Raw genomic sequence first — 144,179 nt, forward strand, 5'->3', positions numbered from 1 at the left:
CCATAGGAAAAGAGAGTAAGGAACCGCTGTTTGCCCATGGAGTGAATTTTATGTCTGGAGTAAATTCTGATCTGCCTCCCTTTGTTCTCACTGTTGCGAGTGTTGTGAGGGACCATTTTCCTTAGTGGCCATGTCTGAAAAGAGCATATGAAAGGATTCCTTCAGTAGGACTGTAATTGCTTAATCCACCCACTGTCTGTAAACACGGTTATAATGACCTGAGTGTTGAATCAATGGTTGAGCAATAGAGTAGATCTCTGTTTTCCAGGCTTGAGGATTCTCTGAAAAATTACATTTTCTGAAATGTCCATTCTTCCACTTTTTCATTTATTTCTGAAATTTCCACAAGATGGTAATTAGCAGTAGAAATCCTGGATAAGGGGCACCTGGGTGGTCAGTCAGTCAAGCATCTGCCTTCAGCTCAGGTCATGATGCCAGGGTTCTGGGATGGAGCCCTGGCAATGGGCTCCCTGCTCAGAGAGGAGTCGGCTTCTCCCTCTCCCGCTACCCCTGCCCCCCGTGCTCATACTATCTCTATAGCTTGCTCTCTCTCTTAAGTAAATAAATAAAAACTTAAAAAAAAAAAATCCCGGATCAAGAGCATTGAATCTTCAACCCACAGGTTTTCTCCCAATAATTGTTACTGCAATAAGTGCTGATCTCTCAAAGTCACTGATACAGGACTTCCGCCTGGCCCAAGCTAATAGTAGGATGTGGGAGTCCACCTCTGCCCTGTTCTGCTTCATTCCAGAAGATAGTGCTTTACACTATTTATCTCCTAGAGAAAAAGTATTGACTGTTAGTTTAGATACAAACATTAGGAGATGTTTGGAAGATGATCTATGACTTAAACCACTCTGAGGACCAGTCATGTTTTCTCAGCTCACTGCTTTCATTTGTTCTAATTGGGGGAGGGGGGAGGCAAATAATGTGTTTTGTTTTATGATTAACAAGGCACTGGCTTTCTGACTCTTAGCTGTCTCAGATTCCTGTCTTGTGCTATATAAACAAATCTAAATGTTGCTCTTCTCTTTGTGCTTGCAGATTTCTGACTTGGGAATCTAAGTGTGTCCCATTCTTGCCAGATCTCACTGGAGGCTGCTAAAAAAGACCAGCATTTGCTAACATTTTCATATATTTGCTAGGTCCCCAAAGGTTCCACCCAAGGAAGGCATGGGGCCTGAATTCTAGGATACATCAGAGACATATCAAATACTTCCAACTTTCTGTGCAGTGACAGAGACCATTTCTGCTCACAATGACATGTGGTCTCAGACAATTTCCCATTTCAGTGTTTTGTTACCTGCAGTATTCCTTTTCAAGATACCACTTTATATATGAGAATTCTTTGAGGTTCAAGTGTCAAAACACAACTCAGATTAAATCTGAAACAGAACTGCGTTGATAGTTTTATACCTGACTGTATCTAGGACTCAATCATCATGTAAAATTCCTCCCCCGACCCCTCCCGTTTATGGTTTATTTTTCCTTCACAAATTGGCTTACTTTCCTTCTCCAACATTCCTTCATGCAGTTAAGAAAGAAAGAAGCCAGTTCTCCAGGCTCCTTCACTTTGGCTTAACAATCTCAGCAGAAAGCTTCTAATTTTCTAATTGCATTGTGATGTGTTGATATTGTTTTAAACTTTACAGCATAATCCTATATGTCACTTAAGGATACAAACATATGTGAAGAAAACAAGTGTTAGGATAGAAATCAGAATGATAAACACCAAACTGGGGAGTGTGATTACTTCTGTGAGATCACAGGGGAATGAGTTGTGGTGAGGTATTTTAGGGATTTTAGCTGTCTGTATTGGTTTACACAAGTCCTTGTTACATTATTCCTTATGCATTTTAGTATGTCCAAGATATTTTATAATTTAAAAAAGAAAATATTATTAATGTTGGGAGTTTGATTTCAGAGACAATCTCAGATTGGCCCTATCTGGATGATTTGAGCAGGCTGTCCCCTCATTTTTTTTTTTTTTCTTTTTTCCCCATAAAATGTGGAAGCCAAGTCATATGCTGACATGGTGGCTATGGAGAGAATGAAGAGGTACTGAGGTTCTCAACCCATCAGATACAAATGGAATAGGGAAAATATGGTTTTCCATAAGAGGGGGTTATTGGTTAGACAAAAGCAATTCAGGAACTTTTTAATGGGTTTGTTTTCCCTAAGTGAAACTCATTCCTTCTCTAGTTCATTTGAAATCTGTTCAGGTATGAATTCTTAGCACCTTATATACTATGACCCAAAAGTATAACATTAACTATGGTCAACATACCTGATAAACAATGATGGGAGGGAAAACAAACAAACAAACAACAACAACAACAAACAAAACCAAGATGAGTCTTCAATGTAGTAAATCTTAATGTTTTCCTTGTGCAGTACCCTTCAGAACCACCCCCATGAGGAGCATGAGGAAGGCTTCCCTGTGTGTGGGTGTGTGTGTAAGCGCACACACATAGGTATGCAAATACCCCATACTTTCTGGCAGTGCTGGATTGGGCTCTGAGGGTGACCCAAGTGGATAATGCTCCCCACACTATTTGTGGGTCAAACTCTGTTCCGAGTTTTATACTGCCCTGAAACTTCTTGGACAGTCTTTTGACTTCAATTTGGGGAACTGTATCTGTTTAAAAAACATTTCCTCAAGGGGCACCTGGGTGGCTCAGTAGGTTAAGCTTCTGCCTTCAGATCGGTCATGGTCTCAGGGTTCTGGGATAGAGTCCGGCATTGGGCTCTCTGCTCAGCAGGGAGCCTGCTTCCTCCTCTGTCTCTCTGCCTGCCTATCTGCCTACTTGTGATCTCTCTGTCAAATAAATAAAATCTTAAAAAAAAAAATTTCCTCAAGATACTCTTTGTCAGGACGCTCTCCAAACCCTATTTCACCATAAAAGCCCCCTGCTTGTGATCATGCGCTGTCCTCAATGCTCAATCATCCCTATTTTCCTCTGCTTATGGACCTCAGCCACAGACCACAGGTGGGTAACAATGACATAAGCAAGAAGCCTTTCTTACCAGGGCCCCATCCTGGTGCTTTTTCCTAACCACATAGTGATAGACGGAGTTTTACGATGAAATGCAGACATCTTTACTATCAGGAACGAATGTTGGACGACTGCTTTAAAGACTTAAGAAAGGGAGAGGGTGATCAGGTTTGATATATGTACACGTAATACTTTGATTCTGGAGTTTTTGAATCCATACCAGTACCTTGAAAATCTACCTACTGCAGTTCATGTGATTCACATTTTTTTTTTTTTGTCTAAACCTCTAATGTTTTAAATAAATAACCCAGGTTTTTGTTATATGTTTGCTGCTGAAGGCAGAACTGTAGCATATCTTGGACTAAAACTAAAAATTTCAAGGTGCAAACAACACACTCACACTCCTACATATTGGGTTATTTGCTACTATTTCCCCTAATGTTCATCATTGGTGAGTACTCAGACAAGGTCTCAAGAGCCAACAGATAATAGCACAATCAAATTTTTCATTGTGGTATGGTATGGACTATCAGCTTCTTCCTCTGGGGTGAGAAAACCCTCCCTGGACCTGACCTTTTACTGCCTCAGCCAGTTTCACATTCTCTGAAGGTCTATTATACTCAGCCTTTCACCTCATACTGAAATGAGTCATTAGTTAGAATTTTTAGATCACAAGCAACAGAAACCAGCTCGTATTTACTAATACAGGAATGGAAAGTATGTTATGAGGCTGGATGCCTACTCCCCCAAGTCCCAGGGCAGGATTGCATTCAAGCCCACAACAGAATCTGTATTTAGGAAGTGGAAAACAATTAGGACTCAGTGTAATCTTTTGTCTCTACTTTGCACTATACCTTTGCGTGTCCCCATCCTCTTTGCAAACCAGTTTTATTTTTTGTCTATGTGGCTAAATATGGTTACTCCACAGACTGATTTTATAGTTCCAGACACATGCTCAAGTTATTTCTAAATTCCAGGAGGAAATCTGATTGGCTTAATTTAAGACAAATACCTTCCCCTATTCCATAGGTTGTGCAAGATGAAAATTTCATTTTGGGGAGTTGTTTTGAAACATCAGGTAATCTCTTTAGAACATGATCATTGTAGATAAAGCATCAGAATGGAATTCTATCGCATAGAGACTAAGACTGTGTTTCTGTTCTAATTCATCCTAGAGCTCACCTTGGCTTTGATGTTTGTAGTTCGTGGGGAATGTCTGTAATGATAACCATAGTAATATTGGACTTTTGTATGATAATTGCAGGTTTTCCAAGCAATGCAACATCAATTTGAGGCATGTCAGTGTTATTATAATTACACCAGATCTGGAGATATGGAGACACAGGAATTTAAGATGACATGGGAATTTAAGATGCCATGTTGAAGAGTCATGACTCAGCCAAGATTTGAATGAAAATCAAGTTGCTCTAAAACTTGGGCTCAGTAAATTTAGGTAATGGTATTGGATTTCAATCTCTGGTCCATCTGAATTTCTGTTTTCTTCTTAACCATTTTTTTTTTTTTTTCATTCCAGTTCCTCTAAAATCTCATATGCTTTTCACAATAGATTTTTTTTAAAAATAAAGAACTATATTCTTCATATAATAACAAATGGCAGTGTAATCTATGACAATAGTATTTTGTTTTATTTTATTTTTTTTAAGATTTTATTTATTTATTTGAGAGAGAGAGAAGCAGACTCCATGCTGAGCGGAAAGCCCAGTGCCTGTGGCTTTGTGTGGCCTCCATCACGGGACTGGGAGATCACAACCTGAGCCAAAGGCTGACTCTTAACTGACTGAGCCATCCAAGCACCACAACTATAGTATTTTATGTTTTGGCTTTTTTTTTTTCCTTTGGTTAAACATTCTCTGTCAATTCCTTTTTTCTAACCAACAATCACAATAATGGTGGATTTTATTTTGCCAATGTGTGTAAACAGAATTGGAGCCGTAGGGAACATCTGGTTAAATGAAGTTTAGTGTATTTAAATTAAATTCTAGTTTAATCTCCACTAGGGAAATATACTTTTGGTTGTCAAACGGGGAGTAGTGAAAGCAGAAAAGGGCACTGTTCAAAAGTGTGTCTGCTTGTGTTTACACATGAATAACCTCACTCTAATGTTTATAGCAATGATGAAGAGATTAATTTTTATATTGGAAGTTTGATATTGAGGAATTTGGAAGTCAAATCCTTGAAACTCACCATCTCTTCCATTTATCCTTTACACCCCATACCAGTTTTCAATTCTCAGGAGGAAAGAGGAAATATGAGCTACAAGATTTGTTAAGAGATAAAAGGGAGAGAGTATGCCAGCATTATTTGGAAGAGTTAAAGCCAAGCTGTACTGTTATAATACTTTATGAATTCATTTACTTCATTCATTCCCCATTCATTCTTCATGTATCTGTTGAGCCCCTACTAAGCACTAGAGGTACAATGATGGACAGAAACAAATGGACAGTTGTTCCCTGCAAACTAGCGGGAGTTCTCTGGGAATGAGAAGAATTGGGTTTCGCATAAATAAATGGTTTTGAAGAAAAAGCGCATGACATTTTATAAACCTAGAATTCATCTGGTCTGAGAAGCTAGGAAGGCTTTCCTGAGAATGGAAACATTGCATTTAACTCTGAAGGAGCAGTTCATAGATTTAAAAAAAAAAAAAAACAAAAAACAAAAAACACAAGGATAATGCAACATTGTAAATAGTAGAAAAATATCATCAACATAGAATTCTAATGAATAGGGGAATGCCGCATATATAATAGATACCCTCACAAAAGGATATTACGTGCCTATTAAAAATTAATTTTAAAAGAGGAGAGCTTTACTTTTTGAAACATGAGAAAGGGAACATGTATAGGGCACCTGGGTGGCTCAGTAGGTTAGGCGTCTCCCTTCTACTCAGGTCATGATCCCAGGGTCTTGGGATCGAGTCTCACATTGGGCTCCTTACTCAAGTGGAGAGCCTGCTTCTCTCTCTGCCTGCCACTTCCCTGGTTCTGCTCTTTCTCTCTGTTAAATAAATAAATAAAATTTAAAAGACAGGCAAAGGAACAGTTATTAAAATAAACAAAACAAGCAGGAATAATTCTACTGAGTAGTTTCCTCAAGGGAAAAATAGGGGAAGCAGGGTGAAGGCAGCTTTCCAAACAAAAGGAAGAGCATTTGCAAATGCCCTGATGAAGAGAATCTGCAGAATGAGAAGCAGATTAACTGAAAGGGGGATGATAGGATAGAGCTTAGAAATGATGGGGGCTGCAGGCAGGGAGATGTGAGGGAAAGAGGAGATGCCAGGTAAAGCAGAGAAGCAAGACCATACAAGAATTACTCATATGAAGGACTTTGCTGTTATCATTCAGTGAATGCTTTATACTTTTGAACTATTTATTCTTTCATCATTTAGCAGTGACCTGCCATCACTGTGCTGGTCCTACAGTGTAGGGACTATATATTAGAATCTAAGGCACTATGCCTGATATAAAAGGACCACTCAAAAAAATCCTAGTTTTCAACTTTTCTTACGCCTCCTTTCAGTCCTGCTTCTCCCATGAAAGGGTATAGGGTGACTCTGTAGTTCTCACCACTCAGACACAATGATCCTCTATGTTTCTGAACAAATGAGGTTAATAAGGTTAAAAATCCCTGTATTATAGTAAAATAAAATGAAATTTCTTGAAAAAATGACTTATTCACATATTTTTAAAAAGTAATGTCATGTCTAACAATAAGTTAATGCAATTTATAAAGAATGCTATTTGTGTATAAATAATCAGCTCTGTAGACCAGAAAACACTAAGTTGTCAGATCCTTGACCTATATATATTTAAGGAGGCTCATGAGTTTTATTGGTAACTCTGATGTAGTTCTGTTAGTGCTGTGACTTAAAAATAAGGAATTGGGGTGTCCAGTCAGTTGAATGTCCAACTCTTAGTTTCTGTTCTGGTCATGATCTCAAGGTTGTGAGATCCAGCCCCACCTTGGGCTCTGCAGAGACTCAGTGCAGAGTCTTCTTGAGATTCGCTCTCTCCATCTCCCTCTGCCCTTTCACTGGTCTCTCTCTCTAAAAGAAAAAAATAAGCCTTAAAAAATAAAATTAAAAAAATGAATAATTCTTAACAGATGTCTAAATTAAAAAAAAAATACTGTAATTGGATTCCTGGAATTCGGTATATATTCAGACTGTGCAAAAACATTCCTCTGTTGTGTATAAAACAGAGAAATTCTAGAGTTAGGTACTTATTAATGACATTTCACCTTCACTATATCTGGCAGAACTGCTGTTACTTGTACAAGAAAGGGGATAATTTTCCATTGTAAAGGACATATTATAGGGCATATATCATTCTGGATCCTCGCCCACTAAGTTCCTGTAGAGCCCTCAGTCATTATAGCATCTTTCACAAGTCCCCTATGGGTTGGTAGCCCTTGTACTGAGAATTACTGATCTGAATGGAAGATAAGACAAGACACTGAAGAGATTAAATTATACCTGAAGACTTCAACCACAGCCCAGGAGAAAAAATGAACAGACAAAACAAACAAACAAACAAAAAACCAACAAAACCCACACAGATACAAACAATAATGGAGGTGTTATAAAGTCACATATCTTTGGTAGAGAAGTAGAAAGGGGATTAAGGCTTATGCATTTTTAAGAAGCCCATGCAAGCCAAAGCTAAAATTAGACAATGAAGGATGTCTTGAAGGGTGGCGAACCTATGGAGAGGCAGGAAGAAGCAAGAAAGGCATCACAGGCTGGACATCTACTGAGCAGAGATGGGCAAAGGCATGAAGTGTAAATAAACATTCTATGTCTGGGAGACAGTGATACAGAATGGCTGACATCTGAAAGCCAGATCTTCCAGAAAAGGCCCATGGAGTTGGCAGTTAATCAATTTTTCCTCTCTCCTCTCTCTCTCTTGCTGCCTCTTTCTTTTTTTCTTTTAACTACAGAACTATAATTTATATTGCAGACCTCAGTTGACCTCTGTGAAATCTGGTCCAGGTAATGATTGCCTCTGAGGTCACCTAGAAAGATCACAACGGATGTATTTCTACATAATTTGTACAACATAGGATAGCAATGGATGCCTGTGATTGTGTTAATAATGTTGGTGATGACGACTGTTACATATTGCCATGATAAAATACCTCGGAAGATGGCATTCATATTCATCCATAACGATGACAAAGAGCTCACGACTTTTCAGGAGAAGTAATTTAAAAGATATTTAACTGGGACAATTTTCATATCTCTTAGCAAATATTGGCAACAAAAGACTAATAACGAATATTTAAGACATTGAATCATTACAGTAATCAGTACTTTATATCAAATATCTTCTATTAGCATCACTTCATGTTCTGTCTGTCCACTTAATTGCATGATTATTCATCTTACCGGTAAATACTGGCAAGGGTTTAAAAATTATTTATGTGTGTTATGAAAAATGTAAACAACCTTATATTTTCATGTATTTGATCTGCTGAAAAGAAACAGAAGAGGGAATGTATTCATGAGAGGGTACGATCTAATGATTTAGCTATTTAGAAAGAAAGGACCATGGTTTTCTTCTGTTTTGTCATTTTATTTCTCTAGCTCATTCCCTGAAATAATATTAAAATTATCTAAACTTTTAGGTACTTACAGATTAAAAAAAACTTCAGAGTACTACATAATAATTTTGAAAATGAAGCAATCACAAAGTATAATTATTTTTCATTCCTTCTAAAGGGCTTTTGTGATGGAAAATAAAATAATTATTAATCTATGTATCTATCTAATTTTATTTAATTATATTTGTTTCTACACCTCTTCACAAATACTCTAACATCTTTGTGGACTTTAAATTGTGTTTAAGTTGTTCCATCTTGACACACATATAAAGACACACACAAGCACACATAGACAAGTCAAGAATTCAGATAAACATGGATGATTCCAAGCTGTATCTACTGTGCTTTATCCATCTTTCCATCCTCTGCCCAGTTCCTGGCACAATTCCTTTCCTTAGAAAACTCTAAATATCTATGTATTGAATCAGTGACACTTACATAATATTTTATGTAACAATTTAAATGTGGCATATATATGAAATGATTATGAAGCTTATTCAATAATTTTCACAGTAGTCTTAACATGAAATGTCTTAAGACTATTAAACTAATGTTCTGATTCAGCCAGTAGTAGGTTTTGCCAACACTATGAGTAGTTTTGCTTCTTAACTTCCCTCAGCATACTTGGGAAAAATGTTTTAGATAAACATGTCTAGTTTTTTATTGTTACATGTGACATTCTTTCTGTATCAATGCGTTTATCTGACTGGAAGCCATTGTCTTAAACTGCATTAAAATATGTATATTTTAGAGCTTTTTTTTTTAAGATTTTATTTATTTATTTGACAGAGATCATAGGTAGGCAGAGAGGCAGGCAGAGAGAGAGGAGGAAGCAGGCTCTCTGCTCAGCAGAGAGCCTGATGTGGGATGGGGCTCGATCCCAGGACCCTGGGATCATGACCTGAGCTGAAGGCAGAGGCTTAACCCACTGAGCCACCCAGGCGCCCCTATTTTAGAGCTCTTAAAAGGACACAAACTTAGTCTACTAATGACTTCTGTCATTATTCAACTCAAATTCCTACAGTTCTGTGAAGTTCCATCAGCATCCCTTAATGATTTAAGCAGTTAATCATTTCTTATTCTTACCTTTTAAAGACCTGTGTGCTTTCTATTTCTAGTTCCTCATACTGGCTTGTACTACTAGCTTTCTTTCCTTGTTTATGTGCCCTCTGTCTTCACCTGAGTTATTATATGTGCTGCCGAAGAGAGCAGTGTCTTCACCTGAGTTACAAGCTGCTTAAGGGGTCACATCAGTTTTACATATTTTCCCATCCCACTGAGGACAGAAGGCCTTTAGCAGAGCACCTTCTTTTTTTTTTTAAAGATTTTATTTATTTATTTATTTGACAGAGATCACAAGTAGGCAGAGAGGCAGGCAGAGGGAGAGGGAAGGAAGCAGGCTCCCCGCTGAGCAGAGAGCCTGATGTGGGCCTCCATCCCAGGACCCTGGGATCATGACCTGAGCGGAAGGCAGAGGCTTTAGCCCACTGAGCCACCTGGGCGCCCCTAGCATAGCACCTTTAATGGGTTCTCTCTCCTACCTACATTTTCCTCTCTTTCATTTGCTTTTAATAATTAACACTCTAGTAAATATCCTTCTTTGAAATTTCACTTGAGTTATGTATAAATGAATATCTTAACAAAATCAGACTTTCTATGGGCCCATTTTAACTTGTTTAAACATTCTTGCTATTTTTAAGTAAGTGTATATTTATGACTACAGTCTGAAATGTTCATAAGAAACATCTAGAATTATTTTTGAACATTGTAAAAGCAAATGAGTAAATGAGGTATCACACAGATAATAAAAATTGAGTGAGCTGGATGTCAAAATGAAGACCTGGGTTGCAAAAATATTAAAAGGTTAGACATGGAAATTACAGGGACAGAAGAAAAAAAGTTATATATATATAAAAGAAGATAATTCTCCATATACCAGTGAAGAAAAGAAACTGTAAATCACAGACACCACAATCTGGGAAGCCTACCTTTGTTCTCTCTTGGAACTTGCTTTTACTAACATAGTCGTTTGTTCTGTTTCAGTATCTAGAATATGTAAATCTCATCCTCCTGTCTGAATCTACTCATCAGTCAAGACCTAACTGAAATCCCTATGGTTTAACATTTTCCCCAAGCATTTTATTCAGAGCGAAATATCCATAAAAGTCATTTTTAAGGTCAATTCCATTTATGATAATTTACATAGCATGCCAAAAGCTTAAAATATGCTTATTATTACCCTAAGTTTCCCTATTTCCTGTAGTAGGCTGAATTTTTAACGTTTGCTGCAAGTAGCTATATTTTGAAGACTATATGATTATACAATTATTAGAAACATTCTTAAGAGATTTATTGAGATGTAGACACGTTTTTAAAATAAATTTTATTAATTGCTGTAATTATTTTATGTTAAAACCAAATGATAATGCCGCTATTCCCCCTTTAGTTTGTTACACAGTATCCCACCTAGAATGACCTGCTTTTGACGCAGGTATTCCTACTGTAAACAGTAGTATCTTTCATCTCAAGTTAGCAACCAGGGTCATCCGAAGTCGATACCAAATCTTTGATGATGTTTAGAATTTCTCTTTCACATAAAAAGGTAAGTGCACAAGCAGTGTTTCTACCACCTTTCCACCCCTGCGGTTTCCCAAGCCTGGAAACATTCAGGCTGTTGGGTAGGGGTCTGCATTGCTGGCTGCTGAGTGGAATTATCTCCTGCACGCTGAATCCGCCCCACTCTCCCGAGGGTGGTACCACCTCCTCCCCCACGTCCCCCCTGTAACCCCGAGACCCCTTCTCCCCCCGCCCCACGCATTCCAGAGCCTAGGAAGGACAGCACAGCCCGGCTTCTCAGAGGTCCACCCCCTTCCCAGGTGTGCGCTGTGGTCCTTCTGGATTTCTGCTCGCCGTGGCCCAGGTGTCGGGACTTGTAATCGCCCCGGAGCCTCGAGGGCGGACCGGGAAGGAAGGCTTTATACTTTGCTGGGAGAGGGCTGGGTTGCGAGAGGGTTGGGTTTCTGAGTTCAGACAGGTAGCGAGCGCTTTTTGGTTGCGCGAGGTTTGGTGTGGCACCGCTTGGGACTTGTTGCAACTCGTCCCCGCACCCGCCCTCACTGGGCTCTGCACCCAGGCCGGGGGAGGCGCGGTCCGGGCGGGAGTCGGCTTCCCTCCGCCAACCTGACGCTCTGCAGGTAACTTCCCTCCCCTCCCTCCGCCTCGCGGCTTCCTGGGCGGCAAACGTTCGGTGGCGGGCGCGGCGGCGCGCGGCTCGGGGGCGCTCCTGGCCGTAAGTGGGGCTCCGGGCTGCCCTCCCCGGCTTCGGTGGGCGGGAGACTGGCGGGCGCGCGAGCGGGATGCGGTGGGGTCCCGAGGCTGCACCCACCTTGGGTCGGCCCGGTGGCGGGGGGTAGGGATGGGAATCACCCCTGGGAAGCCGGCGCGGGGTCGGCAGTTCGCCGCGGTGCAGAGGTCGGGTTCCTCTGATTGGTCAACTTTCTTTCATTGTCGCGTGGCTAAGAGCGCGTAGGGAAGTTTGAAAAGTTAGGTCTCGGGAGGGGAGGGTTCGGGTTCCCCCAGGAACGGGCGCCGCCCAGCCTGAACATGGCATTTGTTTTCTCTGTCCCCAAGAAGTCCGTCGCGCACTCCTGTGGAGGGAGAGGTGGGAAGGGTCTGGGAAGAGCCTTGTGGGAGGAAGTAAAGGCAGGGGGTAGTGTGGTCAGGCGGGGGTGGGGGGGTGGAGGCCCAAGTAGCGAAGGTGGGGGGGGCAGCAAGCCTGCAGAAGGGCATGTGTTCTTTAGATTTTGAGTGGGGAGTGGAACTGGGAAGGGAAGGCAAAGTTATTCTTAACAAAATCTCTTCTCCTGTTTGTATCCAATGGGCTTCTGTCCACAGATGAGTTGAAACCTGTGCTTTCAAAACTCCAGTTGGCCTGGGTCTGTGTCCTTGGTTGGGTTGCTTGGTGATTTTGGTACATTCCAGATTTTGAGAACCACTGCTCTAAAGGGACAGTGTGCCTAGAGCAGATAGCTTCTGGAAAGGTACTTGGAGACTTTGGGCCTATTCTTTGTAACACGCTGGGAGACACATTACCTCTAGAAGGTGTGTGAGGAGGCGGAGAATGTCCATGTGTTAGTTGCATTCATGACCATATAAAGAAACAATGGTGCTTTATAGGGAGGAGGCTGTGGGAACATAAGATTTCGTCCTGACTGCATGCAGTGATGAGATTCTAGGTTCTAGGGTTTCTGACCCAGAAGTGGAGAACTCTGAGAAGGCCAGAACACAAAGAAAAAGCCATGCTGGCTGCAAATAGTCAACGGTGTAGACCAAGATGGCCCAGCAACTCATTTCCAGATTCTCACTTGCTACATATTTTGCCCCTTTACTTACTGGCAGGTACCGCCCCTCTTTCCCTTTCTCATCCCCAACCAGCGCAAGAGCCCCAGGGAAATCTATGACTGAGGCTGAATCAGTCCTGACAAGAAATAGGACAAGGGAACAGTGATGAAAGAGCCTTAGAAGAGAAAGCTGGTTTTTTGTTTGTTTGTTTGTTGGGTTGGTTTTTCAAAATAACTAAAGAATGAGAAGGATGTGAAACAGCATTTAGTGGGGGTTGGGGTCCGTCTTTGTTTTGTTTCTCAGGATCATGGCGGTTCCCAAGATGATGGCAGCCCCCACACCTTCCAGTTTCAAATTCCACCCCCTGGCTTTTGGGTTTAGGGCACATAGGGTTGTACACACCTATTAAAGAGGGCTGGCTTCACCTTGCAGAGCCTGCCTGAGGGGCTGGGTGGATCCTGCTTTTAAAGCTTGCACATTCTAGACCACAGATGCTCAGAACTTATTGTGGGAAGCTTTACCTATTATTGAACAGTTGCTGAAAGGGATTGCATAGACGGAGACAAACCACACCTCTGGTGCTGACTCAGTGATGTCTTTGTGATTACTCTCTGGAGATTATTGCTTTAACTATAACTAACCTCTTTTGGGATAGGTTAATTTTATAATTCTTGCTATTAAATCTTCTGCTACCATATCCCCTTATAGTTTATGGTGGAGGTTCATACACTGAGTATTTTCTTGACTATGACTTATCCCGCAGCCACTCATCTACCGGTTTCCTGTTTGATTACATTATACAATAATGAGTTTCCAAGATGTAACATTATAGTTTAAGTCTTGAGAATCTTGTGTGTGAAAGTGTGATCCCAGTAAAACAGGCCTCTTCTGTAACATTATCTGGTTGGCTGAGAGCTTTTGAAAAGGTCCCACTTAGTTTAATTTAACTAATTATTTGTAAAATTACAAGCTGTCCTTGTTTAGCTAGTTGGGTAAGTTTGCATATCTGTCCTTCTGTAACTTGTAAAATATGAGTGTTCTAAGGATGTTTCACAATTCAGAGTCTGTTAAACACAATGTTACTGGTAATTTTGAAATATATTTTTGTTTAATTATTTCTAATCTGGAAGTGAAATGTATTTTAGAGTTTTGTTGGTGAGTTTATTACTTAAAAGTCAGAATACAGTCTCCCCACCACCCCAAAAATGGTGCTCGGAGTATGACTATAGATTTTAAGATACTGTGGACTAAAGTTTATGTACATAGCGCCTAAGCTCCACCAAAAATTAAATCCATCAACATTTCTCTGAGAAAATGTGCTGGAGCCTTTAGCTAGAGCTTCCTTCTTACTGAGGCAGGCCATTGGGCATTAGCATCGTTTTATGGTGTCTATCCAAGCCCCCAAGGGTGAAGTAGAGTTCAGGGGGTGGGGGGGTGATTAGTACTACTAATCCTTGGAAACTGAGTACTGTGGGCTGCTGACACAGGAACTGGGCAAGTGTTGGGCTTCAGACGAAAGGCTCCACCTCATGTGGAGGTGAAATGGAGTGGAAGCAAGTTGGCTCCAGAATTGGGAAGGAGGGTTTATTCAGGAGCTGGGAGGCTTACATATACAGGAGGTCAGGGTGGGGCCTCAGGGAGACAGATGATGTTTTCAGCAGCTATGGTGCTGTGAGGAAGATGAGACTGGATTGGAGAGGCGATTCAAGCACAAGGACTATTCACCCATTGGGGACATCTGTGTTGGGAAGTGTTTGAATCATGTGATCATAGCTGATAGGAGGAACCTTTTCCTCTGGGGACATCTAATTACTCCTCAGTTTGTAATTTTGTTTTATTTTCTTACTGTCCTTAGGAGTTAGGCCAGATGTCCCCTAAAGGCACATGACTTTTATCTTTTGGGCTTTGTAGCAAGTCGTTTGCAGACTGCACCCATCTCTGGGGAAGGTAAGGTCGTGGTAGTCAGCCTCTTGAGAACTGGCATGGGCCAGGTGTCATCTCCATGATGCTGGCAGTGGCTGATTTTGAAGAGTTTACACAGAAGTTATGCAGTACTGAGATCTATAAGTTATAACTTTTTGCTTTTACACTCTATGCATTCGTTAAACAGGCATGTGTTGACTGTTTTGTGCTGAGCAATGTGTTCCACTCTGGGTAGGAAGAGAGCCAGCAAGAGACTGTTCCTGCATCTCAGGAAGCTTATAGTTGGGGACCTAATAACTTTTCTAAGTGCAAACAGAAATTAATGAATCTGGTCGACTTACTTAATATTTCCTTCATATTCTCTAGAGGTCCCAGCAGATATTCTGTATGTCCTTTAATCATTTGTGAAGTTGAACATTAGCAGACCTGACTCAGTCGGGATTTTAGACAAAGTACCTAAACTCTGCTGGTCTCTCTGGTTTTTCAGTGGCATGTCCCATATGTCCCATCCTTCTCTGAGATTCTCTGTGATCGCTTTGTATGGAGAGTATGGTAAAATAATGTTAACTGATGTCTCCCCATCGTATCACTGGGCAGTTCATTATTTTCACTTGTTTTGTCAAAGTTTCATTTCAAAGGGTTTTAGTTCTCTATTGATTGTCAAGTTGTCGCTCTGATTGTATAAACATGACTCACTTGGGGGAAGAAACGGTAGTTTCCAGAGCACTAAAAAGTGGCATCTTCCACCTCAGTGGCTGCGGTTAGAGTCACCCAGCGGAGCGTTTGTCCGGACGGTCCTTTTTCCCACACGTAGGCAGCGATGGCTCCATTCTTAACAGTACATTGCTCCAACTGCTTAGTCTCCTCTGACTCATTCAGCAGCTGTTTCCTGATGTGTTAAAAGAATTGTCTTTTTCTTGAGTAAATGTGATTTCTGATTATTTGTTAGAGAAGGGCAAAATCAAGCCGAGTTGTTCTTGAGTAAGGAACTGGTGACCATGGCCCCCCGTGACTCTCTGCTTGCTACAGGTTCATGCCTGCCTTTCCTCCATCTCTTCCTTCCGTCCTCTCTTACTGTCCCTCTGATCTTTTGTAGTATCTTATGGTTTCTGGCTTCTTTGTTCATGCTTCTCTTCCTTTTCTTTCTTTTCCTCTGTCTTCCCTTCTTCCCTCCTTTCCTTGTCCCTTTTCCTCCTTAGGCTCATCTTCATTTTCTGGCTCACCTCTCATCATTTTTTTTTTTTTTTTTCCTTTTTGCCCGTTCCCTACTTCTGTTTATTTGGCTGTTTCTCCATCTGTTCACCTATTTGCCTTTATTTCGGTCTGTCATCTCTCAATATCAGTGCAGTTTTCTATTTTGGTACATTTTAGGTTCCTAAAAGTCTATAAAATTCAAATGATATGAAAATCAAATAACATATTGCAGAAGTAGTTTTGTTCTGTAAGAGTTAAAATATAAATAAAATTGCCATTTACACTTTCAAATATTAGAGACACTATTCAACAATACACTTCTGACATTTTATATGTTTTAAAAAATGTTCTTTAGGGCGTCTGAATGGCACAGGGTTAAGCGTCTGCTTTCAGCTCGTGTCATGGTCCTGGAGTTCTGGGATGGAGCCCTATGTTGGTCTCCCTGCTCAGTGGGGAGCTTGCTCCTCTCTCTCTCTCTCTCTCCCTCTGCTGCCCCCCCTGCTTGTGCTCTCACTCTTTGACTCACTCTCCGTCTCTCTGTCAAATAAGTAAATAAAATCTTTTACAAAACATGTTCTTTACCTTCACAATAGAACATGTGTACAGTGATCATCTGATTAAAACTCAAGATTTGCCTTTTTTGGCATGTTCAATAATTTCTATCTTTACCTCTATTATACTCAACTTATTAGATAAACATTTTACTAACATCAAGACTCATTTTTCCATTTTCCTAAAACTTATAAAATAGATTGAAGTTTCAAGAAGATATTCAAATAAGGGTGCAAATAAGATAGTAAAAAAGAAGGATAATGGTGTTTTTCAAACTGGATATTGACATGCCCACATCCTCTGTGCAGTAAGTTGAAATATTTGTTAACTGATGGGTTGAAAACTGGATTCATCACAGGAAAGGTACTTTTTAGTGTCAGTGTCTAATGTAGAAAAGTCCAAAGGTCAAAAAAAAACTAAGTAGGGTACTACTAATACATATAATTGAAACTTTGTTTTAAAAAAATCTCAGTAAGAAAATGACACTAAAGAAAATTAAAATCTTTCTAAGACCGTAGGACCCAAAACATAGTTATGCAAAAGTTGGGACAGGAGCCTATGAACATTGTAATTAAGTGTGTGTTCATGTATTATACATAGAATAAATGACTTGATAAAATCATGAATTACTTGGGTTAAAGAAACTAATTATTATGTTTAATTTTCATATCTCAGCATAGTGGTATCTTTATTTGGGGTATCGTCTCCCTTCTCTGTCACAGTTATACTGAAGTGGGCCTTACAGACAAATGGGAGTGAAATGGAAGAGCTGCCAGGTGCAGTTTCTGGCCTGGGTCTGGTTTAGAGAACCATAACTAAAACTTTAGAAGCCTGAGCCTTCACTCAAGTCATTACAGTTTCCCAGGATAGAACCACTGTCACAGGAATGTAGCACAGGAGTGGGAACACTGTTCACGCAGGATCCACAAGACCTAGAAATCCACCTTTACAAATCAACAGCATTTTACACATTAAAAAAAATGTATTTATATCTTTTTGCTTAACTTCTGTATGTGAAGTGAGAGCGGCCAATGAAGGAAACCATACGAGGTCTAAACTAGGACGGGCTAGTTTTCCAATTAGATTTTTTGGGGGAATTCCTGAGGGAAAATAAAAAAAGAAGCACTTAATTTCATCTGTGATAGAGCTATCTAAGCAGGCTTAATTAAAAGTGAATCTTGAGAGAAATAGACTTTGGAATTGCTTTACTCGTTCTGTTTACTTATATGGCTCTTTATACAAATCAAATTATACAAATTAAAATCTTTCTGGGCTAGGTATATTATTAATACTAAATATTTTTTGGCACGTTAACTAAATAAACTTGTCTCCTTGCACAGTTTCTAAATATTATTTGTTTTAAACCTCTATTTTAATTTCTTTTTTTAAAGATTTTTGTTTATTTTGAAGAGAGAGCTTGCACACAAGCGGGAGTGAGGGGAGGAGCAGAGGAAAAGGGTCAGGCAGAATTGGAGCACTGCGCTGGGCTCGATCTCAGGACCCTGAGATCATGATCTGAGCTGAAATCAAGAGTCGGATGCTTAACTGAGCCACCCAGATGCCCCACTTCTCTACTTTTTAATAGTCCCAAGATTTTTTTATTGCCTCTAAATACTTCCAACACTGAGTTTTGATTGACATTCCCAAGGCGTATAAGGAAAACACATTTTCTTCAGACCTTTTGTTTGTAAACTTTCACTTTTTCATAGATGAAGCACACTGTTTTTGTTACCAGTATTTGGAAAGCCATTTTCATTGTTCATCGGGAGCACATATTCATGATGTTTTCCTACAGCACCTGTTCTGTAAATGTCAGTGTGTGCCCAGATTGGCTTTCTGTTGTCTTAAGTAGACTCAGAAGCTGGGACAAGAGGGCATATGAGACACATTCAACATTTTGCTCAGCGGGGCCCTTGTGCTCTCATCTAAATATATCAAGTCCTTGTTTTCTATTCTACAGAGGTTTAAAAGCTGAGGTTGAAAGATCCTGAACCCACTTCCTGTGGTAATCAGGGCATCATGGATGGGTGTTATGACAGACAAACAAGTAAGGAAATAGGGAGACCCCTAGTTATTTCCCCTTTGTGATGACAAGTGAGGGAGAGTAGAACATAGATCCCAGCATACTTAAGATGTAAGACAATAGGCCTTCTCTAAGACAGCAGTGATACTCAAGGAATACCCGATATGACAGTGGCACAGATAAATTAGAATAAACAGCTTGGTGGCCTTTGATCAACGTGCATTTTAGTGAGGAGGACACAGCCAATGGCAAATAAATGTCTTGATTATTTTTACATAATTATAAGTGCTAGAAGTTAAATAAAACCAGGTAATAGAGTTAAGCATAGCAGAGAGGGTAGGTTCTTGACCTCCCTAAGGAGGTGCCACATGAGTAAGATAGGAATGAAAAGAAAGATAATTCCAGACTGTTGGAATGACTAGTGCAAAGATCCTAAAACGGGAATTAACTTGGCATATTCAGTGCAAAGAAAGTAAACCAGGGAAGGTGTTCAGAAACCAGGCCGATAGATGAGTCTGGAGCCAAGGGGAGCAGTCACATCTGAACATCTGAAGATGTTCAAATGATCCGCAGATATAGAGTATTTCCTCTTGTAAGACTGGATGACGTTACCCTAGGAGGAATACTGACCGAGAAGAGTGAAAGTACAGCTGAGTCAAGTTCCCAAGTCCAAGCCCAGATGGCAGAAAAATAAGTAGCTTTGATGGCATTTGAAGGAAATTCTTAGCCTTTTGACCTACAAACCAGTATCCCAAGCAATGATATTCAGGTACCATTGTCAGTAACAGTAGTCTGTCTTCAGAATCATTTCTTCTAGGACTGTAGGACTCTCAAGGGGAGGGAAAAAAAAATAAAAGATTCTGATCTTGTTGCAAGTTTTCCTACCTTTAGGGTAGAGAGATCTCCATACTTCTTGAAACTAGAATCTGTCTGGATTTGCATCTGGATGACGTGATAGATAAATTTAAGCTTCACACTGCTCAGTTTTACCACGTTGGAAAATATAGACTTTGAAACTTCTCAGTACTCCTCTGGAATATATAGTTTACTCTAATTTCACCTTAATGGCATACTAAATATCTGTAATTATAATCCATTTAAACACCTAGTGAGTCCTTTCTTCCTGGTGAAATGAATTCATATAATGATAGAACAAATATCAAAAACAGAGGAAAACTAAGTCCTATTTTACGGCTAATTTGTATCACTGTGTTAAAAAAGAAGACTTAGAACTTTGTTTCATGAAGATTAATTTAAATACACAGAAACGATTTTCAGACTGATTTGAACATAATTAAACATTTCAAAATACAGTTCTTAGGGAGAATTTCCAAAGGACACTTGATAACAAGTCTATCTTTTTCACAAAGTACAAATTTGAAATTGGTATTTATGTTTATTTTTGATAGAGATCTATGGATTTATCTAATTACTTTTGCAGTGCTCAGTGGTTTTGTAATTAGTCTTTTAAAAGCCCTTTTCAATGGGTAATAGTTTGTATTATCAAAAAACTAACCTCCATTTAATAGAAACAGCTATGTGCTTCAGTCTTAAAAAGTTCTGCCTGGATATTACCATTTAAAAAAATTATACTTTAGGATTTGTTGGGCTTATCATATTTAATCAGCCCTCATTCTATTATGCTGTTATTAAAGCAGTATATTATTAGCTTGTTATGTAACAGTTATGTACTAAGCATTAATAATTGTGCTAAACAAAGATAATCTCCACCATCACAGAGTTTATAGTGAAGAAGGTGGGGAATAATGCATTTAAATAGTGCATGGAAAGTGATAATATGTGCAGAAATTGCTATGGGCGCTCCTTGCAATGCCTTTGTTCCTAGCCCCGGGGAGTTAGGGAAGGCACTGCACCATCAGTGAACTACTTACTCAGTCCTCATTAAGTGTATGCAGTTACTTTTATTTTACTTTTTTCCTTCTTGGGCCCTGAATCCATATAGCTTTAGTTTCTCATATTCTGCACTTGTTCATATGTTGCTCTGTTAGAATTATTAAACTCTTTTATATGCAGCATTTTGAATTACCTATGACCGTCAACTTAATACATGAATGGAAGAAGAAGAGGATATTCAAAAGTAAAAAATAACTATTAGAATAATTCTCTTAAAAATTCCTTTTTTCCCAAAGCAAAATAGTACATATGTATGGGTAAACATTTGGTCAACACAGAAAAGAGTAAAGTAGTTTTAAGAAGTCACCCATAAAACCGCCTCTCCAAGGCAGCCACTTTCATTTTTATGTATATGTTTTTACTTTTGTTTTTGGATGAATTTTCTTTAATTATAATTCTGCTGTTACATAGTTTGGTAGCCTGCTTGCTTTCCATAGAGCATCATAATATGCGCATTTTTGGGGCACCTGGGTGGCTCAGTGGGATAAAGCCTCTGCCTTCTGCTCAGGTCATGATCCCAGGGTCCTGGGATCGAGCTCTCATCGGGCTCTCTGCTCAGTGGGGATCCTCCTTCCCCCTCTCTCTCTGCCTGCCTCTCTGCCTACTTGTGATCTCTCTCTGTCGAATGAATAAATAAAATCTTTAAAAAAAATAAACATTTTTGCATGCTATCAAAACTACTGGAGGTGGCTTTTGGCTTCTTGGCTTTTTGTTTGTTTTGCATTTGAGAATGAGTATATAGAATATTCTTTATGTCACCTCAAAACAATGAAACTGAGGGGCTGGGTCTGAGTGGCTCAGTTGACTGATTGAGTGTCTGACTCTTTTTTTTTTTTTTTTAAAGACTTTATTTATTTGACAGAGATCACAATACGCAGAGCAGAGGCAGACAGAGAGAGGAGGAAGCAGGTTCCCTGCTGAGCAGAGAGCCCGATGTGGGACTCGATCCCAGGACCCGGAGATCATGACCCGAGCCAAAGGCAGAGGCTTAACCCACTGAGCCACCCAGGCGTCCCGAGTGTCTGACTGTTAATTTCAGCTCAGGTCATGATCACAGGTCATGGATGGTGAGATCCATGCAGCCTGCTTAAGGTTCTCTCTCCCTTTCCCTCTGCACCCCCACCTTTAGCTATGCCTGCTTGTGTGCATGCTCTCTCTCTCTTGGAAAAAAAAAAAAAAATGAAACTGACCATAGGGGAAGGGGGGTAAAACTGATGGGGGTGGGAATCAGAGAAGCAGAGGAACCATGAGACTATGGACTCTGGGAGACAAACTGAGGGTTTGAGAGGGGAGGGGTGTGGGATGGGGTAACCTGGTGGTGGGTATTAAGGAAGGCCGGTATTGTGTGGAGCACTGGGTGTTACACGTAAACAATGAACACTACATCAAAAACTAATAATGTACTATATAGTGGCTAACTGAACATAATAAAAAAAAATGAAGCTGAATTGTGAAGGCTGACTTAGGAACTGAGGATATGAGGCAGCTCCTTGTCATATGATAAACACTTTTTTTTAACCATCTCCCTCCCTCCAGACAATATTAGCAGGTTTCTGGGCATCACAGATCTTTTCAGCAGGCAAAATGAATATCATATTAGAATTTTGGCAAGGGTGCCCTGGAGCCCAGCTTATTACACATTATAAGATTCTTTCAGAAATATGCCCTTTGCTTGATTACATACAGAAAGAGGATACTCATTAAGAAAGTAAGAGAAAAATAGAACCATATTATTATCACTATCATTATTTTTAAAGATTTTACTTATTTATTTGACAGAGGGAGGGAGGGAACAAAAGCAGGGGGAGTGGGAGACAGAGAAGCAGGCTTCCTGCTGATCAGGGAGCCCAGTGCAGGGCTCAGTTCCAGAACCCTGGGATCATGACCTGAGCTGAAGCCAGATGCTTAAGGACTGAGCCCCTTGGTGCTCCAACCATATTATTAAGTAAAATTCTCCTCTATATTGCTATAACCAGGGTGTGGGGTGCAAGAGTGCCTGGCTCCAAGTTCCCAAACAGACCAGGTTTGGCCACTCGCTGCTGACAAAGTCCAAAGGCAGAGACAGTAGTGGTAGGGAAATGATTAAGGAGTTTATTTCTGTGAGGCCACCACCAGGGAGACAGTGGACTAGCTCCTCAAAGACTGTCTCCAAAGTGCTGAAAATATCTCCAGGTTTATATAAGGAAAATGTGGGACAAAGGCCAGTGGGTACCTGCAGGTGGGTAAGAAAGGTCAGGTCCATAACTGTCTTGGGGTCAATCATGAGGGGTGTCACTGGCTCAGGGCAGTCCTCATTGCTTGAGGGGTAATTTCAGTTACCATCACAGGATGCTTTGCCTGAAGGGTCTTTTGCTTGAGTTAAAAGATAAGCTGGGAAGAAGAATTTAATCAATTACAAAGTACTCACTGAGATCAAAATGGAAGTATTTGAAGTCATCTTTCATTATTACCTATTTTAGCAATCTTTATGGCTGATACAGAGTTGAGGGCTTTTATCTCATTTAGTCCCTTTGCAGTCAGTACCGTTATTTTACCCATTTTCCTAGTAAGGGACATGCAGCTTAGAGCCCTGAAATTTTGTGACCAAAATCTGAACACCATATGTGGCAGAGTGAAAGGCATAACTTCAGCCATCTCACCCCCTCTGTGTCCCTGAGCTAACCAGCGATTTGTCACTCAACCCTACTTTCCCCCTTCATGCAGTTAAAAGATGCTTTTCTGGGGCACCTGGGTGGCTCAGTGGGTTAAGCCTCTGCCTTCAGCTCAGGTCATGATCTCAGGGTGCTGGGATCAAGCCCTGCATCAGCCTCTCTGCTCAGCAGGGAGCCAGCTTTCCCCTCTCTCTCTGCCTGCCTCTCTGCCTCCTTGTGATCTTTCTCTTGTCAAATAAATAAATAAAATCTTTAAAAAAAAGACTGCTCTCCTGTGTCTCTGTTAGTGTTCTCTTTGGATTAAACCCTGTAATTTTTCAGCTCTTCTTTGTGACATAATCTACCTCAAACTCTGCTCAATCCTATACTTGTATGGTTAATTCTTAAATATTTATTTATTTATTTATTTGAGAGAGAGAGGAGAGATGTGAGCACAGGCAGGTCAAAGAGCAGAGGGAGAGGGAGAAGCAGGCTCCCCGCTGAGCAGAGAGCCCGATGTGGGGCTCGATCCCAGGACCCCAGGACCCTGGGATCATGACCTTAGCTGAAGGCAAACTCTTAACCAACTGAGCCACCTGGGTATCCCTGTGTGTTTAATTTTTAATGTAAATTAAAACTTTTACATTTATTGTATTAGATTTAATCTCATTCATGTTGAAATATTGTTTCACCAGTTTAAGATCATGTTGTGTATTAATTCTGGGAACTAATGCATATGCTGTTTATTTCTGCCAACTGTATCAAATGTGTTTCTATTGATTCGTCTGGATGATTGTTACATATATTGATCAAGATCAGGACAAGATGAAACAGTTTACAGCACAAGATTCAACCCCATTAGGATGACCTTATCTCATCCATTGGAGTTTCTGGAATGCTTGTGTCATGATAGAATGCAATTCAGGAGTAGTTTAGGTGTTGGTAAAACAGTAATTTGTTTTAATTCCACTTGCATTTCAAGCCATGCATAGAGTAGTCCTCTAAAGTTTGACTATCCAGTATATGCTCTCCAAAAAAAAGGGTTTATTGTTTTTTTTTTTTTTTCCCTATGAATTTCTCTGCAGAATTACTTCATGATTCCAAATGACAGTGAATAGGTATGTTTTAATATTGTTCATATATATTGTGGGCTTTTGCATTCTTATGTCTAGACTATAATTTACACTGAGGATGGAAAATATATTGAGTAACAGGTAATACAAACAAACCCTGGAAGTAAGTACTTTGATACTATGAAATCAGTAAAGTCATACCATTGCCCGATTAAAAGAAATTAAAGGATTAAAAAATGTTTAGAGGGGCGCCTGGGGGGCTCAGTGGTTTAAGCCGCTGCCTTCGGCTCAGGTCATGATCTCAGGGTCCTGGGATCGAGTCCCGCATCGGGCTCTCTGCTCAGCAGGGAGCCTGCTTCCTCCTCTCTCTCTCTCTGCCTGCCTCTCTGCCTACTTGTGATCTCTCTCTGTCAAAAAAAAAAAAAAAAAAACTTTAAAAAAATTGTTTAGATATTGAACAAGTGGAATTTTTATTTGGGATTTATAAAGTGACTTGGAGGCATTTAGTTTCATTTTCATGACTTGGATGAGATGGGTGATTCCATCTATGATCTACAAATGGAGATATTTGCTTTTAGAACCCGGTAACTGTGTGTGCTGTGTGTTCATGTATTCCTGGGCCTGTAGAAAATCAGACCCTGTGGAAGACTATAATTGGTACTGTTGGGCTATCTTGTTGTAAGTATTATTATAAAGCCAGCTGAGCATTTTTTTTTAAAGTTTGGATGCCAAAATTTGATATCAAATTGTACTTGGCAGCTTGACAATTATAGTAAAATTTTTAATATAATATCTTTAATGTTTTAATTGCCATCTTAAATTTTTGGCAATCAAATTCAAAGTCAAACACAATCTTGGTAGCTAAAAATTCAAGGAAAAAAGATACATAATTTTCAACTGTTGTGGACCATGGATTAAATATGACCTCATCCTAACTGGATTACACCTGCAAAGAAGACCCTGTTTCCAAATGAGATCACATTCATGGGTACTGAGGGCTTGTACTTGAACATACCTTGTTAGAAGACATTATTTAACCCATAAGAGCATTTAGGAGTAGAATAGAAACAGCCTAAGACAGAGGCTGGAAAAGGTACCTCAGAGATACCAGCAACTGTGATCCTTTTTGTGTTTCTTTCAGAATCTTGACCTTGGGTCATCTACTTGTATATTTAAGGAAGTTGTAATTTCTCTTTGGAGCATTTTTTTTCTGTTGACCTGTTCTTTCAGGAGTCTTTTCAATGAAGCTTCTCAGATCAGAAACCATAAACAAGTATGTTGTTTGCATATTTTATTTTATAATGAAACTGCCAAAATGTTTTCCAGAGTAGCCTATGAGTTGAAATCTAATGTTTAATACCTTTGGAATTTATACTTCCACAAATGACACCAAAGATTCAATATCAAATAAATTTGTAATGCTTTTGAGGCATGGATTTGAATCCCGTATTTTATAAGCCTATTTTCTTGGAATGAGTCACTTTACAGGCAGATGAGACCAGTGGTCGGTTTAGCTTTTATATCATAGTGAAATTTTATTTTGCTCTACTCATTAACTCTGTTATGTATGCTTATATACTTTTTAGGAGTTTTTAATGGTTATTAATAAAATAATGAACCTTTACATGTTTAAAGGCATACCCAATTAATTTTGTCCTCAAATTAAGCCCTTCCAATGTTCAGGGAGTGAACTCATGAGAGTGCTATATTTAATCTGTAACTAAATACAGGTGCTGTTTTATTGCAATACCCATTTATGCAAGTGCCATTACCTTACTGGTCTCCCTTAAAATTTGTTTGTAAATGGTTCTTTCACATTTATCCCTTGTAAACAGCTCTTGTGACAAATGTGTATTTCTAGACAGTTGTTAGAGGGTGTAGCTTCTCTAGCAGGATAGCGTCAAGCTTGTTTATTTTTTGTCTTAGCTCTGTTACATAATATCTCAACTTACATGCTCATAGCTGTTGCATTTTTTTCCATGACGTGATTTTCTGCTTGTATCTGGCATTGCCATTTGATGAGTCCTGTGGTGTTTTACTTTTTTTCATCTTCAGTTGTTTTTTTCTTTTTTTCCCTTCATAATTAACTGTGTGTCTTTGTCTTCATGGGTTTATTTTACGTTCATGGTCCTTTTTGATGTCTCTGGTTTTGCAGTTTATGCATAGCTTGAGTGATTTTTTTTTTTTTTTTTATAGTTGCAATGTACATATTTACCTAGATAAAGCTTGGGAATCAATACAGGTTTTGTTTGTTTGTTTGTTTGTTTTTTAAATTTAAACCTTCTTTTTTTTTTTAGATTTTATTTATTTGACAGACAGAGATCACAAGCAGGCAGAGAGGCAGGCAGAGAGAGAGTTGAGGAAGCAGGCTCCCCGCTGAGCAGAGAGCCCGATGTGGGGCTTGATCCCAGGACCCTGAGATCATGACCTGAGTCGAAGGCAGAGGCTTAACCCACTGAGCCACCCAGGTGCCCCATCAATTCAGTTTTTTAAAGCACTTCATGCATTTTAGCTTCTACATAGATAATAGGTATTTAGCTTCTCATGTTACAGGAGTTCAAAAGTTACATTTTAAAATTTAGGAAATAACTAAGAAAATTAAAGATTTTTGTAAATAACCAGTAATTAACTACTGTCTTAAGCAATTACAAATATTAGATGTGATTTTCATGGGCTCACTGGATGCTGTCCCTACATGAACCGGAATTATTAAATGAACACCCCACCTCACTAAACCTTAGGGAACTATACTATAATCCAATGGATTGATTCTGTCAAGTAAATTAAAACCTAATTTCTTTGTTAAACATGAGTCCAGTGTAGGTACAAAAAAGAACTTTAATGTACATTGAAAAGATCATTAATTAGTAGTATGATACCATGCATATTAAGTGAACAACTTGATGAAGACTTTTCAAACATGGCCCCATAGACATTTTGGGTCAGGTAATTTCTTAATGCAGGTGACTGTCCTATGTATGGAAGTAGGTTTAACAACATCCCTGGCTTCTACCCAGTACATGCCAGTAACATAAACATGTGTTGTTTTGTTTTCTTGTATCAATTTAATCGTTAGGCTCACTACACTTTTGGACTTTGTTGGTAAAAATTTTGATCCTAGGGATGGGGACAGGATTGTCTCCACTAAAAGAGCTAAGTGGATCCTTTTATCTTCCGTGTTTGTTAGCTCTGCCTTAGTATGTGTGCTGAACCTTTTCTGCTCTCCCCACCCTTTCAACAAAACTTGTGGCCCTGTTTCCCATTTCCCGACAATGTCTCTGTATGATTAGTGACTGGTTGCATCTTTTGAGCTGAGGAGTTAATACTGGATAATGGCTTTGTGGGTTACCCTCTCAAATCAGGTTTGAGTTTCCAGTCCTGAGTCTGAAAAAGCTGGGTTAAGTGGAAAATTTTAAATTAGGGCAGGACCCTTGACAAAGATGTTTTTGGTCAAATTAGTCTTTTAGTGCTTGTAGCACATCATGGAGCTGAATTTTGTTTGCATCTATACAACGGAGAACATGACTTCAAAGATTGGAAAGTCCCTTATTTGATCAAGATAAAGTCTGGTGTGGCTTCTTACACAGTGAAGGATTGAATGAATAACAGTTGGTGGGCATTCTGAGGGTTGGGGTATGAGCTTGGTTAGGCAGATTTGAATTCCTAAGAGAAATCCCTGAATTATCTTGGCTATGATAAATTTCTTTATCACCTAAATGCTGTCAAACCGTCAAATCTCAGGAGTTCTTACTTTGAATCAGCTCTTGAATATTCTTGTCACTACTTGACTGGGTGTTTGAACACTGAAAGATTTAGCTACTTGTCTCCCCTCCATTCCCCTGATACTGCCAGACTAATTGTTTTCAAGACTGGTTTTGTTGAATCACAAAAGTCTCCTGTGTCCCTCCACACCTGGCTCCATTGTGTCTCTTCAAATTTGTCCCGTTTGTTCCTAGTGAAAGGAGCTTGCTTTCCAGCAGTTTTGTTTTTGTTTTTGTTTTTAACTAATTCATGAATGTATCAAGCTCATACCTTTTCCGTGCTTTTGCTATGTTTTTCACTCTTGTGTGGGGTTAAAACATTCCTTCTTGCTGCCTGATCACATTCTTACTTATCACCCTAGGTTCAGCTGAAGCCTATGTTCTGCACAGGGATATACGTAAATACTTTATTCTGTATTCATTTCTACTTGCTTTAATCTGAAAGCATTGAATATAGACAGTACTCATTTTGGCCCTTAGCAATATATGGCTTTGTACAAAGTGGTAACAGTTTTGTGTGTATGTTTCGGCTCTCCAGCTAATTAATATATTTCTGGAAGGCAAGTATTTCATGCTTTCTATATTCCATTAGTATGTGAGTATATGAGTAACAGGTACCTAGTAAAAACTTACATTCATGGATGGCCAGGTACTGATTGTATTCTATTTTAAAATACTGTAAAACCCAAATTAAGAAAATGTATAGAAACTGATAGGACCATGTGTAGTCCCAGATTAAAATGAAGAAAGGTGACCTTTCTGGATGTCAGAGAAAGGAAGGTGTTTTTTCTTAAGTGAGAAACTAAGTAGAGGTACCTTGGAAAAGAAAAACCAACTAGTGGTTTGTAAAAGGAAATCTGTTCAGTTTATTTGTAATATGTATGTGAATTATGGTGCAATTAATGACACTTTGGATGTGAAGTGTATGTCCTATTGAGTTACTGTCGGTCGTGGAAATGAATAAATGCAAAACTGTTGGTTGATGTGGATCACAAAAAAATATCATTGCAGAATTCTAACTGGTCTTCATGTCCTTCCTTTCAGATAGCCAGATACCGCTCATCATTGCACCAATGGACATTTGAAAGTGCTGTTGTCAGACACTTGGAATCATGGAAACCTCATCGATGCTGTCCTCATTGAATGATGAGTGTAAATCAGACAATTACATTGAGCCTCACTACAAGGAATGGTATCGAGTAGCCATTGATGCACTCATTGAACATGGGTTAGAAGCATACCAAGAATTTCTTGCCAAGGAACGAGTATCAGACTTTCTAGCTGAAGAAGAAATTAATTATATTCTGAAAAATGTCCAGAAAGTTGCACAAACTACGGTGCACGGTACTGATAACTCCTACGATGATACCTCCTCTTCAGGGACTTACTGGCCCATTGAGTCCGATGTGGAAGCTCCAAATCTTGACTTGGGCTGGCCGTATGTGATGCCGGGACTCTTAGGGGGCACCCATATAGACCTCCTCTTTCATCCACCGAGAGCACAATTACTCACAATTAAGGAAACTATTCGGAAGATGATCAAAGAAGCAAGAAAGGTAATATTTTCATTTCTAAATGAAATTTTTAAGTGAATTTTTTTTCATCAAAGTAGAGTTGACACACAACGTGACACTAGTTTCAATGTGTATAACATAGTGATTCAACAAGTCTGCCTTCTCTGGTGCTCACCACAAGTGTACTGTCTACTACCACCATACAGCACTATTATGATACCATTGACTATATTCCCTATGTTGTACTTTTCATCCCTGTAACTTATTCATTCCACTCTAAACGAAAAATATGAAATATGTGGAAAATGCACCAGAGTAATATAGCGGGTATGATAAAAGAATCTCTGTATGTGTGGACCATGCCTATTATTCTCAGAAAATACACATGAGTACATAGGAGGGTTGTACTTCCCATATCTTGTGTATATTTAACGAAGTGGTTAGGTCTCTGCTACAGGAGATTTCTGTCTTTTAATGTACCTTCTTCTGCTTATGAAGGCGAGGTATATGAACTGGCAACAAGCTGATGTGATACATTCATTGAGTTAAAAGCACTCACGTTTTCCTTAGTCTCTGAAAGGAAATATGTTATTGGGAAATCTGGTGAAATTTTTTTGTACTCAAAAGGACTGAACCTTGATTCTTGCTCTGGACATAGTTTACACTATTAAATAAACCATAGATTTATTTATTTATTTCCTCAGTTGTGTGGAAACGGTATAAAATCAGGCATGACAATGTAAAATTCTGAGGTAAGGTCCTGAAGTACTTAGCATTTTAGGCCTCTGTGCTCTTTATTAAATATTTATATTGCCTTATAAATCTCAGAAATTCTTTTTTAGGGCTTGAATAAAACTGTAGAAATTTTCTTTAGATCAATCAAGTGTTTGAGTGTTTGCTAGGTAATCAGTACCGTGATAGACAATTTTGAGATGACAACAAAATTACCTAAGCTGTTTATTGAACCCGACCTAGAGCTTTAAAAAGGATGGTTAAGGAGTTATGATTTTTCACTATAAAGTGTCTGTTTCTTTCTTTTTTTTTTTTCTTTTTTTAAAGGTTTTATTTATTTGACAGAGAGCGAGAGAGGGAACACAAGCAGGGGGAGTTGGGTTGGAGGGGAAGCAGGCTTCCCGCTGAGCAGGGAGCAGAGCCCAAAGCAGGGCTTAGTCCCAGGACCCTGGGATCATGACCTGAGCAAACACTTCACAACTGAGCCACCCAGGCATCCCTAAGGTATCTGTTTCTTACAGATGCCATGCAATATAGAAATGTAGATCTAGAAGAGACCTGAGGATCCACACATACATGACATTGCTTTGTTTCATGTCACTAAGACCCAGAAATGCTCCAAAAGCTTGCTTTTTATGAAGTACAGAAGTATAAGACTCTTGAAATTCTCAGTGACATTATCGTTTGCAAGACAGGCAACTAAAAGCCTCCCAATCATGTTAGGGAAACGCAGTGTTCTGAGGCTAATGTCAAATGTAGATTTTGCAAAAGTAAGGTAACTTTTTCCCCCCATGCCTTTTGAATTCAAATAACCTGGCTTTTAGCCATAAACTTAGCAGTTACATGAAAGAAAGTACTAATCTAGTCTATTTGTTAAAAATTACCTATAAAATCAGATACATAGTAGGGGTCCAAACATACTGAATGAATTAAACTGTTAGTTGAATATTCTGAATTGAACCATGAGTATTTTTATCTTATTTTATTTTTTAAAAATTTTATTTATTTATTTATTTATTTAATTTTATTTATTTACTTAACAGAGAGAGAGAGAGAGCACAAGCAGGGGGAGCAGCAGAGGGAGAGAGAAACAGCAGGGAGCCCAATGTGGGACTCAATCCCAGGACTCTGGGATCATGACTTGAGCCGAAGACAGTCACTTAACCCTTTGAGCCACCCAGGTGCCTCGAGTATTTTTAACACTACCATCCTATGCTCTGTGAACACGTTATATAATTGTATTTTTGTAAAACAATAGAACAAAAGCCAAGAATATATATGAATTCTTGTAAAGGTAGAATAGCAGATATCAAGTACTATAACATTTGCTAATTTCTGTTTCAAGAGACAGTATGTTTTTGGACTATAATAAAAACTGAACATTTGAAACATCACTGAAGACTAAGATTATTATTATGGTAAACTTAGTTATGAATTCATGAGCCTACATCCCAGCTAGTTTTCTTTGGAGCATTGTATTTCTGTGGTAGAAAATGAAATTCAGGAGATATCTTAAGTTCGCGGGCTAGCACTCACTGGAAACTGAACATCAGTCATGACCGTTTGATGTGTTTTTCTTTCTTTCTAATGTGGCGGCTATTTACTTAGTGAGCCTCTAAAAGTAATATCCTTTGCCTGGTCATTGTCTGCTAGGAGCTCCCACTTACATTGGCAAGATGAGAAACGTGAAGTCCATACTGTAAAACAGTGATCTAATGTTCTGTTTCTCTTCCACAAAATCGAAGCAGCATGAAATTAGAGGGAGAATTTTACCTTTATTGGATTTTATGTATATATATTCCAAGAAAGAATTATTTGAACCTTGTGCATTTGAATATAAAACATATTACATAACATAGTGTTTTGTTTTGTTTTCCAAAAGTGTTGGAGAACATCTTGATTTCTGCCAAGATGCATTACATATTGAGGTCAAGTTGTCTATATATGTATGTAAGGTATTTCTCCAGTCTTTTGGAAATATCTTTGTGTGTCACTATGTCTATTTAATGAATTTTGAAGGATCCAATACTCCAGAAAAGAAAAAGCTATTGAACTAATTTTTACAAAATGTTACACTCTTTAGCCCATAACTGGACAAAGTCTTGTGAAAAAAATTTAAAATAAGAAGAGCAAATATTATTTTGAAGTAAAATTTCATCAGAACACATTGCTTTGTAGATTAAGTGTGGTTTTTATGACTGTTATTTACTTAGCAGATAAGTCAGATTCTCATAATCTTTGGAATCAAAGGAAGCTTATTATGAGGGTCAACTTTCTGTTTTCAAATTATTTTCAGAAGGCACATTCTCTTTATTGGATAACTCTCAGTGAATTGTCATGGCATTATGAAGAAGATGGTATTTTTTCCATAAAGTGTTTGAGTAATATATATTTTAATGAATAGAATAAATTTTCTTGCCTTTAGATTTCTTAGGGAGATTCTTTAATCAACATTATGAAACTATTGAGATATGAAGCCAAACAAGTAGGGCAAGGAACTGGCAAAGCAGAACCCACGGAAAGTAATCTCAGAGAATAATTTAAGTGCATTTTCACTGTCCTGTTTGCAATTGACAGAAAGTACTTACAAAAAAAAAAAAAAAACAACCAAACAAAAAAAAAAACCTTAAAAATAAACAAATAAATAAATCATGGAAAAATCTTAAAATAATGAAAAGAATCAAAAAAGCACTTCTCTTAAAGGTCCAAGCATTGGAAGTCTGACTACCAAATTAACCTTCTAGTCCCTTGAAAAAGGAATTAAAAATGAAAGTATATCATATCTATCTTTATTGGAAATACTTTGTTTTTAAATTTCACTGATTTATATGCTCTTGTTTCTATCTCAAGTGAGGCAGTCTCTGAATCACTCTATTTTATAAGCAAAATATAATCTTTATAGTATTTCAAAGATCCATAGATTTTCTTTTAATTTACTCATTTTATTTTTGCCAGTTGTCACTCAGAAATTTTATAAAGGTGGGCACTGGGTGGTTCAGTCAGTTAAGGGTCTGCCTTCAGCTCAGGGTCCCTGAGTCCTGGGATTGAGTCCCACATTGGGCTCCTTACTCAGTGGGGAGTCTGCTTCTCTCTCTCCCTCTGCTGCTCTTTCTCTCTCTGTCAAATTAAAAAAAAAAAAAAATCTTGAATAAAAGTTGTATAGAGGTTTTTTGTTTTATGTTCTTGCTTTTTCCTTTTGTATGTTTTTTCTTTGTATGTCTGCTTACTTTGTCATTAGAGAATTTTCCTTTGGGAAAATCCAATTAGGAATAACTTCTTTCCATACCAGAAAATAGCTCAGAATCCTGTTGAGGAATAACTTCTTACTTGTGCCCTAAATATGCCATATTTTTATTGACTGGCTCTTTTTTCTAACTCCTTCCTATTTTTCTCTATGTGGTTGCCATAATTATATTCAGGTCAACTTTATATCATCTGATAGCATCTAGCAAGACTTTTCCCAGGTAATTACTTGTCTCTCAAGAGGTGTTCCCAAGATGATACATGCATGTATTCCTAATTACTGTGAACACCTCTTATGAAAGTATCCTCTCTAATTACTTTAAAAAGTAATCTTTCATTAAAGTAATTTTTCTTGTAGTCTCTCTGCGGATATCCCCAAAATTACGATTTCTGATAGTCTTCAATATGGGAATGCTTCATCAGAATGCTCTTTTCATCTGGTTCCTTATTGTAGGCTAGCTCTCTTCTGTGAGGTATGAATCTTACTCTTGTGAAACAGGGACTCAAGAAGACACATAAGCATGAATCTAGTGAGAATTAGGGCAGAGTAGTTCCTGAGGTGTTCAGTACTGTCTCTCCTGAGTCACTGCTGTTGGGTGTGGCTGTTATGGCCTGGGGAGCTATTAGTAATACAGAGAAACATTAACCAACAATTGGCCCATGGCCACAAATGGGAAGGTGAACAGTCCTTGGGGCTTTTCCTGGGATTTGCCTGGCATTGTAAAGGGAGTGCTAGACTAGAAGCTCTGTTACCAGGGGTCTACCACTAACTAGTCAGAGACTGAACAGGTCATAGTACCTCCCCAGGTATCTTCATTTATGTAGTGAAAGATATGAAGCAAAGCCTTTCGGTGTTTTTTAAAATCTAGTGTTTCTGTCCAGATCTCTAACAGTGCTTACCAATTCAAGATTATTTCAATATGGTATACTCCTTGCTGAATTAGTCCATTATATGAATATTTTTTTGTGTCCTAGTGTGTCACTTCCATCTGCATGATTTTGTGGTCATATCCTGCCCACTAAGTGATATAAATCTATTTATCAGGGCTTTTATTAGGCTAGGATCATCCCTGCCCGGATGCTCCCAATTTTTATTAAGAATTTCCTCTCTGCCCTCCCTCTTGCCGCTCTCACTGTGAATCTTTTCATTCTTTGAACTTGAGTCAAAATGTGTGTGTTTTTTTTTTTTCTAGGAAGTGTGTGTGTAGTCCGATTTAATGACATTTTTTATCCTGTGACATTTGTGTGTATGATTGGGAGAGGGCGAGATCTTGTACCAGGTGGTGGGTATTATAGAGGGCACGGATTGCATGGAGCACGGGGTGTGGTGCAAAAATAATGAATACTGTTATGCTGGAAATAAAAATAAAATAAAATTTAAAAAAAAAAAAAAAAAAGTGCACAGGCTTTGCTGTGCGAACTGTTGCTGTGTCTGTTTGGGAGTGTGCTCTCTGCACTGAGCTCCTGTGCCATACAGGGAGGGAACACTTTCCACATTCTTCCCAGTTCATTTACCTGCTCCCTTCCTATACTACTAGCAGTAAGTCTGATGATACAGTATACGGTTTTTAACACAACTGCTTAAGGGAGGTGCGGAGGAGAGAAGACACCATGTAGGGACTCTGACCATATTGCAAGATCAAGTTTTGGGCTTCCTTTGTTGACTTGAAAACTTACATGGACAAAATACTGTAGCTTCTTTGCTCTTTCTCTTTCTTTTCAGATGACCAAATTTCAAATGATGCTTTTTTTTTTTTTTTTTAAAGAGGCTTCAGGGTATGAAGGCTCTGAATCTTGGGGTCAGTTAGAGCTGGGTTAATCCAGCTCAAACAGCTGTTTGTATTGGCTATTATACTACAACCTCTCTGAGCATTTTTTTTCCCCACCTGTAAAATGGAATTGCTAATACTCCATAGGCTCCCTGTGAGGTAGTTGACATGTCATACATGACACCTAACACACATTCATCCATTCGTTCATTCATTCATTCATTTTAGAGATTTTATTTACTTATTTGTCAGAGCACAAGGAGGGGGAGCAGCAGACAGAGGGAGAAGCAGGCTCCCCCGCTGAGCCAGAGGCCAGATGTGAGACTCCATCCCAGGACTCTGGGATTGTGACCAGAACGGAAGACAGACATTTAACAGACTGAGCCACCCAGGTGCCCAAACTCAGATTCGTTTAGGGCCAAGCTAGAAAAATAACCACAGAGGAGAAGAAGGCATACGGTACTCCTTTCCAGCAGCGTTGAAAAGAACATGGGCAGAGGGACGATAACTTGAGTTTGTAGGCATTCTTGTTTAAAATGTAATAAATGAAACATACCTTGAGGGTAAATGAAATAAGGTTAAGACCTCAAGTGCACATTGAGGCCTCTTATCAAAAGTTCACTTTCATGAGAATAAGAGGATATAACTGTCTTTTACTTATCTGTCCCTCTAATGAGATGTAAAATGTAATGGGGGTTTGCTGTGGGAGCCTTTTTGAGATGATGAGGGCTGTAACACCAGACTGACATTTTGTATTTAAAGGATTCAGCCTGCCCTTCTGTAGTTGCCACAGATTCATTCTGTGGTGTGTACTTTTATATTAATTATTCTCTCTTTTTTAAAGATTTTATTTATTTGACAGAGAGGACAAGCAGGCAGAGAGGCAGGCAGAGAGAGAAGGGGGAAGCAGGCTTCCTGCTGAGCAGAGAGCCCTATGTGGGGCTCCATCCCAGGACCCTGGGATCATGACCTGAGCTGAAGGCAGAGGCTTTAACCCTCCGAGCCACCCAGGCACCCCTATATTAATTATTCTTTTTTTAAACTAGTCACTCTTGAAATTATTTTGAAAAAAAATTGTTGGCTTTTATCGTCAGGACTAAAAGTGGGATCTGGTTTTGAGTAATGGATTTCTGTTATGTAATCTAGTAACAGTATCTGGTAATATATACCGAGCATCTATGTGTCAGGCACTGTGCTAAGCACTTCACCTGCATTACCTTAAAGTGACCTTCACAACTACACTGTCAATTACATATTTTTATCATCCATATTTTACTGATGGATAATCTGCTTTTTTGTGATAGGTATGACTCCAAAATGACCATAATTGGAAAGCAGTGATGACATCCTATTCCTAAATAGAGGTATTAGAAGATACCGTGGAGAGGCTCTAGGATTAACACTAGATGGTGGAGATGTAGAAGCACTGATTTCTAAGTGAATCAAATGCAAAGCCATTATGGGCTTGCTATTAGAAGTCACAGTAATGTGGGACTCTTGGGAGGCTCAGCTGGTTAAGCATCTGCCTTCAGCTCAGGTCATGATCCCAGGGTCCTGGGATCGAGTTCTGCATTGGGCTCATTGCACAACAGGGACCCTACTTCTCCCTCTGCCTATTCTGCCTGCAGCTCTCCATGCTTCTGCTCTCTCTCTCTCTCTCTGACAAATAAATAAAAAATCTTAAAAAAAAAAAAAAAAGAAGAAGTCACAGTAATGTGCCAGCCACTGACAGAAGGTTATGATTAAGTTGATGAGATGTAGGATTTGGACACAGACTCCATCAGGAGGCACTAAAAAGAAATGGGTTCTCTTGAGTTTAAATGCAGGGGAAATTTGAAGAAGTAAGAGAAGGGACAGTCACTTAATGATGTTGTCCTTTGGCTTCTTCAGGCTTCAGCTGTGAGTGGGATCAGTCAGTCTTTGCCCAACCTTATAGGTAAAAATAATATGACAGTGTGTTCATTCATTCAAGCAAATATTTAATGCCTACTGTATGTCAAGTACTGTTTTAAATTCAATGGATACAGAAGAGGATAAAGTATATAAGAAACCTTGCCTATGAATGGAGCTTATGTACAAATGAGGTAGATAATAAGCATAATAAATGCTTATGGAGAAAAAGAAAAACTGAGCACAAATATGGTTGGGTCAGGAGGACTAAGAGTGGTAATGGTGTTAGTCTGCATTTTAAATAGCGTGCTCAGAGGGTACCTCATCAAGAAAGCAACAGTTGAAGAAAGAGGAAATGAGCCATGCATATCTCTGCAGCAGAGCTGGCTAGACATAGGGTAGGCTATAGGGCAGGGACAGGGCTTCCTGTTTGTAAAGGATGCCATTAAGGATGCCAGTTGGTGGACTCGGGAAAACGGGGACATGAGTAGGTGGGTTCAGAGAAGTAACCCGGAGGCCCGCATGAACTGTTGCACTCTATGTAAAATTGGGAGCCACTGGAGAATTTTGAGCTGCAAAAGAAAGATACAATCAATTTCAAATATGCTATATTAAAGGGTTCATCTGGCTTCAATGTTGAAAATGACTGTTGGGCTCAAGAATAAGCACATCAGAGGCTCTGAAAATAATTCAAGTGTGAGATGATGATGTGTTAGAGGGTCAGGATGGCAGCAGTGATGGTTAGTTTTTGGATATATTTTGAAGACAGTAAATGTAGGTGTGAAATAAGTTACAGAATATCAGATTACTCCAGAATTTTTGGCCTGAGCAATTGGAATGATGGCATTGTCATTTGAAGGTGGCGTCAGTCATCAGAGATTTGGAATCAGGAAGCACAGAGACTAGATTACAGAGGCCTGGAAGTTCCTGTTTTCACCACTTCCCAGGATGGTTGATCAGTAACCTAGCCACCAACACCTACAGACATGTCTGAAAAGCTATTTGGGAATCACTTCTGAATCCAAACACAGAGAGACTGGATTTGGAGATCAGTTCTGATCCTGAAGACGCTGTAGGTGAGGGATGAAAAGTAACTTACATAAGATTCAGATATGAAGTAATGGGCAGATAACAGAGTGAGAGATAAGAAGGCTAGCTGGCTGGATGCTGACACAGGACCTGATAAAGCAGGAACTTACATAACCCGCTGAGACATGGAGGCTCCCAAAGGCAATTATTTTGCAACTCTCGTATGCTGGGTCAGGTGAGTGAAAGACAGAATAAGATACTGGAAAGTTGTCACTTGGGAGGTCACTTTTTTCACAGGTCATTTGGGTGGATAAATTTGGCATTTTCAGATAGTAGGGAATGTGGTGTGGCTTTGAAAAAAAGGCATGGGTTGGTTGGAGGGGTAGATTGGGATCAAATTGTAGAGGTCTTTCAAAACAAGTTCAGTGGTTGTGGCCAGTAGGAAGTCATGAGACGGAGAAAAACACGGGACAGAGATAAGGAAATAAAATCTAGATGTTTTCTTCCTTGTTAAGAGAAGTGGTTGGATCGGGAAGTATATGCACATAAGTGTGTGTATACATTGTAACACCTTCTGTAGATCTCTGAAATAGAATGTTGATATGTAATATACTTGAGATCATACTTGAACTTATGTAGAAAAATCTGCCTCCCACTTTTTTCACTTAGGATTTTTCCCATAATAAAATAATTGATTTCCTGTACTGATAAGCAGTGGCATCACAAAGCAGGAACAGTGAGAGCTGCCTGGCCTGGATGCAGGTAATAAGGAAGTTCATTATCTCTAGGGAATTTAAAAATAGCAAGAAGATTCACTAAAAGGCAGTCTGCTTTTTAGTACACCATATGCTGGCAATTGTAAATAATGTCAGTGATGATAAGCTGTTCCTCACCGGGGCAGATCCCTGCTCCCCCCACCCATCCTTACCCCTCCTGTCATTCCTTGGTTCAGCAGCGCTGATATGATGAGAGTCTCATGGTAATATTCCTTTAGATAGGTACAAAGCTTCATAACTGTTTTTGTATAATGATCAGACACTCCATAATTAGTTGACTCGCAAAGCTTTAAAAGCAGAAAAACAGTAGTCAGTACACATTTTTTTCCCCCACAAGCTAACATTTTCCTTTGGGCTTTATTTTCTTATTAATAATCACCTTTCAATTTCCCCCTTAAGAATTCAAACAGATATTATAAACAAGTAAATAAATGTGAAAAGCAAAAACATTGCCATTTGGCTAAATATCAATCCAATAGGTGCTACTGGAAAATCCATAATCATGAACAAAAATCAGTATCTGTTTCATAGTAGTCATATTGAAGCCTGCTGAAATCCTGGAGCAGTGACTGGAAAAAAAAAAAAATAAAGAGTCGTGAACCATGTAGTCTTTTTACAAATGGGCAGTTGGAAATTGAGAAAATCCAAAAGTCTGAAGTCACCCAACTGATTAGTAGCTATTAAGGCAGATAATATTCAGGCTTCTCAATTTCCATTACCAGACTTTTTTTCTTTTTTTTTTTTTTTAAGGTTTTATTTATTTATTTATTTATTAGAGAGCATGTGCACACGAGGCGGGGAGCAGAGGGAGAAGGTCAGATAGACTTAGCACTGAACAAGGAGCCTATTGTGGAGCTCTATCCCAGGACCCCGAGATCATGACCTGAACCAAAATCAAGAGTCAGACACTCAATCAACAGAGCCACCCAGGCAACCCGCCATTAATCAGGCTTTATGTTATGTTACTTTTCTACTGGGAAGGAGAACTAAATTTCTCAACAACATTAATAATATCTAATGTTTATTGTTGTGTGCCAGGCAGTGTTTTAGGCTCTTTATTTGTATTAACATATTCATAACCACTCTAGAAGATGGATGGCTCTATTGCCTCCTCTCAGAGGTGAGAACAAGGAGATCAAAGAACTTATACTAGGGTTTAGAAGTAGGAAATGGCAGTGCTGGTATTTGAGCCCCGGCAGGGAGTCCAAACAGAACACACAGCCATCAGTACTGCCTCTGATAGACCATTCCATGCTGGTACCATGTAGACCAGCTGAGTTTTCACCAGGCTTTTGGGCAGGTCTTGTCACACTTGATTCCTGCTTGTCTACCAGATAAAGTCCCACTCAGTAAGCATGGCGTATATGAGGCTCTTGGTGCATCCTTACCTTTGTGCTTTATCTTCTTTCCTCCTCCCATCAATCACCTTAAACTCCAGTTTTATTGAATTGCCATTTTCTGGGTGTGTCGTGGTAGCTTATTCCTTCTTAATTTTGTAATGGTTATTCCCCCACTTGCAGCTTCTTTTCCTGTATTGTGTCTCCTGTTCAGTTTTTAAAAATCCATGTTAATGACGAGTTATCTCCTAGGATATTGCCACCTTTGTATTTGTCCTTTGATTTTAATTCTAATTTGAGGCATGGTACACATCATTGTTTCTTTATTTAAAACATCCATATAACTTTCATGTTCATTTTTATAATTTTCATAGGTTTCTCTCTACTTAATTTTTGGATATTTTCTATATAGTTATCTTTAAGTCACTAATCCTTCATTAGAGTACTATTTACTATTAAACTCAATCATTGAGTTCTTAATTTTGGTATTGATATTTTTCAATCATGTAATTCTTGACTGCCTAAATAACAGTTACTTTAAAGTTTGTTTATGAAAATACCAATATTTGGATTACCTATAGGTCTGTTTCTGTTTTTTGTTTTTTCTCTTGGTGTTTGCTCATTTGGTTCTGTCTTTGCATTTACTTGGGATTTTTTTATTGAATACTGGATATTTAGTATAAAAAATTATAGAGGTGATCTCCATTAGATAGGATTAGTTTTCTTTGATTTGACAGCTAAAGTAAAATTAGACACCCTTACTCCAGATAGGGACTGGGATATAATGAGGCTGAGATTTAGTCTTTCAGAATAGTGATTTATCTCCAGTTTTACCTTACCCTTAGGGTAACACTTCTGGGATCTCCTTTAAACACTGAAGTTGTTTGCAGGGGCCTCTTCTCTTAGAAGAACCTGAAATGCAGTGTGATTCTCAAAATCATTCTTAAGCATTTTCCCCTCTTACCAACTTCCTTCTGTTTGGTTTCTTATCCTTTTACTCAGGCAGAAATTTTGGATTTTGCAAGAGTCTCAAGGACATTGCCACAAGGAATCTTGAGATCACTTTGTGGTTCCCTTTGCTCTGTGATTACGGGTTATCAAGTTCTTTTCCCTTGGTGGTACTGGCCTCCAGTTTTATTTGTTTTCTCTATCCCCCTGAGATTGCTAAAAGGTTTTCACCATAACTTACTGTTTAGTATCAGTGCCTTGCTCTGAATTGGCAAGCATGTAAAAGTGTTAGGTGAAAAAGTGGCAAGAAAAATTTGTCTTACCTTGTTATTTCTCTTCTATCTATGATCTTGTGTCCATAAACACTGGCTGCGTTTTTTGTTTGTTTGTTTGTTTTTCTGAACCTTGTTACTTCCCGGAGGAGAGTTGGTCTAATAAAATTATCATTGTCTTGTATTAGAGAAGTCCCTTTTATTTTATTTTGAATGCATTAGTATGATTAAGTATCACAAAATCTGTAGGTGGATTTAAGAAAAAAAAACACACATATCATATATGTTAAGTAGTTTAAAATAAAAACCAGTGATAGTGTTCATTTCAGCAGCACATATACTAAAATAGGAATGATACAGAGAAGATTAGCATGACCCTTATGCAAGAATGACATGTAAATTCATGAAGAATTCCATAATTTTGCTGGATGGGAGATGGGCCTTAAGGAGGACATTTGTTGTGATGAGCACTTGGTATTGTATGTAAGTGATGAATCACTGATTTCTACTCCTGAAACCAATATTGTACTGTATATTAGCTAATTAAATTTTAAATAAAAATTTAAAAATGATAACTATCACTATTTAAATGTTTAGGAAAAAATTATTTGCAATTTTATGTCTAGTATAAAAATAAGTGTATTTCTTCTCATTCAGTGAATCAGTTAATGGCTAGTTTTATTTTATTCTTATTTGAGTATTTCCAACATGTTTATGAATGGAAACCATCCTGTATCTTATTTTAACTTCTCATGCCTTTGTCAACATTTCTCTGTATAATGCATATTGTGAAACACATTATTTTAACCATTATTCCAATGAAATTTTGTCTGCATAAGTTACAAATGATAAATTCTTATGTTTAGAATACTAGTCAAATAGTATACATGTGAGAATATATTTAGGTATAGATATGCTACCTATGTAAGGATGAAGATTCATGTATATATATGAGGGTATAGTATAGACTTTTAGTTCTATATGTTTAAAATACTAGAGAGAGAACTGCAAGTCCTTGAAAAATGCAAATATTTAACTGGGAAATTTAATAGAGCTTAAGTACTCTCAAGTTTAGGGTCTTAAAAAATTAACTCCTTGTGTCAAAAATATATACAGCCATATTTGATTTAATAATAGTTTATTTATAAGCTTTATTTATATAACTTTTGTATTTTTTTATTTTTTTAAGATTTTATTTATTTATTTGATAGAGCTCACAAGTAGGCCAAGAGGCAGGCAGAGAGAGAAAGAGAGAGAGCTCTCTGAGCAGAGAACCTGATGCGGGGCTTGATCCCAGGACCCTGGGATCATGACCCGAGCTGAAGGCAGAGACTTTAACCCACTGAACCACCCAGGCGCCCCATAAATTTTGTATTTTAACACTTTCAGGTAAACTTATTTTTTAAAACAAAAGTATATATGCCGTAATCTATTCATAATATGAAGATGAAAACAACCCTGAATGAAACCAAGAGCAAGAATTTTGTAGCATTATGTTCTTCACAGTTGTGTTCTATAAAATGCAAGTTTGGGAAAGTGTAATATTAATTTCTTTTCAAGTGTCTGTATACCTTATCTTTTTCAAAAATATTTTCCACATTCAAACAGTAAATGTATCCATTGAGCCAAATACAACTAACCTTTTTCTCTTTGTAAGTTACATTCCAAATAGTGTATTTCAGTTAACAGTCCAATGTGAAAAAACCATGCGGCTCATTCCTAAAATCAAAGATTGCTCTGTCAGCTGCCATTTTATGTTTTGTTATGTTTAGACCAATTCTGATTCAATCAACATAGCTTTTAGGATTTATTTACATAGTTTCACAGTAGCAAAATCCCTGGAGCTCAAATCCACAGATTTCCCAGAGCTTAGTTTCACATAAATATGTGTATCCACACTGTTTTATTTTTAAGGGAAATATCAAAGAGATTGAGAGGCCAAACAGTTATTTTAAAATAATACTTAAGGAAATGTGACCCAAAGAATGCACTTATTTGTTAATTCTCCCCTCAACACTAGAAATAAAAAAGTCCATTTTCTGTTTTTCCTGGTTACTGCAGAAGAAACTGGTGCAGATTGCTATAACCTATGTAACAATATATTCAACTCATGTGGTCATATTAACTGAGAAGAAACAGTGATAAGAACATTTTTTTTTTAATTACACACTTAACATGGGGCTTAACATTTAAAACTAGACTGAACATTTTTGTTCTCAAATGCCAAGGGCTGCTTTTATAAAATCCCCAAAGCTTCCTTTCCAACTGGGGACCGTCCAGGCAAATACCTTGAAGTTTTCAGCTTTTCCATCTCAAATGCTACCCTCTCTTCTAATCAGTTTTCTTCAGAGGAAAAAACATTTGTGAGCTTGACCCACACCCCTGCGATTCTATTACTTTGATTTTTGTTTTTGTTTTTTACTGTAGTTAACACATGATGTTAAATTAGTTTCAGGTGTATAGCCTAGTGATTCAAGGACTATATATGTCATGCCATGTTCACCACAACAAGTGTGGCTACTACCTGTCACAATATAGATTTCAACATCACTGTCTTTTATTTCCATGACCCTTATTCATTCCATAACTGGAAACCTGTATCTCCCACTCTCCTTCACCCATTTTGCACCCCCTACACCAACTACCAGTTTGTTCTCTGTATTTATAGGTCTGATTCTGCTTTGTGTTTGTATATTCATTCATCTTATTTTTTAGATTCCACATATAGGTAACATCATATGGTATTTATCCTTCTCTGATTTATTTTACTTTGCATAATATCCTGTAGATCCATCCACGTTGTCACAAATGGCAACATCTCATCCTTCTTTATGGCTGAATGATATTTTGTTGTATATATATATATATATATATATATATATATATATATATATATACACACACCATATCTTCTTTATCCATTTATCTAATTGACAGACATTTGAGCTGATTCAATATCTTGGCAATTGTAAATAATGGAACAACAAATATGGGGATGCATTTATCTTTTCAAATTAGCATTTTCACTTTCTTTGGGTAAATACCCAGTAGTGGAATGATTGGGTCATATGGTAGTTCTATTTTTAATTTTTTGAAGAACCTCCTTACTGTTTTCCACAGTGGTTATACTAATTTTCATCCCTACCAAGATCGTAGAAAGGTTTCTTTTTCTCCACATCCTTGCCAACACTTGCTATTTCTTGTCTTTTCGATTCTAGCCATTATGACAGACGTGAAGTGATCTCACTGTGGTTTTGATTTGCATTTCCGTGATGATGAGTGATGTTGAGCATCTCCTTGAATAGTATTTATATGCAAAGACATATAAAAGGAATCTTAAAGAGGACTTTATAATGGACATTTATATGTGTGATGGATATTAACTGTTGTTTCTTAATGTTTCCTGAAAGTGAATGTTTAAAAGATTTTTCTCCTTGGGTCTGTTCTCTCTGTGCATTCTTTTTTTTTTTTTTTTTTTTTTTAAAGATTTTATTTATTTATTTGACAGAGAGAAATTACAAGTACACTGAGAGGCAGGCAGAGAGAGAGAGAGAAGGAAGCAGGCTCCCTGCTGAGCAGAGAGCCCGATGCGGGACTCGATCCCAGGACCCTGAGATCATGACCTGAGCCGAAGGCAGCGGCTTAACCCACTGAGCCACCCAGGCGCCCCTCTCTGTGCATTCTATTCCTTAGTGCTGCTTTCCACTCCACACCTTCAGCTACCAGTGCTATGCATGACTGTGGGGTGGCCTGTCTTCTGAACATTGGCCTTGGATTCTACCTGACCGCCTGGCGGCATCTTTACTTGTTTGGCCCGCAATACATTTAATGCAGTGTGTCCCAAGTAACAGCTACAAGTTTATGAACTTCACAGTACTTCCCCTCCTGTCATCTCTCTGTGAAAGGCATCACCACTTTCTTAGCTACTGAGGCCATCATACTTTGGAATCACATGTGATTCATCTCTCTCTCATCTTACACCTCCAGTTCTGTGTGACTCTCTTCTAATGAAAACAACATGGCTGAAGTGATGGTGTGACCAGGTTACAAAAGATATGATGCCTATTCCTTGCTCCCTTTCAACTACTTTCTGTGGGGAAGCCAGCTTCTGTGACTTGAGGTCACTCAGCAGTTTACAGAGAAGCCCGTGGGCTGAGGAAATAAGACCTTTTACCAACAGACATGAAAGTTAAGCATCTTGGAAGCAGATAGGCCCTCCCAGCCAATTCCAGATGACTGCAACCTTGACTCTGAGTCAGAACCACTCAGTTAAGCTGCTCTCGAATTTTTTACCCACATAAACTGTGAGATAATAAACATATGCTACTTTAAGCTGCAAAATTTGGGGAGTGATTTGCTATGCAGTGATAGATCACCAACACAGGAGGCCTGATCTCTGCGAGTGAGATGAGATTCCTCCTTAGAATTCTCTTCATTTATACCACTGACCTGTTCCTGGACACTGTCTATTTGTATTGTAGTTACTCATCAATAAATGATATTCAGGCAAATTTATACAAGTCTGAACTGTTTAATAACTATGTAAATACATCAGAGCTTAAAATATGAACAAATTCAATTCAGTATCAATTCAGTAACAATGTATCAATTCAGTAACCACACTTTATGTCTTAGATTCTTGAAGTGATCATTTACCATCACCTCATGGTTCTTAGAAGACATTCTCAGCATCTTACATTTCATATTTCCAATTATATTATATGTCAACATCCATGAACCAATTAAAATATTGTAATTCTACTAAATCAGGTTGCAAGTTGCAGCCAATTTCTAAATTAAATCTACGGTTGAAGACTTGAACAAAGTGACATAGATGGGAAGTGATTCTTTTTTATAAAAACCTAAAGTTTAGCACCAAGGATTCTCCTTTGGTAACATTTATATGCAAAGAAATATAAAAAGGAATCTTAAAGAGTATCTTATAATAGCCATTTATATATGTGAGACCTCAATATTTATGACTGTAGCCATCCTACTTCTCCATTTGGGGAGTGATTTGACAATCTAATCACTTTAAGTGTTACAAGTGCTAAAAGATAATTGGTTTTTTTGTCATCTTATTTTAACCTGAATCAGTATGTTTTATGGTGGTCAGAGAACAGTCCTCTTTAATTATGCCACCAAGGAAACTCTTCTTTTCCATTTGGACATTTATATTTGTAGAGGGTTAGTTTAAGGGTGAGAGAGAAGAGTTCTTTCTAGGCTCATATTTAACAGTGTGTGATTTGCTCTTTAATCACGTTAATTCTGCAGTATATGCAGCCGGTGGCCTTCGATGATGGTGGTTTCCACTGCGCTCAGTGGCTCTCCCAGGTGTTGCATATCTAAATTCAGGAAGCAATGGATCTACCAAGAATGTATAACTCTCAAGGCCTAGAAGCATTTTTTTCTTTAATTTCCTGATAAATAGTGGTCAGTTGGTATAAGTAGTCTATTGGATTCTGATGAATGTCTTGATTTTAAGATGACAGTCTCAGAGGTAAATTAGGGGACTATAACCTACTTTCTATAACTTAACATATGTGTTTGATGTCTGCCAATAAAAAACACATATGCCAAAAAATGGACAGATATAATCTGTTTTATGCAGGTGTCTAATATTTGAGAGAACATACTTGAAGAGATTTTAATTAAGAATATGTGTCATCTTAGGGAACCTAAAAAACAACTCTACAGGGGTTTGTCCTCAACCATCTGGTGTTTGAATTAACATTTTTATTTTTGACTGGAATAGAATGCAAAGCTCTTCCTTAAGGTTGCAGTAGATGACATGCTAGAAATGTACAGGCCCTTGGAATTTAGGCTTCTGGTAGAGAATGGCTTTCTTTGGTGAGAAAAGTATTAGAAATGAGCAAGGACAAATCTGACTTTATACCTTTCAGAGTGAAATTTCAGAGTATACAAGTGTACGTGGCAGCTTGGGGTGGTGGTTTTGAGTGTGGACTCTGGATCCAGACTGGCTTTGAATCCCAGCTCTACCAACTTAGTTTTCTATTATGTGCTAGGTATGTGCCTAAAAGAGTATTTCATTTGATCCTTGAAAACACTGTAGGTATGTTTTATTATTCCATTTTTTCAGATAAATTGAGATTTCAAGAAAGTGATTTGACCAAGATTATCAGCTGATGTACATGGTAGCTGGAGGACTGGAACCCGTGTCTGACTTATTGCCAAGGGTTTACAAATACTTCATTGTTGTAGACTTTGTAACTCAGAAGAGATGTGGGAAAACAGTAACAACAATAATTTCCAAATACTGGAGGGGTGAAAATGAGCATGACAAAGAACTATTGAAACAATGATCATTCCTGAGCTGGGAGAGAACAAGTTTTGGTTTGACTGGAGCAAGCATATTTTTGGGAAGATGAAAGGGAGGGTAAAAAGGCCGTCAGTCCTTATCATTTTAGCCTTGCATTAAGTTCTATTATATGTCTTTTTATTTCCTTGAGATTTCCTTTATGATATGTGGGTACCTTTTCTGTTCTCAGGTAGATGTGCAAGTTTGTGGTTCTTTTACTTTGCCAAGCTGACAAGCAGGATGTGTTCAAATACAGTTGTTTCATCAGAGAATGTTAATACACACTTACATAACCAAGGTGATGCCTGTTCTTTTTTTTTTTTTTTTAAGATTTTATTTATTCATTTGACAAGGAGAGACAGTGAGAGAAGGAGAACACAAGCAGGGGAAGTGGGAGAGGGAGAAGCAGGTTCCCCACTGCGTGGAGAGCCCTATGCGGGGCTCGATTCCAGGACTCTGGGATCATGACTTGAGCCAAAAGGCAGATGCTTAATGGCTGAGCCACCCAGGCACCCCGAGGTGATGCTTGTTCTACCATTGAGCATGTGAAGTTCACATTCATAGTTTTAACTTTGTATGGGTTGTATGTATTATGTATAATGGTTGTTTCTGTTGAGAGACACTTAAACGAAATTAAGGAAAATGGGTTTCAAAGCCAGTAACCAATAACATGGCATAGTTTTTTTGTTTGTTTGTTTTTATCATTGGTTAAAATACTTTATCAACTGCTTAAAACAAAAGTATATGCCTAATGTGTTACCTTTCAAGATTCGGTTGCCGGTTTATAGCATCTATCTAGAATGATTGAAAGAACCAAGAAATTGATGAATTAGCCCTAAAACAGCCAATATAGACATGACCAGAAACTACAGCTTTATGGGGAAGGCATGCTGTCTGGTCCTCCTCCAGAGCCTATTTACCTTTATTTTACACACAATTAAAATAAACTCCCTAATCTTTCCCAACCCAGATCAGATTACAACTATTACATTAGAATACAGGGAGCCATACTGACAAGAGGAAAGATCAGTTTGATACCTTGATAATAAGAGAAAAACCGAGAAGCCGACAAAAGAATACTCTGAGCTTTAGCAGTTACAACTTAGAATGTAGTGATTGGCACTGTCGGCAACCTTCTAAATTGCCATTGTCAGTAAATATGCATTTTCACTATTTTTTTAATCCTGTACTATTGCTGAATTCATTTATTAGCACTAATAGTATTTTTGATTGCTTTAAGATTATACATATATGTCATCATGTATATTTGTTGACATTAAAAATATTTATACTATGTTATGATAGGTAAACAGTGAATCCCTTCACATGGATTCTGCAAGTTCCCTATAAGGCATCCAAAAGACAGAAGATTAAAAAATATAAAAAAGAGGAAAGGAAAGTAGGAAGGAAGGGAGGGAGGGGTGGAGGCAAGCAGGCAGACCGGCAGGCAGTCCTGAGACTTCTACCCAGTTGTTTTTGGCTCAAGAACATTTATTATCTCCCTGTGAAAAGAGAGCCTAGTGATCCAAACTAAATTGTTTTTTTCTGCAATATTCTTATGATTATGTTACATTTAACTGTTTATTAAATCAAAAGCATTTTATACATTGAAAAAATTAAATAATTTGCCATTATCTTAGAAACCTTTAAATAATTCCAGATTTAAATTATACTTGGTATACTATGCTTGAAAAGTCAAGGAAGATTGTTCTTTATGTAAGAATGTTTTCCATTTAAAATCGATTGGACAAAAACAACACAAATATTTTGGTACTTAAAGTCACATTCAACTATCAGGAAAACTCACTGTGTATGTTAGCCAGAACAAGAACAAGGACCTTCTTTAATAAAAATCAAGCATATTTGTTAAAAATTAAACGTAATTGAATATTGCAGTCAAGCCTAGATTCTTAGAGGTCAGTTGGAAAAGAATAGGAATGAAAAATAACATAAAAATAGATTTGACGCATCTTGACTGTTAGTATTTAGTTAAAAGTTGTATCTGTATTTTCTTCACAAGGTCTTCTCTGTTATTAATATCTCATTTAATTTTTTATTCAACACTGCATCATTCCTTCCCATGTCCTCTCCCTGAGACCCTTTGAACAACTTACTGCCTTCTAACAGGGCGGGGACAGCTTTACCTGCTAATTCTGCTGCTACACTGGTGTGCACGTGACCTAGTGAAAAACCACAACAGTGACATCTGGATAGTAGGGAAACCTCAGATGGGACACAGCTATGGGTACCATTATTAATCTAAAATAATGTTTATAATCTTGCTGATAAGGGAAGCCTCGATTGCATTATTATGTATTCTGGGTAGTTTAAATTTATAAATAGAAGGCTCCTAAATAAAGTCAAAATTTCTGGCATTTACTTACATAATATTGTGGTCTCTATGAATAGAATAGAGGGGCAGAGGGTTAAGGAAATTGTCTTAGAACTTTTGACAGAAATCGTAATAATTTCCATCTGAAAAATTCGGCAGATTTCTGGAAAAATACAAAAGAACATAAAAAGCTAACTGTTAAGTTAGCTGTCAAATTCAGGTCAAAGAGTTTAAGCTTTTGTTTGGTAGATTTATATTCTGGAACTTCTTAGTAACTTTCTTATTCTGGACGAGTAGGATAATATGACAGTAATAAAGACATGGAAGCAACACTGAGATATCTCACCGAGGAAGAACTGAGCAGCTCAGTTCACAGTCCATAATGCTTTGGCAAGCAGGGAGGGATTAGGCATGTACCAAAGAAAAATAATGCCTGTCCTGTTTTCCCAATCAGCCACCTTACAGTTTAAGGAATTTCAGTGTTCTAGCTCAATCAAGTCAAACAATCAACTCTCTGTGCCAAAGAGAAGACCTGAATAAGGAAAATATCTGAACTAGTATACATTTTTACCGGCATTTTCAGGCATGCTCAAAATCATGGTATCACTTACATACTTCGCTTTTTCTATTCAGGATGGCCTTCTTAGAGTCTTAGAGTGGCTAATGTTACCTTCTCCCTACCTCTTTGGATGGGTAGCTACTTTACCTTTTTCTTTTCTTTCTTTCTTTCTTTTTTTTTTTTTTTTTCTTTTCTTTGCTTAAGTAGCATTTCCAAGGAACCAACATAGCTTTCTTTATACGTCCCCTGGGAATTAATGCTGGAGATGAACAAGAAGGTTCTGTCAAACTCAAACTGGCCTTTTGCCGTCAGTTGCTGTTCTCCTCCCAAGCTGCTTATTGCCCAGAAAAGAATTTTCAGCCGACCCCAGGACTCTGCAGGAATAATACGATTCCTTGGGAGACTCATCGCTAGCTGTTTTCAGGTGGAAAGCAGGCCCGGGTATTCACTAGACTTTGTGCAGAGACTCAGACCTGGAGATGGCTGGGCTTGTAGGTCCTTTGTTACTTGTTGAGAATTGGGACAAAAGCAGAAAGAATGAATTGCTGCCTGTCATTAGTTCACAATCACTGTCTTCTGGACATCTCCGTCCGAGTGCCTCCTATACCCCAAACTTAGTATTTGCCCAACTGAACTATTTATCTCTACCCTTCTTACAAATTGGATATTACATTTATATATTCTCACTAGGATAATGGTATCACCATCTTACCATGCATTGAAAATAGTAACCTTGAAATAAGATTTTTTTAACTCTTCTTCTCCCATATACCTTCTTTTACCCCCATTTAATTTTTTTTCTTTTCTTGCTTTTCTTTCTTTCTTTCTTTCTTTCTTTCTTTCTTTCTTTCTTTCTTTTTTTTAATCAAGACCTGTTGATTGTCTCACCAACATATGCCAAACTGGCTTTATCTGTTCTGTCCCCAGTGCCATCTGCTCTACTTCAGACTTGCATGATCTCTTGCCCATAGTGTTGTGGGAAACCCTTATCTGTCTGTTCTCCTGCAGTATTCCTTCCTGTTAATATCTTTTTAATCTTCAAGTTTTAATTAACACATTGTCTTTGCTAAGTGTTTCCTGAACTTCCCACGTTAGTTCAGTATGCCCTTCCGTGCTCCCATGCACATCGTTGTAGCACTTACTCATGCTGTGATCCACATCTTTGTTTATGCCCCTGTTTCTCCAACTAGACTTGGAAGCCCTCGAGAAAGGACCTTTGTCTGGTATACTTTGAAATTCTGAGCACAGAGTAAATGCCCAGCTCTTTCCTAAATCAAAATGATGAATTGAAAATGTTCTGATGGGTTATGAAATCCAAAATTAGTGGTATAAATGGATAAAGGAGAAATCAGGAAGGTCTTACTATTATATTTTAAACATACATTATGTACAGCATTTATGTGCATAGGAGAATAGGTTCCAGGTTTTTCCAAACATTTCTCTCTTAAGCATTTTAAGAATCACAAGCAAATATGATTTTACACTGTGAATTTAGGATGCAGTAGTAAATGTGGCAAGTCTGTGCCTGAATCAAAATGCACAATATTCCAGCACTCTACCTGGTTCTGTCAGTATTCGATTCAAAAGCTAGTGGAAATTACGAAATTGAATGCTTTTAAAGGGTTCATTGGTGACTGAAGGTAAGTTGAGCTCCAGGGGCCAGATGACCCAGAGCATTTTTTAAATGAAATGATTCATAATGAAATGATTCAGGTAAAAACAGACAAAAATAAAACCGATACATGAAAGAGGTTAAAATAGTTTATTCCAGGATATATAGTTTATGAATGGTTACAAAATGTGGTATCACTTTTGAAATTGGCTAGGATTTTGTGAAAATGTGCATTTATGTGCAAATGTAATTATGCACATGAAGTTATTAATGTAATAATTATTATAGCATACTTCAGCTTAATGGTGGGGTTTTGCAGCTTTTAGTATCCTCATGTAAATTACAAGGCACAACTTGAAAGCAAGAACATAGAACTTATTTATCTTTAGATCATTGCCTTTCAGTGGGGTGGGGTGATTGGAAGAGCGTGAGAGGCACTCCCAGCTTCATCCCGCCATGGCAGCATATCAGAATCTCTGGGGGCCTTTTCAGACTGCTCACTGTTCTTGGACACAGTAGGAATCGCCATGTAAAGCTAGCTTTTCCTTGATGAGAGTGTGGTATTCTTGAAGAATATTAAGGCAGAAAAAACGAGAGTACTACTGAAAAAGGAGTCTGTGGTTGAGAACACTTTTGTTTCATATTTCAAAGATACCAAAAATAAAATGCCATTTATATTTTCACATACTCGAAAAGAAGCATTTACAAAATAATAATTTTGGTTTTACAGTTTCTGTCTTTTCTCTTAATCAAGTAAATATTGATGACTGAAGGGAGGAAATGGGATATATCAGTGACAATATATGCATAGATACCTATAACACATTTACATTGTAAATAAAATGCATGACATAGGAAGGCTGAACCAACTCTGCTTCTATTAAATGGTGGTAAGCCTCAAATATGTCCCTTTAACAAGAAAGTGAGAGATGCCAAAACTGAAGGGCATGACAGACCGCCCATTCTACTTAATTAGAATGTCTGGGAAATATGAATGCAAGACCACAAGAAATCTTTTTAGGTGTGTAACTGCAGGCACTGGTATACTCACCATTCAAAGCAATGTTAATTGTGTATTCAGACATTAAAGGGCAGTCATAGGTCAGAATTTAAATTTCTTCAATAGAACATGACTGCTCTTTGACACAAGTCAACTTTGCTGAGTTGCTGGCAACAAAAGCTATTATTGACACATATGTAGAAGAACTGGGAATCTGTCTAGCTAGCCAAATCAGGATTCTTGAGTAGTCTAAAAAGAACAAGGCTGAAGGTGAAAAATGATAAATGTCTCAGAATATAAGTTATATTGATCTTGCTTTCTTTTTTTTTTAAGGTTATTATCCTTGAAATCTGTTGCCCTCCTCTTATACATTAGCCATGCTTTCCTAGACTGGAAACACCACAGGGACTAGGGAATTTAGTAAACACCGAGTTCAACATAGTATCTCAGTAAGCAAAATTGCATCAGGTTTACAATGTGACTCACTTTTATAAAAAATTGTATATTATTATCCACTTGAAACAAACATGGTAAAAGCCTGTTATAATAAGGCCAACAGGTGATAGTCTTATCCCCTGAAACCATTATGTTAAAGACTTTTCTGTCCTATGAAAGAATATGTAACACATCATGTACTCACTGAAAGAAGCTTTTAAAAGTTCTGTGGTGACACAGTGTTGCCATGATAGAGGTAGTTAATAAAATGACATGAAGGTTCTTATAAAAATAGCCATGCTCCTTTTATTCATTCGTTTAATATTGAAACAGAAGAATAGTTGCTGGCTGAAGTTGTGCTGTTGAGGTAATACTAAGTTCTACCTTGGAATGACTTTGAAGAGAAGTCAGTATTTTATATGCAGATAATTTTTATTAACCAGCTTGATAAAGAAGTAATTTAAGATAATTAAGCACTTTAACTCTGACAGGTCGATGTTATTTAGTGACAGGTGTGTCATTTGTATGGCAAGTAGCTAATTTGACAGATTGAATCTTCTTTCAGGAGCCCCTCTCCTGCCTCCTTTTCCAGTCTTTAGATGTTAGCTGTTTTCCCATCCTTGGATCTGTCTTATTTAGGCAGGCTAAGACTGACTTTATTGGGGTGCCTGGTGGCTCAGTCATTAGGCGTCTGCCTTCAGCTCAGGTCATGATCCTAGGGTCTTGGGATCAAGTCCCCAGTGGGGCTCCTTGCTCTGTGGGAAGCCTGCTTCTCCTTCTCCCACTCCCCCTGCTTGTGTTCCCTCTCTCGCTTCTCTCTCTCTCTGTCAAATAAATAAATAAAATCTTAAAAAAAAAAAAAAAGAAGAAGAAGAAGAAGACGACGACTGTCTTTATTTGCATTCATCATATGTGATTGTGCCACCGTTTGCCTGAATCACTTTCAGGACAGTTGTTTATTTCATCTAGCTCATGGTAAAAGGATTGCCTTTTGGGATTGAACATTGTTTCCTATATCTCTGTGTTTTGCTTTTTTTTTTTTTTTTTTTTCACTTGTATCTGGAATTTTTTTTTTTTTTATTTCCAGCATAACAGTATTCATTATTTTTGCACCACACCCCGTGCTCCATGCAATCCGTGCCCTCTATAATACCCACCACCTGGTACCCCAACCTCCCACCCCCCGTCCCTTCAAAACCCTCAGATTGTTTTTCAGAGTCCATAGTCTCTCATGGTTCACCTCCACTGAAATCAAACAGCGTGTTGTGAGATAGCCGAGTAATTGTGTTTTGTGATGTTGACTCTGAAATTGGAAGACTGTGTCCCCAAATGCCTCTATGTTTCTATTTCAGAGGCCTATGTGAGTCTATAAATCGTAAATTCACTTTTAGTAATTTTGGATCCTATTTCCATTTATTTGACTCTACCAACTACAAGAAGGAGAAATTTTGGAAGTCTGATCCCTAGATAGAATTTTGTCTTAATTAGGGACACATTAGTAGGGATTGTCCCGGCCTCTCATGAGAGTTTTCAACTCTCTTGTGATAATAGTCTTTCTGAGAATTATAATCAGTTTGTCTCGGTTATCAGAGAGGCTACACATGGTCTTCTTAATTACAATCATCTTGTTTTTGACAATGTCCAATACTTTTGTCTTAAGATAAAGGGACTGTAGAATTCTAGGCAGACCTTCCTTATATTGTATAAGAGTAAGATTTAAGAGTGTTCTCTTCATTTTACATCTATTTACTAGTCTTATGTCTAAAGGTTTTAGTCTTATGTCTAAAATCTTTTATATGCATAACCCATCATTCACTTGGGCAGAAGAAATAAGTCTCATGAAGACAGAATTTTTTAGAGTGCTGGTTACTGTATTTTCTCTCTCTATGCACAAGAATCTTGAGGGGCTCTTTAACTTCAGCTTTTAGGATAAAACAAAATAATTTGTTCAGAATGACTGACTCCCAATTATGTTAGGTAAAATCTATATAATTTAATTTCATAAATATTTAAATACATTTTGATAATCCAAAAAATGGAAGTATCCCTACTTATCATAACTGTAATACAGCGCAAGAGGTACATAGAAAAAAATAAAAATAACCTGAAATAATTTGGTGAGTATAGTGGTAGATTTTTTCTATGTATATTTCTCTGTATTTCAATAAATGGGTTTCTATCCTACATACTCTTTGAATCTGGCATATCTTCATCACTTTTTTACTGCTATGTAGATGTACCATAACTAATGCCCTTTTATTTCCCAGACATTTAGGTTGCTTTTAAAATTTTAGAGAATGGGGTATTGAACATGCATGTACTTACATCTCTACATTTGAGTAATGTTCCCCCTTAGGATAAGTCCAGAGAATTGGTCTGGTGTGGTAAACGGTGTAGTCACCTTTTAACTGTAAAGAACATTGCCAGATTGTCATCCAGGAAATTATTTCAGTTTGTACTCCCTCTGAGATTTCCTATGAGTACTTGTTTTCTCTCATTACCTGACAACACTGACTGTTGCTAATCATTTTGGTTTTTTGACATGGTGATAGGTAAAACCTGATAACCAGTTTAAATTGCAATCCTGCCTGTTATTGAGGTCATGTACATCCTCTCATACATTTATTGGATATGTATATTGGTTTTAATCATTTTTCTATAGAAGTATTAGTCTTTATTTTCTTATTTCCTAACTCCATTTATGTAATACATTGTTTTTTCTCAACTGTTCTAAAATCATCTGTATCCAAAAGCATCTTGAATATATTTTTTACTCATTCTTCTTTCCTTTGTTATTTTTTTTTCTATTCCTTTCAGCTGGCCTATTTTTTATGTGTTAGTACCATACTATTTAACTCTAGCAAAATATTATACTTTTTACTTACTCAGATTTTTATGAATTTTTCTATATATTCATGTGTTATTTTCCAGGAAAATATGAGAAACATGACTCCATATATTTACACATCATGCACATATAGAGTAGGTTCTGCTAGCACTGCCCAGCTCTTCCTCATTAAGGATTAGTGTCCACCCTTATCCAGTAGGACTAAAGGAAGAGTTCTTCGTTGGAGTGAGAATTGTGTCACGCACCCTCGATTGTTACTGCCCCACCCCATTTGGCCAAGATATTTGCTTTTTATTTTAAGTCTCCCGTGACTAATCACAAATAGTTTAAAGTCTTTGTTTACATATTGTTCAGTGTTTGATTAAGTATTGAGTCAGTGTTTTAAAAAATTATAAATGAAAGACTATTTCTCTTTATTCTAAAATGCAAAGTAGTTCTCAGGTATTTAACAGTGTTAGGGAGTAATGATAAGTAATTATGTTGATATGTAGGCAGTTAACAAGTTCACCCAAACAAAATTTATTTAAAAGTAGTGAGTAGCATTATCTTCTGAAACTCCTAAGGCACCCTGTCAAGTCAATGTACACATATTACCATGTCTGTCTAGAAGTACTATTGCCCAAAGATTGAATATTGTTGTAACCTAGATACTGCCTCCCACACTTTTCTAAGGTAATTTAAGATAAACAGTCATCTACGGTACCCTGACCCCTCTCCGTCCGACCACAGTTAAGTACCTCTCACAGTGTCTGGCAGAGAATGAGAGCTCAGTATACTGTTTGTTTGTTTGTTTGTTTTAAATAAAAAATATACAGATGGACATTTCATATGTTAGTGTTTGTTTCATGGATGGGCTTAAGAGGTTCTGAGCATTAAGATACCAGACCAAGAGATTCAAAACCGGAGACTGTAGACGACATTAGCACTAGAGCTGTGAGGCCAGCAATAGACCCAGAGCTTAGCTCAGGCTACTTGAACCTCACACATGCCAAAGTTGGCCAAGTGGCCGTGGGAGGCAAAAAACTAACTCTGTGGAGAAGCCAAGGCAAAGAAAGCAAAGCAAAGAAAAATACATCTAGAGGGACAGAGAAACGAGGGAAAAGAGAGACAGAGAAATAAAATGAGAGAGGAGAAAGTGCTGACAGGAAGAAGTCGGGGATGGGAGGGAGGACGGATTACCTGTGAGGGAAAGGCAGGTTCTGGCAGGGAGTGGAGAGGAATCCCAGAGGCAGTAGTCAGGTGGAAGCAGGAATGCAGGAGGCAGAGATGAGGAGGAGCTGCAGGCCACTTGCTAACGTCATGCCGCTTACTCAGCGTAAAGTCTTCTCTGTTTCCACTCAAGGTAAGAGGAAGAGGGTGAGGAAAGCAGAGGGGAAGCAGAATTGCTGCAGAGAAAATGTCAGGCTTGGGAGCAGTTGGAGGTCACTGTGAGCTTCAGCCATGCCTGTCGAAGCTGCTCTCATACCGACCATGTGGCCGGGTGTTCCCTCCTTAGGAAACGGGTCTCCCCATTGCTCCTATGTAAATGCATCCGTGTGTGTGTGTGTGTGTGTGCTGATGGGGCTAAACGTAGAATCCGATCTTGCTCCAGCCGCCCACCCTATTCCATCACTGCGGAGAACCTGAACTCCACTTAAGTGGCACTTTCAAAGGCCACAACTTACAGAATGTCTGGCTCGGTTTAGAAATAAACTAGATCATTTAGGCTATCAAGAACAGATCAAAGCAACCGAACCTGTGACAATGATCCCATATAGGTGACACATGGACTGACTGGAGCTGCTACTTTATCTATTTTATCTGATCATCTAAATTGAAATTTTTTAAAAAAATCTTTATGTTACTAGACTCAGAACTCAATCTAAGTCGCTATTATAGACTATACTGTCAAAGCAGAAGTTGTTATTTACTATTCCTACAGTTGCTATCAGTGATTTTAAAAACATGGAGATTTGATACAGTGTTGCTAAGAATTATCTTTAAGTCCTGGTAAAATGCTCTGACTAAATAACAACATGCTGAAATATCCGTCCACAGGTCCAGCAGGATGTTGCAGTCTCTTTCATTCAATATGTATTCATGAACACTTTTGGTTAGACATTCTTGTGTGATTGTATTAAAATTCATTGTTCTATGAAGTGCCCATTTCCATTTTATGTTATTATTGCAGTGTATTTAGAGTAAACAGTACCATCAAATATAAATCCCATTACAGTTATATGGAGAAAGCCTACTTTTTTATATGTGCTTTGCATCCATTTTTACTCTGTGCCCTTTCTTGAATGCTCGTTAACTGTTAAATAAAATAAGTTAGAAACATCTTCCAGCTTCTTTTGTTGTTGATGTTGTTTCTGTAGTGTACAGCTATTACTGAGATAAGTCTTAGTATATTTTTAATTAAACTAAAGAAGATTGTTCCTATCATTATTTTATTCAATCAAATAGTACTTAAGAATGCATTATTTTTCTTAGACAGTGTAATTGTATTTTCTGATCTCAGTTGTTTAGAAACTTTACAATGGAAAACCATCAAACTCCAAAGCATTGTTACAATGTTGCTAAAATATAAAAGTAAAATGTTTTTTTACTGTGGCTAACACTTTTGAGTACTGTTAGCCATTCTCATAAAAGGAGTACTGTGTCTCTTCAGTTCCCTATTCTCTTTGCTCTCATGTGATCTTTACTTTCAACTTCTATACCTAACATCTCTTTAGCTTATAACATAAGGAGCCTCTTGATGGCATGAGACCAAGAAAATAGAAATCTTGGTAACATTTTCATAGGGGATGTGTTTTATGAAGGTATTGTTTGTGTTTGTTTTAGTTTTTGTTTTTTTAAAAGGAGCATAGAATCTCAGAGTTTGAAAGAATTTCAGAGGTCAGAATTCACCTAATTTATGCCTTTGATAAATGAATGAATTTCTTTACTCTGTGCAGGGTTCCAGTTAAACATTGTAGTGTTGACCAAATTTCAGAGAATATAAAAAATTGAAGGAATCTTAGTTTCTAAAGCTAAGATTTTTTTTTATTATGGCTTGGAAAGGGATCAAATATCGTAAATGTTATGGTAACACATTTAACTTGAGTCACCATATGATTTTTATCAAATGAATGGCATTAAACAGATGTGATATAGAACTCATTATGAAAGAAAATCCACTCAAGGGATTAAAAAAATTACCAGTATTTATTTAAGGGTTTCCTTTACCAGAATTTAGAGGAAAAAAAAATAAGTGAACTTGATATTTGTGTAATAAAAGGCAGCTGTTGCTACCTCATTTGTTGACTAAATGGAGAGCATTGCTTTCTTGGGATTCCCTGGAGGGAAAAAAAATGCCTAGCAAATGCTGGCAAGGATGCTGGGAAGATATTCCACTAATAGAAGTTGTAGTCAATAATTTCATTCACTCTCAAATTCCTTATTCACTCATTCCACTTTTTCCCCCTTTGTTTCTTTATTAGAAACTAAGCAGTTTCTTTCATGAGCCATTCTCTTTATACTTTTACAGTTTTGATTCCTTTAAGGTTCTTCCATTCTGAAAAATATTTCTAAGGTATAGTTCTACCACCAAAGAGAGGAGCTCCTTTATACATTCTGAAACCTGTCTTATATAATATTCTATGAATTTTAGCATAGATGAACATATGGTTCACTTTGATTACTTGATTTTTAATTTTTAAATTAATGAGATAGATTTTTCAAACAACCACTTTTCAGCTATACTTTTTAAGAAAAAAATCTAGTAATTTTCATGTCTCATATAACTTATGCATATATTGGAAATCACCCATAATGAGTTTATATACATTTGGAACAGACTCTTCAGACTAAGGCTCTGTCCATAATGGTTTTAGATAATGGCTCTACATAGACTAAATAGAGAGAAAGTAGAATTCAATACTAGTTTAATCCAAAGACAATAATACGGAGAGTGTCAGAATTTTTTAGATAACATTCAGAACGTAGCATACAGCTTTATTTCAAGAATGCAACTCTGCATCAGACTATTCTTTGCCTCTTATTATCAGTGAAGCATTAACCATACATCTGGGATCAAGTTGAACTCTATCACAAGACATGGCCACCATGTTCTGGAACCTCCTCCAGTAAACACATTTTCCACTGATAGAGACGGGCTCATATGACATCATCTTAGACTGCTGAACTAGAAGAAAATTAGTTCTAGTCATAACTTTATCGCTTACTGTGTGGTATTAAATAAATATCTTAGTTTCTGTGATCAATAGCTTTTTGTCATGGATGTCATTGGTGTGAAATACTCCTTGTCCAGCCCAACTCATAGGGCTGTTTTGAGAAATATGACTCTTGTTAATACCTTCCACAGTGCAAATGTTTGTATTCCCAATTTACTGAAACCCACATTTTTAATATATATTATCCGTGGCAATCACAGTGCATTTCAGCACCTACTTTATTTGAATAGCAGGCAGATAACCTTTTGGAATCTTCTGGCTTTTTCATACAGGTGCACATACATAAAATATTGCCTATAAACACAAGACGATAAACATAGTAATAACAGTCCATGTGCTTCCTTCTATCTCCTTCCTGGAACTCTGTCAGATTGATTGATTGATTTAAATTCTGTCAGTTTTAAGTGACAACCACCATGAGAGGTTTCCGAGACCGTGCTTTATTTAGAAAATCACAAAAATCTTGAGGAGTTCAAAACAAGAAATGTAAATATTCATTTAAAATATTTGCTTGTTTACTATTTGAAAATAACTACACTTGATGCTTTGGAGAAATATCAGTCATATTATTGCTTTATTGGTAAATTGATAGGGACTTAAAAGTGACTGGTATACCTCCTACCCTCTGGTAGCTTATTTCTTCCTTGAATAAGTAAGCAGTGGAGCTGAGTGAAATAAATGGCTACGCTGAAAGTATAAATAACCTACAGATGGACTATAAATAAAATCCAATATAAATTAATATAAACTGAATATGAATAAAATATGAATACAAGTTAAAATGCAGTTAATCTAGGCTCAGGGAATTGGCAAAGGCTTTGTGAAAGGGACCTGCAGGTAAGCTAGGGACTGAAAGGTAAGCTGGATTTTCATAGAGGAAGGGGAAGATGGGGATTTTAAACAAAAGGAACTGCAAACGTACAGTATGAAAGATGGTGATAGAACACGGCCATCAGAATGGGATGCATGGAATATGCAGTGATGTGTGAAACTAAGAAGAAAAGTTGGATTGGTGAATCCCATTATAAAAAAAATCTGCATTTGGAAAAAAAAATCCTGTTTGATTCCATACATTTTTTTGAATAGTCTGAAATATAGAATGGAATATGTGAAATTGGAGGCCGGAAGCTTTCTTCTGAGTCCCGGCCCCAGAGGCCAACCACCCGTATGCGTTTCCAAGTACTGTGTCATAGATGGCTGAAACGCAACAGACCCAAAGCCAAGTTCATTCTTTCCAACCTCCCATCTGCCTGTACCTGTCATTGATATCAACTTATCAGTCACACAATCTAGAAATCTGGACATTTTCCAGAAGTACACTCTCCTCATGTACCCCACCATCCAGTTGACTGTCCCATGTTTTTGTTATCTGCATCCTAAATATTGCTGAAATCTGGCTTGTGTTCTACATCTGTGAGTGTTTTATCCTCCTGCCCCATGTTTGTCAGACCTGTGTTCCACCTTTCTCTGCCCTTTGGATTTTGGAGGCTGTTACAGTAGCCTGCATCACCTGGGTCCCCCCTGCCTGCTTTCCTCTTGGGGAGTAAGACTGCCCAGTGGGAGGCATCAGCAAGAGAGTGAAGACAGGACAGAGAATAGTTCATTTTCTTTTTGGTTCTTGTCCTGGCACACTCCCTGCTTGAGTGCCAGGCTTCCATCTCCCTTCTTGGTACCCATAACTATGCCCAAATTTCTGTAAATAAATAGTCTTTTCACAAATTTGTTAGCATTAAAACCCTGCAGGAAATTTGTTTTCCTACCAGAACTCTGCAAGATAGAATCCCCTTTTCTAGTTAGGGCTCTGGGCTTTTGTAGCAGAATTCTAACTGGTCTTTCTCTTTCCAGACTGCATTCTTCACACTGCTTTGGAGAACTATGTTTTTTGAACATGTGATGTTATGACAGTTTGAGTAATAGGTGAATATTCTGTAATGACCAATGTATGGTATTACTTAAATCATATAATCTCAGTTTTGTTAAAAAACAAAAACAAAACGCATACTCCAGTACGAAAGGGAGATGCTATTGTTCCTGGCATAAGTATGAAAATATTGCTGTTTTTCTTTACTTAATATGAATTTGTTTGTTTTTGTAATTTTTACTCTGGGGGTGGAGAGAATTAGACAAACTCTGTATTTGTATAATAGACAAATGTTTTATAACTTTTTTGTTACAAGAATGTTGCTAACTGCTGATTTGTTTACTTTCTGACCCAGATGTTAGAATTGAAAGAAATGCCCCTAAATTTTACTTAGAAAATTTGAGTTCAATTTAGAAAAGGGCACATCTAACATTAAGTCTAAAAAAAGGTGAGAGAATCTTTTAACTGGTAATATGAAGTAGGGTTGGGAGTCTTTTCTATATGCTCATGAATTATAATTTAACTTAAAACTAAATATGTTATTTAAAATGCTACATTCTATGAGTTATTTAAATTCCCAAGAGTATTTTGCATAACCCTTTTCTACATCTTCTCAGAGGACAAATTACTTTGGACCCCTTAGCAGTTGGCAGGCTTACTGCTGCATATGATTAGCTCAATAATAAAAGCGATGGTTGGATTTCTTATTGAGTTGCTCCACACTTCAATCATTAGGATAATTTTATTCTTCTGCTGTGATTATCTTAATGTTTTAATACCTATCTGGTATAAGTTTCTTTTGCCATTTGATCTGTTTCCAAAAATTAAGTCTCAAGAAACCTAAATTATAGACATATTTAGTTTTTTTAAAAAAAATCTTACTTGCCCAAATTGAAACTCCAGTCTGAATTTTGTTAGAGTGGAAGTACAAATTTAATGTATTATTCCAAGAGAACTTTTGTATAGTTTTTCTCCTTTTTGTCCTCACCTCATTCTGTTCCTTTTTAATCATTAACTTCCATTTTATCTATATTTACAGCTTGACTGGATGCTTGAGGATATATTATATGGAACACGTTTTATTTTTCCAATGACGTATTTATGTAGAATTAATCAAGGGTGATATATGAGGACATGGGACTTTCTTAATTTTATAGATGAAACAGTTGGGTTTAATGAAATGGAAATGGTTAGAATAAATGTGATTATTTCAGCTCCCGATGGCAGTCTCATTTTGATAAAACCTCAGCTTTCAGATACAAAATGTGTAATAAACAGAAACAGACTTTAAGTAGACATCTGACCCATCCCTTGCTATGAACCTGCCTTGGGAAAACAAATTATACTTCATCATTTTCTCAGTAGAGAAAATGAATATTTTCACAATGGGATTATAATAATATTACTGAAAACTTGAAAATAAAATAGCTGCTAATAAAACAAAAAAATCTGTGTCTTCTTATTAGAGCCCCACTGAAAAACATTTATTGTTTTGTGTCTGTATATCGTTTATTTGTCTAGAATGACTGCTATTAGGTGTTCAAAACACTTAAGAAACCTGAAGTGCGTGGGAGAGGGATTATTCAGGAGATAGTCTAAGTAATGTGGCCAAAGTTTTTCAATTTAGCTTGATGGTCTCCTGAAAATTACTGCCCGTATCTCCTAGCTGTTAGAAACATTGCTCCCTATACCAAAGGAATGCTGTCTTGCAACTTTCAAGCACCAAAGTGAAAAATAATACACAGCTCACAGAAGTTAGTAGCGTAAAAATTAACCCAAGAGAGAAAAGAGGAGTATTCGAGTTAAATGAGCAAGGGATTAAGTACATATGGTTTGACTGTAAGGAGGACATGGCAATGTGTTTAATTAAATACAAAAGCCACTGCAATTATTTCATGACTTTAACTCCTTGATATTTAAGTTCCTTATTCAAACAGAAATTACTAGAATAAATAGGATTTGTGATATTTTTGTCATGCAGTATGTTTGTTTTTTTTAAATGTCATGTTAATTATTTATGGTTGGTATTAAAGTAAAACAATTATTGCCCAAGTAAAGAATGCAGCCTCTTAAAGCAGGAATAGAAAGTTTTGTTCTAGTTTTGTTTTGTAGTAGTTGTTGTTTTAATGATTCAAGAAAATTTCTTCTAGACCAGCATTATAAAAGAAGAGGATAATGAAGTGAGAAATGTGAAATACTTCACTCGTCTTCTTGTTAAATTAGGGACTATAAAGTTCTGCTCAATATAACAAAAATGGCTATTCTTAATGTATGTTATCACCAACATTTTTTTAATAATAGCAACTATTTAATGATCCTTTGCCATGTGCTTATAATACTTATTATTCTTTATCATGGGCCACTTACCAGCAACGTGATACGCGTCATCTTAATTTCTCTAACAATCCTACAGGATAGGAGTTATTTACTTGATTTTATAGATGAGAAATTTGAGGCTTAAAGAGATTAATTTTCCTTTCTCGATTTCACTCAGTTAGAAAGTGGTTGATCCCAGATTCAAATAGATACGTAAGGACAGACTTTTGTAGAAGAAAAGGAAACCTCGAAAAGTGACTTAGGAAGAATGAGTACAAAAATAAATGGAAAATTTAGCATGGATGGCATGAGTTAAAAAGATAAAAATAGGAAAAGAAAAAAGAATAAGATGGGTTGAGTCGAAGTCTAGTTTCTTGAGTACTTCTCTTGTTGGGAAGTTTTCAAACATATGTAAAAGAGAAAATAATATAATGAAACCTCATGCACCCACCACTCATTTCAGTAATGACCAACTTGTGGTCAGTTTTGTTTCCTCCACACTCCCCATTGCTGCTGAATTAAATCAAAGAAAATTATATATATATCAGATCATTTCATTTCATCTGTAATTGTTTTAGTTTCATTCTCTAAAAAATAAGGGCTTTAAAAAAAACCAAACCTAAAAAAATCATTAATATTATTAAATATCCAGTCAGTATTAAGATTTTCCTATTCGCTACATAAATGTCTTTGATAGCTTTTGAACATTGCCGGGAAATTTCTCAAAAACTTGCTTAAAAGTCAATGACAAGTTCACATTTTTTATCCCAATTGGTCTCACTTTACACCACAAACTCTTTTAATTTCCCCCTAACTTTTTACTGTATTCCTGAAAGTAGCTCTTTTTCATTCCCGTGCAAGCCCACAATCTGAACTCTTACTGACCACACACCCAAAGGACCACTTTAATTCCAACCATGAATTGTATGGTATTTCTGTCACTTACTACCGGTTCTCTTTTTCCCTGTGGTCTTAGCACTTTTGTGTAACCTAATTTGAAGACAAACTCTTCTTCCTGTGCTCACTCCATCCCCTTTTAACACCACTGAGATCTTATACCATCAACCTAATTACACTCTTTCCCATTTTATTCTTTTGCTGTTCACCTACCTTTTCCCTTATACCTAAAAATGCTGAAGTTTCAGTGGTTAAAAAAGAGGAAGAATGCATGGATGGGTGGGTGGGTGGGTGGATAGATGGATGGATAGGTAGGCAGATAGAAAAATCAAAGAATGGATAAGGAAGATGTGGTCCATATACACTATGGAGTATTATGCCTCCATCAGAAAGGATGAATACCCAACTTTTGTAGCAACATGGATAGGACTCGAAGAGATTATGCTGAGTGAAATAAGTCAAGCAGAGAGAGTCAACTATCATATGGTTTCACTTATTTGTGGAGCATAACAAATATCATGGAGGACGTGGGGAGTTAGAGAGGAGAAGAGAGTTGGGGGAAATTGGAAGGGGAGGTGAACCATGAGAGACTATGGACTCTGAAAAACAATCTGAGGGGTTTGAAGTGGCAGGGGCGTGGGAAGTTGGGGTACCAGGTGGTGGGTATTAGAGAGGGCACGGATTGCATGGAGCACTGGGTGTGGTGAAAAAATAATGAATACTGTTATGCTGAAAATGAATAAATTTAATTAAAAAAAAGAATGCAACTTTTTTAGGACATTGTTCATCACATTGTTTTGGCTTTCCTACATAAAAAAGTGAAATGCTACTTTTGAATTTTAAGTTTTCTTATAATGGTGCTGTAATTGTCCATTTAATTTGGGTCTCTGATCCCTAATGATACAAGACTAGCTGCTCTGTGTTGTGTTCCTCAAGCACTCAGCCATGGAGTGTTGTCAAAACATCCTTTGCGAATTTACCTCCACCCCTTCTTTTTTTTTGTGCTACCACTCTCCACATTGGAATCCTGTACATTTACTCTGCATTTGGATTGAAATCAGCTAACTGCTCTACTGCTGATAGATCTTCCAATTTCTAACTCATCCTATATTACCAACATATTAATCTTCTCAAGTACTATTTTTGACATCGTTCTTTGACCATAAAGCTTTAACCGTTTCCTCATTGTGCCTTATGGAATCTGATTATACTGGCATTCAAGGACTTCTCCCTCCAATCAGGGCCAAATGGACCATCCTAGGCTATCTAGCCTTATTGCTAACTCCTCCTCGGCAGATTTCCGTGTTGCAACAAAACTGGATCACTAGCTGTTCCTACTATGGTGCTTCCATGCTTCTGAGCCTGCCTTATGAATCAGCTCCTGTTACCCAAACCCCTCCTCAGGCAGTATTCTGCAATGTTCCTAACACACCAGGGTTTCCACTCTTCTCTTTCTGACTCCAGTACCTTTCACTCCTCTTTTCATGACAGACCCCCTTTATATTGCAAAAAGTCACATAACAAGGTATTTCAAGCCCATGGATGATTATGTTTCAGAATAAAAAGATCTCCCAGGAGTCTCAGGAAGAATAAAAAAAAAGTTTAGTCAGCTTATCCAGACCTAAATCTTGGACCTTAGACTTCAAAGCCTCATCCATTTCTTTAAAATAAACTTATTTTGACTAAGTTTTGAACACTGATGTCTGACATCAGAATGCCATTTTAACAATGCCCATTTTAAGGGCTCACAGTCCTGACAGATCTCAGTTACCTAGCTGCCTTGTTCTCTCCCTGTTGGCAATACGCATAGTAAGCCCCAGTACACTTAAAGGCCACAAAATTAGAATAAGAGGAACTTGTTACATGAGGTTTAAAATGTGTCTGGCTCAGGTGCTGTTACTAAACCAAGTCTACTTGGCCAATATTACGGAAGGGTCAAATTCATGCCTTTGGTCATCCATCTGTCCCTCTGGACACTATTTAAATGAAAGTGGGCAGTATTTGTCTCTGTGACTCTTTTTCCACAGTTAACCTACTGCCCTATTCTTCTGCTGAAGCCTCTGCCTTTATTTATGCTGCTGTCACTCATGTGGACTCAGTTGGCTGTCCTCATATCGTGCAGACCTCTCTTTCTCTGCTAAGGGACTCTCTGTACCAGTGCTTTGATCCACTCTTCAATGGCATTTAATTCTTAGAAGGTAGTCTCCTTCCCTTATTTCACAAGATCTAAGGCGACACTTCACTCAGCTAGGCTCCAGGTACTGATGGCATACAGTTTTTAGTTAGAAGAAATGTTTCCCTTACAGTAGTTTGGTTATAATTTTATTATGACAAGTATCACATTGATTTATAGTTCTTCAAGTGAATCTCTCAGGAAACTATGTGCTCCTTGAGACCAGACGCCATGTAGCCACTGGCCTACAACAAAAATTAAACACCCGATCTGTTTCAGGTATACTTGTCCAGGGAGGCTGGGTAACAATGTAAATATATTTAAGTTTTGTGGAGTTAATTACAGAAAGGTTTAACTAACCCAATAATTATAGCACACTTATTCAGAACAACTAAATATGTTTTAGTCTAAACAGGTTTTACTTAAAATTATAGTTTTTATAAGACCATAGAATGATTTTTAAAGAATTTTCCACTCCTAATTATTTCTTTCCCAGTGGCTTCTTAAATTTAAAATATTTTTTAAAAATAGTTTCTCATTTTAATGCCATGCTAATACTCATGGCTGGTAAAAAGCAAAAAGGAAATAGAAAATATAGTGACGTACCCTTTGCCATAGTTTTACCTCTTTGGTCAGAATTTTGAGTAGTTTTGTTTTGTTTAAATTAATGATTTAAAATGATAATTACTCTAATAAAGTCATTTTCCCCATAATGCTTTCTTTTTTTTTAATAGATAATTTAAATAGATTTTATTTCATCACTATTTGTGACACTAATGTAAACATGCAAAGTACAAAATTTCATATATTTTGTTCAAATTTCTCATATAATACAGAAAGAATTTGGCTTAAACATACATATATTGAATTGGCATAGTGTAAAGGATTAGGTTTTTTTGTTTTGTTTTCCAGTTAAATTTGTACTGTGTCTGATTTGGGTATTCGTGTTTTTTTGTTTTGTTTTGTTTTTTGTTTTTAATTTTTTCAATTTATTTATTTTCAGAAAAACAGTATTCATTATTTTTTCACCACACCCAGTGCTCCATGCAATCTGTGCCCTCTATAATACCCACCACCTGGTACCCCAACTTCCCACCCCCCCGCCACTTCAAACCCCTCAGATTGTTTTTCAGAGTCCATAGTCTCTCATGGTTCACCTCCCCTTCCAATTTCCCCCAACTCCCTTCTCCTCTCTAACTCCCCATGTCCTCCATGCTATTTGTTATGCTCCACAAATAAGTGAAACCATATGATAATTGACTCTCTCTGCTTGACTTATTTCACTCAGCATAATAATGCTTTCTTTTAAACATCATCAGTGAAAATACACATACAATTACACATACAATTTTAGTGCAAAATTGAAATGTTAATAGCAAGCTTTTCAGAAACTAAGTAGAGAAATGTTTATTACTATTAATGAATGGCTGTTGGTCTCAAATGAATCTTCTGTTCTAGTCAAGTGCCTTCTGTTTCATCCCAAGCCATCTCCCACACCCTGCGTAAAAATTACAGCCATAATCAGATTTCTCTCTATTTTTATTCTGAATTTTGATCCCAAGTCTCTAATACATTTACACAGAATTAAACGTGACAGCATTTTAACACTTCTTAAGTATTGGTGTCAGTCTTTCAACTTTTCTATATGTTTGATAATTTTGATAGTCAAAGTTAAGACTGAAGTTTTTTTAAAAAGTCACATATAAATATTGCATTTTATTTCATTCCTAGGGAGGTTATACTACTATGTTTCTATACTGCTATATATACCTTAGAGTATTAGGGTACTATATAGCATGTACTGTGTCTTTTAGAAATTATGAATGTGTCATAGTTTCCTAGTAATTAGGAGTTTTTACTATTAAATAACTATATAAATTTAACTTGCGCCTACTATTTTTTTACAAATGTTGCCAGAATTTGACTAAAATGTGACTGATTTTTCTATAGCAGCAGAATAAACTAGCATTTCTAGTGCTATGATAGAGCACAGGTCTTTATTTTAAAGAGCATCCTTTTGACCTACTGACTTGGGCTTTGCACAAAGTCAGTGGGATGGTAGCTGTTGCCAGTTGAACAGAATAGGCTTTGGTGCTGCCTGCTGTCATTCAGGCTTTCCCTGTCATTCCTGGGCTAGCTCCTGCTTTGGCTGTCAGATGGACAGTGGCTGTGATCACAGAGGCTGGGAAGTCCTGAGCTCATTTTTCCCAGCGCTGACTGCTCTGACACGTCAGCTTTGGGGGCTTGTGCAAGAAGACCCTTGCCAGGCCACACTTCAGGAAACGTCACTTTAGGGAAAATACTGAACTATGAAATCAGTGAAAGGAGTATGGCTCTTCTTTGCAGTTGCTTTCAGGCTTTTAGGCCTGCTCCCAATTCATTCTTCCCTTCCCCTCCCCTATCTGACTTGCACAGAGCTGATAAAAGGCTCTGATTAAATTATAAAGATAAAAACATAATGCATTTTCATAGTTGTCTTAGTCCATTTGGGCAACTGTAACACAAATATCAAAGACTGGGTAGCTTGGTAGCTTAAATAGCAAACATTTATTTCTCACAGTTCTGGTGTCCAAGATCAAGATGCTGGCAGATTCAGTGTCTGTCTGGGGACTCCCTTCCTGCTTTATGCACAGCCGTCTTCTCACTGTCCTGACATCGTGGAAGGTACAGGACAGTTCTCTAGGGTCTTTTTTTTATAAAGTCACTATTCTTATTCATGAGGGTTCTGTCCTCAGGACCTAATTACTTCCCAGGGTCCACCCCCAAACTCCATCACATTGGGTGTTAGGATTTCTTTCTTTCCTTCTTTCTTTTATTTTTTTTAATTTTATTTATTTATTTGACAGAGATTGAGATCACAAGCAGGCAGAGAGGCAGGCACAGAAAGAGGGGAAGCAGGCTCCCTGCTGAGCAGAGAGCCCGATGCGGGGCTTGATCCCAGGACCCTGAGATCATGACCTGAGCTGAAGGCAGAGGCTTTAACCCTCTGAGCCACCCAGTCGCCCCGGGTGTTAGGATTTCAACAAACGAATTTTGAAAGGACATAAACATGCAGTCCGTAACAGTGATGTATAAGTACCTTCTATCATATAGTACAATGTAAAAGATGCAGGAAATAATTTATGCAGTTTCTCTTCTGAGTTGTCAGACATACATACGAGTTCGACAAATCTATGTCACAGCCATAATAGAGCCCAAACATTTCCCCAGATGTTGGGTAATTGGGAGTAAATCAACAGTTCTTGAAACACAAAATTTTAGAACTTGGTAAAATGCAAAATCTTCTCTGGTTTATTCAATGTAGTACAGAGATCAGTGAGACTCAGAATTGTTTCAGTGGCTTCCCCAAGGTCACTTGTGATAGACCAAGCAAATGATATATTGGTAACATCTATTAGTACAGGTTGTTAAATGTCTGCAAAAATTAAGGTATTCATAATGTAAAGCTGTCATACTAAATAGTATAGTACACACAATATAGTGCATGTTACATTTTACACAAAATGAACACTTTTCCTTAGGCTGCAAAAGGATAAGGACCAAAAAGCACTTATTCTTCACATCACCTTTTTTTTGAAATCCACTTATCTCATTGCTTTTGACAGATTTTTACAGACTGAAAATATATATTCCCTAAGGAATCATTTCCCTTGGTTTCTATTATTCAATTTGAAGTTTTCTAGCTATGTTGAATTTTATTAAAAATATAGTTATTATAGAACTCCATTTGTTTACTTTTTTAAAAATTTGAACTCCTTATTAGCTTTTCTTCTGTTGGAAAAAATAAATCCTCCTGTATCCATGCAGGCAATTACGAAGGAAGTCTGAACCCTTTCAAATGGTGCTTAGTATTTTGAAGCATAAAAGGTATAATATTCAATTTTTCAATTTTGAGCATGATAATGACAGTTCTGTGACTACAGAACATTAACCCAAGGTATACTTACATTTCATGAAGTATCTAGGTCATATAAAAGCATATTGCTAATGGCTTTCTTTCCTAATGGATGACAATGAGAAAAATAAGATAGGGCTCAAAATTAAAAATTCTGAAGATTGTGAAGCGTGTTTCTAAGTCAATGCAGGTATTGAATATTAACATTGTAATAAAAATTTTATATCAAATCTATCTTCAATGTTCAGTTCTTTTCATCTTATCACTGGTTCCTACCTCACCTTTTTAAAAAAATTTTAGTGCATTTATAAATATGAACATTACAGTAAGAATAATGAGGCTTCATAATCTTCAGTCAGCATCACTCAGTGGAATTTAGATATTTTCAGTATGAATATTGCTATCGGACTCATTTTCTCGGGACACTGTTTTGTCCAGATACTTAATTTTTCAGGCTTTATATTGCACTTCCAAATCAAAACTAAACATGTCAGATATTCAAGATCTTTCATAACCTGTGTAAATCCTGTCTATTCCATATTCATAAGGAATGACCTTTGTATTTAACTTGAGCTTAATTCAGTAAACATTTTTTATAAAAATATTACTATCTTTATTCTAGTCTTTGCTTCCTTATCTTTGCAATGCTGATCCTCCAGCTTGGATAGCTGAACGTAATCTTTACCCATTATTTAAGGCTTATCCATGAAGCTCTGTGAGTCTGTTCCCTTCTACTGTAGACCCACCCCTAATAACCATGCACATACAGAGCATTTTTTTCTTTCTCTGAATGACGATTATATTATATTACTTAACAACTGATTGTACAATCTCCGGAATGGCCTTAGACTGTGTCATGATCATGAATTTATGAGAAATTTATTGTCAGTGTTCATGTTATTTTAATTTAGTGTGACCTGCCGTGTCTGGGTCACTTTGGGAGAATTCGCCTGCTGTAAGTCGGATAAGAGAAAACCAGTGACCTTGAGTCAGGTTCTCTGCAACTACTAAAAGATGTGAAGTTTCACTCAAATCTTAAAAATGACCCAGAATATCTTCTAAAAGTTTTCTAAGTCTCCTGTTGCTGATGAATACATTTAGTTGTTTACTTTTTCAGTTTACAAAGCAAGAATAAAACAGGAATCAATGAAGAAGCTAAATAAGAATTTAAACCATATATAACACCATAGTAGTTTAATGAATACTATTTCATGTGACTGGTTTCTTTATTGACTTATAAAAACCAATTGATGTGCCTTTCAAAAAGCCTTGTGCTAATTAGGTATATAATTTTTCTTTCATTATAGATAGTCATTGTGGTGATTTCTACAGCACACTGTGATTTAGTTAACTACTTGAGATTATAATACTTTCAGATCAGGTTGGCATACCTCCTTAGTAATTATTATTCCTTTCCAGGAATATAACCCACCATAAAAAATTTTTAAAAAAACTGCATTTTATTTTGCCATTCTTGGCACAGCTGAAATTTTCTGTAGACCTTATTTAATTTTCCATCTCATGAGAATGCAGGAAACCAGAAGTCCTGATAAGCTACCTGACTCGGTTGACATCAGATAAGCTTTGTCAAAGATGTGTAATCTAGTCTTTTGGATCCTGATCCAGTGTATTATCTGTCATGCAAGAGAGACTGTAATTTGTTCTACATTTAGTATGCTAGAATCATCCAATGGCTGACTAACTTCAATTATGTTTTTGCAAACAGAAACCTTTATTTATCCTGGTAATGTATTTTGTTTATTTCCAAAGTCTTAATTAATTTATTACATGAGATTCTAGCAAATAAAAGAAATTTTTCTAGATGTGCTAATTTCCTAAACAATACAAATTTCCTAAACAGTACAATGTTTCCTTATTTTATTGTATTTTTTTAAAGATTTTATTTATTTATTTGGCAGAGAGAGATCACAAGTAGGCAGAGAGGCAGGCAGAGAAAGAGAGAGGAGAAACAGGCTCCCTGCCAAGCAGAGAGCCCGATGAGGGACTCGATCCCAGGACCCTGAGATCATGAACTGAGCCGAAGGCAGAGGCTTAACCCACTGAGCCCAGGCACCCAATGTTTCCTTATTTTAAAAAACAATTTCCTCTCTAGTTATTCTGTAAAATAGGTTTATAATATGGACATTTTCTTTTCCTTATCTCAGTGTTCTATCTCATCATACCACTTGTTATTTCTGTGTAAATACATTAATTAATAGCTTTGCTGTGACTTGAAGGTTTCTTCCTCATATTTCGTTTTATAAAGAATATGCACAAGACATGGATGAGGTTGTTACCACTGTCTTTTTCCTTCTTCTGGCACCTCATACCATTCATAAGTAAAAAAAGGGTCATTCAATCACTACTAGAGTGATTGAAATTGTTCTTCCTGGAACAAATCTGATTCAAGTATGTTTCATAGGTAGTTTGAAGAATGTCATCAACTTGTATGATTTGGGTGTTATTATGGTCCAGCATTTTCCTATAATATCCCAATAGAATAAATACAAAGAAGTATACATATCATCCATGACTTTCTTTCATCTTCTAACATATTCATAATATGCCCCTTACATTTTCCTGGTTATTGTTGCCATGTCTATTCCATCCGCTCTCATTTCTTGACAGTTTTGTTCCTTGGTCTCCATCGCTCTTTCCAGGGTTCCTCCTATCTCAGCTATCCATTAAGAGATGCTCCTAAAGATTAGTTCCTTGCCTCCCATGATCTCGTCCTACGCAGACCTCAGCCCCTGACTCCTGGTCGTATCCTTGGTCACAGTGTAGCCTATAACTGCGGATCCTCTAGAACTTAATTCAGCCTATCCTCGTCTGACTCTCACTTCCCTCTGGCACTTGATAGTATCCAACATTCCTTTATTTGTTTATTTTTTAAACTTTGTGCTGTGGAAGTATCCAAAAGTAGAAAGTAAGTATATAGAACCCTCATGTTTTGCCAGTTTTGTTTCATTGACCATCGTATGAACTAAATACAAGGTAACATATCATTTCACCTGTAGCCATATTAATATGCATATTTAAAAGATAAGACTTATTATTACGGTCAACATGAAAAAAATTAACAGTAATTTCTTAATATTTAATCGTTTTTTAACCTCAGCAAGACCACAAATTCATTGATTCCAGTCTTATTTCACTGCTTCTCACATCCATGACACCCTCTTTTCCTCTCTTTGTCTAGTTTAAATCCCATGACAAGTCACTTTAGCCTCCCACATTACCTATACCCTCAGTTCTTCTTCCTTATCTCTCTCCATTATATTCTCATGGCCATAACTACATCCATGATTTAATCAAACTTTCTGCCTCCTTCGTGCTGGCAGCCTTGCAGCTGAAAAAGGTGGAGAATAACTCACAACCACATTGACTGTTCTCATCTTAAATTTATGTTTAGAGAGTTCTTAATATGTCCTGTAATTATACTCCATTTCTGTAGTTGATTCTGTTTCCTACCATCCTAGATGATGACTTACTACCCCTGTCATCATTCTCTATCTAACACATCTTCCATAATCTAGGGTCTTCTCAGTTGAAGCCCTTGCTTCCCAGTTCATGGAAAATGTTGAAGCATTCACAAGAGAACGTGCCCAGCGCCACTACCACACACTGGGCCTTCTGTCTTGATATTATAGGTGATCTTTTCCTAGTCTTTATTCTCTGTGCTCTCATAACTTTATTTTTACACTAGATTTGCTCTTTTATTGCCTCCTCAAAGACTTTTCTGCAGAAATTCTTTCCTTCACCACCCATCTCCCACCATCTCCTACATCATTCAGTTTCACTCATTTCATTAGCGTGCAGACAGGCCATTATTTCCCTCACCCTAAAACAGCAAAAAAGTAAAACCCCGTTTGACCCAGCTTTCCCCACGGCTACCTCTTCATGTCACTGCTTCTTCTTATAGCCAGTTTACTCAAGAAGAGTTGCCTGTACCTGCTATTTCCAGTACTTGTCTTCCGCATTGCCTCTTAAATGTCTTAGAGTAAGGCTTTTGTGCTTATCACTCCACTGAAACTATAGTGTCCTTTGCTGATATCTTCTCTTGTCCCAGGGCACAGTCCTTGGTCTCCTTTTCTTTATCCAGTCTCCCTTGGTGACTTGGATTTAATTGTCATCTCCGCACAACTGACACCCAGTTGGCATGTCTGGCCTAGACTTCTCAACTTAGCATTCCACCTGGCCCCTCAAACTTAACTAGTCTTTTTAATCTTCTCCCTAAAATTTAACGTCGCTGTAGTCTTCCCGAACTTAGTTGATGACAACTTGGTCCTTCACATTGATGACGCTAAGAATTTTAGAGTCTATCTCTTTCCCCACTTTTCCTCTCACATCCTATGTTCAATCCATTCAGAAATCCTTTGGCTCAAAAGTATCTGACATTTGGCCATCTGTCTTCATCACTGATGGTGACTCGGACCAGCAGCCGTCACCCCTCACTTAAATTGCTCCAGTAGTTCTAACTGGCCTGCCTGCTTCCACCCTGGCTTCCACCCTTAGCATCAACACAGTAACCAGAACAAATCCTTTTCAAACATAAATCATATCATCTTGTTGCCTCAACTGAAAAGCTTCTCATAGTTTATAATCTTATTCAGGACAGAAGGCTGAAGGCTCTATAATACCTTGAAGGCCTTGTGATTTCATGTCGTTTCTGCTATCTTCTTGCTGCTTCTTGAATATGCCGGGCAAACTCCTGATGTTGGGCCTTTGCACTGCCGATATCCCCTGCCTGGAACACAATTTGTCAGGATAATCATGTTGATGACTAACTCCATTCCTTTTTATGTCTTTGCTCAAAGGGTGCTTTCTCACAGAGACCTATCTAGAAAGTCCCAAACCCTACCTTCTCAATTTTGGGGGGCTTATAACCCCCTTACTCTTTTATATTTTTTCCCCAGTAAGCTTCTTATTTTACAGAGGTGCTTGGTGGCTCAGTCAGTTAAGCATCCAGCTAGCCCTGCATCAGGGCTTAGTAAGGAGTCCGTTTATCCCTCTCCCCATGCCATTCCCCCACTCATGCATGCACACAGGCACTCTTTCTCTGTTCCTCTCTTTCTCTTTAAAATAAATAAATAAATCTTTAAAAAAAAAAAACACCTTATAACTTATTACCGAATTTATCTATTTATTGTATTTATTGCTTATGGTTTCTTCCCTGATCTAATATGCAATCTTCACCAAGAGCAGGGATTTTGTGTTCTTCTCCAACAAATAGTATGTAGACAGTCTAGTCATTTTCCCTTCTTTCAGCATTATTTCCCTCCACTGCTTCTCAGAGTCAGTAATGGTTCTGTTGCCGATAGTTAACTTGCACTCTCTCCATTTTAGGAGTCTGTTCTTTAGGAAATTTCTGTGTTTATCTTTTTAATCGTACTGCCTTTTTGCTTATTCTGTTTATTTTGTCTGCTAAGCTCATTTTAGGTATATATATTTAATTTTCTGGTCTTTTAAGTCTGATGCCCTTTCTCAGCTTTGGCTGCTTCCTACCTATATTTCTATTTCTTTAAGATTTATTTCTCTTGGGGCGCCTGGGTGGCTCAGTGGGTTAAAGCCTCTGCCTTCAGCTCAGGTCATGATCCCAGGGTCCTGGGATCGAGCCCCGCATCGGGCTCTCTGCTCAGCGGGGAGGCTGCTTCCCCTCCTTCTCTCTCTGCCTGCCTCTCTGCCTGCTTGTCATCTCTCTCTGTCAAATAAATAAATAAAAATCTAAAAAAAAAATTATTTCTCTTTCCCAGTATCCCAAAACATTTATTACTAACAGCTAGTTTCAGAGAGGTTGCTTTTCCCCATAAATATTTCCCACAAAAAAATTTTAACACTGGTTTCCACCTTCCATCTACCTGTCCCTTCCCATTACCCTGTTCTGATTTGGGTTTGTCCTTTGCTCAGCAAACCTACTGAAATGCAGATTCCCTTTGACATAAAACCAATATAAAATTACTTAGTTCTGCAAATCTGTATGTAGTCACTTGTTTATTTTCAGTATACTTTTGCATCTTCTACTTTAGGAAATGCACACACATTGTGTGTGTGTGCATTTATACTTATATACTTATACACACTTATACATTTATAAGTATTATGTATTTGAATATTTTCCATTGTATTCAATTACTATTGAAAGAAAGGAATTTCTAAACCTCTACTTATTATCTAAAATTGTTTTACATTTTTGTCTTTTATAGGTCATTGCTTTAGTGATGGATATATTTACAGATGTGGACATTTTCAAAGAAATAGTGGAGGCATCAACTCGAGGGATATCCATATACATTCTGCTTGATGAGTCCAACTTTAATCATTTCCTAAATATGACTGAAAAACAGGGCTGTCAAGTTCAACGACTCAGGGTAAGAATTCCATGTTTATTTGTTTTTCCTTCACGTATTTTGTGTATCATTTTTATCTTAGTTGAATTTAAGGCAAGTTAAGCTATATCACTCCCAAAATAAATATATATACATACATGCATAAATATATTTAAGGTGTTATAACGATTTATCACAGAAGGGTACCTTTGTTCTTTTTTGGAATGTGATTGAGAACACACATCTTCATGATGGTTTTAGAAGATACCTTTCTTGATGGGGCACTTAAGCTTCTGAGTTAGCTTTGCTCAGTCATAATAAATGCTTTAGTTTTTCCATGAATAACCTTGAAACCACTGACTCAAGTAATTCTTTCATTCAGCAGATGTTGCTTATCACAGTCATTAGGCATAGTGTTTTCAGTTACATCTGACTTCTTAAAAAGGAACGTGGAATTTAATTGTAGTTATTGTGGAATCATGCTACTGTAACCTGAATGGCTCTCTTGCAATAGGACCCTAGGTGATTTATGAAGTCCTTCTGTATAAATGTAGAATAATGCCTCCTATTTATGTTATGTTAAAATATATATTTTAAGTGACTGTTTTTCTTGAGCCTTTTTTTTTTTTTTGTGATGTCTTAACATTTGCTTTTACCATTTTTTTGTTATTGCTGATTTAAAAGATTATTTCAAGTATACTTTTTTGGTACTAAGATTTTATATTGACATATATTTCACTTCCAAAATATCTCTTTTCTAGTTATAATTTTACTTTCTGTTTACATGTAATTCTAGAATATTCGAGTGCGGACAGTAAAAGGCCAAGATTATCTTTCCAAAACAGGAGCAAAATTTCATGGAAAATTGGAACAGAAATTTTTGTTAATTGACTGCCAGAAAGTTATGTATGGTTCCTACAGGTAAGATCATTGTGTTTAGCTCCAACATTATCAGTCATTTACAGAATTTATATTAGTTTCAAATTTTAATATAATCTGTTTAGCTATTTTTTCGAGATAAAAAACGAAACTTTGCATGGAAGTTTGGAGGCTTCGGTTTCAGTTCTGGTTGAGCCACTAAAGAACATTAAAACATTGGGCAAGTCGTATAACTTCCTTGGGCTCCAAGTTCTCCATCCCCAAAATGAGGGGTGGGGTGTTGAGATATATTTCAGGTTCCCTAAAGTTCTGTGATTCTAGGAGTGATTTTGCTCCTTATGAAAACAGTCTTAGTATGGGCTTAATAATAACAGTTGTTTGTAAAAATAGAAGCCCTGGAACACCTGGGTGGCTCAGTCAGTTGAATGTGTACCTTTGGCTCAGGTCATGATCCCAGGGTCATGGGATCGAGCCCCAAATCAGGCTACCCCAGTGGGAAGCCTGCTTCTCCCTCTCCCTCTGCTGCCCCCCCTGCTTGTGCTCTCTCACTTTCTCTCTGTCAAACAAATAAATAAAATATATAAAAAAAAAAAATAGAGGCACTTTATCACTTTGAGCAGCCTGATCTCTGGATTGTTCTTATTTTAGTATTATTAAGAATCTGATAGTTATCATGATGTAGTCACTATATATAGTACTACCCAAAAAAGCATTTCAGAGTCAGGCTATTAAAAATGCCATGATAGACACTGGACAGGGTTTACTTGGGTTACTGTGATCTGACCTCTTTCAAGAGACCACTGGTGGAATGCCTACTCTGTTCCACCTTGGCTCTGCCACATATGTACTCCCCAGTCCTTACCACTTTTTGGATACATTTGTTCTCATCTACATTTATAAATGATGAAACTGAAGTTCCAGGAGGCTAAGTGACTTGTCTGAAAACTCCCCAGCCATAGGTCAGAAGCAGTCCCAGACGGACAGCCCAGTCCAAGTTCTGCTGGCTCCAGAGTACAATGCTACCCTCATACTCTCTGATATATTGCAGACATGGGTCCTGAATGGGCTACACAATAAGGTTAGATCAACAGGCAGATAAAAATACCAACCAGCACATGTGAACTGCTGGGTCATCAGGCAGCACAGACTCATTCCTAAAGACCGTGGAAACATGCCAGGAGAGCTGTGGATATAAACAGGACAGTGAAGGAAAACTTTTCCCTCTTCTCTTGGAACTTAGAATGTCCGCAAGAAGGAGACAACATGTTGAAGTGATTGGTCATGAGCAAGTTACTCAACTTGGTTGCACTCAAGTTTATTCCTCTATAAAGTTAACGATAGAGCCTACCTTGCGTCCTTGTGAGAATTAAAAGAGTCAGTGCAGCATGGCCCCTAAAGTCAGCTATTATTTTAGGCATGTTTTAGCTGTTACTATCTACTAACCTTCCCTTTAGGCTCAGGGACCTTTTCTTGAAACTGCCTTTTGGAGTTGTAAAGGAAAACTTGTTAAGAGCAGAAATTACAACCAGTGCTTGAAATTAATGGCTCCTTTAAAGACTCATTATGCATGTATGTATTTGGTCAGACCCACTTGGTTTTACAGGGGTTTTAATTGAAATTTTAATTAAAATTAGGCATTCACTTGACTTCCAGAATGGTATTTATTGCTTAATTTCATCCTAATGAATGCTTTCTGTTTTTATTATTTAAATTGACTTTTAAGATTACCTTGAACAATAATTTCACCTTAACTTTGTTTTGCTAGTGCTAGGCGTTAATAGGAGCTGCATGTTGAGATGACTATGGCTAAACTACTTTAAAGTGATGTTGGGAAAAACAAACAACTGCAACAGAAACTCGTTATCTTTCTATGTATATCATAAGCCAAGGCAGAATTTAAGTTACTATTTATGGAAGTGAATATGTAGAATACCTAGGACCACAGATGATAAAAAATAACCAAAACTCTTCTGTAAAAACTCTATTTTTCTTATTATTCCATGTTAATTTTAAATATACTTCTTTTAAAAAATGACTGTCCTAACCCTCGTTCGCCGCTACCCCTGCATTGTCATGGACCTTTCCTCTAACAGTATTGTAACAGGATCTGGTGGAACAGTTATGAACTAGTCTTCATGGAAACTGGCTAAAAACTGACTTATTTTTGGTTAAAAACAGCCTTTGTCTCTAATTCCAGTATTGTCATCGTCTCCATCATAGCCCAAATCAAAATGCCACCTTCTTTAACTTAAAATTCTTTGCCGTAAAATGTCTCCATAACTCCATAAAGGTATTATTTATTTATATGTCAGAGAGAGAGAGAGAGAAAGCGCACCAGCAGGGAGAGCAGCAGGCAGAGGGAGAAGCAGGATCCCCGAGGAGCAGGGAGCCCGATGTGGGACTCGATCCCAGGACCTTGGGAGTCATAGCCTAAGCCGAAGGCAGATGCTTACCTGACTGAGCCACACAGGTGTCCCAAAATGTCTTCATATTCTAAACTCCAAGCATTTCCAGAGAGGCCTGACGTCTAGTCATACATTGTGTGACTATTCACTCATCGTGGTGACAGTTTTATCAGAACGCAATAGATGCTTTGACCTATCATGATACTAACAGTGATGAGATAAAACAAATACACTTTTTATCAATGTGTACAAATCAGATTGTTAATTGGATGTCCTCTTTGAAACTGTATAAAGTCTAGAACATATTATTTAGTAAAATATTGTCCACAAATTTGACTGGGAGAGAATTTTATAAACTTTTTCTTTTTTTTTTTTTTTTTAAATCTCATGGTCTCTATAAAAGCCACTTTCAAAAGACATGTTTCACTGAAGTTGTTGGCTTCCAGGTACCATCTTTGATCAGACTTGAAGACTGTCGTATTTAGAGACCCATGATACGACTGGTGTACTGTCACTACTTTCTCTGTGGATTTCACTCTCGATACCTCCAACCAGAAAGTCAGAGTTTCCCTTTTGTGCTTGCTTTCCCACATTTTCCCAATGTCATGAATATGACAGCGTGTCTGGAGGGAGTGGGAGTAGTTAATTTTATTTTTTATCCAGGAAAATATTTACATTTTTAAAAAATTATTTATTTATTTATTTATTTATTTATTTATTTATTTGACAGACAGATCACAAGTAGGCAGAGAGGCAGACAGAGAGAGGGTGGGGGGAGCAGGCTGCCCGCCGAGCGGAGACCCCAATGCAGGGCTCGATCCCAGGACCCTGGGATCATGACCTGAGCAGAAGGCAGAAGCTTTAACCCACTGAGCAACCCAGGTGCCCCTGCACATTTTTAAAAATAGCAAATATTACCAAGAGATAAGAATACAGGGGCACCTGGGTGTCTCACTTGGTTAAGCTTCTGACTCTTGATCTCAGCTCAGGTCTTGATCTTGGGGTGGTAAATTCAAGCACTGCAGTGGAGCTGCATGAGTTCAAGCCCTGCCTTGCATAGAGCCTACTAGAAAAGGAGGGAGGGAGGATAGGCATGCAATACAGGCCAGTTTTTGTTCTCCATCTGTATCCACTCCTGGATCCTGATCTCCAGATGCAGTATTTACTTCTTTCAGCTGGTTCTTCTGATGGTTATTACATTCTCTTATGTAACATGATTATACTGTGAATGCTCAGTATATCACTTTTAGATATTATCGCTTCATTCTATAGTATAGTAATTGAAGGGTTACATTTGCTATTCACCCAAATCCACTTGACCTCCTGGTTGCCACTCACCCAGTACAGTTTTATCACAGTTGTTTCTTAAGTGAGAAGTCTCCGTTTACATTTCTTAAATTGTGTCAGAATTGGTCATTGATGAGCCTTGGAGTCATTTGTGATATGCTTCATTTCTTATAACAAAGTGAATAATGACCATATGGTTTTGGGTTTTATTTGCTGGGTTTTTTTTTTTTTTTTCTGTTTATGACTATTTTTTTTTTCCAGTTGATTCTACAGATTTTTTAGCACATGAACAACTTTTCCAAATGCTAAATTACTACCAACAATCTGTCATGTCCCATCTGGCTTAACAGGTCTTTAACCCAGAGTGCTGCTGGGGTCCTGTGATATCCCATATTCCCGGGTAGTTTGAGCCACAATTTCTTAAACCCCATGTTAATCCCATCTTTACATCTTTTTTTGTTTCCAAATAATTGTTTTTCTCTCATGTTTGCTCAAGAACAATTTCCATCAGGATGGAACTTTTTTAAAGTCCAATTTGGGGCACCTGGGTGGCTCAGTGGGTTAAAACCTCTGCCTTCGGCTCAGGTCATGATCCCAGAGTCCTGGGATCAAGTCCTGCATCGGGCTGTCTGCTCAGCAGGGAGTCTGCTTCCTCCTCTCTCTCTGCCTGCTTCTCTGACTACTTGTGATCTCTGTCTGTCAAATAAATAAATAAAATCTTTAAAAAACTAAAGTCCCAAAATTTGTAATTTTAAGTGATTGATGGATTAACTGGGGATGGTACTGTAAGCCAAATCATTTTTCCTCCAAATTTGAAAGATGCTGCCTGGCAATCAAAGTTACTGTTGAGAAGTTTCAAACAATTGTTATTCCCATCCTTCTTACATAACTTTTTTTTTCGGAAACGTCCAAGGTTTCTCTTCTATCCCCTGCTGTTCTCAAATTTATTGTGTTTCTAGGTCTAGGCTTTTTTTAATTTATTGTTCTAGGCAATCCAAAATTCTGGATAGGAATCCAGAATTCCTATCCTCCAATTCTGGGACATTTTCTTACTTATTCTTTGATCATTTCTTCTCCTTGGTTGTCTCTATTCTCTCTCTCTTTCTCAGGGCGCCTGGGTGGCTCAGTGGGTTAAGTCTCTGCCTTTGGCTCTCTCTCTTTCTCTCTCTGGAATTCTTACTAACTAGATTTCTGCTCCCATTGTATTTTTCCCCTTCTGATTTTCTGTCTTGGGTGGGTACTGCCTGAGGAATTTTCTTGGTTGTTTATTCTAATGTATCACAACTCTCTTTTAAAATTTTGCTCTCAAATAGTTTTATTATCTCCTGCTTGGATCATTTTCAAAGCATCCTGTTTGTGTTTTTATAGATGCATCATTTTCTCTATTTCTTCGAGGATATTAATTGTAGTTTTTTGTAGCTCTGCTTTTATATATATTCTTATCCATGCAGTTTCTGTTTCTTCCAGGTGACTGTTTCCTGCTTGTTTTGGTCTCTGTTTGGCATCTAAACTTTTAAGCTTTATAAATTATCTTCCAAACATTCTTCAAATGTCTGCTGATCTTTTGCTGTGTATTGATGTTAAAGAATGAGGGACTCTAAGCTTATTGGAAATTGTGTGGGTAATGTTTATCAACAGCAGAGTTTACATGAGAGCGGTTGGCTGGAATCTTGACAGTTTTATTGTAAGATGCCTGGATGTCAGTAAACTAGCTCTTTCATTTGAGGCTGTTCAGTGTTTCCAGAGAATAATCTCTACACTGAATATATACAGTGGAATGTCTTCCTTTTAGCTGGAGTGATACCACAATATCATTTTTTGATTTACCAAAGTAGGGAAACTTCTCCAGTTGCAACATATTCACCAGTACCATTATCTTCTCAGTTTCCTGAGCTCAACACCTGGAGGCTATTTTTATTTCATAACCTATACATGTCCTTTATGACCTGCCGGTATTCTGGTTCTCTCTTGTTACTGGCTCAATATTTTTAGTCTTTATTCCAATTTCCACTCTGGTTTAGGCTCTTATCACCTAACTTCAGTTATTTCACTCATCACAGTAAATTCAGTCCCTCATCTTTCAAATCTGTATTATAAATACCTACTGGAAAAAAAAATCATTCCTCAAACATCTTTTTATGATAATTTATCCGAATTTGGGGGAGAAAATCTTATACAGTCAAACTTTCTTTTGCTTTTAAGATTTTGCTTTGCTTTTAAGATTTTCCCCACCCATTCATCAGTCTGTTATATAACTGTCTTTACTTCAGGTAAATGTAATTTGTTTTCTGTGTTCAACCAAAACATGGCCATTCTTTCCTTCTTATTCCCCTATGTCTCTCCTCCCACACAAACTGTTCCATAATTTCTATGTTTGAACTTCTGGGTTGTCTAATCTCTGTCAAAATATAGCTCAACTTCCACTTGTCTCTGGAGATTTCCTCATATGTCATAGCTGACTATTCATTCCTCTACTTGCTCCTTCTCACATATTTTTTATTTGTATCTTCAGTGGGGTTGAAAATTCCTGTAGTGATTCACTTTGTATCATTTATTTTAAGTCAGCCTGGTGGCCCCCACATGGTCTGTACAAAAAGAGCACCTACTGAGTTATTCTTCTCATACATGCATCCAGTAAGCATACTAGATAAAATTCAGTATATCAGATAGACAGTGTTGTTTGTGTATTTTAAATATATTCTGTATATTCTTTTAGTATTCATATGCCTTTGTTACTATATCCCCTCTATAAAAACAAGCTCCTCTGTCTCCTTTTTCCTTTATTAACCCCTATCATGTTATGTAACAGTATCTAATATATAGCATATTAGCAATTCCTTTTTCTGCTCAGTGACTCTGTATGTTACATTATCTAAACTTTTACAAATCAGATTTAAAATTTATGTGACATTTCAACTGTCACCTCATAGTACTATAGTACTATAGTACTATAAAGTAGTTACAAACCTTAATTTCCTAGAAATTGTATTTTATATTAAAAGATCTTAAGTGTCATTTTGACTGGCATGGCTTTTGAGGCTAAATTTACCAGTTCTCTGTCCACTGCGTGCATAAAGTAAGTAGTTAAGTGTCTTTTATAGACTGAGACTGCAGCCCACAAATCCTCTCTCTGTGCACAAGCCCTGGCATTCCAAAGTATGCTTCCTGAGTAAGCCCCAGAGATAAAATGTATGTATTAGCAAAAACCTATCTTGTATTATAACATGCTAGAACTCTAAGGAATGTCGGCTTATGCTAGCATTTTGGAAACTGAGGCCCACACTCATGTGTGTAGATAGCTCAGTAAAAGCCAGATCTCTCAACTTTTCCACTGATACTGGCCTGTTTGCCTTCTGCCAAGATACTTTATATGAAATATAACATTTCTACACCATAAAATCTTAGTAGGCAAGATGCAAAATGCACAGCAGGCTTTTCTTTGGACTTCTAGAAAGTAATTTAAGAAGTTAGGGGTGGATTCAAAGCCAGGACTTGAGTTGCTTTGTTATTTAAGATACGAATATGGTAGTAAAGGAGATAAGGCAGGTATTGCAATCATTTAATGACTGAAGATGTTCTAAATTACGGTAGGCAGGGGAAATGAACGTAAATTCTCTTGTCAATGTTAAACAGCACATTTTTTCTTAGTAGAGTTATATATTGTCATTAATCTAACAGAAAAATTTAAATTTCCCGATTTTGATTCTTTTTCAGCTACATGTGGTCATTTGAAAAAGCTCACCTCAGCATGGTTCAGATAATCACAGGACAACTTGTTGAGTCCTTTGATGAAGAATTTCGAACTCTCTATGCCAGATCCTGTGTCCCCAGTTCATTTGCTCAAGAAGAATCAGCCAGGGTGAAGCACGGCAAAACACTCTGGGAGAATGGCACCTATCAGTGTTCACTTTCTTCATTAGCTTCTGTTTCCAGCCAAAGAAACCTTTTTGGCAGACAAGACAAGATTCATAAACTAGAATCCAGTTACTTCAAAAACAGAGGGATATATACTCTAAATGAACATGACAAATATAGCATAAGAAATCATGGATACAAGCCTCATTTTATTCCAAACTTTAATGGTCCAAATACAGTCCGTCAGTATCAATCCAGTCAGATAAATGAAAATTGGAAGAGGCATAGTTATGCTGGAGAACAGCCGGAAACAGCACCGTACCTGCTTCTTAACAGGGCTCTGAATCGAAACATTAATCCGCCAGGTAACTGGAAAAAGCCTTCAGATAGTCTCAGTGTGGCTTCCTCAGCGCGAGGAGGCTACGTGAGCCGCCAAAACACACCTGCCCAGAGTTTTGCTGATCGGCTCGCCCAGAGAAAAACAACAAATCTTGCAGAGAGGAACTCAAATGTACGGAGGTCTTTTAACGGGACAGATAATCATATTCGCTTTTTGCAACAACGAATGCCAACCCTTGAACATACCACAAAGTCCTTCTTGCGTAACTGGAGAATTGAATCCTACTTAAATGATCACTCAGAAGCTGCACCTGATTCAAACGGGTCAGCTCTAGGTGACCGGTTTGAGGGCTATGATAGTTCTGAAAATGTGAAAGCCAGTGCCCATTATACTCATTCTCGGCTTCGTTCCTCTTTTGTGTTTAAACCAACATTACCTGAACAGCAGGAGGTGAACAGTTGCACGACTGGCTCCTCAAATTCAACTGTCATTGGTTCCCAGGGAAGTGACACACCTAAGGAGGTCCCGGATACCCCCACAAGCGAACAGCACGGGACAGACAAACCCGTGCCAGAATCAAGCCCCAAGCTCCCACTGCAGTCAGAGGCACCACAAATGCACACTTTGCAGGTTCCCGAAAACCACTCCCCAGTCTTAAATCAAGCTACAAATGGCCACACGGAGGCCAACAACTATTTATATACATCCTTGTGTGTAAATAAGCAGACAGAAAATCTAAAGAATCAACAAAATGAAAATGTGCTCAAACGGCGCAGTTTCCCATTCTTCGACCACTCAAAGGCCAACTTAGATCATGGACATAGTAAGCATTATGTATATAGCACACTTATCAGGAATCGAGTTAGACAACCAGAAAAACCCAAAGAAGATTTGCTGAAAAGTTCTAAAAGCATGCACAACGTGACCCAGAGCACAGAAGAGGACAGGGAGGTCATTAAGAGACAGCCTCCCAGCGGCCCCACGACCAAATCAATTTCCGTCGCTGCTTTGCTTGATATGAATAAAGATGAACCTAGCAAAGAACTCCCTTCAAAGAAGGAAGTTAAGGGCTCTCCGAGTTTTTTGAAAAAGGGATCTCAGAAGTTAAGGTCATTACTTAGTCTTACCCCAGAGAAGAGAGAAAATCTCTCCAAAAATAAAGCACCTGCCTTCTACAGAATGTGTAGTAGTTCTGACACTTTAGTTTCTGAGGCTGAAGAGAATCAGAAACCAAAAAAATCAGAACCAAAATTTGATTCATCTCCTAGAAGAAAGCGTTCTTCCTCATCAAACTCTCAAGGCAGTGTTCACAAGAGTAAGGAAGATGTAACCGTTAGCTCATCTCAGGGGATAAGTTCTCCATCAGATGAAGGTAGCAAACTCATACCTGCTCCAGGTCCAGTTGAAAACAAGTTCTTGGAAAGAGCAGGAGATGCCTCTGCCCCGAGATTTAACACTGAACAGATCCAATATCGAGATTCAAAGGAGATTACTACAGCTCTTGCTCCTGAAAGAAAACCAGCTGCTTCTCCAAGGCCAAAGCCCAATGAGCTTCTAAGATCTCATTCAACTGACAGGCGCGTTTACAGTCGCTTTGAGCCATTTTATAAGATTGAAAGCTCTATTCAGCCAGCAAGCCACGTACCAAATACTGGTGTACACCGCCCAGAAATAAAATCCACAACTGTGGGCAAGAGTTACGGCAGGTCCAGCCCAATGCTTAATTATAACACTGGTGTGTATCACTCATACCAGCCAAATGAAAATAAGTTCCGAGGATTTATGCAGAAGTTTGGAAACTTTATACACAAAAATAAATGAAATACTGTAATTTCAAATAGTTTTTAAAACACAAATGACAACAGCTATAAACATTTGTCCAAAGAACTTTGTGGACAGTTTTTGTAATGTGCCAATAGATTTCTGTAGGGAGAGAGTTTGGGGTATGATGTGTTTGTTTACCAGTATACTAATATATGGTAAAGTTCTTCTGTGTGATAGAGTTAGTTGTGCTTAATTACAGTGTAGATGTAATGTCTCTATACACACAACTTTTAAATGGTAATGGTAAATAGAATGTAATTAAATTGTTTTCTGCAGACCGAAGATCTTAAGTCTCAAATAGAAGCTTTCGTAGAGAGAGATGGTGTATGGATTTGAAGCATTTGGTCCAAAGTCTTCCCTTTTAAGAAAGGATCCTAATACTATCAGTTGCCCTTTATAATATATCCTTATGGGTTTTCTTATCTCCAAATTATGAGAAGAATAGGACAAAGCCTTTTTGGGTTTTAATTACCTTTAAACTCTACAGGACAGCTTGCTGCTGTATTTTCTTAATTTCTCTGTGGAGCACATACAACCATACAATTTAAACTCTGTAGCTCAGCATATCTTTCATTTTGACTGAGGTCTTTGCAAAATATCAACCTCATGTGGTACATGGTAGGAATTTCTTTTCCTCATTTTGTGAAAAACATCCAGGTTGTGCTGCTTTCCACTCTGGACCAGAGGAGCCCACGCTGCTCTCACCAGTCAGATGCTGAACTTTTATAGTCATTCCTTCCTTCAAACTTAGAGCAAGTAGCAGATATTTGGGAAACCTGAATTATATCTCTCCTCTAAGAGAAAAAAACCATTGAGAAATGTATACTTTTGCATAAATTTTATCTTAGATCAGTATGACAGCACTTAGGTGTTTTGCTTGCAAAAGTCCTTGCTCTTTTTTTACGCTGTGCCAAATAATAGTGGGAGCGCATATTGTTTTCACGAAAGTACCGTGATAGACATAAGAAGTGGCATCTGGCCTAATTCTTTCATGACCCGAGAACCCGGCTGAAAGTTTTAAATCTTCCCCTATCTTAACTGGATCATCATCAATCATTTAGATCATATGAAACCATTTGCCTTTCTTAGAATACTGAAATTAAAGCCCCACATCCATTAAAGAGACTTTAACTTGACTTCACTTCATCCACAAAGGACAGAATTCAAGAAACAACGTATCATTTGAGACGTGTGAGATATTTCTGTAACACTTTAAATATATCAACACCTTCTAAGTTGTAATGTGGGGCAGTATATTGTTTTAAAAATTCAAGATTCAGTCAAATAATATCTGTCATTAAAACAAGGGGCATCGAAGTATCACTCATTAAGGTAGCTTTCTGCAGTATTTAAAAACCACAAAGAGAACATGACAAGAGAAAACATGACAGTAGGGAAAAAGAAAACCTAACATTTAGTGAGCACTTTTTTGGACCAGGCCTTGAGCTAGAACCTATAGTTCCCACAGCAATTATTTTGGGGCCACTCTTGTTCTCATTATTTGTAGATGATGTCTGAGGTGATAAATGAGACTTTGAGACTCAGAGAAGTATTGCTCCATGTCAGATAACTAATAAGTCACAGTACTAAAAGTGCCTGTGACATTCTCTCATATCCTGTTATCTCCCAAATGTGTTCAATATCTGCCTCGCCCAAAATGTTGAGAATTAAATGAGAGAATGTTTATATTTTCTGTCTCAATGGTAAGCAGCCAAGAATACTTTAGTTGAATTCCACCCGACAACGGGACACATAGGGCTCAAAATAATGAAATTGACATTAATTTCTGATTGTAACTTAGCAAGCCAGTTTTAATTGGCAGGCCACCATTTTGAGCTTGGGCTAGTTGACCTGTGTCAATGAAAAGGGAAAGGGAACTACAAGTTGAACTTGTGTCTGTGCTAGGCAAAGTAGTCCTTTAGGAAGCTAGGCAGGGAATGGAACTCGATGTTAAATATATTATCTTGTGAAGTATTCACAATAGCGCTGTGAGGTAAATACTTCCTTTTTGCAAATGAGAAAACTAATCCTTCGTGAAGTTACATAACTTTCCAAGAGTCACACGGCTCTGTATGGGTCGAACTGGGTTTGAACACAGAATTGGGGTTGAATGCAAAAGCCAGTATTTTTAATACTATACCACACCATACATTGCCAACTTCTACTCCATTATGATTGAGGCAACTTTTCTGAATTGTGTCTCTCTCTCTCTTTTGCTCTGTGTCTGTACATTCCAGGAATATATTGGAAATACTGCGGTAACATAACCCATTTACAGCATTTTGTAAACACAAATCCAGAATATAAACTCAGTTTAACATTATTCATAAAAGTAGGTTTCATGACTCCCATTATAACCTAGGGAACTCCCTCCTACTGCAACAGGGATTTTATTGTTTTGGAAAGCTGCGTGTAATGGATTGGAAAATTTGCACTTTCTAATAAGGTAATAGCATACAAATAAAACTGAGAGAGAAAAGTTTATTTTTCGTAGGCATAGTAGCCACTTGATCTACAAAAGTTTTGCAATTAAAAATAACTGTTGGAAGGTGCATTTGCTTATAATCTGATACAGATTTCAGTTGCAGTGAAACAATCTAATTGTTAGTGGGTTCGTTTTTAGAGTTCTGGAAATTGTATACTCTTGTATGTAAGTATCAAATTATTAAAAAGCATTAGAATTGGAGTCAAGTGAATGAAAAAGATTTTTCATTTTGCTCTTGGAAAAATTCACTTTTGTAATTTTGGACCATCGTCCTTTACCCACTTACCAAAGACAGAACGCACAATTACCCAAACCATACTGACTTTAATAGTACCCATTTGTTGTTAGATGGGACATTTTTCAGGCCTATAGGGAAAATGGGCTAATTGTCGTTAGGCAGCTCTGAAATTGGAAGTCCAAAAATGTAGAGCAAGATAACTTTGAAACTGAAATTACATAGACTAGTTTTAATCCTTTTTAATTACAAGCAAAAGCCTGTTGCCTTTTTGTGCAGCAACCACCACCATTTCTGGAAACAGATAGCTTGTAAATAGTTCCTGAATTCCTCCTCTCCCTCGTGGCATTGCGAAATGCAAGAGGCTTTGTTTCATCGCCCTGTGACCTGTAGCTTCCGCTTTTGTACAGATTTATTCTCCTCTGCCGTTTGTATTTTTTTTTCTTTTTATTTATTTATTTTTCCCTCCAGAAACATCTGTATGTCAAAATCTATGTGTAGTAACTTTCCAAAGTTTCTGTGGCTGAGAAATTCCTCAGGGTGAAGGCTGAGCAAACACATAATACTATAAATAATTTGCTCAGAGTTTAAGTTCTCAACAGACACTTCCAAACTTCATGTATGTAACCCTGTCAAGCAAAATACTTTCTTTTTTCCCCATATTAATATTGGTGGGAAGATAATGGTACGTAGAGGTACTTTCATAGTAAAGTTTGGTAAGGTGGTTTTACTTTCTACATAGTACATTAGTTTGTAAGCAGAAACTCAAGAAAACAGGTGTGGATTCAAAGCAGTTCTGGGCAGAGACCTTCAGAATAGTTTAAGTGCCTGTATCCTGAACACGCTAGTGTCTCTCTATCATGATTGGGATTAGCCATAATTCTAACGTGGCATATTGAGTAATGGGTCTATGTTGGCAGTCTACTTTTAGGGAAGCAAATATCTTGTTTAATTAAGATGACATCTAGTGGGATCCAATAAGCAAGGAAGAAGTTGAACTCTGGCTACATTCAACTTTAACTTTACTCAAGATTATCCAGTTATTCACCTATTATTCCAAAGATATTTGTCACGAAAGACAAATATGACTCAATGTGACTACGGCTGAGGAATATAAAGTAGAATCATTGTTTCACGTTAACCATGTGTGGTATTGCTTTAAAAAAGTTTATTTTAATACTTGGCTTGGTTCTAGAATATTTAAAATGAAAAGGATGCAATTATAAACCAAAGAGTCCATTTTTATATACATAAATTTTATCAAAGAAATATTCTTCCTAAGTAGCTTGTTTTTAGATCTAATAAATGAATATTAAATAATTTTGTACAAACATCAATATATTGTAAGTTGTTTTTTATCTTCATATCTAACATTTCTCCACTTAAACACCTGCTTTTACTTAGTGTTATATCATTTATATTTGTGCACATTTTTAAATATTTATGAATTTGAAATTTCTTAAACACTTCATTTTATTTTGGGTTAGCAGTTATATTTCATTCAAAAATTTATCCATATTTGATACCCAGTGACAATACTCTTCCTTTAAATAACTCTCTTTATTTCTAACTCTCTTTAGTTATTTATCACTAACTCTTATTTCTATTGTTACTATAATATATAGTTATTTTAAATAACTTGAGACTTTGAAAAATGAGACAATTTTGCTTAAAAATTGATAGCTGACTTTTGTATAACTTTGTAGCATTTAGTTTGATAAAATATTCTTAAGGTCCATTTGAAGTATGTCAATTAATGACATTAAATAACCTAGAGTCTGAAAGTTATTTAAGTTCAAAATGCATTTTTCTTAGGGCAGAAAAAGCAACAAAAACAAAAACTGTCCCTTATATCACAGATTAAGATGCAGTTGAAATACTGGGTATTGAGAATTAAATAGTGTCATTTTAAAGCAAATGTGATTTTTAAGTAGATAAGTATAATTTTGGTAAGAACCTTGTTTGTTTGTTTTTTCCCCATTTACTGTAAATGATGCTTAAGAAAACCCTGGTTCAATGAGCTGTTAAGGAAAATAGGTAAGGTTTTGCTTTTGTGACCATCCTAAAGGAAACCCATAACTAGGCTCTGCTCTTTTTAGGAATCAAAGACCAACCTGAGGTACCTGGTTTTAAGGTGAGAGGGGATTGAAAGGAGTAAGCATGTGGGAAAGAATTACATGAGGTCCCTGATGAATATGGATGCTAAGATTCTCAACAAGATCCTAATAGGATCCAACAGTACATTAAAAAGATTATCCACATGACCAGGTGGGATTTATCCATGGGATGCAAGGGTGGTTCAATATTTGCAAATCAATAAATGTGATAGAACAAATCAATAAAAGAAGAGAGAAGAACCACATGGTCCTCTCAATTGATGCAAAAAACCACATTTGATTAAAACAATTCAAAGTATAGGGATAGAGAAAACATTCCTCAACTTCATAAAATCTATCTACAAAAAACCCACCATGAATATCATCCTCAATGGGGAAAAGCTGACAGCCTTCCCTTTGAGATCAGGAACACGATGATGCCCACTCTTGCCCCTCTTGTTCAACATAGTATTTAAAGTCGTAGCAACAGCAATCAGACAACAAAGAGAAATAAAAGGTATTCAAATTGGCAAAGAAGAAGTCAAACTCTCTCTTTGCAGATGACATGATACTTTATACGGAAAACACAAAAGACTCCACCCCCAAACTACTAGAACTCATACAGCAATTCAGTAATGTGGCAGGATACAAAATCATTGTACAGAAATCAGCTGATTTCTTATACAGTAACAATGAAAATACAGGAAGGAAAATGAGAGAATTGATTCCATTTACTAGAGCACCAAGAACCATAAGATACCAGGGAATAAACCTAACCAAAGAGGTAAAGGATCTGTACTCAAGGAACTAGAGAACACTCATGAAAGAAACTGAAGAAGACACAAAAAGATGGAAGACAATTCCATGCTCATGGATTAGAAAAATAAACACTGTTAAAATGTCTATACTGCCTAGAGCAATCTAGACTTTCAATGCCATTCTGGTCAAAATTCCACCGGCATTTTTCAAAGAGCTGGAATAAACAATCCTAAAATTTGTATGGAACCAGAAGAGACCCTGAATTGCTAAGGAAATGTTGAAAAAGAAAAAAACTGGAGGCATCACGTTACCTGATTTTGAGCTTTACTACAAAGCTGTGATCACCAGGACAGCATGGTACTGGCACAAAAACAGACACATAGACCAGTGGAACAGAATAGAGGGACCAATATGGACTCTCAACTTTATAGTCAAATAATCTTCAGCAAAGCGGGAAAAATATACAGTAGAAAAAAGACAGTTTCTTCAATAAATGGTGCTGGTAAAATTGGACAGCTATGTATAGAAAAATGAAACTCGACCATTCTCTTACACTATACAAAAAGATAAACTTGAAATGGATAAAAGACCTCAATGTGAGGCAGGAATCTAACAAAATCCTAGAGAAGAACATAGGCAGTAACCTCTTCAACATCGGCCACAGCAAATTCTTTCAAGATATGTCTCCAAAGACAAAGGAAACAAGTGAAAATGAACTTTTGGGACTTCATCAAGATCAAAAGCTTTTGCACAGCAAAGGAAACAGTCAACAAAACAAAGAGGCAACCACGGGATAGGAGAAGATATTCACAAATGACAGTACAGACAAAGGGCTGATATCCAAGATCTATAAAGAACTCCTTAAACTCAACAGACACAAAACAGAGAATCCCGTCAAAAAATGGGCAGAAGACATGAATAGACACTTTTCCAAAGAAGACATAATGGCTAACAGACACATGAAAAAAAAATGTTCATCATCATTAGCCATCAGGGAGATTCAAATCAAAACCACACCGAGATACCACCTTACACCAGTTAGAATGACCAAAGTTAACAAGACAGTAAATAACATATGTTGGAGAGGATATGGAGAAAGGGGAACCCTCTTACAGTGTTGGGAATGCAAGTTGGTGCAGCCACTTTTGAAAACAGTGTGGAGATTCCTTAAGATTAAAAATAGAGCTTCCCTATGTTCCCTATGACCCTGCAGTTGCACTACTGGGTATTTACCCCAAAGATACAGATGTGATGAAAAAAAGGGCCATCTGTACCCCCAATATTCATAGCAGCAATGGCCACAGTTGCCAAACAGTGGGAAGAACCAAGATACCCTTCAATGGATGGATGGATAAAGAAGATGTGGTCCATATATACAATTGAGTATTATGCCTCCATCAGAAAGGATGAATACGCAACTTTTATATCAACATGGACAGGCCTGGAAGAGGTTTTTCTGAGTGAAATAAGTCCACCATTTTCATACGGTTTTGCTTATTCGTGGAGCATAAGGAATAACACGAGGACATGGGGAAATGGAGAGGAGAAGTGATTTGGGGGAAATTAGAGGGGGAGATGAACTATGAGAGACTATGAACTCTGAGAAAAAAACTGAGGGATTTGCAGGGGAGGGAGGTAGAGGGTTGGGTGAGCCTGGTGGTGGGTATTAAGAGGGGCACAGATTGCATGGAATACTGGGTGTGGTGCATAAAAAATGAACTCTGGAACACTGAAAATTAAAAAAAAAAAAAAAAAGAATTACAAGGGAAAAAAAAAAAAAAGAGAGATTTACATGAGGTAAAATTACCTGAGCTGAAAGCAGTAGAAAACTGAAGCAAGAGGCATATAGATGAAAAATATGTCAAACCGGACATGGTTACACATCTGCCTTTATTGTAAGCAGCAGGTAGGACACTTCCAACAATGGCAAAACAATTAATTCACAGTGAATTAATGATTCAGTGAAACCACCTGGTTGGAACCCTTGGGAACTCATACCTAGATACCAACCCAGAGCAACAAGAAGAGGATTCCAAATTCCATGAAGAGTGAGGCCACCAAGGAGATGAGGAGCTCTTCGTAGATACCCTGAGTGCACCTGGTGGAGGTAACCTCATGAACAAAGAACTAGGCAGTGAAGAACATGCCAGTGATTAATAGCAACACAGTCGATTGGGGAAGACAGCCAGCTTCACTGGGTCATCCACAGTTTCACTGTGGGGTCATCCACAGCTCTGCCACTGGAATCCAATTTGATTCATTTTTTATCTAACACGCGTATTGGGACTGGGAACCTACTTTGTTCCAAGTACATAAGTTACAGCAAACTTTTGGCATAAGAATAAAAAGAGAATATCTGGGTAATCAGAAGCTGCAGCAAGTTTTCATGAGTGTTTTAAGAATAGCCCAAACTAACAGCAAAAATGTGTATGCTACCCACAGACTGTTTGTCCAAATTTGTGCTTTGGACCAAAGTGCATAGAAGAAAAGCCTGATAAATATTCTGTGTGTGAATCCAGTCATTTTCTTAACTATAGTTAGATAAATATATATTTCACTAATATCAATACATTAAAATGGATGAGTTAATGCAGCAGGGGTCCCAGTATAAATTTGGTCCATTCTTTACCAAGAATCTTGACATCTATAGCTCCAAAGGGCTAGTCTTTGAGACCATATGTTTTTGAAAGAAAGAAAATTCCTGATGAAGAATTCATTCTAAAGAATTCATTCTAAATTCATCTAAAGAGTGAGGGCATTCTTGACGTCATTTGTATACAGACGGCAGCTGAGCAATCATCTTTCTTCCACTCTGTGTAAGTGACCACCCTTTGGCCCGTGTCTTCTCTGAGCATGCTTTTCCTATATATATCTGTTGCTGCACAAAAAGTAATCCTCTGAAACCGTTTCCCTTAGAATTCAAAATGAATTCTAAATTCACTTAATGGAGTAGAGCTGTTCAAAGTCAGTTAAAAGACAGATGGCACAGAAGGGAAGGAAGCGGTGACTGCGTAAGGTTATTCAGATCATCGATCAAGGTAGGTTGACTATGTGGGACTGTAGCAGAAGAATGGTTCTCTAAACTCCCCATGGATGGCACATAGAGAATTGGTACCAAGGGTCACTACCATGGGTGTCTGACCCCTGATCCTCAGCATGGCCTCCTGAGTTCAACAGCAGCCTCTGCTAATATTAAAATGTTATAGCAAAAATTGCAGACTCTGCTGAGCACAAGCAGGTACATCTACCACTTTGGGGGTGAGCGGTCCTTGGCAGCATTACCACAGAGGGCCAGAGCAGTGAAGACTAGGTGCCGTGAGGAAGTCAAACCAGCAAATGCCTCTGGAGACTCCTCGAACATATGTGGTAGGAAATGAGGAGAGGTGGACACCCCATATGTTTAGATAGGAACCCCACAGGTTTAGATAGGAACTTACTGTTTCTTTATTCTTGCTGAACTCCATTGGCTAGGGAAGTACAAGTCACATCTGTAACAGAGCCACAAGGAAACACAAAATGTGACAAAATTCACAAAATCAGTTTGACAGAATGGTCCCCACTATTTTGCTTGAATTAGAAAGAGATAATTGGGATGAGAAACCAACAACCCCCAAAACAAAACAAAAACAAGAACCTTTAACCAGGGAGTTATTTTAGAGAACAACTTTCAGGGTATATATTAACATTAACACATTGTGTCTCTAAACTTCGTTTTTCTAGCTATAGGAATAAAGCTTATTCACAGTCTCTCTCTGTGTCTCAGTTATCAGGCACATTCAATTAGATTTCATAGACTACATTTCTTAAAGAAGGTTCTTTTGGGGCTTAGGAGGGGGGCGTATTTTTGGTCTGTTTGGGTGTTTTACAAACTACCTAAGTTTTATTTGAGTTCACTACTAAGGCTAAATAAGTTGGATATTCATTAAATCAAAATAAGCATTCTGGGTGCCTGGGAGGCTCAGTTGTTAAGTGTCTGTCTTTGGCTTAGGTCATGATCCAAGGGTCCTGGGATCTAGCCCCGTGTTGGGTTCCCTGCTTGGCAGGGAGCCTGCTTCTCCCTCTCCCACTCACCCTGCTTATGTTTTCTCTCTCTCTCAAATAAAATCTTGAAAAATTAAAAAAAAAAAATAAGCATGAGAACTAATAAGAGTCTACCAGAAAGCTCAGATGTAGATGTGTTTTTATAATTGGAATGTTGACTGAAAGAACGCCAACCTCAAAGTGGTAAATTAGTAAATGCCTTATTAGTTGGCTTACTGAGGACAAACACCTAGCAAACAGTCTTTCAAACTGCTTTGAAGAACTGTTGCAAAGCTTATTAGCTATAGGTTATATATACAAAAAGGGGGGAGGGGTTGCATATTCTCCAAATACATGTGTGTCACAAGGTATAATTTGTAATAGTTGTAAAAATTAGGGTTTTCTGATTTCCACACAGGCAGGAGAAAGACCCTTAGGTCATCTTCATACCTCATGTTTTAATCATAGCTGATCATTCAAAAGTACTGCCTGCATGTCTCTGCTTCGCTGGTTTTCTGGTTCTTCCTGTTTTTGAGATCTCCTTGAGGTCACATGAGACATTCCCAGAAGGCTGACATCAGTCGCCTGCTGCAGTCTTCATGCACAGTCCCCCTTTTTGGCAAATTGCAACCTGTGGGAGACAATGGTGACCAAGTATCTCCTTGTCCCAGGGTACTAGGAAGGTTCATTCCTAGTTACTCTGATAGATGAGGCAAACATGTCCTAAAAAGAATAACTATCTGTAAACTTGTAAATCTGCTATAGTTAGGAATTTTATAGCCTGAGGTATTTTGTTGTGTCTGGGTATAAACTGTCAAACTGTCAAACTTTATACAGAACTGTATATATAATTTATAGTATCCAGACATTTGACCATCGTTAGCTTAGTGCAAGTCTGAGTACACCAGTTCACACAAGAAGTTCATTTGTAGAGTACATCTATTAACAGTAAAAAAGGCTAATATCTTAGCTAGAAACATTAGAATCAATTTATACCAAGAATATCAGAACCCAAGCCATTGAGCTAACACTTCCCTGAGACTGGGCGTTGGGTCACTTAAGGCTGATATTTGGTCTCATTAGCTTGTTCCAGCAGAGTGGAGTTACCCCAAGTGAGAGTCATCTTCACGAATCCATCCCATATCTGGAATAAATTTCCACCCAAAGTCCTTGTGGTATGGTTACAAAGTAACATTCTCCTCTTTTGACAAGATTTTTCCCCCCTTAGAATACCATCACCTGTCAACGCTGTTCCCTCTTAGATGGAGTTTAACTGTTCTGTTCTGGACCTTAGGTAAGAAGTCTGTTTCCTAGCTCATGAAAATTTCCTAGTGTTGAGAACAGGTCAGGTCGGTTAAATACAGCTGTCTCATTTCAGGAGCGGTCCTGCAGGCGGCCTCTCCGAGTTAGGCCTACATTGCGCAAGCAATGTGAGTAATGAAGAGAACATTTCTTATGGAAAGAAAAGAAAAACACAGGTTAATGGAGCAAATTATCAACCCAGTGTCTGGGTCCTGACTGTTATCAGTAAGATGATTTCTAGATGTCGGGCTCAAAGCATCTTTAGATAGAGTGAGGACAGGCAGTGCAGTCTGACAGATTTTCCTAGTTCAGTTTGAATGTCTCCAGCGATCTTTCTGAGAAGCCCATTTAGCAACAAGCATGAAGATTGTCTAAATATGGCCATCGTGGCAATTTCTCTGAAGTTTACCTCAAGTTGTCTAGCTTTATTCTGCAGGCCTTCAGGGAAAAGGGCAGTTTAAGTTCTCAATGATTCTAAGTCAAAAGAACAAAAGAAAATTGGAAATCTTAGTTTGGAGAGTCATAGCCAGATGTTTGAGGAAACCAGAGGAATTCAGGATCCAGCCTAATTTTATAGGCAAACAACAGGCAATCAAAGACAAGTAATCAGAACTATAATCTAACATCCACAAAGTGGTGTTACTGAAACAGTTTTTCTCTCTGAAATCATCCTCTTTTCTCCCAAAGAGAGATAAATTAAGATTAATTTGTTTGTAAAACAAGTCCACTTTTAACAACTTCATCCTAATTATTTACACAATGCCAGCGAGAATAGAGATTGGCCATTTAGGTCCTTTCAAATCTGCTTTGCTGAAACTTTCTATCAGGAATTTTAAATTGAACTTTCAACAAACAGCCCTTTGAGGCTAAGAAACCAAGCCCAATACTTGCCATCAGACTCACCTGTATAGCTATAGATTTAGGCTATTTCCCTTTTTCTTAAGGTCCACAAAATATTCTGAGGTTTCAAAGCCTGCCAGGAAGTGACCTTCCTTACTCACCTGGTAAAGTTCCCAGGAACCCTGTAAGCAGTACCAGGCTCATTTTCCAAGGGGCCTTCATTGGCTGCATAACCAACCTCAGTTGCTTAAAGCTGTCAGGTCATCTCTGAGTCTATGCATGTCTCTCTCAAATATGACATTCCAGTCAAAGTCTTGATAATAGAAGTGTTGTTTCCAATGATGTCCTGTTATAAGGAGAACAGATTCTTACTGAACTTACGAAAATAACTATAACTGCCCTGGAAGTAAGAATACTTACTGAGAGTTTCCAAATTTTAGAGAGATCAGGTAGGGAGAAAGAGAAAGCTTTCATATTTGTTTGCAAAGGAATATTTTACCAAATGTCTCCTAGTCAAAGATTGCTTAAGAGAAAAAGTTTCCTTAAATCTGGAAGAGCAAACATTATAGAACCAGTATATGTTTCAAACCAAAAGTCATAAAAAATAGAACCATTTTCCTCAGTCCATTCACTACCATGCTACTAATTCCTGTTCTATGTGAATCCAGTATTCCCATTAGTTCTGGCAATCTTTTACCCAGTTTAGTTTTATGACCTTAAGGGTATCAGATACCTATATTTGTCGTTAAGTCCTTTCCATGAATTTTCTTGAAGCTGAAACGCATTTGCGAGAACATCAGAGTAAAAACAATAATGATAAATGAAAAAAGTTTCAAAAATGGCCATGGTTAAAGATCTGATGAGAGTTTATTATAAGGCAATTGACAAGGAAATCTGGTTATTTCTGAAACATACTCCATTTCAATAATTAGATTTACAAGTGATAATGTTATACCAAAACTTGAGAAATTTCATACCGTAAGAGACTCTTAATCTCAAGAAATAAACTGAAGGTTGCTAAGGAGTGGGGGGCTGGGGGAGGGATAGGGTGGCTGGGTTATGGACATTAGGGAAGGTATATGCTATGGTGAGTGCCATGAATTGTGTAAGACTAATGGTTCACAGACCTGTACCCCTGAAGCAAATAATACATTGTATGTTAATTTAAAAAATTTCTAGAACAATTATATTAATAGCTTTCACCCATACAATAGAATCTAAGAAGGTTTATCATCATTTATCTGCCAATGCTTCCCATGTAATTTAATATACCAAATAAACAAGACCAATCAGTCAAAAAGACTTCATTCAAAATTTGAATTTTGTGAAGGTTGTCAAAAATATAAAAGTATTAAAGGATGTGCCTAAACAGAATTATAGATCAAAACCTAATACTTTATAATGCTTAATTATTTAAGCAAGGTAGCAATAAAAGATTCTAAAGGCAAATGAAGAAATTACATAGTTGTCAGCAAAATTTAACTCTTAATACTAGGGAGATTCAGTTATCTTAAGTGATCAAGTATTTCATAAAGACAAAACAGAGAAACTTTTTCTCAGTGATTGATTACATTAAAGATAAATAACCTTTGTTTACAATTTCATATTAAGATTAGACCAATAATCTAAGAAAACTTTGTTATTTTAACAGAGAAAACAAAATTCTAATCTTATACCAGTGTACTTTTGACATTAAAACTCATTTTCTATAAATTTATTCTAATCTTAGCCACTACTAGCCATACATAAAATTCTTTTCCAAAGATTTCCTTTTCGCAAATTTTTTACATTCTTTTCTTTTTCTCTTTTTTTTTTTTTTTTTGTCTTCTTCTTCTTTTTTTTTTTTTTTTTTTACATTTAATTTTGTTCTGTTTTCCTTCTTTAAATTCTCACTTTAGGATAAAATAATTTGTTTTCCCTCAACAAAAATCCATTTCCCCTTTCCCATGCCTTTTTTTAAATACCATAAACACATATCTTATTGTCTTTGCATAGAGTTGTTTCCCTTATTATGTCCATTAATCTTAATTACATTTATTAGAGTTCTGAAATCTTAGAAAGCTTAGTTTCTAGTGAAAACTAAAGTAGTAATCAATTGTGAACTGTTAGTTATACCAGTATTTTTTAGTTGGGGAAATTTACAAATACATTTAGTAATTTTTAGAAACATATGCTTTCTCTCTGTTTCAACATGGCACAAAATATATTTATGAACAGACCCAAATACCTTTAGTTTCTCTGTAATAGAAAGTCAAATGTAGATATACCTATGTTAGTAATTAATGTTTCAGTATTTTATCTTATTTGAAAGTGATTTAGCTTATTTAATGACTATCCATTATGTAACTTAGCAAAACTCTAACATTTTAACTTACAAAAAAATTAGAGGAAAATACTTTAAGTAGATACAAATATTGCTGACAAATTTATAAACTTTTAGAACTATTTTAATCACCTGATCTTAATAAAAACTTTAAGATGCTTATCAGCTATCATCTTAAAATGATCTTTCTTATTAACAAACTCTATAACCAAGATTACATGCGCTTGTTTGACTTTCAGTAAACCTAGGTAGAATACGAATATATTTAATGTTGACAATTCAAAAAGAAAAAAAAAACAACAACAAAAAAAACAACAACAAAAACCTAAAACCTGTTTTAATTAAACCAACAAACTTCGATTAGTGGGGTTTTTTAAAAGATTTTATTTATTTATTTATTTATTTATTTATTTATTTATTTGACAGAGAGAGAGAGAGCGCACAAGCAGGCAGAGCAGCAGGCAGAGGCAAAGGGAGAAGCAGACTCCCCACTGAGCAGAGACCCCAATGTGGAACTCCATCCCAGGACCCTAGGATCACCACCTGAGCTGAAGCAGATGCTTAACTGGCACCAGTGTTTCTTTCAAAAACTTCTAAATACCAATCAAAATATGCTTCCCACTCTGGTTGTTTAATTTAACGGCTGGCTTTCTTGAGTAAATTCACGATATTTCAAAGGATCCCCATTTAGGCCATTTGAATGTCAAAATCATTGTTAGAATTATCTTTAGTATAATTCTCTCATTTATTTAGAAGCTTGGAAATACATGATCCATGTATGTTAAACGTGAATCCCCCTGGAGTGTTGGAAGTGTTACCCACCCTGTTTTTCCAGTGATGGTTTGTCTCAGTCCTAGTGGGTATAAATGCTGGGCACTACCTAAGGGGGTTTAGTTGTGGACCAATGTGTTGATCAGAGTGAGCTTGCACCTCCAGGTCTCCCCCTGGAGGTGGCTGATGGGCGTTTGTGTCTCAGTGTCTCTCTCCATTAAGCCTGGCAAAACTGAAAGTGCTAGAATGCTGAGCGTAAGATTTACATTCATCCCTTGGTAAAGCAACTAGATTATCTGCATTGTACATGGGAATCTCTATGAGACCATGTAGGGTGTAATGTTAGCCCCTGCATTCTTCAATGAGAGGAGCTCCTGGCCCTTGTCTTCAGATTTCTTCAGAACCTCATTTATGTCATTGTAGTATCAAGTATTCAAATTGGCAAAGTTCTGAAGGATTTTTAGTTTCTGGGATGAAATTTTATCCCTCCAAGAGACCTGAAACCTGTGCTCTATACAGTATGGTGCCCTTTCTGACTTATGCAGGAGAAACGAGACAACAGATAAGACCTGGAACCTGTGTTAAGCATAAAAATGTCGCACTCTCCTGACTACAAGAGAAAGAAAAAAAGGTTAAGAGGTGAAACCTGGGTCCTACACAGAATAGCACCTTTTCCTGACTTTGGAGAAGAAACATAACAATGAATAAAGCTCTGGACCATCCACCAAAAGGGAAGGTCCCAGTCCCAGGAAGAACCCACCAAGTCTTTTGTTCTCCAAGGACAATGTCCTTTGCACTCCAAGTAAACTTGGCACAAGAGCCAGTGGCAAGGCTCCATCTCCTGGTGGAGTCCAAACGAGAGAGTGGTGTCTCTTCTGGGGTCCTTTTGTGGTCACCAAATTGTCAACTGGTAAAAAGCCAACCTCAAAATAGGTTAGTAAATGTTTTATTAATTGTCTTACTGAGGATGATCCTCTAGGAAGCAGTTTTTCAGATTGCTTTGAGGAATTGTTCCAAAGCTTGTTAGCTACAGGGGGTTAAATATACAAAAGTGGGAGGTGGGGATATATGCTTGCAAGCAATTCTCCAAATACCTGGAGAATGCCATAAGGTATAATTTGTTTCAGTTAGAAAACTTAGGGTTTTCTGATTTCCACATAGACAGGAGAAAAATCTTAATACATTATGTTTTTGTCATACCTGATTATTCAAAAATATTGCCTACATGCCTCTGCTTTGCTGGTTTTCTAGTTCTTCCTGTTTTTGAGATCTCCTTGAGGTCACTTGAGACATTCACAGAAGGCTGACATCAGTCACCTGCTACAGTTTTCATGCACAGGGGAGTATAAACTTGGCTTGATGTTTTATGGTTCTCCTCCAAGCAGAATATAATGCTATTTTTTTAAAGAGAAAAGAAAATTCTGTTACGTATTTTGCTAATTCAAGTATGAAACAATATGTATTGCACTTTGTAACGAATTTTTTAAAATGTGTTTTATATGATTCAGAGTTAAACAACATTTGTTCTAGCAAGTGCTTTCACAGTGCTTGGCACAGGGAAAGGACTTTAAGTGCTGATCTCATTTGATTTCCAGAGGAAAAACTTGAAAATATTTTGCATCTTAATCATGATAAGATGAAAGACATTGCTTTAAAATAAAATTAGATAAAAATAGAATGGAAAACAGAGGGAAAGTGAAAAGTTCCATGTACTATTTTCTGAAAAATCACTTACTGGCAGTGAACTTTGTGCTTGATTCCCTTTATAATACATGGAAATAATAATATTTGGTACTTAACAGAAGTATTTGAATATTTAAGAAATTTACCTTGTGATTTGAATCCCCTTGAAAAAAGGTCACAAGGTAAATATTAACAAAGTAAGACCAGCATTTCTTAATGTGTTTTCTTGGATAAAGGCAGTAATAACTTTTGAACTCTTAGCAGTTTTCTCCAGTGAACTCAAAGTTAGACAAAGGTTGATTTCCAGATGTTGGGAATTAAAACTTTAAACATGTGAAGATGAAGTATATATTTAAATGCCATCCAACCTTTAAAATGTTTCTGGGTGCACTGGGAGAAATAGAAAGCCAGAGGTTACAGACGGCTAGAGCGGAATGACTGGGAGGCAGGGCAGGCTGGTGGGCGGCAGGTGCTTTTCCAGCAACATGTTGCTGCACAGTGTTCCAGCCCAGCCTTTCCATGACTTGCATGGAGTAACAGCTGTTCCAGTTGTCAAGGTGACAGAAGCCCACTTACTTTTATTGGATTCCTAAATGCAATGGTTTTAGAGATTGTGAGATTTCTTAATGTATAGTGTGTAGTGAACATGAGAAGTCAGCTTTAAGTTATCTTTATTTCATGTCCGGGGATCCTAAGAATGTTTGGGATTCTCACAGACCATCTACTACAACAGCAACGCACCTTAGTTTTGTTAGTGGCAAAATGTGTGTTTAAAATGCAGTGTTCAGGAGCCCCCTAGGTGGCTTCATGGGTTAAGCAGCTGCCTTCAGCTCAGATGGTGATCCCAGGGTCCTGAGATTGAGCCCCACAACAGGGAGATCTCTCTCTCTCTCTCTCTCTCCCTCTGCCCCTCCCCACCACTTGTTCCCTCTCTCTCAAATAAGTAAATAAAGTCTTTAAAAAAATAAAAAAATAAAGTGTGGTGAATGGCCATAATCCTTATCCACACTAAAGTTACAGATTTGAGATTAGTTACATACTTTACTATATCAGGCTCCATATTGACTTATCCAAATTCAAGGTTTTGTTTTCTTTCTTCTTTCAAATCCTTTTATTTTATTTTATTTTATTTTATTTTATTTTATTTTATTTTATTCTTTTTTATTAACACATAATGTATTATTTGCTTCAGGGGTACAGGTCTGTGAATCATCAGTGTTACACAATTCACAGCATTCACCATAGCAATACCCTCCCTAATGTCCATAATGCTGCCACCCTATCCTCCCCGCAATGACCCAGCAATCCTCACTTTGTTTCCTGAGATTAAGAGTCTCCTATGCTTTGCCTCCCTCCCGGGTCCCATCTTGTTCATTTTCTCCTTTCCTACCCCTACAAACCCCTGCCCTACCTTTCAAATTCCTCATATCAAAGATATCATATGATACTTGTCTTTCTCTGGTTGACTTATCTCACTTACCATAACACCCTCCAGTTTCATCCACATCATTGCAAATAGCAGGATTTTGTGGGGGTTTTGATGGCTGCATAGTATTCCATTTATATATATATATACCACATCTTCTTTATCCATTCATCTGTTGATGGACATCCAGGTTCTCTCCATAGTTTGGCTATTGTGGACGTTGCTGCTATAAGCATTCAGGTGCATGTGCCCCTTCGGATCACTACCTTTGTATCTTTAGGGCAAATACCCAATAGTGCAATTGATGGGTCATAGGGTAGCTCTATGTTCAACTTTTTGAGGAGCCTCCATGCTGTTTTCCAGAGTAGCTGCACCAGCTTGCATTCCCACCAACAGTGTAGGAGGGTTCCCCTTTCTCTACCACCCTTGCAAACATCTGTCATTTCCTGACTTGTTAATTTCAGCCATTCTGAATGGTGTGAGGTGGTGGTGTGAGATTTAGAATTTTTCCTTCCATTTCTATTTTTTTGGAACATTTTCAGGACAATAGGTATCAATTCTTCTTTAAATGTTTGGTAGAATTGCCCTTGGAAGCCGTTTGGCCCTAAGCTCTTATTTGTTGGGAGATTTTTGATGACTGCTTCAATCTCCTTACTGGGTATGGGTCTGTTCAGGTTTTCTATTTCTTTCTGGTTCAGTTTTTATAGTTTATATGTCTCTGGGAATGCATCCATTTCTTCCAGATTGTCAAATTGGCTGGTGTATAGTTGCTCAGAATATGTTCGTATAATTGTATTTCTTTGTTGGTTGGGACCTCTCCTCTTTCATTCATGATTTTCTAATTTGGGTCCTTTCTCTTTTCTTTTTGATAAGTCTGGCCAGGGGTTTATCAATCTTTTAAAGCACCAGCTTCTAGTTTTGTCGGTTTGTTCTACTGTTCTTTTGGTTTCTATTTCATTGATTTCTGCTTTGATCTTTATTATTTGTCTTCTCCTGCTGGAGAAGGAGCTGGAGAAAGAAGAGCAAAGAAAGTTCCTTTAAGTGTAGGGTTAGGTTGTATACTTGAGACCTTTCTTGTTTCTTGAGAAAGGCTTGTGCTGCTATATACTTTTCTCTCAGGACGGAACCTTTCATTCTTTAGTAGGATGCTCTTTAGTCTCCATGTATTTGAGTTCTTTGCAACTTTCCTCTTGTGGTTGAGTTCTAGTTTCAAAGCATTGTGGTCTGAAAATATGCAGGGAATGATCCCAATCTTTTGGTACCAGTTGAGACCTGATTTGTGACCCAAGATATGATCTATCCTGGAGAATGTACCATGTGCACTAGAGAAGAATGTGTATTCCATTGCCTTGGGATGGAACATTCTAAATATATCTGTGATGTCCATCTAGTCCAGTGTGCCATTTAAAGCCTTTATTTCCAGGGCGCCTGGGTGGCTCAGTGGGTCAAAGCCTCTGCCTTCGGCTCAGGTCATGATCCCAGGGTCCTGGGATCGAGCCCCGCATTGGGCTCTCTGCTCAGCAGGGATCCTGCTTCCTCCTCTCTCTCTCTGCCTGCCTCTCTGCCTACTTGTGATCTCTGCCTGTCAAATAAACAAATAAAATCTTTAAAAAAAAAAAAAAAGCCTTTATTTCCTTGTTGATCTTTTGCTTAGATGATCTGTCAGTTTTAGTGAGGGCAGTGTTAACATCCCCTGCTATTACTGTATTACTGTCAATGTGTTTCTTTGATTTTATTAATTGGCTTATATAATTGGCTGCTCCCATGTTAAGGGCATAGATATTTAACATTTTTAGATCTTCTTGTTGGACAGACTCTTTAAGTATAGTATGATATAGTCTCCTTCCTCATCTCCCATTATATTCTTTGGCTCAAAATCTGATTTATCTGATATAAGGATTGCCACCCCAGCTTCTTTTTAATGTCCATTAGAATGGTAAATTGTTTTCCACCCCCTCACTTTAAATCTTGAGGTGTCTTTGGGTCTAAAATGAGTTTCTTGCAGACAGAATACTGATAGGTTTTTGTTTTTTTTTAATCCATTCTGATACCCTTTGTCTTTTGATTGGGGCATTTAGTGCATTTTCATTCAGGATAACTATTGAAAGATATTAATTTAGTGCCATTGTATTGCCTGGAAACTGACTGTTACTGTGTATTGTCCTGTTCCTTTCTGGTCTGTTACTTTTAGGCTCTCTCTTTGCTTAGAAGACCCCTTTCAATATTTCCTGTAGAGCTGGTTTGGTATTTGCAAATTCTTTTAATTTTTGTTTGTCCTGGAAGCTTTTTATCTCTTCTTCTATTTTCAATGATAGTCTAATTTGATATAGTATTCTTGGCTGCATATTTTTCTCATTTAACACTCTGAATATATCATCCCAATCCTTTCTTGCCTGCCAGGTCTTTGTGGATAGGTCTACTGCCAATCTAATATTTCTATCTTGCATTTTACAGACCTCTTGTCCTGAGCTGCTTTCAGAATTTTTTCTTTGTCACTGAGACTTGTAAGTTATTCTTAGATGACACGGTGTAGACCTATTTTTATTGATTCTGAGGGGGTTCTTTATGCCTCCTGGATTTTGATGCTTGTTTCCTTTGCCAAAATAGGGAAATTCTCTACTATAATTTGCTTCAATATATCTTCTGCCCCCCCCTTCTCCTTCTTCTGGGATCCCAGTTATTCTAATATTGTTTTGTCTTATAGTATCACTAATGTCTCAAATCTCGCTTCATGGTCCAGCAGTTGTTTATCTCTCTTTTGCTCAGCTTCTTTATTCTCCATCATTTGGTCTTCTATATTACTAATTCTCTCTTCTGCCTTGTTTATCCTAGCAGTGAGAGCCTCCATTTTTTATTGCACCTTATTAATAGCTTTTTAAATTTCAACTAGATTTTAGTTCCTTTTAGTTAGGTTTTAGTTCCTTTATTTTTCCAGAAAGGGCTTTTATTTCTCCAGAAGTGGATTCTCTAGTATCTTCCATGCTTTTTTCGAGCCCAGCTAGCATCTTGATAACCATCGTTCTGAACACTTGTTCTGACATATTACCAATGTCCTTATTGAATAGGTCCCTAGCCATCAGTACTGCCTCTTGTTTTTTTGTTTGTTTGTTTGTTTTTTAAGTGAGTTTTTCTGCCTTGTCATTTTATCTAGATAAGAAGAGATGAATGAGAGAACAAAATACTAAAAAGGTAGCAATGGCCCAGAAAAATATACACTAACCAAATCAGAAGAGACCTGAAACTGTGAGGAAAAGAAAGAAAGAAAGAAAGAAAGAAAGAAAGAAAGAAAATAAATAAATAAATATTAGACTGGTGAAAAGAACAGAGCCACATACTTGATTTTTTATTTTAGGTATATTTTGGTTAGAGGAAACTGCCTCCCAAAATTTTAAAAAATGAAAAAAATATATATATATATATGTAAACATAATGAAGGGAATATAACTGTAAAGATATAAATCAAAAGAAGATTCTAAAAAAGGAATTGATTATATAAGAAGTTGGTTGAAAACAGAAAAAAAAAAAAAGAGATCAGACTAGAGACTAGAACAAAGCCATTCACTAGAGTTAGGGTATATTTTGATCTATTATAAGAAACTGTATCCAAAATTAAAGAAAGAAAAACCTATATGTACACAAAAAATAAGGTCAAGTAAGATGAAGGGAGAGAATATGACTATAACAATGAAAATTTAAAAAGATATTTTAAAAAGGTATTGATAAAATAGTTTAAAAACATTAAAATAGGGAAAAGGGAAAATTATAAAAAATAAAAAATAGAATAAGAAAAAAATAGAATTAAAAAAATTTAACTTTGAAAGACTAATGAATCATAGAAAACAAAACAAAACAAACAAACAAACAAACAAAAACATGAATTTCCGTAGCTCTGGGAGTTCTGCAGTTCTCATTGATTGATAACCTTGGTCTTGGCTGGATGTTCTTGTTGATCTTCTAGGGGAGGGCCTGTTGTACTAATTCTCAAATGTCTTTCTTTGCCTGAGGCACAATTGCACCACTCTTTTCAGTGGCCAGGCTATGTAATCTGCTATGTTTTGATCTCCGCAGCTTTTGTTCCCTCAATGTTTTCCATAGAGCTTTGGAGGCAGAGAATGAAAATGACAGCCTCCTAATCTCCAGCCTAGAGGAGCCAAGAGCTCAAGCCCCATTCCTCAGTGCACCCTTGGAGAGAAGCAGTAAATACCTCCCATCTCCCTGGTCTCCAACCTCACTCCGAGCTCACCTGGCCTGTGACTGAGCATTTGTATTTCTGGCATGTGGCCCCATTTGGAGTCTCCATACCCAGCAGATTCCTGTAGCACACTCCTGTGCCACTCCTCCCAGAGAAGGAAGGAGGGGGTTTCTCCGTATCTGCCATTTTTGGGGTCTCTGTTCAAAGAACAGTGGTTTGAGTGTGCCTCACATCCAAGCCTAAGGTAACCCTGAGCTGACAGCATACTCCTTAGTTCCATCTCTATAGTCTGCTTTCCCACTCCAGTACCTGGGAGCTCTGTCATACTCAGCCACCCCTCGTCTTTCTGTGACCCTGTAGGTCCTTGAGACCACATTGTCCCCACAAGGGCTCCACTCCCCACTTAGCCTCTAGGGTGATGTCCCTTAGTGGAACCATCTTCTAAAGTTCCGATTTTGTGCTCCACTGGTCTATGACTGCCAGGAGCTGGCCCCTCCCCCCACAGACTATCTTCCCATTTTTCACCTCAGATTCACTTCTCCACAGGCCTTACCTTCTAGAAAGTGGTTGCTTTTCTGTTCCTAGAATTGCTGCTCTTCTTCTCTTTGATCTCCTATTGAGTAAGTGTTTAGAATGGTTTGGTAACTATCCAGCTGAACTCCTGGGACCCAATGATATTTAAGTTTCCTACTCCTCTGCCATCTTGCCTTGGTTCTACCTTTCAGATCCTTTTAGTAACCTCAAAGTGGTTTAAAATATGGAAAGAATATTAAAACTGGCTCCGGAAGGGGGATGCAACCATAATTGCCTCACACAAGTGTGATCAAAGGTAACAATTAAACAGGATTCCAAAGAGCAAGGGTGGTAACAAGGCTTCAAGGCACAGACTGAAGAGCTTGGTTTGGAAAAGTCTCTGAGGGGAGCAGGCTGCTGAAGAGACATGAAATTTAAGGGATCCTCAAAGGACAAGTCTTGGTTACTGGGTCATGAGCACCTTGAAGTGTATCTTGACAGTGATTCAGTGCCAAGAGTATTTGTCATCTGGGGGGATCCCAGCAGGATGAGCAGAGGAGGTCTCTTGTCCCATAGGGTCAGGCTTCTTTGGTTACAGACCCGGTCTGCCTGCTGTTGAGATAATACTGCAGAAACATGATCATGCTGAAACCAGATGTTGTAATTTCATCTGCAGCTCCTTCTGACTCAAATTTTCCCTCCCACTAAGTTTTTTTTTCCCCCATAATGTTATTCAATATATAATCACCAAAAACTATTTGTAAGTATGTTTCTTTAAGTACTTAACAAATTATGTTTTCTATGCCTGGATATTATTTGTCTTTTTATCTTCCTATGTAAGAATAATAATGAAATAGGAAAAGTTGGACTTTAATTCAATATGCTGAATATTAAATTACCTAGCACCCATCAAAGACCATCTTTCACATTATAGAGTACAGATATTGAAGATTATAACATACATTTGTAGAAAGTATGTAAACATATAAGAACAATTATAGAAGGCTAGAGACTGTAACACAATGCATACGTTTATATATTCATTTTATCTACTCTTATGGTTCTTCAATATAGTGCTATAAATGAATATCTACTAAATATCTCCAAACATTTATGTTTGTCACTTTTTAGATAATCTCTATAGCCTATTATCAAGAACTTAGTGGTACTCAGTTGTTCTTTATTTATTATGCTTATTTCATCAGTTATAGTAGGCTTGAGGCTTAAAATAAAGCGTCACTCTGTTGAGGTCACGGCAAAAAAGATGGTTCAGTGGGACTGAATAGTATTCAACTTTATCATTTAGCCAAATGCTGCTATATAAAAAGTATTTATTTATTCATTAATTTATTTATTTATTAAATATTAATTAATTAATTAATTAATTAATTTATTTTTTGTGGATGGCACCACCCCAGGAGGCCTAGCTTGTGCCACAGAAAATAAGATTGAAAATCACCTTGGTAAATGGAAAAGTATTTAAAACCACAGAATGACATTCAGCTTTTAAAAATCTGAAAAATAGGCTGTACAAACATAAGCTAAGGAATAACTTGGATGCCTGGAGAGTCTATGAATCTGGACATTTATTTGTGGTTGCAAAGCTAAAGAATAATCAGATCCTAATGCTAGAAGGACCAGTAAAATCAGAGTACAGAGGCTTACATACAGAGTGGAACGTAGAGAAGAGTATATAAAGTGAGGACTCTCATTTTATACGAGGATCAAATTTGAATAAAGGATATAATTTCATCACTTGGAGCAACACTGTTTTAGTCAAAGTAATGTTTCTGTTTGAATATATAGTCAGGAACATAATTTTAATAGATCACTTTTTTTTTTTTAAGATGCCACACTATGCTATGTGACAAAATTAGAGCAACATCAGGGGTATGAGATGTTTAAAGTTTGTGAACCTTATGAGAACGTTGGTATTTAATATGAAATGTGGAAAACTCATAGAGTGTGCATTGGACAGTGGGGAAAATTAACATATGAAGAATTATTCCCTTGTATAAAACAGTGTTTTCCATGGCTCAGTAGCAAAAACAAATAAACTTAGGGGTCATCATTATTTTTTAAAATAAAATCGAAAAGAAAGAATAAAATAGAAAGTACCAGAGTGCCTCAGAAGTAACAATAACAAGTATTTGATGTCACGTTATTTGTTCACAACTATGTAGGCTTGGTCATTATGGAAAATGTTTTTTTTTTTAATACATTGAGAGAATTTCAAGCACATCCAAAAGTGGACAGATACTTTAATGAATTCCCATTATCCATCACCTGTCTTAAACACCCAACAACACTTGGTAAAGCTTCTATATCCACGCTCTTACTGTCTCACCATTTCATATTATGTTTGAAGCCATCTTTGATGTCACAGCAGTGTTTTTACTATATACCACTAAAATTTAAGGATAGTTTTCTAATTTAAGTACAATACAGCTATCAATTATTCCTTAATATCATCAAAGACCTGAAAATGTGTTTGTGTCATTCATGGTCCTAATCTCTGCTTCACATAGAAGAAGTGTGCCTGACATTACGGGTGGGGGTTTGAGTAGATGTTATATGTTAGAAATTTGTGACATAATTTCTGAATTAGTCTTTGATGGGAATGTAAAGTAGCATTCTTTGGACTGCTTTTGATGTAGAATCAAGTTTTTCCTTGTTTTGCAAGAAACCAAGAAGAAAAAAGTGGTATCTTTCTGGATTTTTCACCTTTCTTATATGAGTATCTCTTGAACAATATACTACTCACTGATTTGTCAACCTTATTCTAACATCACAGAGATCCTTATTTACAGATGTAATTACTATGCATGTTGCCTTTGGCTCATTTATTATTCAGTCACTGAAATTAAATGTCCATTGTTTGCTTGATACCTCTGTGGTTGACTTATATTCCCTTCCCTCCAGGAGCACAGTCTGGTGAGCCAAGAGTCACAAATAAACAGTATTGCATGTGAGATGCCATAGTGGAAATACTGAATGTCAGTAATATAGAGGAAATACTCTAGACAGTGGGAAGCATATACAAAGAAAGAAATGTATAAAAGGCATGCCATTTTTCTAAAACAATGAAGAGGTTTGATCCTAGTGTTTATGGGGGGGGGTGCAAAGAAGAAACAGTAAATGTCAGAGAAGAAAGTGTAGAGCTGAATTATATATTATATGTGTCAAGCTAAAATTTTGACTGCATTTTGGAAGCAGTGAGAAATCTTTGCAGTCTCTTAAGTATGGAACGACTGTTATTATTACTGTTGTTGTGATAATGGGGGTGATGATGATGATTTTGTAAAAAGAAGTCCAAGGAAGTGAGAATTGGTTGGGAGGAAATGTGGAGACATGGGGTTTGACAAGGAGGCTATTGCAGTGAATCCAAGAAACTGTTGGTGAATGACAAACTAATGAATGAGTATGAAAAAAAAATGCTAAATAATTTGGAATTAGAATAAATACTTGATAACCAAATATATGATTTTTATTGGAAAAAAGGCTGATTGATGGATTTTTTTTTTAGGTTTTTAGCTGCATAGTTTTAGTTTAGTTTAGTTTAGTTTAGTTTTAGACTGCATAGTTTCCTTACCAGAGATAAGGCATACAGAAGAAGGAGCAGGCTTGGTGTGTGTTGAGGTGGGGGCAGTGAGGATAAGCCATGTGCAACTGTATTATGTTTCAGATGCCCACGAGATGCTCAGTTGTAGGTAGACATTAATGGTGTGTATCTGGAGCTCAAGAGGGAAGAATGAGATAGATGTGAAAGCAATCTGCATTGAACTGGATAATTATGCTAGGCAAGATTGTCCAGGCAGAGATAAAAAAAGAAAAGAAAAAGAAAAGTGAGAGAAGAGAAGAGAAAATGACAGGTTTTTTTTTTTTTTTTCACAAAATAGTGACCACAAAATAAATGTGTCTCCCCTGCTAAAAATGTTTATTTTGCTATTTTTTGTATATTTTAAAAAGTCAATGAGACTTTTCCTGATATCTTTCCTTGGAAAACTCTGATTTAAATTCAAGATGCTGGCTATGTTTCTTTCTTTCTTCTTTTTCTCCTCCGCTTCCTCCTTTCCCTTCTTCTCCTTCTCCTCTTCCCCCTCCTCCTCCTCCTTCTTCTTTTTCTTCTTCTTTTTTAAAGATTTTATTTTTTTAAGTAATCACCTCATCCAATGTGGGATTCTAACTCACAATCCTGAAATGAAGAGTTGCATGCTTCACCAATTTGGCCAACCAGGTACCTCACTGAGGGATGCTGGCCAATTTTCTTAAACACTTCTTCCACATTCATTATGAGGATAAAAATGTATATATAATACATACCAAAATTTCTCAAGATGGTAGCAACCACAGAACTGTCTTAGGCTAAAAGTAACAAAGAAAAAAGCTTTTGATGACTCTTTGTTTTATCTATTGAGCTCTTCCTTATCCAGATGGCCTTTCATGATGGAAACCTAGGTTCAAAGGTGAAGCATTTTCACCAAGTATCTCTTTGTCCTGACATTTTTTGCCAGGTAAAGTTATCATATTTCAAAATATGATCAGACAGGGACCAAGTAACCACAGCACAATTGTAAAGAAAAATCTAAAGCCTAGAGTTAGAACTACAACAATTTCTAATGAGGCATGGGGATAGTTTGACTACTTCATTTGGGAGGATGAGAGGAAGGAAAACTTAGAATGTTGGAAATAGAACAAAAGATTAGAAAAGATAGTCTGAAGCTGAATCCAACATTTGGAAGTACTAACAAGGAGTAAGATGAGGCCCCAAAGGTAGGTAAGTGGAGCGTATAAACTGCTAGTTTAGTAGTTGGCATTAGGAGTTATGGCTGGCCACAGGAACCTGCTCCTGACAGGGTTTCTAGCATATATTCTAGTTAATTTGGGGACTTGTCAGAGAACTAAATTTTTCTGAGACTGGAAATCTTTGGTAATCCAGGCAGAAATCTGGACTGAGAGAACAAAACATGGATACAGAGACTAAATCTGAGAAATTAACTTTCATGGAGTGGAATGTTAGTGTTTCAATTCTGTACCTTATTCTTTCTGCCTTCTCTATAAGGAAGTACCTGATACCCCAGCAGTCAGTCTTCACCACACTCAGGATTTGGCTGAAAAGTAGTGCTAAGGCTTAGATCTAGGAATATGCTGATTCTTCCTGCAATATTTCTACTCCTTTCCACCTATCTTTCCTGCCAACCCCCTTGTTTTATCCTCATATAAACATACACACTGTTTTTGCATGCTAGTGAAAAGTGGCCTATTCAATGACTTCCTTTCTGATTAATCTTATGAATCAATCCATCCTCTCAGAGGAGCTAGTAAAGGTGGTGGATAGAAGCACATGCTTCTCTGGATATTCTATCCTCTGTGGGAAGGGGTGGAAATATGAGAAGAACATCAGTATTTCACTCTTTTTTTTAGAAATAAGGACTTGATCTGATAACTAGACAGAGTAGAAGTAGCCCATCTATGCAAGTCAGATTGGTAATGAGGTTCAGATCCTGAACTTCAAATTGTTATTCTAGAGTTTACTTGAATATCCCTGACTATAATCAAGATCCATCTTCTACACCAAATGAGGTTGATCTTGAGCCTGTTATACAAAATGGAGAAGAGATGGCACTGTGTCAATTGTTCTTTAATTCAGTCAAAGGAGTAAAATAGCCAGACAGGACCTGAAAAGATCTGGAAAGTCATCCATGGCAAACATGAGACTTAAGTTAATAATTTCAAGAGTTTGGTCCTAGACTTCTTGGAACATGTATAGAGTTTTCTCCTTTCTGTGAGGAACTAAATTAGACCAGAGGTCCTCAAATTTTAGTGTGCATCTTTGAAAGCTCATGAAGATACAGTTTCTGGATCTTACTCCAACAGATTCTGAGTCACTAGTTCTGGGTTGGGGACTACAAATTTGCATTTTTAACTTCTCAGGTGATATGCATGCTGCTAGTTTAGAGGTCATATTTGAGAGTCACTGAATGCTTCATTTTTTAGTGCTTCTAAGAAAATTCCTAAGCCCTAATAATTTCAGGAAAGATGACACGACCAAAATTCAGTGTTGAAATCACAATGTTTAACTGTAATACTATAATATATTCTACCAAAATAAAATATTAAAACTTATTTCTTTAGGAACAATTTATCTCCTTCATTATCTCCTACTGAACACCCCCCACACATGTACATGTACTTCCTAAGATCGTTATTTAATAAACGACATTATATTAGAGAGAAATCATGCTTCCTCCATCTTCAAGCTTAGAATAGTTTCCCACTAAAAGGGTTCGCTCTTCAACTTGGGCAAAGGTTGTTAATTTGTTTACCCAATCCAGATCTGTAAATTTGCTTACTCAGCTGTGAAAGATGTGTATATCACAAGTAGAGAGAGGTCATAAGTACATGAGTTTGCCTTATTAGGACAAATGTTATTTGCTTCTGGGCTAATGTATTTTATTTTTAATAAATGAAATGTGAAATTGGATTGAAATTATATATTCTGTATCATATATAGATCATCAAAATATAATTAATTTGCCATATGAGAATGGAGTCTCTTTTTTTTTCTAAATGTTTTGCTATATTCATGACAAGGGAGCTCATTTGTTGTTGCTCTAGAGTTCTGTGTTTGCAATCATTTTGAGCTGGCTAACGTGCAGCACAAAGGACATTGTTAAGTAACCTGGACATCAAATATGAACTCTGAGCTTTTTTTAGATACTCCAAAAAATGATAATTTTAATAAACATGAATAGAAGCCAATAAGGCACTCCTCAAAAAAATTTCATTTTCCAGAAATAGTAGTAAAATTAACCATTTTAGCCAATTAAACTAGCCCACCCCTCATTTCTTGAATCAGTGTCCTATATTCACAGTAAAAGCATATTGAGTAACTGCGTTGACATCCTTATCAGACTTGACTCACTAGAACTAGATGTTTCAAAAAACACATTGTTGGTCTATATATTCTATTCAGATTAAATAACTAATGAACTAGAAGATATACTTGACTACATCATACTATTTAAAGCTAGCTAAAAAATTAAAATAAAAATGGACAGGTCATCAAGATGGTGATTCTGTGCTTTGTTAAGTATGGAGAGAAAATATCAAGGACCCGGGGCTTGAGACAATTAATTCTCTTTATATAAAGCATTCTGAATGGACAAATAACAGGTCATTAAAGTCCAGTTATTGAATTCAGTCTTTATCAGTATTAACTATCCACTCAAAAATGTCTGTCCTAGAAATCAAGAGATCCATAACAGGGACAGCTATAGAATAGGTGAACACTAATTACAATATTATTAATATTTATCAGCATTTATTGAGTGCCAATAATGTGCAGAGTATTTTTAATGCATTATTTCAATTGATCTTCACAGAAATGTTATTGGCTAAACTCTGCTAAGACCCCCATATTTCCAACATGGAAACCGAACCCTTATAGAACTTCCTTAATGATCTCAAAGTACAAAGAGCTAGTAAATGGTAGAATCAGAATTTGAACTGAGACAATTAGCTTTCAAAGCCTATTAAAGAAAAAATATTGTGTTTCAGAATTGACTCATCTTTCACTGAATTGACTATGGTTCAAAAACACATGGCTTGACCATTAGTGTCTTAACCACAAAGTCTGTTCAGATCAGATTTTATTATCATAAATAAGAATAACCAATCATATTTACCTACCCACCTCAGCAAAATTGAGGTACTTAGAATACAAAAATATTAAGGTTCCTAAAGCAGTTTTGTGCATATACTAAATGTTTAATAAATATTAGAAACAGGGAGAAAAGGCAAACATGCTTGGCTGCTATGCTTGTACCTGGAAGGAAGATCCTACTGAAAACTAGGTTTGGATTGGGCAGTCCAGTGCTTCCAATATGACATCTTGTGCCTTCTTTACCTTCTGGATGGCATGTTCTTTTCAGGTTTAACCCTCTAATTTCCCTCTGAAGTTCCCCTTCCCCTTCTCTACTTTTTTCCAAAAAATAAGTTCTCCTCTCCTTCTTTCTCTTTGCAAAAGATCAAAGCAAATGGACAGGCATTTATTTGTTTAACACAAGAAACTGGGTAGCACAGAATCATTTCCCTGTGCCTGTCGAACAAAACCACACATCTTTCCTTATCATGTACGTTTCCACAATTAAATGTGTCATCTAATTGAAGTTAATGATTTTTCATTAATCCCCTATATCTGGAGATGAAAATAATTTTTTAAGATTAAGTACCTGCCCTCAAAATGTTTACAGTATATGCAACCTGGCAGAATGACTCAAAGAAATAAACAGAAATAATAAAAACGAAACTGCAACAAGAGGCATGCAAACTCCTTAGAGGGCTGGGGGTAAGGAAGAAATATAACCAGGCAAAGATTCACATGTATGAAGTAGTTTAAATTTGAAACAGGTTTTGTCCAGAAAATTAGAAAAAGACACTACAAGTCAGAAGACAATTAAGGGCTATTTCATTTGCTTTAGTTTTTCTTATTTAAAAACTTTAAGAGCAGTTGTAGGTTTATGACAAAGTGGAGAGTAGAGAGTACAGGAAAGTACAGAGATTTATCAAATACTCCTCCCCCTCACATGTCTGTCCTCCCCTATTAGCAACAGCCTTGATCAGGAAGGTGCATTTCTTACCAAGGATGAATCTACAGTGACACCTCACATTCCCCCACAGTTCAGTTTACCTGAGGGCTGACTCTCTGTGTCTTACACTCTATGAGTTAGGAGAAAAGTGTAATGATGTATATCAACCATTATAATAGCAGATGGAGTATTTCACTGCCATAAATATCCTCTGTGTCCTGCCTATTCATCTATTCATCTCTACTCCTCCATGCCCACCCTCTACAAACACAGATCTTTTTACTGTTTCCATAGTTTTTCCTTTCCCGAAATGCCAGATCGTTGAGATCATATAGTATGGAACATTTTAAGACTGGTTTCTTTCACATAATAATAAGCATTTAAGTCTCCTCTATATATTTTAAAGAATATATTTATTTATTTGGTGGGGGGAGAGCATGAGCAGTGGGGAGAGGGACAAGCAGGCTCTCTGCTAAGCCAGGATCCCAACACGGGGCCTGACGAGGGGACCCATCCCAGGATCATGGGATCATGACCAGAGCTGGAGCTAGATGCTTAAATGATGAGCCACCCAGGTGCCCCTCCTCTATATCTTTTAATGACTTGATAACTCAGTTCTTTTTAGTGTTAAATAATATTCCATCGTTTGGATGTACCACAATTTATTTATCCATCCACCTACTAAAGGACATCTTGGTTGCCTCCAAGTTTTGGTGATTATGAATAAAGCTGCTGAGAACATTCATGTGCATGTTTTTCTATGAATGTAAGTTTTCAGCTTCTTTCAGTAAATACCAAGAAGTGCAAAGGGTGGATTGTATGGAAAGAATGTGTTTAGTTTTGTAAGAAAATGACAAACTGTCTTCCAAATGGCTGTGCCATTTGGCATTTTTTCCAACAATGAATGAGGGCTCCTGTTGCCCTAATCTTCCCCTGTATTTGGTTCATCATTGTTCTAGATTCTGCCCATTGTAGTAGGAGTGTAGTGGTATCTCATTGTTGTTTTAATTTCCTTATCAATTTATTGGTCTTTTCAAAGACCTGGCTTTTGCTTCTGTTGATTTTCTCTATTGATTTCTTATTTTCTCTACTGATTTTTTTATTGATTTCTTCTCTAATTCTTACTATTTCTTGTCTTCTACTTACTTGGAGCTAATTTGTTCTTCCTTTCCTAGTTTTCTAAGGTGAAAAATTGGATGATTGATTTGGGATCTTTCTCCTTTTCTAATGTGTGCATTTCAATGCTGTAACCTTCCCTCTAAGCTCTGCTTTCTCTGCATCTTAGACATTTTGATAAGTTGTGACTTCATGTTCATTTCATTCAAAATATTTTTGAATTTCTCTTGAGATTTCCCATGTGTTATTAAGAACTGTGCTGTTTAATATTGAACTATTTGGGGATTTTCCAGTTATCTTTCTGTTAATGACTTCTAGTTTAGATCCACTGTGGTCTGAGAGCAGACATTGTATAATTTCTGCTCCTTAAATTTTTAAAGGGGTGTCTTATGGACCATTTGGTCTCTCTTGGTGAATGTTCCATGTTTGCTTCAGAAAAAAATTGTATTGTTGCTGGATGAAATGGCTTATAGCTATTCATCATATCTAGTTGATGATATTGTTGAGTTTATCTATGTCCTTACTGATTTTCTGCTTGCTGGATCTATCTCTGAGAGAAGGTGCTAAAGTCTCAAACTATGGTGGTGGATTTGTCTATTTTTCCTTGAAGTTTCATAGTTTTTGCCTCATGGATTATGATGCTCTCTTATTAGGCACATGCATATTAAGAAAATGTTGTGGTTTTGGAGAATTGAATCTTTTATCACTGTGTAATGCCCTTCTTTATCTCTGATGGCTTTCCTTACTTTGACGTCTGTTCTGTCTAAAATTAACATAACTACTCCTGCTACCTTTGAGTTCGTGTTAGCATAATGTATTTTTTCCATGAATTTATGTTTAATCTATGTGTGTCCTTATATTTAAAGGATATTTCATATAGGTAACATAAAATTATGTCATGTTTTCGGTCCACTCTGACAATCTGTCTTTAATTGGTGCATTTAGACCATTTATATTTCTAGTGGTTGTTGATATAATTGGATTAAGAACTACTATATTACTGTTTTTTGCTTGTTCCCCTTATTCTTTGTTTCTGCTTTTGTCTTCCACTCTTTTTCTGACTTTTGTGAATTTAATTTAGCATTTTTATGTGATTCCATTTTCTCATTTCTTAGCATATCAGTTATGCTTTTTGTGGTCCTAAAGTTTGCAAAATATTTACGACTTCTCCAAGTCTGCTTTCAAACAACACTATACTACTGCATGTGTAGTGTGAATACCTTATAATAAGATAACTCTATTTCCTTCCTCCTGCCCTTTGTATCATTGCTGTAATTCATTTAACATATATAAAAAATATATGCATATGTAATTAAATATATAGTTGCTCTTTTTATTTTGAACAAATTATTATGTTAAATCAATTAAGAAAAAAATTAAAGTTTTTATTGTACCTTTACTTATTCCTTCTTTGATGTTCTTCCCTTATTTATATAGATTCACATTTTGACTATATTATATTCTTTCTCTGTAAAGAACTTCTTTTAAGACTTATTTCAAGTCAGGGAATAGGTCTCTTGGCAACAAATTTATCCTTCACTTTTGAAGAATAATTTCATAGGGTATAGAATTCTAAGTTCATAGGTGGTTTTCTCTCCATTTACTTCTTGTTTGCATAGTTTCTGAGTGGAAGTCAGATATAATTCTTATCTCTGTTCCTTTATAGATTTTTTTTTCCCTTTCTGACTCTTGCCCCCTCCCCCCAACTTGCCAGGATTTTTTTTTTCTTTATCTTTGACTTTCTCTAATTTGAAGATGTTATTCTGAGGTATAGTTTTTGTTTTTGTTTTTGTTTTTGTTTGTTTGTTTGTTTTGTTTTGTTTTAATTTATTTTTTATTCATTTTCAGCATAACAGTATTCATTATTTTTTCACCACACCCAGTGCTCCATGCAATCCATGCCCTCTATAATACCCACCACCTGGTACCCCAACCTCCCACCCATCCGCCTAATCAAACCCCTCAGATTGTTTTTTAGAGTCCTTAGTCTCTCATGGTTCACCTCCCCTTCCAATTTCCCCCAACTCCATTCTCCTAACTCTCCATGTCCTCCATGCTATTTGTTATACTCCACAAATAAGTGAAACCATATGATAATTGACTCTCTCTGCTTGACTTATTTCACTCAGCATAATCTCTTCCAGTCCCATCCATGTTGCTACAAAAGTTGGGTATTCATCCTTTCTGATGGAGGCATAATACTCTATAGTGTATATGCACCACATCTTCCTTACCCATTCGTCCATTGAAGGGCATCTTGGTTCTTTCCACAGTTTGGTGACCGTGACCATTGCTGCTATAAACATTGGGGTACAGATGGCCCTTCTTTCACTCCATCTGTATCTTTGGAGTAAATACCCAGGAGTGCAATTGCAGAGTCATAGGGAAGTTCTATTTTTAATTTCTTGAAGAATCTCCACACTGTTCTCCAAAGTGGCTGCACCAACTTGCATTCCCACCAACAGTGTAAGAGGGTTCCCCTTGATCCACATCCTCTCCAACACATGTTGTTTCCTGTCTTGCTAATTTTGGCCATTCTAACTGGTGTAAGGTGTTATTTCAATGTGGTTTTAATTTGAATCTCCCTGATGGCTAGTGATGATGAACATTTTAATGTGTCTGATAGCCATTTGTATGTCTTCATTGGAGAAGTGTCTGTTCATATCTTCTGCCCATTTTTTGATATGATTGTCTGTTTTGTGTGTGTTGAGTTTGAGTTCATTATAGATCCTGGATATCAACCTTTTGTCTGTACTGTCATTTGCAAATATCTTCTCCCATTCTGTGGGTTGCAAAAAAAAAAAAAAAAAAAATTGAAAAATCCAGGACACAGCATCTCTCTCTACACCTTAAAGAACTGGAGAATCAACAACAAATCAAACCAACTCCACACATAAGAAGGGAAATAATCAATATTAGAGCTGAGATCAATGAGGTAGAAACCAGAGACACAGTAGAATGTATCAATGAAACTAGAAGCTGGTTTTTTGAATCAATAAGATCAATAAACCATTGGCCACACTAATCCAAAAGAAAAGAGAGAAAGCCCAGATTAATACAGAATATCTTTTTGGTTCTTTCTTAGGATTTCCATCTCCTGTTTATACCATGCATCTGTTCTTGCATGCTGTGTACTTTATCCATTAAAGCCCTTAGCATATTTATTAGAGTTGTTTTAAATGCTCAGTCTGTTAATTCCAACATCCCTGCCATGTCTGGTTATGATGCCTGCTCAGTCCTTTCAAACTCTGTTCTTTGCCTTTTGCTGTGTCTGGCAACCTTTGGCCTTGGAAAATAATAACAGCAATGGGCTGGGTAAAAGGAACTGTTACAAACTGGCTTTTAGTAATGTGGTACTGAGGTATGGGGGGAGAGAAACCATTCTTAGCATTCTATTCATAGTCCAATGATTAGGTGTCAGTCTTTGAATGAGCTGCTTCCTCTGGGCTGTGAACTATACGAGTATGTCTAAGTGTTTTCCTTACCTCTCAGGTAGGATAGGATGGCTACAAAGAGTTGGATTTGGGCATTTCTTTTACTCAAGTTTTTTAGGCTCTGATAATATTCCAGTGGGTTAGACTCTGGTTAACCAGTTTCACCAGAGGGCAGTCCCTATTAAAAACGAAATGTTATAGAGTATTCAAAAATAGTTATTTTTCCACTTTCCCCATGGGAATCTGCTAGGTAAATCTCCTAATACTGTGGGGGCCCCACTATGACTGGGCCCCCCCTTGAATTTTTAACTCTCAGAGATGTTTACACCAAAACCTCAGAAATTCTTCTATTTCAGTTCAGGATCTCACGTGCTGGCCCTAGATCCCATGACAATTTCTGATCCTAGGTCTCTGCTCTGGTGTCTGTGTGTCTTTTCAGTTTGGGGGGCAGTGGTTTTTCCATGTCTTCCTCTCTCTTATGGATCCAAGAGGGTTGTTTATTTTTCAGTACTTATAGTTTTTAAGTTGTTGTTAGGGTGAAATGGCAACTTCTAAGCACCTCATGAATGGAACTGGAGATAGGAAGTCCAACTTTAATTTTTAGCAAGTTACTTTACACTTTACAATGTTCTAATACATAGAACATTGTACCTTCTTACCTATAGTTTTGTTGTTTTTTGTTTTATTTTATTTATTTATTTAAAGATTTTATTTATTTATTTGATAGATCACAAGTAGGCAGAGAGGCAGACAGAGAGAGAGGAGGAAGCAGGCTCCCAGCCAAACAGAGAGCCCAATGTGGGGCTCAATCCCAGGACCCTGGTAGCACGATCTGAGCTGAAGGCAGAGGCTTTAACCCACTGAGCCATCCAGGTGCCCCTATTTATTTAGTTTTTTAAGGCTTATGTCTTTTACTCATTTACTGAAGGTAAACACTGGTCTAGCAAAACCAGGGCTCATCCAAGATGTGCAATTTACCTTTATTGCCAAGTCACGAAGACAAATACCCTAAGGTCCAACATAGCAATAATTGAGGCAATAGTTGAAGGACAAAGCCTTTCAGAGTGGGCAGCCATGACCCAAAATGTAGATTGCTTTTCAACCCAAAGATTTTAATGCTATTGGCAATGAGGATAGCATGTGATACCAACTATGAATTTGTTAACTCATAAGGCAGTGTATCATCACAATGCTAATTATTAGTTTGTTGTTGTGCCGAGTCTCTGCGGAGTTGTAGTAGTATACAGTGTCCCTTAATCCTTCATGTCCCTGGTTGTGTGCTCTAACGTATGCAAATGGGATTCTTGAAAATCAGCAGGATGTGCCACTATGGTCAAAAAGAACATAAGCAGACTGTACAGTTATTTTCAATCATTATCTCTAAAATTGAACATTTGTTAAGGTACAAATGAAATATTATAAATGTATTTAAAAGTTAATCTTAAGATGAATGTTGGATATTAAGATGTTGCTCTGAGATAATCATTTTGACAATGTCACTTTTTTCACTTATTTAATGAATCAAATCCTTTGCCACTATTTCTGGCTTCTGAAATGAGGAAGGGATTACTTTTTCCTCTTTACTGGCAATTAACTGAATGTATAATTTTGAATAATCATTTGTAATTATTTCTTGGGCATAGTCCCATACCTTTCATCCAATTCCAAAAGCCTAACATATGTGCTGAGCTTTTGAAGTTAGCTGAGAAGTAGAAGGGTTATAATATGGGGGCTGGCAATCATTCCACTTGAAATAGGACCAAAACGTCACTGCCGTGCAGATGTCAGCAAAGCAAAATGCTGTCCTTATAAATTCACCAGCACACAATTTTATAGAAGTGGTAGCAGTCACCTTCTGCCAAACCTATCTGCCATGGTCAAAATGGAAAATATGACTACAGAGCAGTTAAATGTGATTTGTTTTCTATGTGTGAAATTCACTAAATTTTATAACCACCAGAACTATCATAACAGTATATAGTTGTTAAGGTATGATCTCTTGGGTCAAGGGGATCCAGATCTTACCTTAGTTTCTTATTTTTTAGGGTAGGCTTGGGTAAGTTACTGGATTCTCTGGTCTTAGCTTCATTATCTGTAAATGGGGTCAGCAAAGATTTCTATAAAGGATCAGATAGGAATATTTTAGGCCTTGCTAGCTATCAGGTCTCTTTTGCAACTACTTAGCTCTGCCTGGTAGAGCAAAAGCACCCAGAGACACTCTGTAAACAAATGGATGTGGCTGTGTTATATTCCAGTGAAACTTTGTTTATAGGTATAGAATTTGAATTTCAGATAATTTTCACATGTCACAAAATATTCTTCCTTTGATTATATTTCAACTACTTAAAAATGAAAAAGCATTCTTGGCTTATTGGGCTACCCAAAACCAGAAGCAGGCCAGTCACAAAGGCCATATTTTGTCCAATTCTGATCTATAAAATGGGCATAATTTTAGTAGCACCCTTATGGAGTTCTGATGAAGCATAAGAGAGATAATGAAGGTGAAGTTCTTAGCATTACTTTGGCCTTTACAATTTTTATTCAAGTATGTGTCGTTTTTATAGACTAGTCATCCTGGGAGTTAATATATATTTTCAACCATGTTATTTGGCATGGTTTTGTGTACCTCTTTGGGAAGTAGTTTAAAAGACTGCATTAGACCCTCCTACTTGCTGAGTACTTGGCAGCATAAGCCAGCAGGGAAGAGAAGCATGAATGTACCAGATGAAATCAAATGACTTAGTTTTGTAGCCAGCTCCTCAGTGCCACAGGGCTTGAGTAATTCCAAGTTCCAAACAAGCCAGCAATGAGGCTGAAGGAAATGCAATTTAGTGGGTTGAACAGGGAGGCAGGAGTCACTCACATCAAGAAGAGTTGAAGTCATTAAGCTGTTAATACAAAGTATCCTCATTAGGAATACCTTCAGAGTTAGTCAAGTGAGCAGAGATTTATGACAAGAATGGAGACATGACATGCTAAACTCAAAAATGTGATATTAGAAAAAGAGTACAGAGATTGACATCTACTGTGACTTGATGCATATTTGAGTTGTCAGTGCTCAGCAAGCCTCCTTGCCTGCCAAGTTTACAGCAGTGAAACTTATTTCACTGGTGAAGCATATTGGTCTTGATTGGCTCAGGGGAGATGGTTGGGATTTAAAGGTAAACACATATAAACACATATAAACCAAGCAGTGAACTGTCCTTCACACTTAGACTATTTAATTTAATCTCTACTCCACAGTCCACAATATATATTGCTCTCATTTAATAGAAAAACTTAGTGGACATAGTTCATCTGGATCCAAAGACCATATACTTTTCCTCCTAAATGCCTCTGTTGGCTCTTTCTCACTCTTAAAGTTTTGGTAAAGGAAGTTGGCTAGCAGGACTGAGCTTGCTCAATGAAAAGACCCAAGGTCTCTAGGATAAAGATAGTGCTGACACTGAGACTCACATGGATTTTCTTTTTCTAACAAGACATTTCCCTAGTTATGAAACTTCCATTATTGCATAATCCATGACTTGCCATCTTCTCTATAAACACATGAAATATTGCAATCAGAGATAGCTTATCAAGAATCTAACAAAGCATAATTTGAAGCCCTCTTCACGGTGGATGTGGAGAGGTGCTAGGAGCATAGTGGGCTGCCCAGCTTGGGTATGACTTTCTATCCCATGATGGTGGCTTGGGCTGAGAACAAACCAATAGACTAACATTTTTACCTTCAGTTGTTATATCTGTGACTGGTAGACCTCATTATGTATGTAGGCCCCATCTTTGACTTCAAGCAGAAAGAATTCATTCAGAATCTGCTCTCTACTCAGAGGTTACCATGACCAGGCACCATGGCTGCATCATGCCTGGTACACCAATGGCCTGGTGAGGGCTGGCCTTGGAAGAGGTGAGGTTACAGGAAGGATGCAAAGTGGGCCAGTGGCCTTCATTGCAGTTCTTTGATGACTCACGTCTCTATAGGAAGCACTTTCTGAGCAAACGTGACATTATCTAAAGAAATGTGACATAAGAGAAAGTTTTGAATCAATGATTTTTAAAAATATACCTAACTTTCTATCAATCATGCCAGAAGAACAATTGAATATTACCTCTCTATTTTCCTTTTAGAAAATTATGGGGCGCCTGGGTGGCTCAGTGGGTTAAGCCGCTGCCTTCGGCTCAGGTCATGATCTCAGGGTCCTGGGATCGAGTCCCGCATCGGGCTCTCTGCTCAGCAGGGAGCCTGCTTCCCTCTCTCTCTCTCTCTCTCTCTGCCTGCCTCTCCATCTACTTGTGATTTCTGTCTGTCAAATAAATAAATAAAATCTTTAAAAAAAAAAAAAAGAAAATTATAACACTGCTGTCATGTGAAGAGGCAGAGAATATGTGCCACAACTTGTTGGAAATGAAGTTTTAGATAGGTGAATCTGATTTTTAATTAATCATACCAACGTTATTTTTCTGCATTGTGCAATATTTGTGGCACTTGGCTGATTAGTTTTTTTTGTTGGAATTTCTCATTCCTCATAAATGTGCATCTTCATCCCTTACTTTTTTTCATACTTTTATAACCTGTCCTTAAAGAAAGGGTCATATAATTGAATGTGTTTCAGGCACCATCAAATCTGAATCAACCTGAGTCCAAGGGTAAAGTTTCTCCTTTGGTATGCAGTGGTGCCAGTTCAAGACTGCTGTCTTGATAAATAGAGATCTTGTCTCCTCTACTGCAAATATTGCAAATTCTTTACAGTATGAATCCTTCTTTGCTAGTGGTGTGCTTGTCAGTTGTCTGTGTATTTTTTGCTTTGGTCATAATTGACTTGGAAATGGACAATGTTGAACTTGCATATGGAGAAGATTTTACTAGTTATGGCTCTATGCAAATTATGTGAACTCTCAATATCTCATTAAAAAATCTGCTATATGAGTTGTGCTGAGCATTAAATGAAATTATGCAGATAAAGGAACTAGAGTAGTTTCTGGCTTTCAGGAAATTTTCAATAAGTGTCGGGTAATATTGTGCTTATCAACATCATTTTTATTGTGCAGATCTATGAAAGACAAGGATGAGTTTTGGTGTCTTATTCTTTGAATATTTACATTGGTTAATAAATCTTCAGCACAGGGGTAATTTGATGATGTGAATAGTAAGAAAAATAAAAATAAATTGAAACTGTGTTTGATGAAAATGGATGTGCTTATAGAGAGATGTGTGGCACAAAAGTGGTCCACTAACTTGCTCTAAAGACAATACCACAATTTACCCACCAGTGTACTAAATATATTTGATACAGTAGCAATTTCATGGAATGTTTATCCTTCTACCATGACTCCTTTGATAGGGTTTCCACAAACATAATCCTATATATAGACATATGAGGTCTATCATGTCTAAAAGTAAATTAGACTCATAGCACATGTAGATCTCGTTGGTTCTGCTCAGCTCCCTTGATTAGATGGCAGGAGGAGCTGGGATTCATTCTGCCTGATAATCTTAGTGCATAATAGAACACAATAAAGACTGGCAACCTAACAAACATCTTGTAAGAATAATGCAAGTAATCTTGAGTTCCTGGGAAGAAAATTATTTTATGAATTCAAGGCAGCCTTATATCTAACTTCCTTCCTGATGGTTTGTTAAAATTGAATTTGAAATGTAAAAGACAAAGAAGCCCATCTCTGCACTGTATACAGAGGAAGTCCTATTCAATTATGTGTTTTCTTAATTATATGTCTGAATTCAAAGGTAATTATAAAGAAACACAATCCTTTTCAAATAAAGAATAAAACCCCCACATTTGCATTCATGCAAAACAAACAAAATCTTAGTCCTAGTGATGATGTACATACATATCATTGTGTGAATGGTTTTATCCATACTGTATAACTAGTTGTTAAAGATCTATTTCAGAGGGTGCCTGGGTGGCTCAGTTGTTGAGCAGCTGCCTTCAGCTCAGGTTGTGTTTCCAGAGTCTCGGGATCAAGTCCCGTGTCGGGCTCCCAACTCCATGGGGAGTCTGCTTTTCCCTCTGACCTTCTCTCCTCTCATGCTATCACTCATTCTCTCTCTCAAATAAATAAAGAAAATCTAAACAAAAAAAAGATATATTTCAATAGATCAAATTAACATATTAACTTCTTTTAGAAATTACATATCTTGTAGCAGTTATACATTCTGCCACTTATTTTCTCTAGTAAATCAAAAACATGTATAGAGACATAGTTTTTATATTTTTAATAGTATAGATAAAAATATACATACAAAAAACAAAGCACAACAAAAAACCCAGCCAATATTCCATTACTGAAGAACACTGACAATATCTGACTCATTGGACATTTTCACATTTATTTTTACAAAAACAAGTCAGTTTTCAAAGACAGAGATCATTGTTTCTTTGAAATATGGAGTAATTAAAATTATAATACCTCTTTTAAAATAATCTTTATACTATCTTCCTGCCTGTACATAGTTTGCATTTGATATTCATAATTAGGCCTCTAAGAATCAATCAGGGAAACTGTTCACCTAAGGTAATTTTCTAAATTTAATAAATCTGCAATTCTCAAACTGTGGAATGACTCAGAAAAAAGAGATCTCCCGATAATTCCTCATACAAATATTTGTTCAAAACTATGATAACCAGCACCCACCATGATTTCTTCTTTTCTCTTCTATTTTTTTTCAACTTTATTGAGGTATAATTGACAAATGAAATTGAAAGGTGAGTGTCTCACATAATGATGTGATATGCAAACCCTACGTAAAAGGGTTCCTCCCACTGAGTTCACACACCCATCACCCCACCTATTTACCTGTGTATGTATCTGAGACCATTGAAGTTCCACTCTTTCAGCGAATTTCAATTATACTATACAGTGTTATCAACCAGAGTCACCATGTAACACATTCGATCCTCAGAAATCATTCATTTTGTAACTGAAAATTTGTACCCTTTTACTAAATTCTTGCTATTTTCCCAATCCCCTGACCCTTGGCAACCACTTTTCTATTCTCAGATTCTATGAGTCTGACCTCTTTATTTTTTCAGATTCTACATATAAGTGATATCATGCAGTATTTGCCTTTCTCTGTCTGGCTTATTTCACTTAGCATAATGTTCTCCAGTTTTACTCCTGCTGTTGCTAATGACAAGATTTCCTTTTTAAAAGGCTGATTCATAGTTTATCACATATATATCACATTTTCCTTCTCCATTCATCTATAGGACATTGAGATTGTCTCCATACCTCTGGCTATTGTGAATAACATTTTCATGAACATGGGAGTGCAGGGACATCTTTGAGATAAGGATTTTAATTCCTATGCATATACCTTGAAATGGTATTGAAATGGTATTGCTGGATCATACAGTAATTCTAGTTTTAATTTTTTGAGAAACTTTCATACTGTTTTCCACACTAGCTGTACCACTTTACATTCCCACCAACAGGTTCTGGATGTTCCCTTTTCTCTACATCCTCACTAGCATTTATCTCTTATCTTCTTTATTGCAGTTATCCTAACAAATGTGGGTTGATATTTCACTGTGGTTTTGATATGCATTTTCCTGATGATTCGTGATATTGGGCACCTTTTCCTATACTCGTTGGCTATTTGATTGTCTTCTTTGAAAAAATGTCTCTTCAGATAGTCTGTCTCCTTTTTTATTAGGTTATTTGTATTTTTGCTGTTGAATTATGTGAATTCCTTGTATAGGTTGGATAGCAATACCTCATCAGGTATGTGGTTTGCACATACTCTCTGCCATTCTATTCTGACTTTTCATTTTGTTGATGGTTTCCTTTGCTGTGTAGAAGCTTTTTCTCTTGATGCAGCTCCACCTATTTATTTGTGCTTTCATTGCCTTTGTTTTTGATACAAAATCTGAAAACTAATTTCTAAGACCAATGTCAAAGAACTTACCCCCCTCCTTTTTTTTTCTAGGACCTTAAGGCTTCAGGTCTAACCTTTACATCTTTAGTCCATTTTGAGTTAATTTCTGTGAGTAGTATAATATAGGGATATAATATAGGGATCTAGTTTCATTCTTTTGTCTGTGGAGATCCAGTTTTCCCAATACTGTTAATTGAAGACACTATTCTTCCCTCATTGTGTGTTCTTGGCACCTTTGTCAAGTACGTTGTATGAGTTTACCTGTGGGCTCTGTTTATACCAGTACCATACTAGTTTGATTACTATAGATTTGTAATAAAGTTTGAAATCAGGAATTGTAATGCCCTCAGCTCATTTTTTCTTTCTCAATATTGCTTTGGCTGTCTGAGGTCTTCTGTGGTTCCATACCAATTTTAGGATTTTTTTTTTTTTCTGTGAAAAATGACATTAGAATTTTGATAGGGATTGTGTGGAATCTGAGATTGCTTGAGTAGTATGGACAGTTTAGCAATATTAATTCCTTCAATACTTGAACACAGAATATCCTTTCATTGACTAGCATTTTTCATTTCCTTTATAAATGCCTTATAGATTTCAGTGTACATATCTTTAACTTCATTGGTTTAATTTATTCCCAAGTATTTAATTCTTTTTGACGCTACTGTAAATAGGTTTTCCTAATTTCTCTGACAGTTTGTCGTTGATGCAAAGAAACACAGCTGATTTTTATATTTGATTGCAGGTCGATTCAAAATTCTATCATCAACCAGCAATTGGAAAAACATGTAGTCAAGCCCTTTCCAGGTAGAAAGAAGAAGGTGGGTGTTTTTGCCTGAGTTTCCTTTGTGCTAGCTCAGATGTATGGGGTGAATGGATGGATGTAGGGGCAGGAAATCTGGGGGTGCTTCCCTCAGGTGGCAGCCACAAAAGGTGGGGTGGTGGATGTGTGTACAGATTCCTTCCAGGGAGATACTGGCAACTTAGTTTTATTATTAGAGCAGGCCAGAGGGAAAAGGTAGGAGAATGTCCACCAGTTTCCCTGGTTTACTGGGAAGACTGGCAACCAGTACCTTAATGCCTGCTAAATTAGAAACCTGGTCCTCAGACAGCAGAGTTTAAAGTATGCAGATGAACCCTTTTCAGGGAAAGGCTGGGAGCAGGACATTTTTAACGTGCTTCTGCTGCGCCGAGCCCTAAGAAGATGACTGTAGAGTGTTGTGTACCTGGTAAGTACTGCTTCCTTGTTTGCTACAGTCGTTTGCTTTGAGAATAAATCCTGTTGGCTGACAGAGACCCAGGCAATCTGGGGACACATCTCTCAGGTGGCAGCCAAAAAAACTGGGGAGCAAGCGTATGTGAACAAACTCCTTCTGTGGAGATACTGGTGACTTGGAGCATGGGGGAAGGAGAGAAAATGAGAGAGATATCCACTGGCTTCCTAGGTCTCTGAGGAGGAAAACAGCCAGCCCTAAATGCCTCTTGAAAGTAGAAGCCTGGCCTCAGGAGCAGTTTTTAGAGTATTCCCATAAACCTCTTTTCGGAAAAAGCTGGGAGAAAGATGATTTTGCCTGTTCTCTGTGTTCTGAGCCCCAAGGAGGTAGCTGTGGTAAAGGCTCGTGCACTCATTAAGAATTTCTTTATTACTAAAGTCTTGTGGGTCTCATGGACATAAGCACCATTGGTTTTCAAAATGAAGTGTGTAGGGGAGTCTAACCTCCTAGTGTGAGTCCTTAAAGTTGGGGCACTAGACATGGAACCCAACCCCATTGCTTCTCAGGGAGAATCTGGGAGTTGGGGGTTCTCTCTCAAAGGTATGGTGTTTTCAAATGTATTGTTCTTGTAAATGTATGGTCCCACTTGGGGTGGGAAGGTGGAATTTATGGCAAGTGTATGCTCAGCCTTTCCTACCCATTCAATATGAGCATTTTCTCATTTGTCTGATGTGTAGGAGTTATTGGCTACTTTCTGAATTTCTTTTATAAGGATTTGCTCTATGTGAAGCTAGACATTGAATGCATTGGTGGGAGGAGGGAAAGCTCAGGAAGGAGCCCTATTTCACCTCCTTGGTTCACTCCCCCCATATTTTATTTGACAATAATGTAGATCTACTTTTCTTGTGTAGATTAACATATACATTATCATCACTTATTTTATTGGCATTGTTCCAATAGTATGGGAAAAGAATTACAAAGCAGACACAGCCTTCTAAGAAATAGATACATGAAAATTATTTCAACAAATACATTAAAAGTTCTCTTTCACATAAAATGTGTTCCACGACACTTACCAGCTTCTTATATTGGATCTGTTGTCTGTAGACTGCTCTCTTTGAAACCATACTTATGAATGAGTAAGCAAATGATTTTTGTAAGGATAATTATGTGTAGGCATGAGTAGGAGATGTTGTACTGAGGAGCATGAAATATGTAGGCATGATGTTTGTTTGAACCAGTCCTACCAGAGGTAAAAATGAAGGTCCTAGCAAAACAAGTACTCCGAGTTTAGGTTTGTGATGGTTGCATTCCATGGCAGTTCTGAAAGCCTATATTCTCTCAATGTTGCCAACAAGTTACACTCAGAGAACTCAGACTACCTCTGGATCCCAGGATAGGATCCCCAACCCTGCACTCCAGCATGAGGCAGAAGACAGAGGGCGAGCAGGAGGTAAGGGGAACTGTGTTGAACTAGTCTTGGGGAAGGTGTCTTAACTACAACCAGGATTTGGTGTGCTGAGCTCACCAACCTGCAAACACCCCTTATTCTGCCCAGCCAGGTTTTCCCAATTTTTTACTCCCTCTTAATCTCAATTTCTCCTTCACACCCTGTTTTCCTGTGAGGATCAGCCCTGACCTAACTGACCCTTAATGTTGCCCAAACACAATGTCCTATCTTGTATATAAAAATCACTTCAAGGGAGGATAAAATCAAAACATAACCAGATACCCAGAGGGTCCATTTGCCTAGACTTCAGTAATTTTCTGTATTTGGATTTGACTTGCTAGGGTCGTAGTTGCCAATCAGGTCCCAAGAGAACAGTCCCCTACCCCAATGCAGGCTGTAATTGCAGTGGCTAAGCCAGAGTCACCTATCAACCCTATAACAGAGCTGGTAAACCTCTTAGTCTTGGTTTCTTACTGATTCCAGCAATCCTGAACCACAGCCACCTGAGTCAAACACGTGGCCCATATCAATGGGGGAAGATTATCAGTGAGACCATGGCAAATACCTGGCGCTCCCAAAAATTGATCTGGAAACTCTTTTTGAGCTTCCTATAGCCTTAGAGCTCTTCTTAACTATTGCAGAAAACTCCTACCAATATTTCAGAGGAGGAAAAAAAAATCGTAAATCTCACCAATCTATTTCCCCCATGAAGAACATTTTATCCAAAGAACTCTTTATCCAAAGAACCCTCCTTATCTGGTCTTCAAGAATGGCACAGGAATTAGAGAAGATAGACAAGTACAGAGGAACAGACTTCTAATAAAAGTGATGTAATTTAAGGCAATTCAGTGCTTAAAAGGCCCTCAGTGTGAATTAGAGCGTTAATTCTCTTTTAAGACCTGTCCAAATTAAAGGTGGTTCCATTCTCTGAGCTTGGGCTTTATTTGATTCTTTTACGAGCATAAAGAGGGGGAAATGTCTGGAAAATTAGAGTTACAGATTGGCTAAAAGGGACAAACTGCGCCTTAATTTCCTATTAAATATGATCTTAAGCCATATGATTCTATCACAGCATTGCTTTCAGCTTTAGCCTGAATTGGTATTTGTTGCTTAAGTAGTTATTTCTGAACTGAAGGCTCAGGATGCTTGCCCAGTAATGGGGGGTGGGAACACCAGGAAATGTTTGAACCTCACAGCCATTGCAAGGTGTGACCTGTGGGGGCCAGTGGGATTTCTTTCTAAAGTATGAATTCATCCGGACTTCTTCTATTACCTTCATCTGGCAGATTTTGTGGCTCCTTGGTGATTTTCTATCATAACTCCCTCAAATTTCTATCACTGGAGAGCAAGTTATTTCTCTTTTCTACTAAAAATATAATAAACCAAGCAAGCACAGTGTGTTTTTAAGAGCAGATATCGCAAGAGTAAAGTTGTAGACTTAACATAATCCTTTTCCTTGGTTTATGTGCTCCCTTTGATTTGAAAAGGGGTATTATGAGTTTTTTTATTTGCTTAAAAACAAAACTCATTATTTGTAATTCCTTTGTATTCTATAAACAGGAAAATTCGTAGAGATTTTTATGAGGATCTCTCCTAACAAATGACTTTTTTTTCTGCTTCTAATGTTTCCTTTTAACCCTTAGTAACTTCTGTTCTAACTCTGTCCCTAAGTTCATATAGCTTTCCCTGTTGTGTAGCTTATAGTAAAGTTCAAGACATCCAATCTTTAGGGGCCAGGCAAGGAATCTAAGTTCTTGAGGAGTGAGGGTGCTGCTCAGCCTGGGTGACTGGAGAGAGTGTGTCTCATCTAGTGTTGAGTCAAAAAAAAGGAAAACAAAGAAATCGGTGGCTGAAATTTGACTGGAGAGCCACAAGCTTGCCGCCAGTGGCACTTATTGAATAGTGATGTTTTCAGATTCCATAAGCTTGCATTTAAATTTTGGTTCTGTCAGGGCACCTGGGTGACTCAGTGGGTTAAAGCCTCTGCCTTGAGCTCAGGTCATGACCCCGGGGTCCTGGGATCGAGCCCCACAACAGGCTCCCTGCTCAGTGGGGAGCCTGCTTCTCCCTCTCTCTCTTGCCTGTCTCTCCACCTACTTGTGATTTCTGTCAAATAAATAAATAAATAAAATCTTAAAAAAAAATTTTTAATTTTGGTTCTGTCAATGATCAGTTGAGACTTTATGAACAAATCCTATTTTCCCAAGTTTCAGGGAAACTGTTTGGAATAACTGCCTCTGTCTCTGTGGTAGACAAGAGTGTGTGTGTGTGTGTGTGTGTGTGTGTGTATGAAAGCACAACACGAACCATGAAGTCATACAAAAATAAAATACCATTTAGTTAAAAAAAAAATCAGGTATTTACAGTATACCTAAATTACAGTCAATAATACTATCATAAAATATAAAAACATGAAGAAGATATGGCCCTTGTTCTCAGGGGGTAATGGCCTATTTGAAGAAGTATACTACTGTATGGATACCATCTACAAAAATGCACACAAATGTTTTTAGTATAACTTACTGTTCTTCATTTTTCCATCCAGGTAGAAAATAAATTATGCTAATTTTCATATACAAGTGACAAAAGCTCCAAGAAGAAATACTTCTGGCTTCAGGTTAGGCTCAGTTCATACATAGCAACTGTTTCATTTATATCTGTAGCCTCTTTGGCTACAATCCACCCATTCAGGCTATTTACATGGCTTGGGTGGAGGGATTCCAGTATCTGTTGCACAATGCACAGAGCCAGGCCCCCTTGATGGTATGGGTTGGATCCCCTATTTCAAAGCCATCTCCTCTTAGGTCTCATTTCACAGAAGCAAACTCCAGTCCATCCAACTTGTGCCCAAGATTCAAAGGAGTATATGTTCCACTCCTGATCCTTCCAGATTCCACCTTTATCCCAGCCAAAATTCTGAATACAAAGATATACAGTAGATAAGACATTTCATTAAGAATATACTGTCACCCAACACCCACACCTAAGACAAAGATCTTTACCAAGACAAGACATGCATTATGATTTATCTGCTTTATTTTGAGGTAATAACTAAGGAGTACATTCTGGAGAAATTTCCAAAATTTAGGACCTGATATCTGTATACAAGAAAGAGAAACTGGCAACAACTTTTAATTATCTTTTCTCATAGATAAAAAATAAAATGAAATTCTGCATTTTAATATATTCCAGGAATGATCAAATACTGAGAAATTGATGATAGGAAAGTAATACACCCCAGAAAAATAATTTTAGAAGAAATTGGGCTTATAGACCTGCAGATATCTAGCTGCTTTGCTAAGGAACAATTTAGGCATTATGATGAATTCATGAATGCAAGTCACGTGTTTGGAATTTTGCAGCATGCCTCTGAATTCAACATCATGAAGACTAATAGATATATAGAGAAGAAGGTAAAAGAAAAGGAAGATAGAATCATGCAGCATTAATGTTTGCTTTACAGCTTTAATGATGGTCTGCTTATGAATTTCAGAGACCACCTATTTGAAATGCCAGTTTTACTTGAATTGTACTTAGATCTAAGATTTTATTATTTATTTATTTATTTATTTATTTATTTTGGTGGTGGCACCTGGGTAGCTCAGTCATTAAACATCTGCCTCAGCTCAGGTCATGATCTTGGGGCCCTCGGACTGAGAACCAGATAGTGCACCCTACTCAGCAGGCAGCCTGCTTCTCCCTCTCCCACTGTCTCTGTCAAATAAATAAAATCTTTTTAAAAAATTAGAAAATTCAAAAAAAGATTTTTTTGGTAGAAATCTTTATTTTACTCAGAATAGCAGCAAAAAATGACATTCTAATACAGTCCTGTCTCGAATATAACAATAGTACTTAAATTGATATGTAGCAGATTTTAAATATAGGTGCTTCATTAGGATCATCCTCAGTTTTTGCAGAGACAGGACACAAGGCTGTAATTTAGGACTTGCTTCGAATAATTGTCACCAGGTCAAAGCCTCTCATTCTGCTGTAGTGAGCCTGAATGGACAGGGCCATAGAAATCACAGTCCTTCAAAGAAATGGCATTTCTCTCAGGATGACGCCACAAAGCCATGCTGAGATAATGGTTTAGGACTGATTCTGCAAGAGGGTTACCTCTGAAATTAATTCCTGTAAGTCCGTTTGCAGATGTAACACCACACGGCACACACATTTTAGATGTAGAGACGAACTAGAATAAATTGTCATGTAATTTAATATATAGATCTAAATAGTATTCTGACATTGAATACAAAGTAGCTTTAAAATAAAAATCCCCTGTTATAGTCCATAATTTGTACCAGAACACTATTTATGTGAACTGCCAAAGGAATAGGGGTTTGGGCACGGGGTTGGGGTAGGGAGGGACCAAAAAACATTAATCACTGTTCCCACATTTGCCACTTTCTGTCTTCAAAATGAAAGAAGATTTTTCTCTGGGGTTTAGATCTCTAACCCATTCAGCTAGTAAGTAATGCTTAGTATCTCCTGAGTAATTAATTGATACTTCATTGAATGCATTTTACTGAGAATTACCAAGACCACCTAAATTACTGTATTTATTATGTACTTCCTTTCTTATCTTTTGAATGCAGACTTTTAAGAGAAAGCAAGGAAACTGGCTCTAGGCTCATGCTATCATTTCCTTCTTTGAAACTTACTTCCGCTTCCAGGAGAGGTTTCTCTAAGCAAAATACCACCATATTAAATTGAGGAGGCAATTACCCAACATAACATTTCTGCCTCTTCTCAATGATCCTGAGTCTTTTGCTCCTTAGTTTTCTCCAGTGAGCCAGGTAGGGTCAGCTCCTTCATTCTCCTTCTCCTGTAGTAAGGGAAGTACTTTGTCACTTTTCTTGTGAGATAGGATTGGACAGGTGCTGAAAAATATCTTCCAGTCTGCCACTAGTGCCTGACCCCAAAAGCCATTATTGAGCATTAACCCTGCCCTAAGTCAAGCCCTTTCCCGTAAGGGAGTATCAAACTGAGAAGAAGCCTCTAACTCATGTCATCCATGAAGTCGGGACTTTTTTTTTTTTTAAAAAGATTTTATTTATTCATTTGACAGAGATCACAAGTAGGCAGAGAGGCAGGCAGAGAGAGAGAGAGAGAGAGAGAGGAGGAAGCAGGATCGCTGCTGAGCAGAGAGCCTAACCGGACCCGATCCCAGGATTCTGGGATCATGACCTGAGCAGAAGGCAGAGGCTTTAACCCAGTGAGCCACACAGGCATCTCAAGTCAGGACATTTTGATGAGAGTTAAGAGAGATATTCAGAGCTGAGAGATAATATCTTTGAAGACAGAAATAGGTAGGGCACCGTAACTTGACGAGCAGCGATATTATGAGTTGAATTGTGCCTCCCGCCCCCCCGCAAAAAAACAAACAAACAAAAAAAAACAAAAAAAAAACACGTTGAAGTACCTCGCATGGGACCTTGTTTGGAAATAGAGTCTTTAAGGCCATAACTAAGTAAAAATGAAGTAATTTAGTGAGCTTTAATCCAGGATGACTGGTGTCCTTCTAAGAAGGAGAAATTTGAACACAGAGATAGATATGCATAGGAGGAAGATGACGTGAAGACACGTGTGAATGCCGTGTGAAGATGGTTGCAGAGGTGGAGTTGGACCATCCTAAGCCCAGGAATATCAAAGACTGAGGGGCAACACTAAAAGCTACCAAGAACCAAGAAAGGATTCTCCCCCGTAGGCTCCCGAGGGTGCACAGACCTGCTGACACCTTGTGTTGGACTTCTAGCCTCCAGAACTGGGATAGGATACATTTCTGTACTTTACACCGCCAGCTTTTCCCAGCTTGTCCCAGCAGCCCTGGCACACTAATACAAAGGGGAAAAAATTACCAGACATGAAACAAAAAAGAAGGATGCTGAGAAATAAAGTAATTTAGGTGATTAATTTTTTAAAATGTTTTCTCTGCCTATTCATTAGAATATTAATTTCTCCCTACAGAAGCTGAAGCAAATACAGAAAAAAAAAGTACTTAAAAAAGAAGTTTATCAACCCTATAAAATCTTCATTGATATTTTCATAAATTTCTTTTTAGTTTCTGGTTTATTCACACAGATTTTCTTTTCTTTTCTTTTCTTTTTTTTTTGAAAGATTTTATTTATTTATTTGACAGAGAGAGATCACAAGCAGGCAGAGAGGCAGGCAGAGAGAGAAAGAGAGGAGGAAGCAGGCTCTCTGCTGAGCAGAGAGCCCGATGTGGGACTCGATCCCAAGACCCTGAGATCATGACCTGAGCCGAAGGCAGAAGTATAACCCATTGAGCCACCCAGGCGCCCCTCACACAGATTTTCTTAAGTTGAAAGCAAATTATATACATAATTATGTTATGTTTTTAAGACTTTTTTTAAGCATGTCCCCATAAAATAAGTTATCATAAACATCAATTTTAATGCCTACAAAATAGTCTCTGTGTTTGATCTATAAGCACTTAACTACCCTCCTATTATTAGATACTTACTTTTCCTTCTATTATAAGTTTTGTATAAAACTAACATCCCCATTTAAATATATTTTAAAGATCTAATCACATATTTGGATCAAATGAATAAAAAATTTGAAATGTTTTGGCAAATATTTTAATTTCAATAGTCAGTAGGAGTCCATGAAAGTGTTTATTTTACAACACCCTTGCTAGCATTAAACCTTCCCGTTGAAGTTCACCTTTTCTATGAATTTAGCAGATATTTATTTACTACTGAAGTTGATTTTTATGTTTCATGTTTATTTTTGTCATTTAAATTCTGGGTTTTGGGGGCATCTGGGTGGCTCAGTGGGTTAAAGCCTCTGCCTTCGACTCAGGTCATGATTCCAGGGTCCTGGGATCAAGCCCCACATTGGGCTCTCTGCTCAGTGGGGAGCCTGCTTCCCCCTCTCTCTCTGCTTGCCTCTCTGCCTACTTGTGATCTCTGTCTGTCAAATAAATAAATAAAATCTTTAAAAAAATAAATAAATTCTGGGGTTTTTTTTCTCTTTATCCCAGTGGGGAGTCTGCTTCTCCTTCTGTCCCTCCCCCTGCTTGTGCTTTTTCTCTCAAGTAAATAAATAAAATATTAAAAAAAAACACAACAAGAAACTTTGGAAATATGAAATTTACTAAAATAAATGAAATTCAATAGGTAAAATGAGTATCAGAATGGATTCATATGAAGAATGAATTAGTGAAGCATGAGATCAAATTCAACCATCTAGTCATACAAGTGAAATGTATGGAAATAGAAGTTAGGAAACAAGGAGGATAAAGCAAGAAGCTCCAAAATATGTCTAAAGATAATTCAGTACAAACAGGTTTTTGGTGGATACTTGGGGATTTTCTATATACATCATCATTTCATTTGTAAACAATAGTAACTTCTTGCCTAATTACTGGCTGGAGTTTCCTGTATTATACTGAATAGAAGTGGTGAGAATGTGTACTTGTGTCTTGTTCCTGATCTTAAAAGATTTCAGCTTTTCATTCTTGAGTGTGATATTAGTGGTGGGTTCATCATATATGGACAACATTATTTTCAGGTACATCTCTTCTATACCTAATTTGTTTTTATAGTGGAAGGATGTTGATTTTATCAAATGCATTTTCTGTTTGCAGGATCATATATTTATCTTTCATTCTTTTAATGCGGTAAATTGCATTTATGAATTTGTGTGTGTGTGGAACTATCCTTGTGTCTTAGGAATAAATCCTACTTGAATATGTTGTATGATATTTTTAATATGCTGTTGAATTTTGTTTGCCAGTATTTTGTTGAGAATTCTTGTATCTATATTTATCAGGAATATTGGCCTTTAATTTTCTTGCAGTGTTCTTACCTGGCTTTGGTATCAGGTTAAAGCTGAACTTGAAAAATGAGTTTGGAAATGTTTCCTCTTTAGTTTTTTGAGAAAAATTTGAGAGGGATTAATTAGTATTAATTATTCTTAAATTATTTGATAGATGTCACCAGCAAAGCCATCCAGTGTTGGACTTTCCTTGGTTAGAAGATTTTTGATTACTGATTCAATCTTCTTACTTATTAATGGTCTGTTTAGATTTTCTCTTTCTTTATGATTCAGTCTTGTGAGGTTGTATATGTCTAAGAATTTCCCTTTTCTTCTAGGATATTTGGCTTGTTGGCATATATTTGTCAAAATCACTGCTTATCTTTTGTATTTCTGTGATCTCAGTGCCGATGTGTCTTCTTTCGTCTAATTTTATTTAATTTTTAGAAATTCTTCTAATTTTATTTAATTTTTTTTCTTCCTTAGCTAAAGGTTTGTCAGTTCTGTTGCCTTTAAAGAAAACCAACTCTGGGGTATTTGGGTGGGTCAGTTAGTTAAGTGTCAAACTCTTAATTTGGCTCATGTCATGATCTCAGGATCATGGGATCTACCCCAAAATGAGCTCTGTGCTCAGCATGGAGTCTGTTTGAGATTATCTCTCTCCCTTTCCCTTTGCCCCTCCCCCCTCATGGGTGTGTGTGTTCTCTCAAAATAAATAAATTCTTTAAAAAACCTCAGCTTTATTGATCTATTTTTCTATTCTTGATTTCATTTATTTTTGCTCTAATCTTTATTCTTTCTTTTGCTAACATTGTGATTGGTTATTTTTTTCTAATTCTTTGAGGTATAAAACTTCTTATTTTGTGATCTTTATTTTCCTTCAATGTAATCATTTACAGCTATAAATTTTCCTCTTAGAACTGTTTCTCATGAATCCCATAAGTAGATTGTGTTTCCACTTTTTTTGTATCAAGATATTTGTTAATTTCCCTGTTGATTTCTTCTTTGAAACATTAATATTTGAGGAGCCTGTTGTTTAATTTCCCCATAAATTTTCCCCATAAAATTTTCCAAATTTAAAAAATAATTACAATTTTCCCATTGTAATTCATTTCTAGTTTTATACTACTGGAGTCAGAGAGA

At 37.3% G+C, this 144,179-nt stretch overlaps 1 protein-coding gene, 1 non-coding gene and 1 pseudogene across 6 annotated transcripts; 2 read left to right on the forward strand and 1 right to left on the reverse strand.

Annotated features, from left to right (window-relative positions):
- Positions 1-11,634: 11,634 nt before the first annotated feature.
- FAM83B (family with sequence similarity 83 member B) lies at positions 11,635-92,970 on the forward strand. 5 transcript variants are annotated; one of them, XM_032340287.1, is made up of 5 exons: positions 11,635-11,809; positions 29,071-29,582; positions 78,201-78,365; positions 79,120-79,244; positions 86,609-92,970. In XM_032340287.1, exons 2-5 carry the CDS (start codon positions 29,139-29,141, stop codon positions 88,908-88,910), a joined length of 3,036 nt encoding a protein of 1,011 aa, XP_032196178.1. In that variant the 5' UTR covers positions 11,635-11,809; positions 29,071-29,138; the 3' UTR covers positions 88,911-92,970. The 5 variants fall into 5 exon arrangements, with proteins under 5 accessions (XP_032196178.1, XP_032196177.1, XP_032196180.1 ...); XM_032340286.1 differs by lacking the exon at positions 11,635-11,809 and adding an exon at positions 11,837-11,904; XM_032340289.1 differs by lacking the exon at positions 11,635-11,809 and adding an exon at positions 11,939-12,276.
- LOC116589551 lies at positions 41,853-41,959 on the forward strand. The gene has a single exon (XR_004285325.1). It is a non-coding gene; the product is annotated as a U6 spliceosomal RNA (small nuclear RNA).
- A 19,033-nt stretch (positions 92,971-112,003) lies between the features above and the next one.
- Positions 112,004-112,274, reverse strand: LOC116588777 (annotated as a pseudogene).
- Between the last annotated feature and the right edge of the window lie 31,905 nt (positions 112,275-144,179).

This window comes from Mustela erminea, chromosome 4 (assembly GCF_009829155.1).
Source record: "Mustela erminea isolate mMusErm1 chromosome 4, mMusErm1.Pri, whole genome shotgun sequence".
Lineage (NCBI taxonomy): Eukaryota > Metazoa > Chordata > Mammalia > Carnivora > Mustelidae > Mustela > Mustela erminea.

Excerpts from the sequence above, each read along its gene's own strand:
- FAM83B (XM_032340287.1), top strand. The coding sequence starts at position 29,139 with ATGGAAACCTCATCGATGCTGTCCTCATTGAATGATGAGTGTAAATCA. Across the intron at positions 78,366-79,119 it reads GTCAAGTTCAACGACTCAGG|AATATTCGAGTGCGGACAGT; the intron begins GTAAGAATTCCA and ends ATGTAATTCTAG. Across the intron at positions 79,245-86,608 it reads GTTATGTATGGTTCCTACAG|CTACATGTGGTCATTTGAAA; the intron begins GTAAGATCATTG and ends ATTCTTTTTCAG.